The 144,179-nt window shown below is 39.1% G+C and overlaps 5 protein-coding genes across 6 annotated transcripts in view; all 5 read left to right on the plus strand.

Moving 5' to 3' along the window:
* Positions 1-28,208: 28,208 nt before the first annotated feature.
* Positions 28,209-31,600, plus strand: cnga1b (cyclic nucleotide gated channel subunit alpha 1b). The gene is made up of 7 exons (XM_036551848.1): positions 28,209-28,315; positions 28,461-28,523; positions 28,809-28,847; positions 28,931-29,041; positions 29,472-29,576; positions 29,938-30,044; positions 30,207-31,600. Exons 1-7 carry the CDS (start codon positions 28,209-28,211, stop codon positions 31,598-31,600), a joined length of 1,926 nt encoding a protein of 641 aa, XP_036407741.1.
* Positions 31,601-33,673: 2,073 nt separating this feature from the next.
* Positions 33,674-58,642, plus strand: nfxl1 (nuclear transcription factor, X-box binding-like 1). 2 transcript variants are annotated; one of them, XM_036551451.1, is made up of 23 exons: positions 33,674-33,730; positions 35,186-35,378; positions 35,476-35,649; positions 36,217-36,326; positions 36,520-36,650; positions 36,755-36,933; positions 37,419-37,580; positions 38,030-38,130; positions 38,530-38,644; positions 38,844-38,968; positions 41,913-42,035; positions 42,733-42,823; positions 44,103-44,223; positions 44,875-45,034; positions 45,442-45,533; positions 46,355-46,376; positions 49,751-49,891; positions 51,859-52,025; positions 52,401-52,470; positions 55,482-55,586; positions 55,939-56,025; positions 56,446-56,499; positions 58,041-58,642. In XM_036551451.1, exons 2-23 carry the CDS (start codon positions 35,195-35,197, stop codon positions 58,212-58,214), a joined length of 2,688 nt encoding a protein of 895 aa, XP_036407344.1. In that variant the 5' UTR covers positions 33,674-33,730; positions 35,186-35,194; the 3' UTR covers positions 58,215-58,642. The 2 variants fall into 2 exon arrangements, with proteins under 2 accessions (XP_036407344.1, XP_036407346.1); XM_036551453.1 differs by having other exon boundaries at positions 33,727-33,763.
* A 3,404-nt stretch (positions 58,643-62,046) lies between these two features.
* corin (corin, serine peptidase) lies at positions 62,047-87,976 on the plus strand. The gene is made up of 22 exons (XM_036551971.1): positions 62,047-62,120; positions 62,897-63,041; positions 67,254-67,607; positions 69,277-69,487; positions 70,226-70,407; positions 72,473-72,586; positions 74,452-74,559; positions 76,796-76,906; positions 77,373-77,495; positions 78,205-78,312; positions 78,535-78,766; positions 79,419-79,564; positions 80,446-80,553; positions 81,877-81,990; positions 82,511-82,621; positions 83,222-83,345; positions 84,365-84,493; positions 84,845-84,894; positions 85,200-85,374; positions 85,845-86,116; positions 86,215-86,348; positions 87,375-87,976. Exons 2-22 carry the CDS (start codon positions 62,921-62,923, stop codon positions 87,555-87,557), a joined length of 3,210 nt encoding a protein of 1,069 aa, XP_036407864.1. The 5' UTR covers positions 62,047-62,120; positions 62,897-62,920; the 3' UTR covers positions 87,558-87,976.
* Positions 87,977-99,103: 11,127 nt separating this feature from the next.
* On the plus strand, positions 99,104-110,222 carry LOC118793623 (neuromedin-K receptor). Its single transcript, XM_036551849.1, has 5 exons — positions 99,104-99,471; positions 103,539-103,727; positions 104,146-104,296; positions 109,182-109,378; positions 109,907-110,222. Exons 1-5 carry the CDS (start codon positions 99,104-99,106, stop codon positions 110,220-110,222), a joined length of 1,221 nt encoding a protein of 406 aa, XP_036407742.1.
* A 28,908-nt stretch (positions 110,223-139,130) lies between these two features.
* The window catches only part of LOC118793624 (sodium/hydrogen exchanger 9B2-like), a 6,816-nt gene continuing 1,767 nt past the window's right edge, over positions 139,131-144,179 (plus strand). Inside the window, exons 1-7 of the mRNA XM_036551850.1 lie at positions 139,131-139,320; positions 139,934-140,104; positions 141,792-141,934; positions 142,231-142,358; positions 142,689-142,864; positions 143,666-143,772; positions 144,136-144,179. The exon at positions 144,136-144,179 is cut by the window's right edge and continues 106 nt beyond it. Of these exons, the coding sequence (XP_036407743.1) occupies positions 139,131-139,320; positions 139,934-140,104; positions 141,792-141,934; positions 142,231-142,358; positions 142,689-142,864; positions 143,666-143,772; positions 144,136-144,179 (959 nt within the window). The remainder of the gene's footprint in view (positions 139,321-139,933; positions 140,105-141,791; positions 141,935-142,230; positions 142,359-142,688; positions 142,865-143,665; positions 143,773-144,135) is intronic.

Raw genomic sequence — 144,179 nt, forward strand, 5'->3', positions numbered from 1 at the left:
TTTTGCTCATTTGCCCACTCTAGAATCCATCAGAAATACCACCAACTCCAGCCACTACTGAATACCAACCTAACCCAAAACTGCTTAAAGTGAGATAATACACCGTCACTGTGGAGGACTAAAGGTGAGTCCCTAATGTTCATTGAACAGATGTTTCACTTATTCATCAACTGACAAAATTAAATAATAATAAATCAATGCAGTAGTAATTTTTTTTACATTTTTTTCTCTTGAAAGCCTCAGTACAGCAATGTTCAATGATTTTATGCTTTATTATCACTCCTAAATCATCAGGCATAGGCTTTTAAATACATGTTGTTGTATGGAAATAATATATATATTAGCAAAGACAAATAAGGTAACATGTTACATATCAAACCATCATCAAATATCACAAGTATCATACCTGTTGCATGTATCATTTGTTTTCCTCCTTGTAACAGGAAACACCTTTGAAAGAAGCTCACAGAAAAGGAGACTCTTGAAGGCTGGCCAGGCTGAGTTTTTTTCACAGATGTTAAAATGTGATTGAGTGATGTCTGTTATAGAAACAGGACAAGACATCTTATCATTGCTAGCCTCATAGTTTATGTACTTAAGCTCTATTGATCTGAGAACTGTTGTTCCCAATTATGTTCTCTTTACACATCAATAAAAGAAGATTTTAAAAAAATATGCATTGTGCTGTGGAATGTTTGCTTAATTACAAAATACACCATCATGCCTTGAAAGAAAAAGGTGCTTATGCAGATTTGGTATTGTGGAAATTATACATATAAATAAGAAATCAGATGTTTTGTCTCATTTAGTATCTTATTGGTAAATAAAAGCATGCAATCTAATATGACTACTACTACTTCTGCTACTACTGCTAGTACTACTAGTATGACTAGTACTTCTACTACTACTAATAATAATAATGCATTGATGTGAGACCTTTGTCTGAATTCAGGGGAGGAACAGGGATATTTAAATCACCTGGGACCACATAACACGACTTAAAACATGGAGTTCCTGGAATTATAAGTTATCTTAAATTAAATTCAGCTGTAATCAGGTAAAACAGAAAAAAAGTGTTGATAATTAATTTTTTCAGTGTTTTCAGTGTGATGCAGAGATCCTCCAAAAGCAATTCTTTTCCATGGGCAACAAGTTACCTCCAGTCATCAAAAGAGTGGCTGAAAGAATATTCTTCTGAGTATAGTTACATGTATGCTCTATGAGTTTTTATTTAGTCATGGAGGTAATATTCAAATGTGATACAGTGGCCTACGCTGTGCAGAGTTCCAGGGTGCTGCTCGACTCTGAGTCATATTCCCTCTACATCTATATGACTCTCCTCCAGATACTCAGGTTTTCTCCCAAAAACATTCTGTCTAAATTTAGTGGTGTCCCGAAAATGTGCCTGTGTGGGTGTGCTCTGTGATGGATTCCTGTTTTGGCTCCAGCTCACCGCTGCTCTCTAGATAATAATTCTGCTGGTGATAATCTGCCCATGGTGAATTGTTAATGATCAAAACAGACATGAATATCACACCCAAGTACGCACATACAAATATTTTTTTTAATATGTCAGTGGCAGAAGTATGTTTTGTGTATCTCAGTACACACATCCAGCAAGTTTCACTGACAGGTTACAGTGTCTTGTGGCATGTAAGACCCACACTATACCTCCATCTAGTGGTAGAGTGAAAATTATACGTTTTGTAATCAGACCCCTTTGAAAGCCAGTAGATGGCCCATGATTATTCAAATAAAATGCATAATCCTCTAATTTTGAAAAGAACCTTTCCTATGAATGGGGATGCTGTCATAGAACATTTGAATAGCTATTATTGAAAGCATATTTCCTTTTCTGTAAATTTGAGATACCGTCATTCAAAGTACAGTTAATGATAAAAAAATATGTTCATGCAATGTAGCATACTGTGCTTTCCTTTCCCTAAAAGTCCTCATCCAATCTATACATGCCTTAGCAGGAACAGCATGGAAGTATATATAACATTAAACATGTACATCTACATTATCATCTGAAAAATACCACTGTTAAAAAAGTGACATTACATTTATTCATTAGATGAAATCTGGCACGTACACTGTTTAGGTTACAGGGTATGTTAGGGTATTGCTTGTTACTGAACACAACATCATTGTAAAACAGCAACGCACACAACCTTCTCCTTAAACACACTGCTTTTAAACATGACTGCACAACTTCTCAAATGACTCATATACTCAGTTGTTGTGTTTCCATTATCACCTGTCCATTTTGGTTATAAATCTGTTATTAAGATTATCAAGTATGCTGTACCACCATATCAAATTGTCTCAGAATTGCCTACACACCCCCTGTATACCCTCTGCCAGGGCTCCGTGTCCCAGTGCAGACATTCCCAGCACCAAAGAGGAGCAGGCTTACATATTTATCCATCCCCAGGTGCAATTTCCTGCAATCATGTTTCATACACAGCCACACGGCAGACAGTCTCCAGCCATGCTTCTAACCACGTATTACTCCCAGGCAAACCTGCCTTTACAGCTAGGAAAGCCTCCACCCACGGATTTTCTCCACCAAAACGCCAAGGACATGATCTGCCACATCGAATGTTTGTGACTCCAACCCACTAAATTAGGTGCACTGTGCACAATGTAAGATGTAAAATTTATGCTCAAAAATTAAGCCACTTATTTTGGTAGCAAACCCAGGGGTTGAGGCATGTAGTCTATTTGTAATTTTTGCCAGTTGTATTTGGATCGATCCATTAAATTTTCTCATGGTAACCACTTTTGAACTGAACGCGAGTAACTTGTTTGCACCGAATCTTTCAGGACCTCCCCTAACCCACACACATCAGTATGCCAATTATGGCAGACACTGACCAGGTGAAAGATCCAAAAGGGTATAATTATAAAAGGGTGTCATTTTGCGCTATGAAAATACAGCTCATCAGCCTACTGTGAACACTCCAGACCCTAAGAGTCATGCACTTTCGTGCCACAATCATATATTCCATTGGCTGTGTGCATGTGGATGGAGTGATAGTGAAACAAATGACAGAAGTCACCACACTGGTCACTGAGGGGACTGAATGGAAACATTGTTTTTGAAGGATCCAAAAAAGGTAATTCCTCACTCTCATGAAACATTTCTATTTAGCAACACTATTGTATGCATGCACTTCTACATGTTTTACGCATCAACTAATTTACTCTGCTCAGGCATATGTACAGATGCTGATTAGTTATTTGTATCAAACCCTTTTCATTAATAAAAATCCATTTTCATTTTTAAACTTCTCACAGAATTATATGAAATTTATCATTATTAATTTATTTTAAATGTAATATATTTTGTAACACTAGTTAATATTAAATCACTACAAATGCTAAAAAAAAATAATCAGTTTATTACAGAGTAAACACTGTTACTGGATTTAAATTAAATAAAATTAATGGTAGGCAAACATCTGATACTGCAGTCTTGATTTTGATAAGAAAGATAACAGTGCTTGTTCAAATCAATAACTGTGCCTTTCACTTTTTTCCTCCGGATGTTACAGTGATGAAGACCATAAGACTATAAGAATGTTCATTTTTTGACTCTGACGAAGGCATTAAATGTTATGATTTCCCCAAAACTGCTCATTTAAGATTTACACAAGGGAAAATAAGGAAACAGGCATGCTTAATTTTTCAGACATTGGCAACATTGTGCTAGTTTCCATTCAGTCACAGGGATGATGTAAAATGTTATGAAATAAATGTTATTTTCCCATCAGTTTTGTGTGCTATTTAATGGTGTCTGGGCATTTTTTACTATGCAATTAAATGTAAATAACTGGATGTGTATAAAATACATTGTTCCATAGGATTTCCTCCTTCCTGGCTATTTACCATAGTAGCTATTTTCCATAACATTATTTAGACTGGCTCTAAGTAAAGCACAGGTGAAGCACCACATTTTTTTCTTCTTGTGATATCCCATAATCAAACACATAATTTCCTATAATTAAACACAGGTATATACATAATTTATTTTTAAATAAACTTTCACTGCACTATGCACTGGAAATTAACACATTGATGCAACCATATGGATGTATTATATGGATAACATACATTTTAATCTGTTTCGGGTAATGTCAAACAATGACTGGAGAGATAAAGTAAAACAGCAAGAACCAGCTTTCATGTAAAGATGCTGACATTAATATATCAAGTAATAATCAACAGCCAAACATTGTGTACAGGGTCACACCAACCCATCACCTTTTCAACTATGGGGTGTTGAGGTAAGCAAATATTCAGTTACAGCAATTGTTTACAATTTGACTACGTCCCCATGTCTTTAAATCAGTTGCGTGGAAGTTGTGCTGTTTCCACAATTATGTAAACAAATGGCATCTTCAGTATTCAGAGATGTTCTCTTACTTTTCCCTTAAATTTTTCTACTGTGCATCTTCAGAGTCAGTCTGCAAAACAACATGTGCATGTATATCCAAGCACAACAGCATGAGTCACCTCTATGAATCAGCATTCATTAGTCAACAGTAAATCCTTATTTACTGATGGCAGCCATAAAAACAAGGATGCAATTATACACATGGAAAATAAAGAAAATCCAACTGATTGTTCAACATTTTTGCACATGACATTGCCTTTTCATTGAGAACATGCGCTGAACACAAGCATATGTTCCTAATCTACAGGACTCTAGAAATGATAGAGCACTTAATAAACATGTTATCATTGCATTCGGTTAATATTACGCCCTGATTTTGAAATTACATTGCAATCTTACAGAAAAACCTGCATATCTAAGTTATAGTACTTTTATTAGAGTATTTACTCAGTGGGACATGCAATTGTAATTAGTGTTTGCCCATGGTAAAATCAACTGTTGACATATATGCAGACTCATATTTCATATTTCTTTCAGAAAAATAGCAATGTTGTATTATATTATATTATATTATATTATATTATATTATATTGCTACTTTACACTTAGATCTGACGCCACTTAGTTTCTGATACTATTCATGCCAAGTAGACAGCTGATATCCACAGCTCAAGGTCTTCTGTGTGGCCCCCATATAAAAACAAAGGGTGACCTGGCTTTCTCTGTGCAGGCCCCTAAACTGCGGGCTGCACAGCCTGATCATATTGAAATCGCACAGATGGTGTTCAGTTTGAGGTCAGTTATGCAGGCAAATATTTTTAAACAGATATTTTACCATCAAGCCTTTCATCAACAAGATATTTTTGATTGACATTTTATTTTCTGAAACATTATAGCTTTTTTTCTTTTTCCTGTAGCTTCTGCTTTGTAATACCATCTGTGCTGCTATGGGCAGTCTTCTACATTGTATGTACTGTGTGCTTCACCTTTTAAAACAGTCATTGTTTTGGCCTAATATGCCCTCTACAAATAAATGTTCCCTTTGATAGATCCTTCTGTTTGTGTGTTCAACAAGGAACCATCTATGAAACAAAATGAAGCTTACAATCTGTACATGAAACTTGATTCTTCACAGATGGTAAAATGAAGGAAACATTTAATATACATTTATGCAACATGTTTACATTGCAGCTGTTGAAGGATGAAATTTTAACGTACAGCACCACAGCTAAAGTATCTTCATGAATGCATGTATCATTGCATGTATCATTTTAACAATCCATTTTGGGGAAACAATTTGGTATAATCCAAGAGGAACTGAAACTGTTAGAATTAAATGGTCAAATCAGAATTACAGCAACAGAAAACATGAATAATCTGTGTTTCTGTGAAGTAAAACAAAAAACATTCTGGCATTTTAGATTTAAATGGGATTACTGTGAAACTAAAATATGTAATGTGAAGTTGAATGACCCCTCCCTAAAGAGACATTCAATCCCCCTGCAAAGCAGATAGATCCTAACTTCTAATATTCTTTTATAGTGGTAATGATGTACCAAAAAAAAAAGATTTATAGTTGTAAAGTAGTACAGTAAATACGCATGAAAGCTGATTGGCTGCTTGTCATCAAATATTCCTTTTAAAAGGCCACCATAGTCATCAATTGAACATTCACCATTTTTGGCATTGTTTTGTCTTCTAAACCCTGAGATATGAAAACTTTTTATTACTATTACTATGGCTTGGGCTCCTAAAATATATTTATTGCTGTGATATGCAAGGAAGCATACAATGAAGAAATGACCCCTCTAACCCCTCTATTTTTAATACCAGGAAGAACCTTTCATCATGAACGGAATTTTACTGATTTGCCTTATTGGACTGTGTTCATCCATTCCTGTGAGTATCAAAACTACGAAGTTCAAACCTACTGCTGCTGTTCAGAATTGCCATGGAAAGTACTAAATATTTTAAGGCACTTCATCAAAAGGCAATAAAATCACATACATGATTATGTGTCTGAAGAACATAGGTGTACAGTCTCAGGTGGGGGTGTGAATGATGTAGTTTTAGTCTTGCTCTATGCTGCATTTTGAGAATGAAAAAAATCCATTGGTTTTGTGTGCCTTCTCCACAGTATTGCCGTACAATACGCTCCTCCAGCAATGAGGTCAGTGCTACTCTGCTGTACTGAGACTGTGCAAACCCAGGGAACTTCTTCTGTGTTCTCATACAAGTCGTTTCCTCTGTGTTCCTCTGTGTTCTCATATAAGTCTTTAGTAGTACAGAACATTGACTTGTTTGGGCACAATTCTTTAATATCACGGGTCAAAAAAGCCTCAGCAGAATTATTTGACATTTATTTTTCCAACTTCAAGCGCAGTATGGAACTATTTCTTAATGGGGGGGGGGGGGGGGTGTGCAGTCTGTGAAAGGATATTGATGTGCCTATATGCCTATTATGTACCTATTATAACTTACTTTCCTAATAAGAAATAAGAGATACACACCATATTTTGCTGTTTGGTTTTAATATTGAACTGGTGTCTGAGAAATGTGTGGGTTATGCAGTGATAGAGTATACCCAGTATGAGCACACCTCTTCTGGTCATTTATGAGGGTATCAACTTTACCACAAGCTGACACACCACCCATGGGGAGAAAGGCATGACTTTGCAATAAAAACTGTCACAGCTCTGAGTCTGCGGCCATTGGCAGATTTAGCACATGCCCTCATCACTGTCCAAGAAAGAGATTACATGACAGAACTTTTTCTGTCATACCCCAATGTCTGAAGGTCATGTTTTTCAATTGCTAAAATGATCACCATAAAGAGCTATCATTCTTGAGAAATATTTGTATAATTGTGCTGGTGTTCAGAGATTGATTACTGCTGAATTGGTTATTATTACACACTGAAAAAAAATATGATTGATCTTTCAAGGGTTTAAGCAGGCTTTAGTCATGCTGAGCCACAAAAGTGAACTGCTATTTATAATTTTTCAATTTAAAAACCATGTTTCTACAGAGGTATGTAAAATACGTTTTAACCACATACAATATATCATAAATTCCTCCAGCACCTAGACTAGTTGACAGCTGTAGACATTCAGGTTTAATGGCAGTGCTTATCCTGCTTCTTAAATGATGTATACTACACTGCAAACCACACAATAGAACAGAGATAAACAAGCAAATAAAATACATGATGCGTGCTAATTACTAGACTTATGTTCGAGATGTGATGTCATGCGTCTTTGAAATCGTGTCCCATGCCACAAGACATGTGAGCCAAAGTGACCAAAGAGGACGTACTCCACACACTGATAAAGTCATATTAACAAGCAAAATGACACCTTGTATTAATACTGCACCTGGCAAGGGAGCTAGTATCAAGTCTGAAGCCAGACAACCTGTTTGCACTTGTAAAGGACCTCAGTGTACAGGCTACGGCAACCACAGGACTGGCTTCAGTCTCTTAAGAAAAGATGTCTTTAGTTCAGTATTAAACCATCATATTTATTTATCAAGATTGTTCTGTTCAGATTATCTCAACATTACAATACTAATTATTTAAATCTGTTTTATCTTTCTGATAAAATAATAAATAAACAGGATCATTGTCTGGGAGCCACCACAGGTAAGTGGTATTGTTCATTCCAGATGGGTTATTGTGCCACTGTTCTGAAGCAGAACAATTCTGAGTTAAAATGGTACTTTGTAAATGACATTTTGTTTGCGGTGTTGATTAATGATGGGCAAAGTTTTGTGCTGAGGAAGGGGAGAGCAATGAGATCACATAAGAAGCTAATGCTGTAGTATTTTCACCAGAACAACAACCAATCTGCCAAATATATCCTATAGTTCTCATTATCTGCTAGATTCAACTATTTATGCTAGAAGAATGACAGGTGCTACATTAACCTCTAAATTACTGATTAATTGAGCTAATTTGATTGACCGGTGTGCTGTTTTCATTATTTGTTAGTCTTATGAGTTCATGTGTTTAGGTGTTTAGTTGACTTGTTTATGTAGACTGCACTTACATAACTATTCCTAAAACAACAGTGGTTTATTTCACCTTCAACTGTACTTGTAGGTGTTATGAACTTAGTGGCAGCATGAAGAATTATGCATTATTCTTGTTAATCCTTGGGATGACTTTTCCTGGAACTGTAAGTATTAACAGAAATACAGAAACCTATTTCAGTCGCCCACGGTGTTTTTTTTTTTTTTTTTGTGCAGTTTTATTTTTTATAACATATCTCCAGTAATATACCCTGCAATATCAAAATTCTATTATTACATTAATCAATTCAACACCCCTGTGTGAATGTGTGCTGAAGCACAGATAAATAATGCATTCATCCTTTATAATATCCTTTGATAAATTGTCCTCATATATTGATGCTTGTCTGTACAAAAATCATTGTTTACAACTAAGTAGTGTTTACAATAAGTAATGAAAATGGTCATATCATACACTTTCATGCTTTGGGTAGAACTGCCATGTATAATTTCATTACTTTTGTGTCACCGGTAGCTTCTTTCCCGCACCTATCGTCGGAGATACTCTGATAGTGAAGAGGTAGGTGAATACTTTTGATCCATGTCCCTTTTATACATACAATTAGTACAGCAACTGATTTTCATGCTTTGTCATAATGATTATTGTTAGTTAGCCATAATATAATTAAATGAGAGTACATGCATTATCACTCATTTTGGGAATATGTTTCGATGAATTTGTAAATCTGGAAACTGAAGATCAAGCTCCTTACAGGCACACATTACAGCCTGTTGATCAGAGGCAATCAGTGACTCCTCATGTCAGAGAAAGCTCTTGTATCATTGATGTAGTAATTAACAACTATATTTAAATGCTTACTTCAGGATAGCACAGGGATCTTTCATTATGAGTAGATGGTGCTGAAAGGAATCACACAGAAGGCACCTTCAACTGTTGAAAAAGTGAAAATACTTTCTGTCAGGATTGAATTGCATTGACCGATTTTGACAATTCATCCAACAAAACATTTACCTGTATGCCTGCTGTGTCAAATAAGCTGTTAACATAACTGCATTTACCATCTGAATTGTCATGTTTTTATCTTTTTGCAGAGAATGATCGTTCTCCGGTTTCCAACATTGTATATTTCAAGGCCTGCACCCCGATTTTTTTGGGTCCCTTGGGTGCTTGTACCCCAGCCAATACCAATCCCACTCCCAGGCCCAGTGCCATTGCCAGATCAATTGCCAGCACCAATGCCTGCTGCCACCACGACCCCTCCCCCTCCCTCTACCCCGCGAGGAGACACCATATAATTATGTACTTTACAAATGTGACCAGGCTACTGCATTTCCAAGTGCTGCATTAACAGAGATTTCCGGTTTCTGATTGATGTATGACAAAGAAGATGGATTTACATGCAACTATCCAATAGAGAACTTTCAGTTAATATTCAGTTCTGCAGCATAGTCAATATTGCCATGTGTGGTGAGTTTCACCCGTGTAGGGTGAAAGGGAAAAAAAAATCCTTCAGCATCAGACCTTTAGGTTGATCTCTAAATGGCACTAATCAGAGATGTACTTATAAATTCATGCAAACATCAAGCATATTTGTCATTTTGCTCTTAATTTTATAATAGTTTTACCCTAGTATTTTCAAGAAATGTATGAAGTATGTGCCATGTCATCTTCGTTTTTGTCAAAGACTAGCTTCCTTTTCTTTCCCTTTAAATATCTCTGAGTCAGTCCTTAGGTTCCAGCCATAAATGGATGAAAGGTTCTCTCTGTATCTCTAGTCTCCAAATAATAGATTGCACAACTGTCTGCCACCAAAATGTGAGGCACATTGTAATATGGGATAGGTACAGTATACTTGCTGAAGTTCTCGTGACATCATGCTCTGGTATCGTGATTACATGTCTGAATCGGTCTGCGCATGTACAGAACTATTATTGGATTAATGCAAGCCAGGAAGGGGCTGAGTAGAGAGCATTTAATCCCTCAGACAGCTCCTCAGACTGACAGCCTACAGGTAATAAGTGCCTTAGGTTTGGCCCCATTGAAACAGCATGACTGCTGTTTTGGAAGGCTCGTTTTGCTGATAGTGATGTTAAGTGCAATGCAAAATGTGTGAATGTTTGTGTGGAAATGTAAAATAAAATTATCATTATTTTGTAGTTTTTCTAATATAAGTGAAAAATGGAAGTGAAAATGTTTCTGCAAACTAGCAATTTGATTTTTTCTAGTTTGTTTATTTCTGATGGTCTTTTCATCGGCCGCAACGTGTGATGCTTTTGTCATATTCTTACCATGATCTGCTGTACTCTGCCCCTGTTTCTTCTTTTTTTGTTACTACTTTTTGTTGCTTTGTTACTAGCCAGGAGGATGTGTTGAACACCTTCATCACATTGTATACTTTTTAAATACACCTTTTTAAAAACACCTTACAAGTGTTTGAAGTGTGGAATCAGTAGAAAACAATTCGTAGGTATACATTATGCAAACACACACACACACACACACACATTTTAATACACCTCAATACATGCAACCTAGAAAATTTTGGAGATTTATTCCTTCTTTGATGAAGCATGGTAGCAGCTAGTAGTTACAAGCTTTGTCTGTGGCCAGTGTTGCAGGCCTATAATGAAATCAGCTGAACATGTCAGTATGTTAAGTTTATGAACGTTATATTCATGTTAGTCAATGAGAAATTCATCAATATCTAAAAATATATGTTATGTATTAATGCAAAAAGAGGGAGCAAGCCATGCAATCCCATACTAGCTGAAGGTATTGGCCAACTTTTGAAAGTGTAGCTTTGTAGAAGGACTGGGTACAGAAAACCAGAAGGAATAAGAAGAGGAAAAGGAGAAGAAAAAGAAGAAAATTCAGTTTCTTTTTTGAGCCAACTTAATAATAAGGAAAAGAAACTGAGGTTTTGTAGCTACATTGAAAATGCACTGTAGTGTGATGGATATGGCTATACCCTGATAGCAAGGTAGCAAGTGTCATGAGCTAATGACATGTCATAGATGTCTTTAGCTGGTGTTGAAGCTTTAAGGTTATTATGGAGAGAAAACTGGGTACCTAGCTAATTTCAGTTGATCCAGTTCATTATGGCATAGCTGTATATTAACTCTAGCTAGTAATGCTAGTAACATTAGCTGGCCAGTGTATTAATTACCAGTTTAAGAAAGTTTATATGAAAAAAGTTTTATAAAGCACTTAATGTAGGGTGACATTCCATTTGGATAACAGCACATGAAGTAATGCCTTATAGGATGAGTTATAACGGCTTTTTAAATGAAGCCCCTATGTGTCGCCTGCAGTGCACGATGAATGAAGTGCTTGATTTATGTAAGGTTTAACAATGAACACCTCATGTTTCAGGACGTCTTAAATGGATTCCATGTATATTTGCAAAACAAATCTCTTTGTATCAACCAGATATTGTATTTTTTCCACTAATCTATATCCTATAGTTTTTTTTTTTTTTTTTTAACAGTACCCTTGTACTGGTAATTTACACTCTGAGATTAATTATTTCTAATTCATAAACATAAACATAGAGATTATACCCTCAAAGGAATGAAGTTACCCTCAATTTAGCCTAAGGTATAATGATTTTCTGTATTTTCCATACTGGTTAATTATGCCATGTTTCAGTTCAAATAATTTTTGAAATAATAGGATGAAGCTAGCAACAACTATTTTTGAATGATCCCTACTCCTGGCCAGACTGATACGATAATAATTATTAGATATCTCTAATAAGCTATTATTCTTTTCCCTTTGGTATCATACTTTGGTATCATACATTGAGAGCATGATTTATTTATTTTGAGGTGCAAGTCGTTAAACTGAAGTTACAAATGTCCTAATTAATATGAAGATAGATGCATATTTAATCAGCACATTTGCTTAGTTAGGTTACAACTGACTGATGTGAGGGTACATATCTCTGTCTCAATGGAACAATATATTCACTTTGGATTAGCAAAAAACATTCAGCTGAAGCTTTTTCTCTGCAGGCCTCCATAGCTTTGCAACTGGGTATTCTAAGCATATATGCATTCTCTTGTGAGGAAGCAAGGACATCTGGTGAAACCACAGTGAAACATCAATTTGTAAATCAAATTTTGAATGAAAGTTGTAGCTGTAGGAAACATGCCTACTCCTCAGAGAGGAGGGACTACTGCTGTCTCCTAAGAGGCACTTGTTATTTGTTCAGCGGAGGAATTCAAATTCAAATTCAATGAGTCCTTTTTGCTCTGTAGACCTTGGAAAAAATGCAAAATGGATTAGTGATTGAATATGAAATGATATGATGAAACAAAACAGCAACATTAAAACAAGAAGAATGTGAAGGAAAAGTCCCACTCAATGAGTGGGAGTTTGGAGAAGGTTTATGCACACAATTTAGTCATTATTAACAAGAACAACAAGACCTTCACCGTTCAGAGACAGCGGTGGACTTCAGAATGCAGTGCATCTTTTATCGTAGAGAGTTTGTCCTTCCGCAACTGGTGGGAGTCGAAGCAGTGGCCTATCTGGCCTAGAGTCAGGGAAAGCCCCATCTCAGAGCCGCATTCTCTTATTTCTGCTGCACCTACACAGCACAACATCAAAGACTAGGTGCTCCATATGGGCTCACAGTTTCGTCAAAGGTCGAAAACTCCAATTGCCACACGATCTGACTGGATGGTGGAACCCTGGGTCTATGTTGTTTGATGAAGGGCGTGATGTTTCTCCAGTGACCTCTGGGTAACCACTGCGGGAGGTCCCCTTTGAAGTAGGAAACACAGCAGAGTCAGAAAGTGCCACACATGGATGGCTGAGCAACAGGATACCTCTGCTTTGTTAAGATTAACAAAATGCAAAGTTCATTTTCAGATTACGCAGCATTGTTTTATGGCCTGATAAGGATGAGGAGGCATCCAGAGCTCCGTCTTCCCTAGTTACCACATAGCCTGGGTCTATATATCCTGCAAGACATGATTTATTTTGGATTCCATACTGACCCCAGGAGATGTATTTTCAGAAAGTCATGAATAAACTCCATAACCTTTGATAAATCTTAAATTTCACTGAAGTATACGAAATTAACTCAAAAACAATTATGCTACTTTATGTTGACATTTAACAACTAAAAATCTATATTTTCAATCACTTTGAAAAACAGTGTAGTTCACAGTGTATGGTGTAATTAAATGTCACTCAGCTTTTCACTTTAAAAAGGTCATCGGGGGGAAACAATGTTTTGCAAAGTAGCAACTGCTAGACTGGCGATGATATCACAACACTTTATAGGGAGATCATGTGAAAACAGTGCAAGTCAGCTACGCTTGAAGCTGAGAGGTTATACAAGGACTCATCTGAGGTCATTAGTTTCTGTTTTTAGATGCTCTGCAATGTGTAATGAGCTGAACTGAGGCCTCAAAAAATCTTTGTATTGCTTTTTTATGTGTCTGCTACTATTGGGAGGTAGACCCTAACAAACAGCAATAGAACTATTCTAATGTTTTTACACTTGGTTTGTAAGACAGACCACAATCTTCTCAAAGTGTGTCTTCAGTATCTGACCAGTATTTGCAGCTCATACTGACACGCAATGCAGCCGTGTCAGTGTTTCATATCTTGAACACAGCACGCTGACTACAGAAGTTGTAGTCATCTGCTGTCTGCCTTCATGTGAATTTCCAGACAAATGGATGGAACCTTGTTCTGTACAAGACACTCCCTTCACATGGGATTAGCCTTTCGGGCTGAATGTCTGAGATTTAAAGACCTGAAATTGTAGTGTTTGCACTTAAGGCCTGTCTCAGATGGTGGGGCAAAATGCACAAGGAGGGAAAAATCTGCAAACACATTCATTAACAATAACCTATATATACATATATATATATATATATATATATATATATATATATATATATATATATATATATATATATATATATATATATATACACATATTCCTTTTTTCAGCACAGCATGATTTTATTTTTTGATGACCTTCCTAAATAACTTTGGGTACATTTATACTGGAACAAACTCTTGAGCATACAGTAGGAAGCTTTTTGCACAAACACTTAAAACCAAACTTACAATAGAATGAGAAGAATTAGTCGGAACTTTAAAGTTTTAAAGGCTTAATATAATGACAGGTAATGAAGTGTGATGACATGTGAACACGTCTGGAAGAGCAGCCATGACACATGGAGCAAAACCTGCTAATGAAAAGTTGTGAGCTTTAGACAGACATGAGACATTTCCTCCACATTCACGTGATTGGCTGTTTCCAAAGAGGGGCACAGTTTAAATTCTGACAGAAACTGTGGGACATGCAAGACAAACTCAGCAAGATACTGTAGCTCTGACTCCTGGATTTACCTTCAAGAGCTGCTGTGATGAATCTGAAAATTATGATAAAGGTAACAACTGACAGTTACTTTTCAACTTTTTAGTATGTAACATGATACACTTGCAGTTTAAACCATTTGTATTTACCTTGTTAGGTGAACACCATGAGGCCTATGACATTAATGATCTGTCTTCTTGGATGTACTGTTGGGAGACCTGTAAGTACTAATTCAGTGTTATAAAATGCAGTTGCCATATTCATTTTTCTATGGCTACTGTGCTGTTATCTCCTCATCGCAAATCAGCTGTCTTTTTGTAACACGTTCTTTGTTGTAAAATTAGAGATAATGGCGTGAATATCTTTCCCTAAATATCTCAAATTATAAATTTAATGCATTCACTCTTTTTCCTCAGAGTACACCTCAAAACCATCGTAACAGTGTGAAGAACATTGCAAAGGTACCTTTACCACTGTACAGTGTTGACTAGAGACTTCTGTAGAAGAGATGTCTCTACATAATTAACACTTAAAGGAATCATCAATTATCATCATTATAATACTAATACTAATACTAATACTAATACTAACACTGCTTCTTCTTTTTTATATTTATGCATCATGAAAAATACTCTCTCAGAACAAAGTGCTATGATGTGATGTTGTTTTCTTCATATAGCTAAAGATGAAGGCACCATATGAAATGACATCAGGCCATCCTGTTCAATTCCCACTGCAAGTCCTGGACCAGGCAGCTCAACAGATACCACCTGAAATGATTCCACAGGTATTGTATTTCATGATGTTAATTCAACACCAGAAGACTGATTTGTACACACAGATCCATGTTACAGATCTGATGTTTGTCCTCCTTAACAATGAAATAATTTCAATGAATTCAAATATAAAGGCATATCGTAACTTCCCAGATGAAAAGTGCAACCATCACTAAATGTTTTTCAGTTTATCAGTTTGGATCCTGCAAACCCTTTGTATCAACACGTCCCATTTTTGGTGCACACACCACAGCTTCAGTTTCTCTCACCAGATCAACAGATACAGGTAATTTTTACAGTGTTTTTTGTTTCAAAATATACTCTCAAAATTTTACCTTTTAGAGTCCTCTATAGTGAATTTAAAATGAGTATTGTCTGTTTTTTTTTTTTCATTTCCTGTGGCAGATATTACCAGGTTTAAATTATTTGCCTTTACCCTCAATATTGCCACACCAACAAGGAGTGGTAAGTTTGCTCACACTACCATCTGTCTATGCATACTAAAAAGGTACATTGGGCTGAATGCTAAATGTGTAAGAAAAGGCATCCTCTGCTAATACTCCCTTTATTCTTAGTGCTACAGAGGAGTTAGATAACATTCATACAGAAATACATGGAATGGATGTATTTACTGTGTGTATCTAGGCCACTGACCTAGATACCGCCATAAGCAGGCAGGTGGTAGAGTAAAGCCAGAGGCGGGATCAATGTCACCTGCATGAGGCTGCAGTTGGACATTACATCCTTCACCTGGTATACATCACCCACAGCCACTTACACAGCACAGAGTACAATGCAAGATGCAAAATGCAAATGACAAAATCAAAGTACACAAAATATTTTTTTTATAATTTCTGCAAGAATAGTACTGCACAGCTTGCAGTACAAGTACAACACGAAACTTGATCGAGGGACTAATTTTTGGATTACAGTTTCAAATTAGCAGACCAATGGCACAGTTTTTCAGATTTCAGTACGCTTTTAAACATGGAGGTGGGGGCAAATAGTGTTTAGTTATTTATAGTTTATTTAGTTTATAGTTATTTATAATGATGTTTGTGTGTGATAACATAAAATGGTGTACTTTCAGAATGGACCCATATTATTTCCAACAACACAATTAAGAGGCCCATTAGCAGACACTGATGTGCAGCAACAGGTAATAATAATAATAATTATTATTATATTTTCTAATTGTTTCAGTTTTGATGTATCTTGATCAATATTTAACTGTATTGCTATTCCTCTACAGGTTTATACATTAATAATTCAGCAGTCACAAACAGTAAGTAATCAATAGATCATTTCAGAACCTGACTGTCTCTAAGATTAATTACCTCAGATTATATTCCTAGGACACCGGATTCAAACAAAATGCATTACCCTCCACATTTATACCCCTGTCTCAAAAGTTCAATGGACGTTTTTAGTATTCAAAGGCTTCCTGTGGTCCTGTGAAATATGAAGAGGTAAAACACAGAAGAGATTTATTAGTAGCATGCATTATCATGATTAACATCTGAGAGCTCTCTGAGAACCACAGATAAATGCTCACTGAGGTACTTTGTAGGCTATAAAGGAATTCACCAATGATAAATTTATCACTTTCTATGGCAGTGTCCATTACTAAGAAATTTAAACTAGTAACAACAACTAGTGCAGTGGCTTCACTGCCAAAATATCATGTATGTCTGCCTGGCCACCTTGCTATCTATCTGGCTTTGAGGAGACAACCATAAATCCAAAGGTAAACCTTTGGTCTTCTAACAAAGGTCTCCTAAACAGCTATCTTCAGATTCCAAAGTGTCAGAAAAAACAATTCAAAGTTACATCCATGAATGTTGCATTTGTGGCTGCGATAGAAGCTAGGAGCCTCTTAGAGCTTCATGTACTTTCACAAGCATGTTTCATGGTCAAGTTAGTTGAAAATTGAACTTTGACATGCTCAATAGCTTTTTGTTTGGAATAAAAAGGTGAAGTGTATGTTGAGAAAGAAGCTATGCCCACTGTGACATATGCTAAGGGATTCATTATGTGTTGGGGTTATTTACATCCATCTTGCTTCCTGAAGGCTTTGTTAAGATGGAGGATATTATGAACTCCAGCATGTATATTATGTATGATACTTAGAAAAGGCACAACTATGTACATTTTTTCTTGTTTTGATAGCAGTGTATATTTTACCATGATATACGGAATAAAGAAATGTAATTAAAAATAATTTTTCTCAGTCAGGGTCAGCGAGTTCTGAGGAGGGAGCCCAACAACCTGTAAGCAAATACTTAAAAATCATATTTGTGTGGGTGTATGTTCATATGTGCATGTAACTAATTAAATGGGTAAAAAAAGAAAACTGAAGCACAAAACTGCTTAATTTTAAAGGTGAACTCAAAATACTTACCATATGGATTTCATTAAGACTCAAGATTCAGTCTGAAAAATTGGAGAAATGGTGTGTATGATATAATGTAGAATACTTGGTGTTAAGTTTCACAACAAAGCATCTTCCTCCTCTCATGTCAGGTTATATACAGCGGGGTCTTAACCCCAGTGGTTCCTGAAAGTCCAAACATGGGGATCACAAACGGAGGAGGTGAGACAGTGGAGGAAACCCCTGAACCAGCGGGCACCCAGCCAAGCCCAGAAAACCCAGAACTTCCAGATCCCGCCCATCAAGGAAACGCCCCGCCCACAGATGCAGCAGTGGTTCAGAGTGGGCCAGCCCCCCCAATTCCTGACAATCCTGAAGGAGAGTCTCCATCGGGTGTCCAATTAGAGACAGGAGGCGGAGCTCAAGACAGGATGGGCAAACCATGTGCTGCACAAATGACCACGCCCAGTGGACAGAGGTTGATCACCTCAGCGATCCCGTTGGAGGGGATTCAGGTCACGACTAATTCATCACTACCTTTCGGTATAAGACAGGGTAGTAGGAATGTGAAAATAGGAGGCAAATCTACGACCACTGCTGCTGCTGAAAGGGCAAGACCCCTGCCACTAAAATCAGTATCTCGTGGGGATGACTAGAAATATTTTAATTATATAAATTATTATTGACTATACCATGTGTTACATTTCACATGTTCACATAAGTATAGTATTTGTAAGAAGAGATGGCTGTTCTGTATCTTGATGTATCTTATTCTCATGTGGAATGTGCAGTGAATTATTTTATTTTCACTTTTTGTTTAAGTTTACCTCATAATACTGTCATATGCTGGATCATGTGATTTTTTTTCCTTTTTATCATCCTCAGTCTTAACCTAATTTTGTCCAATGTTGTACCGCAAATGCATGTCCACATTATACTGAACATTTAATAAACATGTAAGATAAAACAAATGTGTGGGAAAAGCACAACAGGGCAGATGGGATCTAGAACTCAAAAATTTGACAGTACAGTGCTATCCCAGATCGAACAAGGCACTAGAATTGCCCTGAATACTTAAACAAATATGCTGTATAAATGCACATTATGTAACATGTAACATGCAGTATACTGCATGTTATTAATACCCAGATAATGTAGGCAATACAGTTGATTAAAGCTCCAGCTGGACAATGAATGTAACTATGAGAGACCTTGTGTAGTAGCCTTAATCAGATATTCGCCCACAGGGCAGGATTCAGGAAATGCTGAAATTTGATGCTATTACCAATTGAGTTTTTTTTGGTACCTTGACATAAGTACGGTCTGCAAAAATGACAGCTGAGCTGAGATTTTCTTTTTTTCCTCCTGTAATGCAACAGTAATGTTTTCCCTTGAGCTGACGGGTGGTGGTCGTACTATTTTGAGCTTTATTGCGAAAATTCAGCATGCAGTGGTATTTTGGGCACCAGGCAGCAGTGTTGAAAGCTGACAGAGAGCCTGGCACAGTGTCATATCCAAACTGTGACATACGCAAGAAAAGAATCAGCTGATGGACAACTCTGTGTCTTTAAGGTCAATAATTCCAGTGAAGAAAATGCAGATTCAAAATTGGCACAATGTTACACTAATCAAACCAGATCTTATTAAACTGGAAATGCATGTATCTTGTATGACTTTTCACAATGTCTACTTAATTCATACCTCTGTGTGAACAGCAATAATTGACAAAACATGAAAACCACTAATGATATGGTACAGTGTCATACCATTCTAATGAATATACTATAAATCATTCTACTGGTTAAACCCACAGCAACACTGCTGCAATGTACTTTATTTTTTGGGTTTTATGGCAGTCAAAATATATGAAATAGGTACAGCACAACACCACACTCCACTTACCTCTCTAGTTCATATGCGTCAGAGACATAACAATTGCTAAATTCATTTCCAACCGTGTAGTTTTACATATCTCATTCACAAGACACAATGTAAAATCATGATTGATTAAGTATCTGTCACTCAGATGTTTTTCAAATGACTTTTCCCCCTTTATTTAACCTTTTTTATTTTTTACTTAACATGTTGTGCCAGTTGTACATTAGGAACATTTCACCATAACAATGTTTCTCACTCTCACAGGGCTACTGAACCAAGACAAGTGCAATGTTGTGATATACCCACATGCAGCCAACAGCTATATTTGACAATACAACTCACACAGTACGACACAGTGAAGTGGACACCGGTTGGAGAATAGGCAGTAAGTATTCCACTGATGACATCTGAACAGCTAGCAGACACCTGAGCGAACACAGGGTGCCTGGTCACTGTTAGCAGGTCCTACACCTCAGCCTGCTCTGGGTACAAGTGCCTTGCTGATAGAGCCATTTGGGAATGTGGTCACTAGATTATGCAAGATTATGCATTTACAATATCCAACATTGCGTAAGCAGCTTGGAACATTTAGCCTCATGTTTTTTTTTTTTTTTTACATAGTATGCATCAAGAAGCTTGACCTGAAAAAATAAAGCATGCCTGAACATTTGTGTCTACAAAATGTAAGATCACACTTTTTATTATTTCTTTTTTTTTTACTGTGGGTGCAGGCTCAGAGTATTTTACTTGATAATTTATGCTGTTGTTACATGCATTAGTAGGGAAGGGAAATGTAAAGTTCTGTCAATGGGATATTTGTGGCTGTCATAGCTGGGATTTGGTGATTATATACTGCATAAAACTTAAACATGTTGATTTATTGCATTTGACTTTTATATATATATATTACTTTAATATATTTTCTTGGAATATTGTGATGCTGCTGAGTACACAAAATTCCATGCCTGCAGCAGAAGGTATGTGTGGGGTCCCAATATCCGGGCCTATTTTCTGGTTTTGAATTGGCAGTGCAGCTCCAAAAATCAACACATGCATGTGCCCTTAAGTCATTTCCTGTAATGCCCTTGCTTCAGTGAAGTGCATAGTGTCGTTCAAAAATTAACAGCCACATCAAAGTATTGAGAGACAACAAATACAACTAGTCCTTTCATTTTACTTGTTATGACTTTCTCCTGCTGAAAAATAGCTGACTTTCTCCTTCAAAAAAAAGGAAACTGAAGGTGTTGTATATTGCAGATGTTAATCTTTTATTGCAGTTTGTCATGTTTCATGAGCCAGACCACCTTGGAATGAAAGTTTGTTCATCCTATAATTATGATGTATTTAAGATAATTACCACCTTTCATTTATCATCATATAACACTTCTTCATTAAGTAATTTCACATTTTGACAAATTTTCCCCCTCCAACTACTGTATATTTAATGCCAGCCAAGACTGGACAGAACCTATATATAATATAAATATATTATCAACCCAAAACTCCCCCAACTCCAAAACTAAATACTAATGCAATGTCAATTATTTTGTTCACTCTTTATTTTTTCATATGTAGCCTATTTTTTTATCTTTATCAAATAACTTGTCTACAGAATTAGGTATATCAACATGTATACTGCAGTACACATGTAGAATCTACATTAATTATAGTAAAATAAGCATAATGGTGTAACAAAGTTCTGTTCAGCTTCCCAGGAGACATTTGCCACAGCTTGCTGAGGTACTAAGTAACATAGAAACTATTTATTTTTGTTAGGAACAGATGTCGTACTATAAAAAAGAGTATTTTGATCTAAAATGTTTCCAGTGTTTCCAATGTCATGGAAAACTGAAATATTATTTTGTTTGTCATTTGAACTCTTTGTACATTCATAATTACTTTTTCAGTGTAAGAAAGAATGTAGATGGAATCAGCCCCTGAGGTCATCTTCCTGTTTGAATGTTGTCCTACGTCTTGAGCTTTGAAAAGATTTATTACTGAATATGCTCACACCGTGTTGCCAAAACTGGGGAACGTCATTGGATGTGGAATTGGAATGATAAGCCAATGGAACAAACACATTCTACATTATGAAGGAGGTCTATCATTACTGTGAAAACCACAACAAGAATATGCAAATATGCATTTTTTCAGAGAGATATTTGTTCACCTATCAGTTAATAGCTGCCATCGAATCCTTTGGTTCAGAGCTAATAAAAAGCAGACGAACTTCCCACTGTCAATCCAGATCATCTGTCAGACTCATTGTACTGTTCATCAGTCGGCAGTTAGACTTCTAAAGGTAAGATATCCATTCACATGTGAATTAAAGTGTCAATCGAATCCTTTTATCTTTTACAAAAAAAAAAACGAATACAATAGATGTATGTATTACACTGTATGTATTTATAATATCAGTATGTTTTATTATTTTTTTGACAGGTTTAGTCAAGATGAAGGCTGTTATTCTGCTGGCATGCATCATTGGTTCAACATTTGCAGCTCCAGTAATATATTTTCATTTGAGATGAGCGCTCTGCCACTTGCACTTTATTCATACAGAAACATACTATTTCTGAAACACTGAAATTTGTAGAGTGTGTTTGAAGTTTGAAAAATTTAGAAAAGAGCACATTAAAAGTTTTTCTATCATCCAAAAATGATTAAACTGTGGTTACACTGCATTCCACCTGTTCCACCTGTATTTTTATCTTTTACTTCAGATGATGCACCTCTTTGGCTACAATCAGGCACCTCTGGTAGGGTCTACTATGCCTCATATATATAAATATATTTGTGAACTTGAATAGGGTTTTAAAATCAAAGATATCTCATTTTAGTACTGTTAAACAAAAAAATGTACTGACATCAAAAAAATCTGAAGTTTATGCTGCTTGTATGTTTTCCTGTAGTATTCTCCGTATGTTGGGGCTGCTAGTGTGGAAATTGTAAGTATTTATTGCTGATACACTTTTGCTCTAAATGTAAGGCATAGGTATTATTAACATGCATTGGTTTCGTATTCTACAGCTTGTTCCAGTGAGAGCTCCCCCACCACCTCCAGTAAGTATGCTTTACAAGTCAGGCTTAAACACAAGGTAAAAAGTCAACCGAAGATTTTTCCAAAGTGATACTGTTTTTGTTGGAAAAGAGGGGATGCAATTTGGGGTTATGTGTCAGTTTATGAAATTAAATAATACATTTTATGTAGTATGTCTCTGAAGACATGTGATCATTGTTAGCTCAGTAGGAAGTCACTACACCTTAATTTAGAGTATATGATAACACAACATTATATTACATGCTTGGTACTGGTAACATATAGTTATGTGAATCCCTGTAGGTGTTCCCGGCCCAGGGTTACATCAAGCAGGAAATCTCCCAGCCTGTGGGCAGAGACAGCATTGAGATTGTAAGTAAAAGGAAATACAGGATACTCATCACAGTTCAATGAGCAAGATGTGCATGTCCTCTTACATTGCATCTATCAATCTCTCTCCCCTCCTTCAGCTCTATCCCTTTGGCTTCCAGCCAGCACCGGTAAGGCTTATTCTCTCATACCACACACACTTACACCCACACACACATACACACAAAGTGTGAATGTCTTTCTTTGCACTGCTACAATATCTATTCCTCATGAATGGTTTTCATTCCAGATTGCAGTGAAGAAAGATGATGATGATGATGACTGAATCCCCATCTCCCAGAGTAATAATGACACCTTTTCTTAAAATAAGCCTTGACAAGAGCTACCTGTAACTGATTCTAATTCTAAATTACTCCTGTATTGTTAAATTGCACCATATAACTAAGCATGTTTCATATTGATGTAATTCAAAATAATTATGATGAATAACTGATGATCTAATGATTTCAATGAGTGCTAACAACTAATATGTTCTTTCTTTGCAGCAAAGCCGAAACATCAGGATTGTTCCAAAGAAAGATTGCTGTGTTGCTTTTAGTTCCTTAGATACATAAACACATTGTCTATCCAAACTACATATGGATGTAAAAGTGAACAATATTCTACAATATGTGCATGTACATTTGAGAAATTGTTCTGATAAGCTACATCCTTGTTTTGTACTTTTCATGCATGGCATTTGACAATAAACCTTTTTTCTACCATTAGTTTGTAATTATGTCATTACAAAAATCAAATGTTCATTGAAAAAAAGACATATGTTCAGACATTAAGAAATGATTCAAAGACCACAGAAGATAACCCATATCCATAATTTTGACATTGAAGGAAGCCATAACAGCTTATATCATATATAACCTTTTAATTAATTACATTAACTTATTACACTTTCACAGTAACTGTTTTCAAGCTTGCATTACATGGTGTGCACAGAAGCACTAAAATATGCAGAATTTCAGACTGTGTCATCAGAGGTGCACTGGAGTTCGCTCATTGGACCAGTGATCATTTCTCAAGTGAAGGGGCAAAACAAGTAGTGCTGACACTACCCACTGCTTGGTGTGAAAACAAGCAAGCAGTGATTGGCTATTTTCTGAAACAAACAACATTTAAAAGTGATGAAGTGATACAGCTCTATTGTAGGTTACTGAATATGCATGTTATAAACCTGAATGAATACAAATCAGACACAATGTGTGACAGACACACTGACAGCCATGCACAGTGGCGGTACAACTACATCATAGCTCCCTTCATTAAAACACAGACAGAAAGTGCAATGACAGTTAGCTGTCAGCTCTCTCCCTGAGGCATATATTTAATGAATATGTTGGAGGCATGTGTACTACTCCCACTATGCTATTTTAGATGTTGTCATACAGAAAATAATTGCCAACAGCAATAGCTCATGAATCAGTTTCTGTATCTGTTCAATGTTGCTATGTCTAGTTTACAGGCAATACTGCAAGAATGAAGATGACTATTCTGATGCTGTATTTTACCAGCACAATGTGGTGTTACTAGCATAAGGTGTGAAATGGAGGCCTGTGCAATCTAACTGCAACATGCCATGTCCTTAAATCTGAGCGGCACATTTAAACAAGCATGACATTTTTCATTGTTGTTTATAGCATTTGAGAATTGCTGCAAAACTGACAAAGTAAATGTCAAAAATAAAAAAAGTTTGGAAAGAAGTGTCTTGTGGGTAGACTGAATAGAGACTCTGTTAGTAGACTTTCAGCGTATCCCAAACACTGTATAATGCAGTATAAAGTACAATACTTTATAAATGAATATATTCTGTACATATTACTGTGTAAATACATGTCTGCAAGCAAGGAGAAATAAGACATATGATGACTATTCTATTTGAGTTAGTCCTGACTGCGGGTGCAACCATTAATACGTTACGTGCTGCTGAGAGATGTTTTCCATTTGTCTCATGAAAAATCAACTTCCAGTTTTTCCTCAGGTTTACGTGTTATACCAAGATTAATCTTTACTTTTTAAATACATGCAGTCATTATTGAGGATATGTTTCATGCATTACCTGTAAGTCAGGGGAGAAGCTGTTAGTAAGGGCCTGTGATGGTGACAGTATAACAGCTCTGATGCCTCGCTCCCAGCATTGAGATACATGGTTAAGAAAATGTCACATTTTCCAATATGTATGCATCATCAAGAGTTTGGTGGCAACATTAGACAAAAACAAAATGTTTCACCTAAAAGAGTGTAATGTTTGCTTACATTCTTTATTCAAACCAAATAAAATGCTTTCTTGGTTTGATTAAATGTGCCCCTGGAGTAAGGTTGTCCACAGTAGTCACAGTAGAAACGCTGGCTATTGAACATTGAAAGCTATTTCCATGCTGGGTCTAAGTGTCCCTCAGCCCCCTACTGTGAATTCTAGCTGGAAAGGTGCTCAGTGCTCTTATGTAGAGGGCCAGCACCCTTACCACTGAGGTTAACCCAGAAGGCTTGCTTTAATAGGATTAAGGGATAGGGCAGAGCGCTGACAGCGCAGAACGGGAGAAAGCTGGCCTAGTGAAAGTAATCCATGCTGTTCCACTTCTCAGGACTCAAGGTGAACCAGTCCCCAGGTGAGATACAGCCATGATGATAACTGTGGGGCAACGTAAAAAGTTTGCAGTAGATAAAACCAGAGACACTCCAGAAAAGTGACGACAGTCTTATCTCCCTGCAGTAGCATAAACACCCTCAAGTGAAATACACATGTGCTTATGGTTTGTTTTATTTTCATGTTCTTTTTCCTGTATTTTATTGTTCATGCTATGTCTCCCAGTTTAGTCCCTATTGCCTGTCAAATCTTTACCAGTACTGGACCTGTATCCATAATTTAGATATGCAAATATATCAGTTTTGTAGCTTTGAACCTCCACACTTCACAGGAGCAGTATGCCATTGTATGTCATCTGTTGTTGCCTGAAGGGCATTTTTAAACAATGCTTATATTTCTGTAGAACAGTTGCTAGATGAATACTAGATGTGACTAAACATTTTGTAAATGTACAGTTATTTTATCATAGTGAAAAATCCTCCAACAAGTGGAAATAAAGAGAAACAGAGTGCAGACAGCAGAACATATCACAAGGGATGTATTAGAGGATTAATTACGTAGTTCTTGCTTTGGTCAATCACTTTCACAAAATTTTCCCCCTGTATGTTCAGGTTTAAGCTTTGCCTCAGGTAAGAAATGAGAAGGCAGTAAAAGCTAATGTCAGTCCTGCCCATGCTATGCTCAAAGCCTCATTTAAAATATAAAGTAACCATCATGGCTGCCCTATACATCCAATACAATAAACAGCCTCATCCATATTTATGAGCTCTCACTCAGGTGGGGATAACTGTGACTTTGCGACTGTCATTTTCATCCATCTCTAAATCCTCAAATCCTGCTCAGGGTCAATGAAATCCTCTAACAGACCAACAGAGCTGTGTTGGAGCCAGAGAATAATATGCCAAATTATTCACAAATGTGACACTTTGGGGAGATCGAGAAAATCTTTGTGAATCTGTCAAAGAAAATGACTTCGTGTCAAGTTGCCTTTGCCTTTGGGAACCGACCCTGACATGTAGGACTCTGTAAAATCTCAGAGCATTGGATTACGCAGAGTGCTAGCGGTGAGTGAGCTTTTCAGTTTGTGTAACGTTACATTCAGATATACAAAATAATGTCCTACTTGTTTCAGATTTCTACTTGTGCCAGTTAGCATATTTTCTTAGGTATATAGCAGAGCTTTTGTCCAGTTGTTCTGTTCAATTCTTACACTGCTGACTGAAAGAATATAAAAATTAAGACATACTCCTTAAAACATACAAAATACATGCTAAATATAACTTTGACACTGTAATTAATCTCTTAATCAACAAGACAAAGTAGTTATTGTGTTTTAATTTGGGTAATTCGTTGCGTTCAAATTCTGACTAAGAATTATTTTTAGCTGACTGGCAACTCTGTCCTCAGTTAATCGTCTTGTTATCGAAAGGCACAAGTAACTGTTGTATATTCAGATTCATCCAACCCCACGGTGTGAATACCATTTTGAAATATAAGAGAATTTAAAAGGATTTTGAGTGAGATTGGGTTGAAATAGGAAAAATGGTTTTGTAAAATTTATGGAAAATATGAACAGTCATTAATACATAATATAACTTACACCTATCAATAACTACTCAAAACTATAAGCATGAATATAACACACCCGATTATCCAAAGAATATTTCCAAGAGTATGGAAATCAGATACAGTATAGTCATACCTCCTTATTTGTAGTGATGGTGGCTCTCCAAAATACAGTATCAGTCAGTTACATCAGAACTGCAGCAGTTGCGTGATCAGCATATCTTCATGATGACATGCATAGTGACTGAGTCTCAGCAGTTTCTTTTACACAAATCAAGAAATAATATATGGCTTGCATTATTTTATTACAAACAGATTTACACAAACATACCACAAAATGCTTTATATGAAAAGCATGAACATGCTCCTTTTTCACCACAGTCAGCTATTAGAGATGTTCTTTGAATGAGGAATTGAGCCTTCCACAAGCTCCGTCCAGACTGACTGATAGGGTATTGTGGTTTCTGCACAAATGACAAGCCACTGATAATTGATTTTTCTACTGTGGTCAACTTTTCAGGAAAGCCCACAGACACAAATCTATATCTATTCTATAATGCTCCAGTTTTCATGTGAAAAGCTATAGTCCATTCACAACATTATCTGGAAGGCTTTATAATATGCCTTTAGAGGTCATTTTCCTTTTGTTTTAATATCTTATCTAGCTATTAGTGCATTTATGGCAGAATTGCCATGATTTATTCTTTCACAATGAACATTTGCAGGGAATTAATCTCACAGTCACAGGAGATGGCACAGAAACTGACACCTTACCTCATCTGGTATGCCTCATCTTGGGTTTGTATTTGATAGGAAACAAAACGGACCCACTGCCATGTCATCTAAGATCAATACACACTGCACCCATCTGATCCCTCCTCGGACAATTGTGCCGGACAAAGCCGAAGACATAGCCTGTGGGGAGGACAATGTTAATAAAAAGTGAGCACCAGGATTTTGCAAGCTTGAAAATTAGGCCATAACAGCCTTTGAACAAATATTTTTTTCAATAATACAGATTGTTCATATTTATGCACTGATAATTGTATATTTTATTTTAATTTTTTCTTTTTTTTTTTTTTTACAGATCCGATTGTCGTCCTGGCCCAGGGGTTCTATTTAATGTGAACAACAGCAATAATAATGACGAGTGAGCAAAGCCAATCTTCTAAAATGGGTCCCTTTGCCTTTTTGAAACGTGGTTTATGCCTGCACTGTATTTCATGAGTTACCCCTTGTTGCTGATTTCTCTGTGCAGGATAATCAGGATGATTATTTTGGCCTAGTGGGTTACTCGTGATCAGTCCTGCTTTGTACTGGAGGTTCTCCTTATTCAGCATGGGCAAAACTGTCTAGTTATATCCACAAAGAAATAAACATGTCCACTTTTATCCTGAATGATACTTTATCTTTCCATCTTTTATCTCTTTTGCAGTGAGAAAAAGGAAAAAAAGGAGAAAAAAGAAAAAAAGGAGTAAGAAATTCCTACTGTCAATTCAAATTTACTTCAGTGCAATTTAGTAAAATCATCACATTAAGATCTTGATTCTTTTGCAGCAAAAAGGAAAAGAAAGAGAAGAAGAAAAAGAAGAAAGAAGAGAAAGAAAAGCAGGAAAAAGAAAAAGAGAAAGAAAAGGAAAAAGAGAAAGAGAAGGAGAAAAAGGAGCCGTATGTTTTAGACTGAGATTCAATCCTATGACATTGAGCATGCTCACACGTGTACAGAAATTAATCTTTAAATTAAGATCTCAATAAAATAACATTTTGATGGATCTGCTTCCTATGGGTATATATCATTATGGCTTGGTATAATTATTTGCAAACCTTAAGTATTCTGATGAAGCTCTGATGTCATGTTAGTCATGAGACACAGTGAATTACTTATTGGTCAGCAAGAGAACTGGTTGTGCTGTTTATTTTTTTGGTAGGCCACATAAAGACCGCATTTAGTGAAGAGGAGCAGAAAATTATATAAAAATTTACAGAGCACCAAACAAATTTTGCTCACAAGTGAAGCAATTACCTGCCTTAGGCCTTTTTATTTAAAATGAAGATAAATTACTTCATTAAATTCATTTATTTTCTGTTTGTTTGGCAGGCCCAAGGAAATCTATGTTATTGACCCAGCGGGTAACACGTACTACCATTGGCTGTTTATCATCACCATGCCTGTGATGTATAACTGGATCTTAATCATTGCCAGGTAATGTGAAATGTAAGAATGTTGATGTCCTGTCACAGCCTGTCATTGTAGTGAATTATGCATAAGATTATCCATCTTTAAATCATATAATCACTTGATAACAGTGCTAATTAAACGTAATAGCAAATGTGCTGCAATAAAAACATTTTTTCCTTATTAAATTAACATGCTGCATGAGCTTTTTAAAGTACAAAGGCATATTGGAGATGTTTGCCCTGAACAGCTTGAAGATTTACATTCCATCCAAATATAATCGTAGCAATCCCTCCTACATAACTCATACAAAGTATGGATATTCTAATGACAGTTAAGACATATCATAAACTTCCTGACACTTTGTGTGTTTCTAATTTAATTGCAGAGCATGTTTTGAGGAGTTACAACGTGAATACCTGACCTTTTGGTTCATCGTAGACTTTGTATCAGATAGCATATACCTGGCTGACATGGTATTCCGGACAAGAACAGGTGAGCTCATTGACAGGGTCCAATTCTAATTTTCCCTTGAGAGGATACCAATAGAAATTTAGTTTTACAAATAAATGTTAAAAAAAACATACTCATTGAAAGACATAGTATCAACATGCAAAATTAAGAACTTATGTATAATTTTCCCTGTTCTACATGCAGGATATCTGGAGCAAGGCTTGCTGGTCAAAGATGAGCAGAAGCTGCGAGATCGATACATGCAAAGTTTGCAATTTAAATTAGACCTGGTGTCCATGATACCGACTGACATTTTTTACTTGAAGTTTGGAGTCAGCTATCCAGAAATCCGTCTGAACAAGCTGTTCCGAGTGAACCGCATGTTTGAGTTCTTCCAGCGAACAGAGACAAGGACCAATTTTCCAAACGTCTTTCGGATCTCCAACCTTGTCATGTACATCGTGATCATCATCCACTGGAATGCCTGTCTCTACTTTTCCTTCTCCAAGGCCATTGGGTTTGGATCAGACACCTTTGTGTACCCCAACATTTCTCACCCTGAGTTTGGCCGTCTAGTCAGAAAGTATGCCTACAGTCTATACTGGTCTACCCTGACCCTGACCACCATTGGTGAAACCCCTCCTCCTGTGAAGAACTCAGAATATTTCTTTGTAGTCTTCGACTTCCTGGTGGGCGTGTTGATTTTTGCTACCATCGTTGGTAACGTCGGCTCCATGATTTCCAACATGAATGCTGCCAGAGCGGACTTCCAGGCCAGGATAGATGCCATCAAGCAGTACATGTCCTTCCGAAAGGTCACCAAGGACTTGGAGAAAAGAGTCATCAAGTGGTTTGACTACCTGTGGACAAACAAGAAAGCGGTGGACGAGAGGGAGGTGCTCAAATATCTGCCAGACAAGCTGAGGGCCGAGATTGCCATCAACGTCCACCTGGACACTCTTAAGAAAGTACGCATCTTCGCCGACTGCGAAGCAGGTCTGCTGGTCGAGCTGGTGCTGAAGCTTCGGCCACAGGTCTTCAGCCCGGGGGATTACATCTGCAAAAAGGGTGACATCGGGAGAGAAATGTACATTATCAAAGAAGGGAAGCTGGCTGTGGTAGCTGATGACGGCATCACACAGTTTGTGGTTCTCAGTGATGGAAGCTACTTTGGTGAGATCAGTATTCTGAACATCAAGGGTAGTAAGGCTGGCAACCGCAGAACGGCCAACATCCGCAGTATTGGTTACTCTGACCTCTTCTGCCTCTCCAAGGACGACCTGATGGAGGCCCTGACGGAATACCCAGATGCCAAGGCCATGCTGGAGGAAAAGGGAAGGCAAATCCTGATGAAAGACGGTCTGCTGGACCTGGAGATTGCCGGGCAGGGGCCTGACCCTAAGGACATGGAAGAGAAGGTGATCAGGATGACCAGCACCCTGGAGGTCCTGCAGATTAAATACGCCCGGCTGGTGGCTGAACATGAGGCCACACAGATTAGACTCAAGCAGCGCCTTGCAAAGCTGGAGAAGAAGATAGTAGACTCTGGGGGGGTGATCCTATCTGAGATGGTGGAACAAGAGGGAGAGAAGAAATAGATATAGGCAAAGACAAAACAGAAGTGGCAGCAATTAAGTTTGTATGAAACTCTTGAGAACTGCAGTGAACATTTTCTTGTGCTAATCCTATCATGGCATGTTGGAGTGTTAAAAACACAAATGACTGTAATTACAGAATTACAGATGTACTTTAGGAGGACCACTTGAAAGCATGAGGAATGTAAACAGTGGGCAGTTCATTCACTGTGTTCATGAGAGCTGTTCAGAATAACAGAACAAGAACAATAATAAGGGAGTGTCACTCAGGTTAACTATACAAGCTGTCTGGCATGGGTATTTACCCATGGACCATCGTGGTTGTTAATAGTTGTCACATAACCAAAGGTAAAAACACATTTTTCAACATTGATATTATTTTTTCATCTACTATTTTCTCATTAAGACATTAACATTTATTTTTCAGCTTTTTATAGGTGCATCAGACCTCAGACCTCAACATGCAGCACCACTTTGGGCAGACTTTCAAAACCAAGAAAATACATCATTTTGAACTGACCTACAGTTATAAATATCATACAATTGTGAATGTAATAATACTATCATTATTACATTATAATCACCATTATTGTTCCTATGACTAGCACCACTTCTACTTGCTACAACTAATGATGAATATATCTGATGGGAATGAATTGTTCAGGGTATGGCAGCAAAGGCAGCCCCTAAGGACATGTCAGGTCAGACAGTCCTTAAGCTGCAATGCCTTTAAACCAGGTTTGATGAAGCCACTATGAAAGGGTAAGGCTGACAGGAACTGTATAGCTTGGCAACAGTAGTTTTGCTTTGATATCAGGAACATGAAATTATATTTTGGGGTTATATGAAAAGGGGTGCTGCTGTAGCATTGTATGATCAAATATTTAGAAAAAGAAAAGGGCAAAATAAAACCAACACTCATTCAATTACTTTAATTCCCTTAAATCACTCTATCAGAATCTAGAATTATGGCACATAGGTTAAATTATTTGCCATTAAATACACTACCCTCAAAAAGGTAGTTTTGCTGGATCTTTTGTAAATATTCACTTACCTGTCCTTGTAAAACACCAACACAAAATAAATCTGTAAACCTTATGCTTGTGTTGTGAAACTGCAACTATAGATTGCTCTATATTGATGGTATGATACATTTCAGCAGTGTAAAACATTGAATCATTTTTTAAAACAAACTCACTGAAAACAAATACTGGCTATTAATAGTAATAATGAGCATGTCTGCTCTCAGGTGGACATGTGTGGTGTTCTGTATGCTTGGAGTTTATTTGGCATTACAGATTTAAAATGACACCATGTATGAGCACTCTTTACAAGAGAACTGCCTTGAATACTGTCTGCATCTAGATGTTTGGTTGTTAGGTTTAAATACATTGGTGATGATATTGGCTACCTGAGTAGCTGTGCCACTGGCAGAGCAATTAGCAGAATAATAATTACCGGTATCATGTTTTTGTTGCTGCTGTACAATAAAGAACACCTGGCCAAGACCATGACATTGTGGTCTCTAATCTAAAGGCAAGTTGTGCTTGCTTTTTTGTCTGCAAACAGAAAGTAGAGATAAATATTGGCCAACATAAATTAGTGTATACGTTTCTGATTTACCAGGAACGTGAAGTCCACTTGCTCAGAATAATTTAACATGAAATTTAATATACAACTAAATTCTCCTGTAAAATAGTTTATTGTAACCCCAGAATGTGACTTGAATTTTTAATTTTAGTTTTTCATTTATAAACGTTATATATTTTCGCTTAACGTAGACTACCATAAGCAAATTATTTATGATCTCACCAACGCTGAGAAGCATCTATTTTTAAACATATATGACGCCCGTTAGCCGTAGGCTTTTTTCGACAGTCACGTGGTGTCATCCATGGAGTCCTTCAAGGCTCTCATGAAAAAGTCGCCCGTGGGAAACATATCCCAAAGTATGACACGTTGCAGGTGCCGGGACTCTGTACACCGGGAGTTGTAGTGTCATTGTCCACGCTTGATTTAGAGAATTAGGGGCTGATGTGCCTTAAGGACTACATTTCCCGGAACGCATCTTCAGCGATCGAAGCTTGCGCATGACAAATGATGATTCCTCGAATGAGTGGCAAGTGAAGTCTGGTAGGTAGATATTTTCTTGAATGGAAAAATCAGGTAAAGTAAAAAAAAAATGGTTCAACATTAAAGCACGTTAAGCTCCATAACATACTGCACCATGAGAGAAGAGTGTAATAAATTCATCCTTGGTTTTATACTCTTATATAGCTGTAATGTCGAGTGCTTGGTTCATGTTACCTGGCGATCTGAGTGGTTGGCTAGTTAGCTAACTAGTTAGCTTGCAAATAATGGCATTATAATAATAGCGAGGTAACTAGTTAGACACGTTTAATGAGATTCACACAGAGTAGTGCAGCAAGCTTGCTTGCACGGTGATCAGTGTTGGGTCAAGTAACAGCTATCTAGCTCGTTAGTTTTCGCAGCTAGATCATAGCGTGTTCATTTGAAATGGTCGCAAACTGTCCTCCACATGATCCTCTGTCCAGCTTCACGGGCTTATCTTTGATATGGACATTTGGTATAGAAGAAAATGTGTGCTCTGATCTCCGCTGAGCCGAATGTTTAATACATGGATAGTTAGCACTACATATAACGGTCATATGGTAGCGGAATTGGCGAGCTAGATAACTTAGCTACTCCTCTTAAATAGGTAGCTACTTGGACTTGGGTTTTAAATCACTTTGTAGGTTATGGAATGCGATGGCTACTTCTGCCTAAAGATAACCATTTGAAATTGCTAGGTAGCTAGCTCCCTCAGACAATTCACATGGCAACTTTACCAAGAAACCCTGCATGTGACGTCACGTAAGTGTTTTGGTCAGCCGTTAAAAAGACAAACTGCTAATTCAGTTTAAGTTGGGCAATAAGTTTTTGCACTCTAGCTACCCATACGGAAATTAAACGTATGGTAATATGCTCTGAGAAGTATGTTGTTCTGTTAATAATATATTGTAAATGCAATGAAATATATGCAAAAAGAAATATTACAATATACAACACTGAGAACAAATACATATTTAAATACATTAAAATATACTAATCCATGTGTCAAAGTGTTATATTTTTGAATTGGTATATCACTGTGAATGACATAATGTCCTACATTTATCCGTGTGTAAATTTACACTGTCAGCAGATGTCAGTTGGTATTAAACTTTAGCAACTGTGAACTGTACTTAAAAAAAAGGCGATCCGGTCAGATTTGTATATCACTATTTTTTAGTGAATTTCTCAGATGGAAAAGCCTTGTTTGCTACCCCATGTTTTGGAGTACTAGGCCTGATATGACTGCATGTATTTCATGAAGTCTTAACTCTGTTGTAAGCTATTTTTGGCAAGTCACATTTCTGGCTAATGGTGTAGAATTTGAACACTTTGGAAATCTTGCTAACTCACGACCATATTTCATAAAAGGCAAAAATGATTAAAACGGCACATTTCATTTGACACATTTTGAGCAATATGTTCTGGTTACCTTACAGTTATGCCGTGTTGACTTTTTTCCCCTGCATTTTGTAGGAGATAGCCATGGAGCCAGCATGGCGTCAACAGGGCAGAGGGAGGGGCAGGGGTCAGGCTAGGGCTCAAGCCCAACAGGATGCTGAAACTCAGAGGTCCCAGAGAGAGAGAGGAGTTCAGCACAGCAGCTCCTGGCCAGAGAAGGGCAGAGGGGTAACCCCATCAGCAGCACCCGAACCCCTGCCAAAGAAAGGTCAGTATTCTCAGCCTCGTCTCACTTCAGAACGTTATATTGCAACTACTCATTTGGTACTTGGGATTCTCATATGCAAATTATCTGTATTTGACAGAGCTGTCATCTCAGTCCAAGTTTGAGGAGATCCGGAGGTCCAATCAGGCGGCTGCTCAGAGGTTCACAGAGAGCCAGTTCAGCTCTTCCTCCGATGAAGAGGAGGATGAGGAACAGAATGGAAAGCATATGAAGATTGTGGCCTCCACATTTACGACATACACTCATCAGACAGGTGCACTTAAGATAATGCTCTTTATGCGTACACATCCCATGAAATTAAGAGATGCTTGTGAAATAACATCTGACTAAAGTAAAGAAGGAATGGTTTGTTTTATTTCACATAGGCACTAAGAATAGTGGAAGGTTTGCTTTCTTTGCTGTACTGGCTCTTGTCTGGTTAGCCAATGAGACAGATTCTTAGAAGTGCCTTTGAGGATCACTTCACCCTTTTTAGAAGGATTTATTGTGTTCACAATGCTGTTGCTGCCTTGTGTCGTTTTAAGAGTGCACTTATGTTCAATGGCATTTATGAATCACTCAGCCATTTTACAAATTTAAGAAGCTGTCACCCAATATTCATAGAATTTTGTACATTTGAATGACATTATTAACAGGAGCATTTCTATGATTTTAGGCCAAACTTTAAATAAGGCGTCCTAATGGTTTTGACCGTTTGATAATGAGGGGAACTAACCTGATCCGTTTTCTTAACTATCAGCATATGATTGATGAATCGATGTGTGAAATGGTGCTAAGTCAGCCTGCTCTGACTGGAGACTGCTTGAATTTTCTGTCACAGGTGGAGATGCTACGGATTTGGAGCGCACCAGGCAGTACTTGAACGATGCCTTTCAGGCTGGGGCCATTACCTGCCTCATCTGCATAGCCTCTGTGAAAAGGAATCAGGCGGTAGGGCTAACGATAAACTGCCCTCTGAAGGATCTCTGCTTCTTTCTCTGTTCACACATTTTGGATTTGAAGCGAACAGTATAAACCAATGCTCAGAAATCCAGAGCTGACATGTACCATACAGTATTTAGTTAATTCTGGATTTTTAATGTTATTTTTGACAACAGTTTGCTGATGGCTGCTATTTTCCCAGGTGTGGAGCTGCTCTGGATGTTACTGTATCTTCCACATCCCCTGCATTCAAAAATGGGCCAAAGACAGCGTTTTCCTTGTGTCCTCAGTAACAGATGATGACTTTGGTACAAAACAGCACCCATGGCCATGGTAACATAACCACATCCACTAACAGCTGAAAGCATATCCATAAATCATATGGGATACCACTTATGTTGTTAACAGCAGCTCTTCAATGTTTCTCCCCTGCCTAGTCCTAAGTGCCGCTATGAGTACAAACCCCAGCAGACACCCAACCGGTACTACTGCTACTGCGGCAAGGTGGAGGACCCACCCTTGGACCCTTGGCTGCTGCCGCACTCCTGTGGGCAGGTGTGCGACAGAGAATACAAACCAGCATGCGGACACAGGTGTCTGCTGCTCTGTCACCCGGGTATGCAAATACTACCTCACATCTATAGGTGGATTAGGGTCAGTCTGAATAATGTCACAGTCTTTGTTTACAACATGAATGAAAAAAGAAGATATTGGTTCTGAACTCACACAGTGTGTAACTACTACTTATAAATCTATGAGCAATTGGCATCTCTGAATTTTTCCCCCCATTAATGGAAGCTCTTGTCCTGTGGGCTTTTTCATATCCCCCACTATTTTTTATACCATCGTTAGAATGAATACTTTTTTTAGAAAAAACTACGCTCCAGAGTTGTGTTAAATGATGTAGTGCCATTTTTATGCTTGGAGAAATCTTATCTTGAGTGAGCTGAGCATTTATCACTCAGTTTGCTGTGGCATATATGTTGAGCCCTTGGCTGAGCGCATGGCCCAAGATTGGCACCTGTATTAGAGGGCATAGAAACAGAAAGCATTCGGGCCATAATTTAATGTAGTTCTTTTTCCCTTTGATCTGTATGTTAGGTCCATGCCCTCCCTGCCCAAAGATGGTGTCAGTGACTTGTCTTTGTAAAAAGGCCAAGCCGGTGCCCAGGCGCTGCAGTGCCAAGGCCTGGTCCTGCCAGCAGCGCTGTGGAAGAGTCCTGCCCTGTGGGCAGCACCCCTGTGAAAACTCATGTCATGCAGGTAAGAAAGACCCCTGGCAAGAATGAAATCATGTAGGTAGGATCGACCATTGACAAGAGTCATATCATAAAGGTATAATAAACCACTGGCCGGACTCATGTCATGCAAGTTGAATGGACCATTTGAAAGAGTCATGTCATGCAGGTATGACAGATTACTGGAAAGCCTCATGTCATGTATGTAAACTAGACTAACTAGGAAAAGTCATGGCATGCAGATGATGTATGGTAGATTGTGGGGAAAATTCATTGCACACGTTAGTACGGTGTGTATGCTGCATTCTGTTTAATGTAACAGCATCTCAATTAGACTGCCTCAGAGCACTTATAAGGAGTTTAATAAGGCAGATCTCATGAGGATTCCTTTGAAGGGCTTCTGTTATAGTTTAATTAAGAAAGGTGCGTAATGGGATGTGCTTTTAAATTCACTTTCTCTCTCCATCTTCTCAGGGGACTGTGAGCCGTGCCCCCGGGTCAGCGTCCAGCGCTGTGTCTGTGGTAGAGAGGTGTCAGAGAGGCTGTGTGCCAGTCCTGTCTGGCACTGCGAACAGGTGCCTGCTCCCTGCCATCTACACTCTTACTCTCTCACATCTCCAGCGTGTTTGTATTATCAGATCGTTTTCACAGTCTTGATGACTCAGTGTTAAAGGCAAAGGTGCCCAATCATGCTCCCAGCAGACAAGAGTTCAGCCAGTTTTCCTGCTTTCTTTAATTTTCCAACAGCCCCAGCTGGCTGGAGTTGTTAAATTGGATCACTTGAAGTCATACCCATATTAATTCTCAGACTAGAGATTGAACACAGTATACGATTGGAGGTACTACTCTGTTTGTTGTTATCAAATACGCAGTGTCAGTCTATGACATAGAGACACAGGAGATATGGACGAATTCATGGGTTCAGGAAAACGTCAGTGGACACATGCCTGTTCCCCCTTTTTTATGCTGTCCAGGTGTGTGGGAAACCTCTGCCATGTGGGAACCACACATGTGAACAGGTGTGTCACTCTGGGCCATGTGGAGAGTGCCCTCGGTCAGGGAACAGGGCCTGCCCGTGTGGCAAGAACAGTAAGTACAAAGCGTAGGGTCTCGTGTTCTCTAAAAGACTATGTATGTTTTTTATACCTCTGTGTTCTTGATTGTGCTGCAGTCGTGTCATTAAATAATGGTGTTAAATGCAGCCTGTTCTGCTTTCCCACTGCCTTCGTTTGTATATGTGTAATGAATATGAATTGATTGTAAAAAAGTTGCCGTATGGCATTTTCAGAGTGCTCCCTGCCCTGCACTGATGATGTACCCACCTGTGGGGACACCTGTGACAAGGACCTGGATTGTGGCCTTCACGCCTGCTCCATGCGCTGTCACAGAGGGCCCTGTGAGACATGCCGTCAGGTGAGAGTGCATCCAGGTGCTACGCACTTCACAGGTTGTGTGTGTCCAAGGAAGAGGAGCTGACATTGCATGATCTGGTGAATGATTATCAATACAGATTTTTTTTCCCCAGCTGTGCAGTTTTGTAAATAAAGTCAGGCGTGAAGTGTTTCAGTTTAGTCCAATTAATTAATTAATATTTCATGCCCCTACTTCATGTTATTGAGAAATAGCATTTTCAGGTATGTCAGAGTTTAGGGGGAGTAAAAGAACTGTGAAATCTCCCCTTTTGTTCTCTTGAAATTGTCCATTTGCTGCATGTTTCTTTAAGGATTACTGGTAGTCTTCCCCCTCTGCAGTCCTCCACACATGGAACCCATGCTTTTCCCTGCCACTAGATGGTGCAAAAGCACAGATTTTTTTTGCCTTTTTATCCTCCCATATTGTTTTCTTGTGTGTATAGTTGCTGGGTAGTTACAGTGTAGTTGCTGATGTTACGTTGTAAATAATGTCTAAGGCATGTCTCTACTCTGTGACTTCCTTGTGGTCCCTCTTTACGAAAGTAATGATGGAAGCACTAACAGAAGAGCCTGTATACATTATTTATAACATCTTAGCATCATATATCTACAGTGGCTGGAATTAGAGATGTCCAATATTCATGAATTCAGATTATATAAACTTAAAATCAGAATGTTTTTTTTTTGTCAAATAAAAAGTTATTTTGTAGTATTATATATAGTATAATAGTATATTATATATTATATATATAATATACTACATTATATATTGTAGTAGTAAGTGCTTACTCTGAGTGATTGGGTATGTACATGGGCTATAGTGATTTAACAGATTACTCACCAAAACTTTGATCAGCAGCATTGAACATGTGTTCCTTCATAGTCTTCATTTTAATTAATCATGGTAATTTTCTTAAAATGTAGGGAAATTTTCTTTGAAAATGTAGAGAAATGCCATGTATACATTGTTAAATGTTTAACCCCATGGCCTTTATAAATTGCTCAGGGGGGTAGGGAGATGAATGGCATGTCTAGCAGCAGCACTCTACATCACAGTTACCCCAGCAGGCACCATCTCACACTCCATTGCGACCAGGGTGACAAACCTCCATCTGCGGCCTGCTCCTTCTGTCTGCTGCAAACTCATTCACTTAGATTAGAGGCCAGAAATGTACAGTTTCAGGTTCAGTCAGTTTGTTCACTGATTTGTAAAATACCATGGTCTGGTTTGTGTTTGAAACCACAGCAAGGCACCTCTGTACTTGCTACAGATGACTTTGCAGATTTGGTTTTGTCAGCAAAACAATGATACAGGCTTACTGTTAGAATTATTAAAGGCTTTCTTTTAGTATTAAACATATAGTACCAGTCAAAAGTTTGGACACACCTGATGAAGACAATGGGAAACAAGCATTCAAAGACATTTTGATCTAAAGACTTAGGCTTAAATGCTTGAAATTTGTTTCATAGGCATCAACTTCACTATTTTTTATTTGTCTATGTATGAATTTCCTTCCAAAAATGTAATCGTAAAAATATTTTTTGCCTACTTTGAAACAGCTAAAATATAAGATAGTTTTGATTTGTTTAACACTTTTGTGGTCACTGCATAACTCCATTTGTGCTTTGATGTTTTTACCATTATTCTAAAATGTGGAAAATAAAGAAAAGCACTTCTGTGAGTAGGTGTGTCCAAATTTTTGACAGGTACTGTATACATAACCATATATGAAATTGTGTATATAGCTGCACTGAGATAAAATGTTTGATTTGTGAATAGTGTATCTTGACTACGTGCACTTACTAATGCCTAAAATATTTAAACATTTAATTAAACATTAAAAAAAAGCAGACAAAATGATCCAATATTTATATAATCTTCTTATTTAATCAAGTGTATTCACAGATACAGGAACATTTTTCAATAAGTAGGGCAGATCTGAATCTACAAAAAAACAGTCAGTATTAGCTATTGTATTGTCTACAAACTTTTAATCTGAAGTCGTTTTTTTTTTTTCTTTTCTTGTATGTAGCATTTCATCTCTTTTTAGAGAGTTTATTCAGAAATGCTTATTTAGAGATGGTTAGGCATTTCGTCCTTCAAAAGACCATTCTCCTTTGTTTATGGTGTTTTGCCAGGGTATACAGTTTTACAGTTTTTTTGATGTCTTACTAGCACAACATTATTTATTTTCAAATGCTGTGAGGTCCTCACTGATGTGCACATTTATTGTTTTCATTTCTGACAGTTCTAATTCAGCTGCTGAAGTAGCCAGATTAGCTAGCTACATGTCATTTCATGTCAAATCTGTGTCCAGCTAGTTAGGTACTGTAGTTACGCATGTTTTTTTGATGAGTTTGCTGCTTGTGAGTGGCGTACTGCACCTTTTGTTGGATAGTTTTTGCCAGTTAGATATAACACATTGGGTTACAGCTCCAGATGGCAGTTCCTTTAAAAGTTTTAATATCTGCTGCTTACACATTGCCTTGGGTTGACTGCTTTAGGTTGGAGAAGTGTTGCTAATGTAATTTACTGTCAGAATTTTAACATGGCTACAGAGTTTGGATAATGTGTATTTTCAATTATGTCCTTCAGCACCAACTCACCAAAAGCAGTAGTCTTTGGACCTTCTCTTTCTTCTACTTATCCACAGCCTAATTATCCTATGGCTCATGCATTTCCCTCCAAATTCACACCACTAAACATGCAGGAGGGACAATACAGACATGCAATGAGCTCTACCAGACATGCACAGCTATGCTAGCTGGCCACAGCTATGCCAGCCCTGCATGTGTACACACTACAACATTCAACTTGTTTAGCAAACCCGCTACATTTTGATCGAAGTATTCTTTAATCAGCCAAAGCTGTAGCTGTTTAGTGGATTAGCGGGACTCGCTAATCTCCACCGCCGTAACGTATACATCTTGTTTATGTTGGATAGGAAGTGGAGAAGCAGTGCCGCTGTGGGAAGTACACCAAACACATGCCGTGCCACAAGGAGTACCTCTGTGAGTCCAAGTGTCCCAAGACCCGCAGCTGCCAGCGCCACCAGTGCAAGAGGAAGGTCAGTTCCAGGAACAACACGCACTCTTCACCAGAAAGTACGCAGAGCTTTGTAATTCATCATAATGGAGATTGCTTTGTCTCCCTGTCCTTGATTTTTGTTTTTTTTAGGAGCTGCTTCGCTGAAGAGCGGAGTGCTCTGTCAGACCCTGTGTCTGTCAGTTTCTCCTGCTAATTAGAGAGGCTTCATTAATTTACAACACTGTATGTGATAAATGATTGATTCTAGAAGTTCATTCACCACTCCTCTTAATATCACCTCATGGGTGATTTCAAGTTATATTTCTTTAAATAATTTAAAGCATGGATTCTGTTGAAACATACGATAAATGATTTACTGTAGGTTGATGACATACCACTGCTCTTGTGCTGATGCTATGAAATCATGGAAGAACACAGTGTAGTCGGTGTTGTCCTTACTTTGCTGAAACCAGTGCCTGACATATGAGTAATAATAATACATTTTATTTGCAAACCGCCTTTCAGTTAAGCCTCTCAAGGTGCCCTCCATAAAAAAAGAAAGTCAAATCAAAAGTCAAGTCAGAAAAGAGTGTCTCTCTGCACTCTGAAAACACCAAGAGCTCAGCGATATAACAAGTGAAGTTTGATCTGCAGTGCAGGTGTCGATGAGTCTTCACAGCCTCCACTGGCATTTCACACAAAGGAGCGGCATGTGTGAAAATACTTTGTGCTTGCAGTGCTGTCCAGGGAACTGCCCTCCGTGTGACCAGAACTGCGGTCGCACCCTGGGCTGCAGAAACCACAAGTGCCCCTCCGTCTGTCACCAGGGTAAGATCTCACCGCAGTTGCACTTGTACTTTATTTCGCTAAATATTCTTCGCTAAAAATGCTTTCCAGGCCCAAAGATGAGGCTTACACATGCTTAACCTGGTGAAATGTGAAGCAGAAATCCTTGGTGCTGCAGTTGCCTGGAATGTTGGTGGAGTTGAGGGGTTAAGAGCACAAGTCTTGCTTCACAGAGTCTTCTCCTCTAATGCTCGGGGACCCCGACTGTTGACCTCCTCCACCATTCCAAATGAAACCAAGTGAAAGTAATATGTCCTGCCAAAGCATGCCAACTGGCAGCGTTTGCTAATTAATAATAATTAATGATGGAAGCTATGGGGCTGAGGTGAAAGGTGGGTTTCCAGGAGCGATGTGAAGTACCACAGTACTACACTTTTATCGTTCCCAGTGTCAAGAAACCATGGATATGTTTGGAATAAATCAGTATTCTTGTCTTTTTTCCTCAAGAGATTATTCTAGATGGCTGGTATGAAAAGGTGAAGGGCCATTGGTCAAACCAAGGACATTTCCTAATAACTGTGTAGACAATACACAGATTTGGGGCTGTAATGTTTGGTTTCATGTTGCTTCTCAAATAAGACTGTAAATAATGGATTGCTTCCCAGAGTCTTAATTAGCATTCAGATTAGAGATAAAGTGAATAGTGAATAGAATTGGCTCATTTATATTTCATGTGATATTTCATTTATTGACCTTTAGCTGCATGTCCCTGGAAGAGCTGGGTATAGCATTACAAAATGCAATGGTGTAGGGATTATAGACTCTGGCCTTCCTGAGTCTTTTATATAGCACATCTGAATAAATGGAAAAGGGCATATGGTAGAAAGGAACAACATTGTGTTCAGAGCTGCGCAAAATGTCACATGAGCATAACATTCATGACTTATCATTGGGTTTGAAGTTCTGGCTAATCTTTAGTGTACAGTATGTCAGGCAGCCAAGGGTTCACAGCTTATAAGTGCTCGTAGTTACTTTAAACAACACCATTTTCCGATAATCCTTGATTAAACCTGTACATGAGTTTCTGTAGCTCTGTAAGCAAGGGATAATGGTCATGTCATGACAGAAATGAAGTGAGAGGTTTGCAATGTACTGTTGTTTGGTATGGTTTGCCCCTTGGCCAGTAGTGTCAGTTGTTCATTTAAATTCACCCTTATGTTCATTCCCAATCTATATGGAGGGCTCCATGGCCAGGCCTTCCAGTTTGAGGATAGTAAAATTGGATATGATTGATAATCAGATTCCTGGGTTGGTTTGACAGGGAGCTGCTACCCGTGCCCGGAGACAGTTGAGGTGAAGTGCCAGTGTGGCGCCACATCCCTGACTGTGCCCTGCGGGAGGGAGAGGAGCACCAGGCCCCCCAGGTGTAAAGAACTGTGCAGGTGAGGTGCTGGGCTATAGAGGCAGGGCTCAGCCTTCCCCTCAATCTGATTGTAAAGCGCAGGAGAAGCTCTTTGGTTTGGCAAAGGGGGATGATTGCTTTGAATGCTGTGTCAAAGCTTTTACAAAATGGAGGGTTTGTGTCGTAATATAGCTGATTTCTGCTTTTTACCAACAGCAGATCGGGTTTTGTGTATAATCAGATTTTGAGCATTACAAGGTTAAAGTAGAAAGGTATTGCGCATTGATTTTTATGGAACTGCTGTGCGCTGTGATGCTTGCTCTCCTAATAAAGAAGAAAAGAGTAAAATAAATCTCAAAGGTTGCTGTGCCCTTGATAGTCATATCGTCAGGATAATTAGACACATCTTTGGGCCGAGACTTGACTCAAGGACATTTCTCTGGAATAAACAGCGACAGGCCAACTTAAACCTGCCCTCAAAGTGTCCTGTCAGGCTGATATATTATAGGATCTTAAAGGTTTATCACTTTTTTATAAGGGTGTGCGGGGCACCTCCTTGCACTATTGGTAGGCGGTAGAGCACTTACCATGGGTGGGCACAGGTTGTGAAGGTCGTGTGGCATTTCAGGATGTCCAGACAACCAACACATAGCGGAAAATGCCAAAAGGCCTCTCTCTCTTGTCTGGACAGGAAGGCGCCAACGTGTCACCACCCCAGCCGGGAGAAGCACCGCTGCCACTTTGGAGCCTGCCCGGCCTGTCGGCAGCCCTGCCAGCGTGCCCTGGAGAAGTGCGGGCACGTCTGCCCCGCCCCCTGCCACGACGAGGTCATGGTGAAGAAGACCGACCGGGTGAGAGCAGCACCAGCGTGGCACTGCAGACCAGGGCGCTGCTCATTAGCAGTACAGGGGGAGCATGTCCTCCTGAAGGACGCGGGGAATTTGCTTAATGGGCCGGTGGCTGTGCTTTCCATTACGTGAAACTGGCACGAAGGCGCGCAAGTACGCATGCATCCGGCTCTTTAACTCCCCTCGGCAATTGGAATTCAGGAATTTGCCACTGTGTCAGAGTTAAATGCGAACTACACCTGTTTCTGTTGAGCCGGTCGCGCTGTTTTGCCGGGAGATCCAGACTGGTCTCCTGGATGCTCTCGGGAGACCAATCTGGTACCGCGAACGGGAGCATAGCCAGTTAGCCTTTGCTGCATGCCCGCAATGCTGGCTCCCGTGTAGTAGTTAAAGGTGAATCTGTGTTTCAGGCCCAGCTCGCAGGCCCCTGGGAGCAGCCGTTGGAACCAGCCTTCGAGCGCAAAGCCCTTCCCTGCCCTCCCTGCCAGGTCCCCATCCCCACGTAGGTATCCCATCTGTGGCTCTGAGTGAAGACATGATGTGCTCTACCTCTGTGTTTGTACTGCACCTCTGACAGCTGAGTGACAGGAGTTTACATTACATTATTACATTGGTGTCATTTATCAGAGTAACATACATTGGTTACAATTTGTACATTTTATCTAGGCTTATAGATGAATATTTACTGAGGCAGCTCTGGGTCAAGTAACTTGCCCAAGGGTACAGCAACAGTGCCCCGGCAGGGAATCAAACCAGCAACTAAAAGGCCTGCTCCTTACCACAAAAGATTGTTTATACAAAATACAATATACAGTAACTGTTTTCATCAGATGTTATATGTCACAGTATTGCCAGGCCACATTTATTTGAACATTAATCTGATCACTGTTAGGGTGAGGGGCACAAACACATTCCATGGGTAAGATGTATATAAATACAACTTATCTAGCAGATCTGCCTGGTGATTTTTATTGACAACAAAGTAGAGTAAATATGAAGCTATCTGCGATTATGTCCATGATTTGTTCATCGCTGAGGTCATTTGTGGCCACTCTCGCCTTATAGATAGCCACAGCGCTTCCCCCTCTGTGCTACCCGTTACTGTTCCCGGATCTCGTGGAAAAGCTCTGTTTTAACAGCAGTGTTTCATCACGGTTCCAACACAAACCGCGTGAGGCCGAGCCTGCGGCCGTTTGACGCACTGAGGCCGGGGATCAGCAGCGCCACATGTCTCCCCTCTGTTCTGTGCGTGCTCTTTGTTCGCGCTCCGTGGAAATGCCCCCTCCGTGAGCTAAAACTGCACTTTGTGTTTACTCTCCGCAGGGCCTGTCTTGGGAAACACGAGGTGAGTGCTGGGCTGCACGTGTGTTTGCATGGGCTGCTGAATCGGTACTGTCAAAACAGGCAGAACCAGGGGCCACCGCCAGAGGCCCCTGACAGGGCTCTCTTTAAAACCTTATCTGTAATAAAGGTCCGGGTTTAGTCTGTTGGTGGCTGAATGTATAACTTCGCGGGTAAGTACTCACTACAAAAAGAAAGCCAAGCTAAACTTAAATGGAAGAAATTGAGGGAATCAAACATCATTGGCAACAAATCTGAAAGAAAGAACTATGGGGTTTTTTCTCCATAATCACACAGTGTGCTTGTTGTTTTTTTGTTCTTGTGGTTTGCGTATGTTGCCCTTTTTTGAGAAAGCAGGTCTTTCAACATTTCGCAGAGTTTTATGAGCATTGTTGTGTAATTTTGCTTTGATTATTCCGACGTACACTGACTATATTAAATGTACAGTTTACATGCAGAGAATGCATTTTAACAGGGGGTGTTAAATGGTCAGTTAGCTTGCTGTCATCACAAGGTGAAACTTTGGAACGCTAAGATAAATTGTCTCAGTCAAGGCATTATGCCAAAGCTGTGTGCAGAGCACTTTCAGTAACAAATTCCCTGAGATCGCTATCAAAGCCAAAACCCCCTCAACAATCCGATCTTCAGCAATAGAAAGTGAAGACGATACAAGTACGCCAAAACAGTTCTGCTGTCGCTCACCTTTGCTGTCCTTTTAACACCCGTTTTGACCCTGCGAAGATAGAAGTTGTCGAGTGAGCACCGAAATGGAGATAGAGTCTCCGAGATAGACGCTCGGAACAGCGAAAAAGAACAGGGCCAACGGAGATGCAGATGCTGGCATTGTGCAGCCTCAAGTCAACAATAGATCGATGTCCGGGGCTAAAGTGCAGTAGAAGTGCGTGGTGATGAGAAGTCAAAGGGGCAGCGGTGATAAGATCCCCGCAGCAGTGCCTCCGTAAATGGCCAGAACCTGCCCCTCATTGTCTTGGCCAGCTGCAGATGGAGGCACAATGAAGCCTGAAAGATAGAGAGCGATGTCTATTACATATTCCTCTGATAAGGGAAAGGTCACTGCCTCCCTTTCACGGACACGCAGGGGTTGGCATAATTGTTATTTTGTTCTAATCGCATTTGCTCGCTCGAAATGTCATCTCCAGAGGAACGAGTTTGCTGGGAGGAAGTCTAGAGAACGCGTGTTTCTTCGGGAGCTGAATCTTAGCCTGTGGGAACATAGTAAAAAACACAGGAAAAGCGAAAAAAAAAAAACATTTGTTCTCTGCGTTTTGTGGGAAGAAGACTCCTCCAGGAGACACTGATGGCGCTCAGTAATTAGAAACCTCCTACTACACATGCTTGGCGTGACGGAAGAGTCTCAGAGTAAATCATTTAAAGATAAGCAGCTAGCATCGCTGAGAGCATGTCCAGCTTCAGATAGTGAAAACATCTGTTTGTTGGCGCTCTGTTTGTTTAAAACTGTCATTTACCAGTTTGCAGGCCCCACAGCCCCCTGTAGCTCTGACTGCTCCTAGTATTTGCCTGTTTGGCCTCCTTGGTAGGTGATGTTCCCCACCCCCCACTTGCCCATGTATGTTTTATTTTTGCTACCCTAGGAACACTGCTGTGTTCCCAGAGCTTGACCATTACCTCACACTTAGTGAAGCTTTTGATTTTACTGTGCTTTTTTAATTTGCACCCCTATTGGCCTCCAGATTTTCAGGTGAACTTCATTGTAATGCATAGGGGTCTTACCTAAACCCGCGAACTAAACGAGCCTCAGTTGAAGAGAGCTGTATATTCACAAAGCACTGTCTTGCAAGTAAGTCCATTTGGCGCATATCCATTCCATGTACTGCTCAGTTGCAAAAATACCCATGAGATTTACACAGGGACAGATGTTGAGTAGATATTTTAAACAGTGTATCTAGGCACCAGCCACTCTGAGGTTTTGTGCAGTTTTGCATGTGCTTATCATATTCTCCATATGGGATGAAAGGGCTTATCACCAGTATGTAGTCTGTTTTATAAGGCTTGTGCTAGGTGGTGTTGATGGGATTAGTTTAAACATAAAAAAGGTTTAGTGGTGAGGGCAGACCATTAACATCATCTAGGCTTTTCAGATAGTCAAACAGGTTGTCAGTGTGTTCTGCTCAACTGAGGACCTATTAGGTCAAAGATCCCCCTCAGTCATATTTCAGTCTTTTGTAGTTGTTGATTTCAGAAGTGATTTGATCACTAAAGTTAAATATAACCACTTGCCCTGTAGAACATACACATGTAAGGTTTACATTTCATAGAAATAGAAAAGAAGGAATATTGTTGTTTTCAGCATTAAAAGTTAGAGATCTAGTATTATTCATTTATTAGACAAAAGTGCTTATCCAGTAAAGGTATAACCAACATTGTTCCAGTTAGAACTGACTGCATTCTCCAACAGGTGATACGTTTTCAAATGCTGAAAAAATAATAGTGTTACTTGTTAAAAATACACCGTTCAGTTGTTGTATTACTGTATGCAAGCATTTGATTTTTTATAATTTCTCTTATTTAATACTTTACTGTGCAGCAGTGGCTATTGCCCCTTATTGTGGAATAGCTTACTTACCCTCTGCACTTAAGTGGATATCACTGTATACAGTATATTCTTTTATCCATTGTGGTATGTGAAATGGCAAACCAAATGTGTCCCGTGTCCTTCAGTGTCCAAACTAAAATGCTCATCTGTTCCTACTATATGGAGAGGGAGCTTAAAGGCTGAATCGGGAGTGTTGTTTTCTTTTGGCCCTTAAAACCCTCAGTGCCTTTTCAGCATTTGCGCAAAGTAATCTGTTAACTAGAAACTTTCACACAACATTATCATAGTGATGGCATTCTGGCTGGGTCAGGCTGAGGTTTATGAGTTTAAGTTAATAAAGTGCAAGGGAGGCTTTGTTGAACTTCACTGAAGACTAATTAATCAGACATTGAAGAGCTCCCATGCACATTTTGCCAAAAGCAACATTGGTAAAAGCACCATGCAAGTGGGAGAACATTGCACTGCACCTGTGGCATGTGGCATGTACATTGGTCGGGTTACACAACTCACACTTATGCGTGTATGTGCAGTGCCAGTCAAAAGTTTGGACGCACTTTTCTTTATTCATCCCATTTTCGACATTTTAGAATTATCGTAAAGCCATCAAAACAAATGGAATTATGCAGTGACCAAAAAAGTGTTAAACAAAACTATATAATATTTTAGATTCTTCAAAATAGCCAAAATGTTTTTTAAAATTAAAGATTTTTTTCGGTTGGATACCACATTTATTGCAGAACTTATCAGCCATCAGCATTCTTCTGTTCCAGTGACTGTGCTCCTGTTTGTTCCTGCGCTCCCAGGTGAGTCCCGTGCCGTGTCACGCCTGCGGCCCCTTCTCCTGCGGCAGGCCGTGCGGCCGCCTCCTGGCCTGCGGCAACCACACGTGCAGCCGCGAGTGCCACAGTGTGACGCCGCCGGATGGAACTGTTGACAAACAGCAGGTAGTCCTTTCATGCTGTGCGCGCCTTACCAAAAACATTAGTCTTTCACTCCCGAGGCCATCAAGACTCAGCAGTTCTGTGTGCTTTTTCTTGTTTTGTAGTAGGTATACTACTGAGGGCACCGCGTTTAAGGTGTAGTTTTAATTCAGAATATTCAAAAATGTTATGGAAAGCTGGCAGAACATGAAAGCATTATGTTTTGTCACGTCATGGTTTGCTCCCAGGTCCTGGTCTTTTTTACGTTGAGGGCATTTAAATTGGTTTTGAAAAAGCAGGCGCACACCTCCTTTCCAGGAAGTGTAAGCCCTCCCGGGCTCCCCGCTGGTCTTTTCAGCCAATATGCTGAATTGTTGAGCATTACTGGAGTCTGCTGTGGCTCAGCAGAAATGCTGTGCGTCCCTCGCCATCTGCACGCGCAGGGGAACGGGCTCATCTCCCTGACACAGGCACGAGGTTGCTAAGTAAATAACCCCACTCAAATAGCGTTAAACCCAGCACAGGCCTCACCTTCCCAATTTAGAAAGTGTCAGGAGGAAGACCATGTTAACGGCCCCCGAGCCCTTCCCTTGTCTGCCGTTTCACGCTCACCTAGAGCTTTGGGATCGTGCCTTATCCAGGCCCTCGTAAGTGGGTCGGAGTATTTACAGGGCCACTTCAGATTATGAGAAAATGTGACCCCCTTAGGAAAACACCTCTGGTGTCCCTTTAAAAGTGTCAGTTATTACTTAGCCACCAGACAGATCTCCATGTTCATTTTAGAGGACAGGTAGAGTAATGAAAAGTGATTTCAGATATGCAGTACATATCATGGATGTTTAACTGCAACTGAGCTGGTAGCAAGGAGAGTCAAAAAAAGTGACACTGACACACACCAACCATCAAACCACATATGTATATATGTGTGTATCTCTATATATGTACAACACAGGAATACACCCTTTGGTTTCAATTAAGAGCCCTTTGGACGAAGTTACCTGGAGAGCTATTTTGGCTTTCCGTGTACGTGGCATTTTGTTACGCAAGTGCGTTCCCAGACATCGAATGGAAAAAGACACCATATTCCTGGCGTCAGTAGAATGTTCTCCTCACGGTACGCTAGGAGGGTGGGAGATTACATCCGCGCCTCCTGATTCTGACCAAGCAGTGCAGCAGGGCAGGGGTGTCGGGCTGTGCCCCTCTCCAGCTAGAGTTACTGCCCGTTCCACGTATCCAGTGGCGTGATACTGCAACTTAGTCATGATGGGACAGCTCTGCACATCTCGAGAGGATCTTCCAATGGAAGGTATCGACTAAGGGCTTTTAGATGAACTCCACTGCAGAATCAGCATCATGTGCCTTTACCTCGTGATTGTCAGAACCCCCTGAATGGAACAGAATGCTTTAGTCACTCATTCCTTTAGCGAGGAGGTGTCGTATGACAGTTAATGTCATTGGTGCACCAATAATGAGTGGCTGAGGTAAAACTGGCCCGGTTATGGCCTGTTATATGAGAAAGACCATGGACACCTGAGAGGTTGGACGGCTCAGTATTTTATGTTAAAGAGAATCAGGATGGATACACTTTCCCAGACTACAGAAGTGATTGCAGGAAGAAAATAAGCAAGCGGAACACAAGCACAAAATACGAACGAAATTGAAAAGTGATTGCAGATCGATCGGAACAAACGGGCCCAAAAAGCATTGTGAATACTTAGATGAAAGTGGTTCCATTAAACATGTTTCGCTACTTAAACGCACAACCTTTTTTTTAATTCCGAGGTTATTGTTTGTGGCATTATTTCCCTCCCCATCCATTCTCCCGGCAGTTCCGGCACTCCTGTCACCCCTTCAATGCCAGGGGAATGCCAAGTGCGTGATTAGTATTCCTCCCGGTGGCGCCGGTTTGGTGGATGTCAGGTGAATGTCTCACTGTCTTCCTGCGCTCATTGTGTCTTTTGTTCGGCTAATCTGCTCCGTGTGGTCCGCAGGCGGGCAGAGAGTGCCAGCGATGCGAGGAGGGCTGCGGCCGCCCGCGCCCGCCGGGATGCCCCCACCCCTGCACCCTGCCCTGCCACGCGGGGCCCTGCCCGCCCTGCACGCAGATGGTCCGCCTGAAATGCCACTGCCGAATCACCTCGCTGTTCATCGAGTGCCTGTGAGTCTGGTCCCAGCAGCCCGTCTCGCCCGTGCACAGATGCGCATGTTGAATTGCACCCAGGAGGAGCGCACCTGTTTCTGTGCTTTGTGCCGTGTGAAGCCACGTATAGGTACACATACGTGTCCCAGCTGAGCGGTGTGCGACTGCGTCTTTGATTGCTGATGGTTTTTTTACACGTTCAGCAGTTAAACGTCAAGATGGCTTGGCACTGATAGCGTTTCTGTAGGAGAGACAGCAAAAAAAATTGCTAAATATGTTAAATATGTGTAATGAAGAGACAGCTATATCAACACGTTTGCCTTTTGAATAAAACATGAGAACTGCTCATTTTGCTGTGATTCACTCTCTCCTTATGTGTCCTGTCTGTCTTAGGAAGATGACCACTGCTGATGAAGAGACAAAGAGGGTGCTTGGCTCTTGTAAGAACCAGTGTCCTAAGCAGGTTCGTAGGAGGCCTATCTGTCTGTGCACTAATTTGTGCTGGCATATTTACTGGAGTGCATTTTGAATCGCCGGTCAGCACATATTTCTCCATGTTCTCACCTCCCTTGAGGTGCACATTGCACAGTGGTTGGTAAGTATTATCGGGTAGGTTTCCATAGTAAATGTAACAGCACATTTGGAAGATTGAGGGGAAAAAAAAGAAGATCAAGCTGCTCAGTAACTGTGGGAATGCAATTACAGTACATCATAAACCTTAATAAAGTGTTTCTTAAAGTGTAGGTCCATTCGCAGATCAATTTCAGGTACACCCCAGAAGATTTTGACATATAAAAATGATAAAAAATAAATTAAGTGCAAAATAGTTATTGGTTAGCATGCTGTGACATGAATCGGCAGTGACACCAAACTGAAATGTAATATTAGCACAGTGAATATGTTGATAAGAGAAGCGGCCTAAAAGGTGACAGAGTGAATTTACAACTACAAGTAGCTCTTTGGTGTCAGAAATGTATCTGGTGTTTAATGCAACATAAATGTACATAACTCATATAAATAGATCAGTAGCAGTAATAATAGCTGCAACGAGTACCTTTCCTTCACTGTTTGACTTATCACTGATGGCAACACGTCATCAACATATTGGCTACCGTGTGTGCATTCTCTTAACAGTAAACCGCCTCATTGTGTTGGGTAATTTCTTATTTTCCAACAAAACATTTAGTGTCTAACCCAGTGGAGCAGTATGCTCAATTACTGTCAAAAAGAAATTACAAATGAGATTAAAGGGAAGTTTAAATTCCTCTTTAGTTCAAATGTTGTGCTTCAGTCTTGGAATAAAAGAAATTCCACAAAGATAAGTTTTCTTATTTAGATAAGTTTTCTTTCTGGGTGGAATTTAAGGCTTGTGGTTTAACTTTCATTTCATTAAGGTGTGAAACAGATATCTTGAGAGAATATCTTGGTTTGTTTTTGGTTATTTATTTTTCCTGTTATTTGGTTTGCTGTGGGAAAAGCTGAAGAACAAACACTAATTTATTGCTTCTCACCCTCTAAAAAACAGGATCTGGCATCAGCAAGTAGGAATAATAAAGAGCTGTGCCAGTATAGAATGTATAGAACCCTTAACATATCTGCCATCAATTTATTAATCTTTCCTTTTTACATATTATCTGTAGAGTTAGTTCTATTCATTGTTATTCTAAGGAGAAGTGTATGTTTGAATGGTATGAACCATGAAGAAATTTGTGCATGGTGAAACCTCTGAGGGAGAAGTGGGAACTAGCCTGCCAGAAAGCCTAGCCACATGATGTTTACCACAGCCGTTGCTTGGGAGTGGAATCGCAGCCCTCACGTTCCCTGTATATTTTAGCACTTGAGAAATGTAGCTACACAACGTTCCCTCCATCACAGATCGCATGCACCAGGCCTCAACACAGCCATCCACATGGTTGATCTCCTCTATTTTGCCTTAAGATTACATTATAAAGTATAAATCATGCAACCAGTGGGAATGAATACAAAGTCAAAAGAGAGGTGGGATGGGAAGAGGGCTGCAGATTGGTGCTGCATGAACCAGGAGCCCGCAAACAGTCTCTGACCCCCATCCTTTCTGAAAGACATGGACAGTTTCACCCAAAATGGGACATGAAAGTACTTGTATACACTGTAATCAATACCATGTTGCGTTCTAAGGTACATTTCAGCTAAAGGTTGTGCATTCCCAAACATGTTAACATTGGCATTACCTTTCTGGAAGCAGTTTGTTTCTTTTTGTCATTGCTGTGATAGACAAAAAATGTGGTCTTTCTGGCCCTTTTCCAAACTGCTTGGTTTCTGCATGGATATGCTGCATTCCACCATGTTCATGTGAATCACAGGCCTTCTAATTGCCATTCACTCTGACGTTCCAGCCATGCTATTGGTGTATGACGCCAGCTTCACCTTCACCTATGTGCACCTTCAGCCCCCAGACTTGGGTTGAGCTTTATGTGCAGAATTTGAAGGCCTTTTTTGCACCAGATTAAGTAAATATAAGGTTGTTTTAAAGGAATAGCAGAAGTTTCTGAAGACAGATGTTTCTCTGATACAGGCCACTCGCCCACAAAGGAGTTCAGATGAGTCATGTAATAGTGTGTCGTAGTAAGGTTTGTTGCATTTCAGTTTACAAAATTAAATTATGCTAGTAGACTGCAGATTCCTTAATGTAGCATCTTGATTGTGTTTTTTGTGATTACTGAACTACCAAGTCCAGAAAGGTTTAATGACATTAGCAAATAAAAATAGTAACTCATAGGTGTGCACAGGTACACATGCATGCATGCACACACACTCACAAAAGTTGCTTTTGTGTAATTATTGGATCAGTCAAATATTAATTAGTTTCTGGCAAGTACGACATGTACTTAATACTTCAAGCCAGGGAAAATGAAAATTTCACAAGTCCTGATCTTATTCTCAGGGATGCAGAAATAACCACCCCCTTAGAAAGCTGCAATTCAAGCACAATGGGAGACATTGTCAGAACAATCCAGGGACCATTGTTTAAGTCAAACTGTCATTATTCCAACTACATGGCATCAGATTTTTTCCGTTTTTTTCTTTTTTGGCAGTTCACAATTTTTATGTTATGTTTGGTTGTCTCCAATACCTTATTTTAATGCCTTTGGAAATTTTCTTTTGTTAATACAGCTGCGATGTTTGAAGTACCGTTAAGCGGCGGTGGACACTTTCTGTCCTCGGGGGGGGGTTAGATTATAGCTTTGATCTTTGATTGGAATAAAGTCATTACTTTGCAAAGCGATCAAATGGATATAATTCAAGATGTCATTAAAGCAGTCACTGATTGAATATATTGATTGATGGAGGTATGAATATCTGTAACATGGAGATCTGCAGATGTCAAAGCCTCAGAGTTTGTCCTGCTATGTCACTTTGTAATCTGATGAAGGACATCTTGCAGTTTATGTTAAATGTATACCTTGAATATGTTTGTCGTCTGTTACTTTGCAGCTGGCCTGCAGCCATCGCTGCAAGGAGATATGCCACCCAGGTAACTGTGAGGAGATCTGCAACCAAAAGGTCAAGCTCAAATGCCCCTGCAAAAGAATCAAAAAGGTATTTTTAAATGTTCCGTGACATAGCATGTTTATCAACCCATTCTTTAAATAATGGGTTTATCACATGATAAGATGAGTACTGTATGATTTTGTGCTGATAATTCAGTTCCATACTGGAAATGCTCTTCAATACCCTAATGTAGAGAGCAGCCAGCAAATGACAGCTAAAAGCTGTACTGATATTATCTGTCTTAGCACATACCCCCTTGATCTTGAGATTGTTCTTGAATATCAAGTGTTTGTTTCCATGATTGGCATGCAGGATTTTGTAAGTGATTGCAGAACTTCCAAGGGTGTTCCCATTGTAAGCCTTTAAAATGATTTGCTTTTCATTTGTGCGTTTTTTACAGGAATACCCCTGCTCTAAAGTGCACCAAGACCAAGTCTCAGTGGTGTGTGATGACGCATGCGTGGCCTTGCAGAAAAAGGCTTCAGAGGTACTTCATCTTTGCCCGTAGGAGCATGTAGCAACGTCTTTTCATCAACATTTTTGCATGTCATCATTGCCGACTCTGGAACTGATGGAAAGAAGGGTGGAGACACCCAGTGATACACATGGGTACACACTCTGGCAATAATGTTCGTTGTGTAGAAGTAATGAGTTCTACTAACATCATTAGCTTTTATGCATGATCATTTTGCTGCTTGAAAGCAAATGGTGAGCATAAATATTAATGTAGCTTCACTACGATGTCTGTACTTCTCTCTGGAAGAAACTGCATGATAGATTTGTCTAATAAGAGACTGTCCCATATGAACCTACTGTACATTTTGCTTTTAGAGCAGTTGTTATATAGAAAATTTGGATATAACATTACACCAGTGTGTTTGTTTATATTACTTGTTTTTTTCCACAGACAAGAGAGGCTGAAGAAAAAGCATTGATTGAGGAAGAGAGAAAGAAACAACAAGTGAGTTTATTAGATTTTTGTTTTAATTTTTTGGGTTTAAAACATGAATGGATCTGACATTATATCAGAATTAATGGGTTTGAGCTCCTTATCATTTTTTGATGTGTATTTAATGTCTTTCATACTTAATTTAATGTATGCGTAATACATTTTAAATGATGTGTAATTCAGTGTCTGCTGCCTCACTGGTTACAATGTGAACAATTTTGAGCTGCAGGATGAAATAACTTCAATGTTCACTTGAAACCAATGGCGGAAGGAAAACGCAAATGGAAAATTCAATTCATGCAAGCACTGCATAGCTGCTTTCCTGTATGTGAGTGTGTTGAATCCATTTTTAGCTCATGGTATGCAAGACCTGTAATACTCAGAGCCCTAATTGTCAACCAACTGTTCGAGGATTATATTTAGACAAAGTGGGAGATTTTACCTATGGAAATTCATCATGGCAACACTTTCCATTTATTGGAAAGACTGTGTGTATTATTTGTTGGGATAAAATCCTGTGGGACAGTGATCAAATATGTGAACCCTGGAAGTACATGTTGATTATTTATGACCACCCTCCTAACTGATGGACACTGATGGTCAGTGGTGGTATCTGATGACTGAATCACCAAAAGGCCACAAAAAATGACAATGCCAGCACTTTACATTGTGTATGTTTTGGGTTTCACTCCGTATCCTCTAAAATGCACAACCGCAGCTGTTGCCTTTATTGCTTGTCATTTGGTATGGGTTTTTCAATACATTCAGTTGATCCAATCCTGTATTCTGTTCAGTGAATTAATTATAAGCTATACATGAGGGAAATATTGCAAGTTATCTAGCTGGCTGAAATCAATAAAATGATATCCTATCCTTTCTCTCCTTTGCCTGATGTGGAACCAAAGTCCTAACAGGGAACTGCTACTCCCGTATTATATTTTTCCTAACTCTTTTTTTAACAAGAAATCCTTTATCAGCATTGACTGGCCACTCAATACGCAACCATGGAAGACCTTCTTATTGCTGCCATCACATGCAGAACCCAAATAACCATAACTAAAACATGTTAATTTATCAAAAGTATAGTCAGACTCATTTTAGTTGAAAATTTACTATTGGTAAAGAAGAGAATGACAGGGAGAATGTTAAAACTAAACAGAAGAGCTGTTCTTAAAGTCACTTGTCATTTGAGAAATATTCCATTGCATGACATATCTTTAATCTAACTTGAACAGACAAGGATCATTTCTAGAAATACCTGAGGGGTGGAGTGGTAGCGAATTTGGGAAAGAGCCGGCGGATTATGTAAGCCACTCGCTGCCGACAATATTGTGTTTCATTCCTTCCCCTGATTTTAACCGGCTCCCCGGCGAGTGCCTTCCTCAAACACTTCACTCTGCGTTTCTATCAAATGAAGTTAACAGCACTCCTCCGCGGGAGGGAAGGGGCGGGAGAGGTCAGGCAGGCCTCTTGTGAGCAGCCGGCGGGAGGAGGGGAAGGGCAGGGCCAGAGCGTGGGGCTCAAGTTGTGTTTTCTGTGTGTTTGTGGCGCAGGCAGAGCTGGAGGCCTTTGAGAAGAGGCTGAAAGGGCGACGTAAGAAGAACCGGAGGAACACAGAGGTGGAGGCTGAAGAGAGCGTCTGGCAGAAGTATAAAAAATACACCCTGGTGCCAGTGTGTGGTGTTGTGTTGGCAGTGGCCACTTTCTATTTACTTCAGACCAGTTAAAAACACTCTCCTCCAGTGTGCCGACTGTGGCGTATGCAACCTGAGATGATAATCATCAGAGTACTTGGAATAAGCAATTAGAAGGATTAATGCCCAATCAGATCTGGCTTTTCTATTACAGTATTTTAGGTTCAACAATAAGGCTTTTAAATACCTGCCTCTAACTGGAAAACTTCATAAGTAGCACTAATCTTGTCAAGTGCAAGTTTAAAGTGAACCCGAAAATTTATTTGAAGGGAGGGGAGGGTTGTAACAATATTACAGATAAGTAAACCATTTGTTAAAGCTTTCATTACATAATACTGAAAGTTCTTGATAAAACTACAGTAATCTGACCAGAAAAAAATAATGTTTAAAGTCTAAGCAATTAAAAAGGAGGGCAGCCTTGGTTTTGCCTTGGTATAGATAGTTAATAGTTTGTATGTTGAGCTGACCATACTAAAATGACTATGATCTGTTGTTTAGTTTTACATCAATAATTGTTGATGTTTTGTGAATACTTTTGCTGACTTGGTCACAATTAAAAGTTAATCTCACAAGTTCTTGTTTTTTTTTTCTTTTTTTCTGTCTATACTGAGAGGTCAATAAGGTCATCCATACTGTATGTCTATAATATACTCCTATGCCAGTCTTTTTGTAGAAATAGGATTGTTTTAAGTGATTTAAAATGAACATGTATTCGCTAACCAACTCCTTTATATATATATATATATATATATATATATATAAACAGTTATTTAAAAGCTAGATATTTTCAGTTCTCAAAGTTGTACAGTTGCAGTTGTACACAATTTGTGAACTTATCAATGTAATATAAAAAAGTCAATATTTTAATTTGTCATTTGTTTTAAATCTGCTTGGACTCACAGCTATCAACTCTTCAGTACATTATAATGAGCATTTATTCCACCACAGTGTTCAAGTAAAAGTAGTTATAATATTAAATATTGTTTAACACATTCAGTAGTAGTTATAATCTCTATAAAAACAGTGACAACTCTGAGGTAAAGGATAGAGCACTGCTGGTTAGAAATATATTGTGTCTGTATTCACTGACTTAATTTAAAGCAGCAGTGTTTCTGAAGCTGACCTGTGAATCCGTCAGGTGTTAATTGTGGTCACACATGCTCTTACCTGAGCTCCAGCTGTTAGGAAAAGAAAATATTTACAGCGGCACAGAAGGCCAGTGGTTATATTAATGAAGGCTTCAGTTGCATCTCTGATGTTTCAACTTGAAAAGAAAAACGGGAATGGTAGCACTTTTGATATACTTCATTTCACTTAAATGTGCATAAGCATGCTGTATATCGCATCAACTTGAATTGTCCACGGTTATTGGTGGAGTGATTTCCACAGTATTCTGACTTTTTGAGTGAATGGATGTAAAAAGGAAGCTATGGGTATCGTTACCTCCATTACCTTTCAAGCATCACGTAAACCAATGTTTTGTTAATATGTTGTGCTCACAGTAGGTGTCTGATCCACATAGAAAAGTAGTTACTGAAAGCTTATGTTGCAACAATGAAATTGTTCTAAGCACAATAATCATTTACTATAAATTCACAATGTATATTTAAAGCATACAAATGATACAAACATTTTGTGTGTTCACATACGTGTAGTTAACATGGCATTATTAACAACCTTAGGTTACCTTGTTTTAGATTTTTCTCAATACCAGAACGTTCCAAATATGTGGGTTGGGTCTGATATCGTACTCTGAGGGTGGAGTTTTAGGGCAATGCACGAGGAAGAGACCCCCCGAGTGCCTCATGTACGGACGGAGTACAAATTGGTGTATATTTGAAGATACCCCATCCCCTGGAATCTCATGACGCGGGAGGGAAGGGAAAAAGAGAGAGCGAAATGCGTGGATGAGAGCCGCCTTGTCATGTTATCAATGCAACAGTTCTCACTGAACTCTGGAGAGCAATGCCAACACATCAGCCTAAGGACCGGGGTAAGATCATGCACATGTGTGTAATTTTTACAGTATTTCAACTCAGATTCGCACTTGGAAAAAAAAAAATTGCTGCGAACTTTTCTATTTTGAGAGTTAACACCGAACTTGAGTTACCTTTTTAAAAAGCAGTCTTTTCTGCATAAGCAGCAAGTGAGGATCGTTTGCAATGAAGCGGGCAAATGCATGATTTTGATGTTTAAAACATTAAGTTGGATTTTCTGTTATTTTAAAGTTCATTACAAATGTTGGTGCTCAAAGTGTTGTTAAATGGATCTGTTTCACTCATGCACACATCAAAAAGGGTTTATAAACATTGTGTTAAACAAATTGAGCAATATAGTGCTTAGAGAATCAATACTTAAAAGCACGTATCCAATAAGACCTAGCGATGTGCTACTCAATTCATTTCGCAAGTTTGAGTGTTCTACTATCCAGCGCCATTTAGAATTCAAGACTGAAATTACTTAGCAGCTGAGGCTAATTTTCACCGTTGTTTACTTGCAACTTGTTCATCAGGATCCTCTGAGATGAAGGGTAACGTTTAAATGTTGCCTTTGTTATCCACTCTTAACCTGATTCGCTCCAGATGGATTAAGGAAAACCGTGAGCATCACATGGAAAAAACATCCTTTAAATTAGGTTAGCTAGTTAAGTGAAATTTTGTTTCATTCTTCGGGTTTTCCTTATTCACTGACGCGTGCCTCTCATTGATACTAATGTGCTCTTGTCGCTCTAACTTTCGCTGAACTTGAATAAAATGATAAAATGCATTTGTTTTCTAATGTTATCTGGGACAACAAAACACTTTATGGTATAACCATCAGCATCCCAATAGGTTGCCCTCCATGCTGACGTAGTAAGTTAATTAACACAATAGTTCCAATTATCAAGTTCCAATTTGTAAGTAGTGTTGCTCAGGGGGTTAAATGCGGCGAATTGTTTCAAATCGACTGAAGCTATTATTAACCGTAAGGTGTAAAGCCTTTTCTCTTGCGCTGTGCCTTCACCTCACACCCAGCAGAGATACGAGCTCTCTGATTCCCCTTCCAGAGCTAAAAATAAACTTCCTCCCAAGATGAGATTTCAGATCCCCCATTCTTTATACTGCTCCTGCCATTGGAATGGAAAGTCTGAAGTGAAAAAATACCTGGTTAAAAATAGTCAGACAGACCAGGGGTCTCGCCGGGCGTAAGAGGCCATCGCACTGGGTCCTAGCGCAACTGCTGACAGTAAATTTAACCACTGCACAAACACTTGACAGGCTTTCGCTGAGCTTCATTTTACTGCCAGAGAAATAGAGAAAAATGTTTTATGTTATTTCCTTATCATTCTTCCGATACTAGGCTTCCACATGTTATTCTGATTGTTTGAGTAACTGTCTTTTATGAGGTGGTCTTTGGTGCATTAAAATGTGTTTAACAAGGAGGCCAACAAAGTTAAAAAGAAAAAGGTCAGCTGTGATGTTCATTTCCTTATATCCAGTCATTTATTGTATGTGAAACGATAGGAATGGGTCCACTGTAGTGTCAGTCAATCAAGAGTTACATTTACACAGCAATACTACCGTTTGTCAAGAGTGTGGAATGTGAGATGATATGGGTTAGACAAAGGGCACTACTAGTGTTCATTAAGGTGATTTCATATTTAGTCTATCACTTTTTTTTTTTTCCAGTGATAACTCTGTAATTTAACACGCACCTAGAATCGAATGGGACGTATATTACAAATGGTTCCAAACGAGAGAGAAGGCAGTTCGTGAACGCATTGATGTAAAGTAATGTTGGGCGAGCACTAGGACCCAGCCGCACAGACTACCACTTGGATTTACAGTGTTCAGAAGATACTCGCTCTAAAACTCGGTAGCAGAGAGGAGAGAGGCATTGGTTACCCTCTGCTGAAACGCAAACCATGCCCTTTACTGCTTCGCAAAAGTCTTCTTCAATGTAAGTTTTAAACTAACCTCTTTGGCTTACCGCGTTTACCCTTCGGTGCCTTATTGAAGGTTATTCTTATCAAAACGAGTGAAAGCGTAAAGGTTTGTAGCTGTGGCATTTCTGCCAGGTAAGATGTTTAAACTAAAGTGATGTTTTCACTTGCTCCAATCAATATGCATGTTTTTACCAGCATAGCCGATGTTTTGTTACGAATTGTTTTACCTTGCTCAGAATAATTGCCGGTCTGTGTTAGCCTGGTATTATTATTATTATTATTATTATTATTATTGTTATTATTATTATTATATGTTATCATTGTGTTTAGACTCTGTGTAAAGTAGGGTAACACTGTCGTACAGTATTCTAATGTCTAACGAAATGAATGGGTTGATGAGTGATACGATGTCATTTCTTTATTTTTCTTATTTTTTTGGGACATTTAATATATTTCGACTTCAATAAAACACAGTTGACCTTATTCTGTATCTTTCAATTACCGTTCACATAGTAGGTCTTGTTTAATTTCGACTCCTGCCTCCAGAATAATTTACCTCTTAACTGCATCCTTTGAAATAAAATCGCACCGTGAATTTCACCAGTTCAGTTCCTGTACTAAAATTATGTGCACTGACTGCCCATTCATAGATCGTAGCATGTCTCAAGGCATTTGACATTACGTCTGGGGCAGCGGAGTTTGATTGCCTATCCGCTTGTTCCAGTCCTTCCTTGCAGTAGTTGTGTGTGAACTCTGTGCCGGGTGCTCATCACGCTGCTGTCTGAAGCAGGTGCCGGGGACAGATGAAGACAATATGGGGGATGCTTGCTCTCAGAAACTGGGATCTGCCAAGTACCTTCGGCTCCTTCTGTTCATCCTGATCCCGTGTATATGTGCCCTCATCTGTTTACTGGTCATCCTCCTGGCTTTTGTGGGTAAGTCAGCCTGTTTGTTACTGGTTCAATTTTGTGTCATGTGTACGCCTTGTAAGACTTGGATAATGTGCTGTTGTTTGTTTTACATCCCAGTTTATTGCTGTGATTTATCATGGAGAGTTTAATCAGTATATTTGAATATAACTTTATTTTTATCTTATTATTTTAAGTTTTTTTCATATGATTAGCTCTACATGCAAAAGTTCATGACAGGTGGTACAAAGGAAAGTGTAGTTGGTGTCATGCATTGACTCTTAAGAGTTTGAGGACTTTATGGACTTAAAAGTCAACTCCCATTCTGATTTCTGTAAATAAGCCTTGCATCTTGCAAGTGGCAGTGCTTCTGGGGTGGATGTGCTAGGGTGGATCAAGTGAAGTGAGGCTAGCTGTGGAGTATTTGCAGAGGAGAACCTGTAAACAGGTACAGATTTGAGTAATTTCATGCTGTCTAACAAAAATTGCTGAAGTTGTAGTTGCAGTTTACCAGGTGCCAGCTTAATAAAATTTATATGACCTGCCAAATCATCTGTTTTACCCATATGCATACATATATGGATGTTTCTTCATTTTGAGAAAACTATCCACCATAATATGCTAGACCTACCTACACTGAAAGGAAAAAAAGACAACAAGCAAGACAAATTCCCTCCTTCAATAGAAAGGGAGAAAAAAACGTGGTGCGTCAGGAAGTGAGTGTATCGAGATTAAACACGCATTTGACTGAAATATCATCAGCGTTATGTTGCTTTGTCATGCTGGAGTCATCCTTTTTGTCCTCCTACTCTCTGGTGGGTGGTAGAAAATGTGCAGGATTTAATATTCCAACTCTACTTAGGCTTTGAAAGAAGTGACAACCAAATATCGCTGTGCAGATATGTTCTAGCGGAATGACTGCTATATATCAGCATATACAGGCAAAATCATTTCACAATCTTTGTTGAGGTCACTTGTAGACAGTTCAAGCTCCTAAGAGAAAGCAAAGAAAGCAAAACTGACATTTATTTCGTTGTCGTGTCTGTGATTCCATTTCATCATCTAATTCATTATTTGCATACTTTGGGCTTTCTTTTCAATGCCATTAGATCTATCATACATTAAGTCACAGAAGTTGCATGTTGTGACAACGAGAGATTTCAGAAATGGTTCCCTTAAATCTGATGGTAAAACACAGTTAAGTGTGCTCATTTAATTACTGTTAAAAACATTTGACAATGGAAGACATCCTCATAGAGGCACAGTTTAATATGACAGAGCTGAACAGTGAAGGAGCTTTTTATAGACACAAAAAGAGTGAGCAGTTTATTGACGTGAATAACCAAATGTACTTTGTTCTCACGCTGCATGACTCATCCCAATCATATGTGTTCTATACTATAATGTGTTATTTTTATCCCATTGGTGGCGAGGAATATGCAGTGGTGAAAAGTGAGAGACAAATATTGTGTGTTTTCTTTTATACATCTCCTGTAATTAAGTGGCCTGGTGCATTGACAATTTATAATAAAATTGATATTTATGAATTAAACATTCAGAGCTACATCTCAACAACATGAGGATTTAAAGACAAGCTTGGCTACATTTGGCTGCCTTTAGCATCAGTGAATTAGAAAGGTAGTACATGCCTCTCCTTCTCCTGCTGAATTTCGGATGGATCTCTATGGAAGCCAGTGTGTCCGTAGCATCTTTTAGGACAATCTTTCTCACAACCTTCAAAGGAGAACACATTCCTCTATGTGTACATTTTTACATTGCATTGACCTTGATGGTGTACATGCAGGAAACTTCTTTGTTTATCAAAATGAAAAACCCATAATACCATGTAATGACCATATTTGTCATATCCTGTGTGTCATTATTTTGTTGAAGCAACTTTTTTTTATTCCCATTTCCTTTGCTGTCATCCACAGATGGCATTGACTTGGAGGCTTTGAATGTAAGCTCCCCATATCTAATTATGTCACAAGAGTGCTGTGACTCACACACGGCACAAACACAAAACTTTCAAAAAATGACGCAGAGCACGTCGATATTCCCAAGGCAACACAGAGCAGAACTATGCCATGTTTGAGAGGAAGCAGCGAATGTTACAGGCAAGTTAGGGTGCACTTACAATGTGAGGATGAAATTAGTTTATATAGTAGATGATATTATATGGTAGTATATAGTTTAGTTTACCTCATCAAGGTTGTACTTTCAGTTGTGATTTTTTGTCTTGTTTAGAATGTTCTAATGATGACTTCGTTTATTGAGAAAAGCTATGTAATGACTGGACTGCTGAAGTGTGCCTTACCCAGGTCATTGAAAAAACTCATGGCTTCTGTAGTTTCCACACACATTAGGATAAGACATTATCACGCCAACACTGTTTTTTACATCATGGGGAACAAATGTTTTGTGTTTACTCTGTCATTTCATAACATTATTCAACTGTACACTCAAATATGAAATGCTCCCTATCATCAGATGCTTTGTATGGGAAAATGTAGAGGTGGGAGGCAAATTTCTTCACAAAACAAGGATATTTCCACCAGTCTTATGTAGAAAAGAAATGAAAACCCATAGAAATGTACATAAAAGAAAGCTTCTCATTTTAGGAAATAAATGAACTACACAGACCTTACCCCTGTTTTTGCTATTGTGAAATTATAGGGGTGTAAAGCTAAGTTTTTTGTTTTGTTTGGTGGGCCATAAACCTGAATGAATTTACAGCTCAACAGCTGTGGGTCTGAACAAGAAGGGACTGAGAGGTCAGTTTACTGGAAGAGGAATACAAAAACCCCCACAAACCCTCCTCTCCCAGAGGAGTATGCATCTCAACATCTAAAGGCATGTCCTGCTGTTCGGTGTGCATTCCTGTTCTCCTTACAACAGCAATATCCACTTTTGTTTACAGCCACCAATGAAACCCATCATGCTGTAAACCAGGCCTCATGTAGTCAGCTTTTCAAAGACCACACATATACTCTAAAGTTTGTGTCAATATGTGTGAATTCATGGAAGCATGTTTTTTTTTTCTTTTGGTGGGATGCTATCATTCTTCTGTAAGTCCTGTCATGTTCAGCTCTAATCTTGAATTGATTCAACATTATTGAATGAAATGGATACCTTACTCAGGGTTGCAGCTATGCTGCCCCCCAGGAGATACTGAACCCTTGACGCTGCCTCCATTTGTGAGTGAAGCACCTTAACCATCTTATCATGGCAACCCCACCCAGATGGGCTCTTCTCTTTTCTTCATCCTGTTGAAGTGGCAGTGATGGACATTCATTCATCAACCAGAGATCATAGGCTGAACATCTTTGCTTACTTTGCATTATTTGATTTTTTTGCAATCTGTGAAACAGATGTTGCAGGAGGTCTTCAGATATAGAAGTTTTTGATGCTTACAATAATGGGAAGCACCGATCAGTCCAGTTCAGGATTTCACTGTCTAAATAAACAGGATAGTAAAACAGATTAAGTTGCTAAAGAGTAACAAGTTCGTTGTTGTGCTCTGAATTTTGGCCAGCAGTTGGTAGGAAGCACCTCAGATCCTAATGACTATACTGTTGTCATGTTTTGAAGTCTTGTATGCCCATGGAAGAAGAGACATCTAAGGCAGTTAACTTTTTAACAAGCTGACTTTAAATGTGTCATAAAAACAGACACCCCGGCTAAAATAATGAGTAATTCAACAGATCCTGTCAGCTAGACCTCGTTTTTCTCAGGCGTACATGTTGTGGTATTTATAAATCTTGTTATGGTCACTGGCATTTTTAGACACAGCTGTCGGAATATTTATATTTAGACACATCCAATATGCAAATGTGTTTATGGACTTTTAATATCCCAGGCCTAGTTTTATATAGTGGGATTTTGGGAGAACCAGAAGTGAGCACTCAGTGGAATCTCAGTCTCCAGGTAGAAAAATTCTTCTTGAAGATGACCAACATTTACCTTTACAGGAGTTGATTTGAGACATTTGTCCAAACTTTTTTCCTTTTTTCTGATTTGTGATAGTGTCTGTTTATTGGTGTGAGTTGTTAGTATTTGTAGCTGTATTGCTTGTATTGGCTGTTTTTTGGGGAAAAAAAAGCCTTTGGAATGGAGGCATTTCCGTCAGAAACATGATCAAAGAAATCATTGCCAAATTCTGCCATTTGCCCTGTTTCTTTAAGTGTTTTATCAGTAAGTAATGAGTATGATTTCTTTTTTTTTCTCCTTTGGAAACAGGTATAATTGGAAATGGCTTCTTGGAGTCCAGTGAGACAGACTCGCTGCCTGCGAGCAAAAGTGCTCTTACCACAGACATTCCCTTCATCGTGTTCAGCACGGGATCGCCGGGGACGACCGCAGAGACGGAGCTGAACAGCCAGTCCGTGCTGCTCTCCACCAGCCGCGACCAAACGAGCCAGGGCATGGGCCACTGGAAGCCCCGCTCGGACAACTCCTCCAAAAGCCCCACCCTGTCCACCACCCCCAGTGAGGCCTCCAACAGCGTCCCGGACTGGGTGACATCGCTGTCGACGCTGAGCCCTCTGTCACCAGCCACCCCCCAGCAGGCAGTCAGCCCCTCCCCAGACCAGGGTAAGGCAGATGGAAAGCAGGAGCTGTGAGCTGTGGGTTTGACTGGTCACAAACTGCTGTGTGTCCCAGGTGGTTATTGCTGCCTTGTAACACCTGGTCTCTATCAGTATGGTAGATGTACATAAGGTTGCATTCATACAATTCCTAAAAATGAAGTTGAAATACAGGTTCATTCAGTAATTTGTTTAGCAAGATGAAACTTTACTCTTTAATCTTGTTGTCATAAAATACTTTGAATTTTACCAATACAGATGTCCATTTAACTATTTTCAGCTGTTTTTTTCATACAAGAACCTTCCTGATAAAGTAATAAAGTAATGCTACCAAGTTACCAATTCTGTTTTTCCACTTTCTGGTGTAAAACTTTACAGCTATCTGTATCCATATGACCTTTCCTTTTGGGGAAAAAAAAACAATAACTTTTCTTTACTATTTTAATTCTTCTGTTTACTTGAAATTTGCTTTTCTTTTTTGTTGTACTCTGTTCTGTTGATGGAAACTATAGCAACAGCAATTATTGTTATGTGGAGGTTGCATTATATTTTCAGTGCATGTCCTTTGCAAAGATAGAGACAGTGACTAGAATTCTGATATGGTGCTACAGTTGTCCTACAGCTTTGACCTCCCCAGAGAGCACAAGATCAGACTGCTTCCACGGGACGATCCAAACACTATAAAGATAAATCACTAAGCAAATATTCCTGAATCATTCACTGCTGTGAAGGTGGCAATATCTTGGGAATTACAATGAACCTCTCAGACAAGGCAATAACGATTATTTACAAGAAGGTAAAGCTTTCTTTTAAATGAACTTTACAGGATCAATTACAAACTCCAGACTTGGAATGTTGTCTAAATGAATTAATTAATGTTATCAGGCAGCGCCCCAGATTCAGGCAAATGTCCTGATTTTAGACAGCCAGTATTTTCGGCATCAAAGATGGTTCTCCCATATTTTGTTATGATCTGGTTATACTGCAGATTGAATTATTGAATCTCAAAGCTATGACCCACTGAGAGGAACCATTATCATGGCCAATTTAACACACAAAATGATTTGGGGATGTGTTTCAATAATTTGGTCATTTTATTTTGGGTGGTGATGCTTATGGAAATACATAAAAAATATCATATTTCCAAGGACTATTAAGGCAAGTAGTGGTGCTCTGTGAATTATATTTTCAAGCAGACACAAAAGATACCCATAAGAGCACTTCAGGCACTTCAGATAACCAGAAGTAATATAAGCTTTACAGTTGCCTTGAACTTACAAGATATTATTAGAGGTACTTCATAATGTGAGGCATTTTATAAAGGTATTTAATAAGTTAACAAATTATATGTATTACACTGTATAATACTAGTATGAGCTTTCCAGAACAATTTGTGTTGCCATTCAGTTTATAATATTGATTGTAATAAAAATTGAATTTGTCTTGCATAAAATTTGGGTTAAATATAACTTTAAATACACTAATGTTGTGAAAATGTATTTGGTTTATGAGGTTAGTATTAGTATGTTTGTACTGATATAAGTAATATTTGATATCGGTTCCATAGTTTATTTTACTGCATTTCACCTTGCACACCATGGTGCTCAGAGAGGTGTCCTGCACAGGAAGTACATTTGTGAAACACATTACTCTTATTTTTTCATTTCGGCTTCCAGATGTCTGCTCAGACATCAGTGAGAGCCAGTGTCACATGCTGCCCTACAATCAGACCAGCCTGTCATCGCGTAGCGCCATCGTCAAGAGCGTCGAGGTGGAAATGTTCCTCAAGTTCTTCAGCTATCTGAACCGCCTCAGCTGCTACCGCCACATCATGCTGTTCGGCTGCAGCCTGGCACTCCCAGAATGCATCACGGAAGGCGAGGAAAGGTATGACAGCAGGTGACACTTGCCCCTCCAAGGCCTTTGGCTCCTTGTAGTGTTCATGTGATCCCGCCACCCACAAAGCAGCACGGTGAATTGATTACAGGAAGTTGGTGTGGTGTGTGGTGACCTACAGCGCGAAAGTTAAAAGTTATGTGCCCAGTGTGGATTTTGAGTGATGGTCCTTGCTCTGTCCGTCTGCTTTGTGGCTAATTTTGGAAGCAGAAACCTCATCATATTTGGCATAGCTGTGCAGTATTCAGAAGAGAGAGGCAAGTTCGATAGTCAGTAGAATCCAAGAGTCACTTTGCTGAAGTGCCAAAAATAAACTGAAGCACTGAAATTAGTTTCTCTATTAATGCCTGGGGTGGACAGAGAGAAAAACAGGAGGCATATATATAGCCCAGCCCAGGCTTCCCCTGCTTTTCCTAATGACATCAACTCTCACCAGACAACACCCCTGAGGTAGCCATATTTAAATAGACTCCGAGATTTTAGCTTTGATTAATACAGTTGTGCATAAGAATATAGTGAATAACAGTCACATATCTTAATTGTAATCATAAGATGTATTTTGGATGTTCCGCTGATCATATTTTCGTATTACTGCATGTTGTGATCAACAATCAAACAATCCATCAAACAACAAAGCCGGGGTCGTTTATCACTCTGTATCACTCTGTTAACTTAAGCGCTAAATGTGTTGATCTCAAACCTTGAGACCCCTCTTTCCATTTGCCCCAGGCACCTTGTCTTCCCCTGCATGTCCTTCTGCGAGGCTGCAAAGGAGGGCTGCGAGCCCGTCCTGCAGATGTTCAACGCCTCCTGGCCGGACTTCCTGCGCTGTTCACAGTTCACCAACAACTCCACCACAGGGGACAGTGCCACGGCGTGCTACAGCCCCAAACACGTCAAAGGAAAGCCCTGTGAGTATCGCACTGCTACGTGAGGCTCTGCAGGGAGAAACGCATGCCATCAGATGCCAGTAAAGCAAGCAGCAAGAATGAAAAAGGTCCAGTACTTGCCATGTGCAAGTATTTAAGCAAAATGTTACAGTATGTGGGAAAACTCCAACTTGAATGAGTTGCATTGTGGTGGATTGTGTTGTGTTAGGCTTAGCTCTGAGGTCATGTAATGACACATCAATTACAATATCGGGTTACTACAAGGGGATGTCTGTCAAGACTGTGGCTACACACAACAGTTGGCCGGTTGCAAAAAGATGAAATGGTCCAACAAGGATCAACTGGCTTTGAAGCCAAACAGACATAATGGGCTCTTAGACAATTCCTGTAATCAACACTTGATATCAAACATGTGTTCACTGTGCATTACCATTACAGTGCAACCATGACTATGTGAAAGGGTTGATTTTCTTAAGGCTGTCGCAGTGTGCCAATACTGGAAAGCAAGACTGTTATCTGTGTGCTGATGTTGGATTTAGGAGCACCTAAGATCTGAAAAGAGGAGAGTAAAAGTGAAAAAGTTAAATGATGTACCTCTGCTATATATCCAACTCTAATGTGTTCACATGGTGGCAAGGCAGAAAGGTGCCTGAACCATATTGAATTAGCCAGTTTGTTTTTCCACCACAAATCTGTCGGCTGTCTTCAGAAATAGTCTGTTGACGTCAACTACCAGACCACAGAGTGCCCATGGCTTTAGGCCACACATTCTGATGTGGGGAGAGGTCTCCAATCATACTGTTGACTCAGGTCTTTCATGCCTATTTGTTTTTGTTTGTGTTTTTTTTTTCTTAATTTTGAAGCCTGACGTCATGATAGCAAGACCACAAATTAGCAAAGAACCTGAAGCACCTTTGGGCTTTCATGGAAAAATGGAAATTGGACATGCACAGCAAGATTTCTTGGGCAACAATGAAAATCAATGTATATGTTCAAAAGATGGTTTAAGGGTGTGAAAGTCTCTATGTTCTCTTTTTTGGTAACATATAGTTTGTATTCAAATTCTAGAGCTTTCACAATATTCCTGTGACTTTTACATTCTCTATGTTCATGTTACTTTCACATGTTCTGTTGGCTCTAAAGCACAAATGTTCTATGCTACCCTGTACAGCAGTACGAATTTAGGGAATGGGTCACAGCATGAAATTCAAACTCTTTTCAGATTTGCTTCACTTGAGATTTGTCAGTGATGCCTTGCCACATTTGTTTTCTGGATTTTGTTGGCTCCTCATAACCTTCTGAAGAGGATTTGTTTTTTGAAGGCTTTTTGAAGGTTAATTTTGAGAGTATCTCTCAGTTCCTATTTGAGGTCTGAAATCAGTCTGCAGTTGCTTTGTCTTAGCTGTGCTGTCTTTAATTGTTAAAATGTAAATTGAACAGAATGTTATGGTTAGTTCTCAAAGCATTTCACATGTGAAGTCAACTTTATTCCTTCAGCGAAGACCATTCAGTTTTATATCTCTTAATAGTAAAAATATGTTATTCCTGCCACTTTATTAAAATGAATAGACTTTCTTGTCATTTTGTATTTGTCCATTCTCTTGCTTATGTGTAGAGTAATTCAAACAAGATTAATATCTTCCAGTACACAGCATCTGGGCCCTATTAAACCCATAATATTTTAAAATACAGTACTTTTAATAACCAGTTATTGTCTGCGATTATGAATTTTTGTGGCCTGTTGTCATACACCAGGAGTTTCCAGGTGTTCCAGGAGTTGTAGCTGTAATGTACTGTGGCATGTCAGGTTCACATTCATAAATTCACCTAGTCCCAAACACAATCATATTTAATATGAATCTTTCAATAGACATATACATTGTTACTGCATGTCTTTGAATAATACAACAATTAATATTTAGCCTGTTTATTCGATATAATTAGGCAAATTATGTAATAAATACATTATCAGGTGGAAAGGTCAGGCTGAAAAAGCCTTAATTGCTGCATTATTGTTTTTTTTGCCTGTACTTTTCTTTAAATACACCAACTTTAAATCGTTTGGTGTGTTTGTTCTGTTCTCCAGCTCTGTGTGGTGGACGAGATCACTTCCTGTGTGCCACGGGAATATGCATCCCCAGGAAACTTGTGTGTAACGGGTACAACGACTGTGATGACTGGAGCGATGAGGCAGAATGCAGTAAGTAATCAACTACTGCAAATGTTTCCTTTGTCTCCCAACTTACCCAGAGAACAGGCTCAGTACAACAGTCACCGTCCATCAACAGTGATGGTTCATTCAAGGCCAGTGACTAAATGTGGACATTTTTGATATGGTCAAAACTCAGAGGGATGGTTATTTTTTCTTCTGTCTGTAGGTAAATGAGTCAGAAAACAAAACCCTCACCTGGTAAATTTATCTTAAGTTTTAAATGGAGGTTACCGACAGCTTTCTCTCATCTGGAGAGAATTAAGTGTAAACTGAATAACATTTAGGCCGATACTCGCTCTGTTCTGTGGGCTTCATCTTACATAAACCAAATGACACGCTGTTGGCGTACCATTGTCTCTGTGAATGTGGTGGTGTAGTGGGAGCTGCTCTTGACAGCTTTGCGATTGATAGGTTGACATTAGAAGTAAATTCCAATTTTCCTGTCATCAGATGTCACATGCCATTCTGTGTGCTATAATTGTTTATAATTATTTTGTGTGTTCACTTGCCAGTCGACTATGCCAGCACTGAGCACCACATGTAGCATTCCAAACTGGAACATGCTGCTGGGCAGTTCTTTGAAACACCTCGCAAGTTGTATTTCAGCGGTTGAAACCCTGAACCCCGGCACTTTCCATAGCCTCCCAAGTTTGGGAGGCCCTGCCAAATGGCAAATATCATCCCTGATGCTGGTGTGAAAAGTCAAACACGTAGGTCACTGGGGCTGAAGCTGGGGGAACAAGTCAAAGCCTGTCTGAGACCCTGGCCAGAACACAGAGACGGACACTGATTACTGCCCACAATATTAACTCTGACTGAATCATGGCCCATGACTGTGTTAACACCCGGACTTTTATAGTTATTTATCTGTGCCATCTAAGGGAGGAAAAACTTAGGTGAAAGTGAAGTCTGAGGTGAAACAAAGTCTGAAGTGAAGTACATTTTGAAGGGAAGTAAAATTGTTCTCTTCCATTTAACTGCCCTCTCCAGACATGCCACAGTCTGAAAAATGTGTCCTTCCCTAATTACAGGTGAAGGCAGGGTAAGTGTTGCAGTTGCAAGGGGCTCGTTTTGTCAAATTATTGCATTTAATATTTATGATACAAGTGTTCATATGAGCACTTCTGTCTGATTAGTGAGAAGGTCAAGGCGCCCAGTAAATCCAGTTAAAATGGAGTATAAATATCGTGACCCACAAGGGCATATTAAAATAGAATGCTCGCTGTCCTCTGTGTCCTGCCATACTGTATATCCTAAATTCAAAACAGACAGGTCTCTGTCTGTGACATATGGCCTGGTCCATTTATGTGTTAATGTTTTTAATATCTGCACCGATTAGATTTCAGAGTGTAAGGCAGCTGCAGCCAAGCGGTCTCTTTTTCCCTGAGACGGTCAGGAACAGGAGAAGGAAATCAGTTGTGCCCTTAGATTCATGGGAAATGGTTTCAATTCATTGTAAAAAAATGACTGACCTTTTATGACGGACATGAACCTGCGCTTTCCCTATTAGCCTGTCCAGTGTAACAAATCTTTGCGCTGGCAGTGATTGAACCCACATGAAATGTACACTGTCCCCAACTCAACTTTAAAAGAGGTTACTCATGTCCGCAAGAGCCACCCGTTTTTCTTGGTTGCTAAGCAAGACCTACTGTTTGCTAGATTCTGCTTCCAATTAATTCTCACAGAAGTCTGACCATAATGCATTGGATGAGTCAGCTGCGCTGGCTCTCTCCAGTTTTACCAAGCTGCACCTCAAACAGGAAACGGAATGAGGCGAAGGTGGTTTTGTGTGTGCCCAGTAAATGGGCTCCTGAGGTCTGTACAGCACAGCTCCAACGTGCTCTCATCTGCAGCTTGCGAGGACGACCAGTTCCGGTGCGGGACGGGACGCTGTCTGAGCCCCAGCTTTGTGTGCGACGGGTACGATGACTGTGGGGACCTGAGCGACGAGCAGAGCTGTGGTGAGTGCCGTTTCGCTTCCTTGGCCCCCAGCCACCCCCTCCACGCCCCGTGTTGAGGTGACGCAGTTGGCCACCGCAGATTAGCTCAGGAATCAATGAAAATCCCAGGAACTTTCCTCTGGGGGAGAAACGTGTGGGAGTTGTGAGCGGGAGAGGGGAAACCCTTCATCTCATCAGCGCCAGCTTACTTGTTATTTATCAGTGTTTTAGCCTGGTAACAACCTCCCACTCCTCCTACTCTAGTTCTGCTACTCGCTTTGGAAGTAACAAATAATTCCATGTCACTGGTGTACACATGCAGTTTCTTACATCCTGTCTTTATATAGCAGTGCTCACTTTGGTACTGTCATAGGAGTACACTGCACATGGGGCATAATGCAAAGACCAACAATAAAGGATTTCATCACAGCACAAGACTACATAGAGCTATGATCCCATCCAGTCTCCTCCTGTCTGTCAATCCTTTTTTGCTGAAAGAGGGGAATATAATCTTTTTTTTGAAAATAATGCCTTTGGCTAACTATCCCAACCCACTGTTAACCTCATAGGTGATGTCATTCACTGTCTCTCTTGTAAAAACAGTGTAGGTTGGGCCAGCTGTGGAATTACTCTTATAATATGGTTCCTGAGACATTCACAGTAGAATGAATTTGTGGTAGAGACACCCTCAGATTGATGTTTGTCTTGACATAAATGACACATTCTCAATGAATCTGGTACGTGATCAAATAAGTGAGTACCAGCAGGTTCATTGACCAGTTTTTTAAAATCCATCTACAGCCTTTCCACCATAACTTTTGGGGTCTTTGGATATTGTCACCCAGAGAACATGATTATACTTATTTAAATGCAAATAGCATTCTAACCATTATGATGATATTTTTAATGGTATTTGAATGTGATTAATGCACTCAGAAATAAGAGCCCCTCAGTTCTGAAATACATGGGTCCAGACTCTGGATCTCTATGATGAGGTGAGATGTAGCTGATGGGCAGATTGTCCAGTGTAGGGAAAGTGTAACACCTCTATTCAATATGGATATGGCTTCATGAAAGCAATGCAAGTTTTTTTGTGGAAAAAGTACATATTGTTACGCAAACAAAAAAGGTTTAAAAGCAAAAAAAACAACGATCTTTTATCAGATCTGCAAAATTTAAATTTGCCTTAAATAAATGTCTATGTGCACAGATAAGTTGATGAGCGGGAGACCACTTTTACTACAGCTCCCATAATGCCTCCCTTTTGACGCAACAGGGGTAGGGAACAACTGCTTACACTTTTAATAGAAGGACTTTTCCTTACTAAGCGCACAGGCATTAGGGTGTAATCCCGGGCAGTTGTTGGACTGGTTTCCTAGGTCACAGTGGAAATAGCGTGCAAGTGATTTCAACCCCATGCCCGAGCAGATATATGGCTCAGAGCAAACAGGAAAGGGCTAGGGAGCCATGACAATTACGTAGGCATGGCCCCTCAGGAATGTTTTCTGCGCACATGGTCATGAATGGGAGGCAGACTCTCTGTTGCCATCACCACATTATGTTCTTTTGGCTATGGAATTGTTTCCAAATAAAATCCATTGGCTTTTTCCAGTGTTGCCGTTGGAGCTTGATTGTCTACGTACTTATTGTGAATCACTGATTACATAAAACACAAAGTTAGTGTTGCTATGAACCTGTCAATAGCAAGAGACTGTTTTCATAGAAACAGTTTCTATCACCCACGAAATACCCTTTACCATGCATTTATTGTATGTATGTTTTTATTATGTTTACCAAACATTTCTCATTAAGGCCCGGTGAAGCCAAGGAGAGTGGGGAAATGTTAATCTCCATGTTCAATGGGAAACTATGCAGCACACCAGTAATATTCACCTGAACCCTCGAGTGTGCCAAAGTCAATAGTGATCTGTAAATGATTTAGATGATCCCAAGCCCATGGCAATATCCAATAAAGAGTATATGCATAATAAAACATTAGTTTGGTAGTAGGATGAGTGGCTTTTTATCTTTTTAAAAAGTTTCCGTGCCTCTCTTTAACTTCCTATTCATAATATCATGTCAAGCACTTACAGTTCACCAAAACAGATGACACGCTGTACATTTTCGGCCTAACCAAAACAGGCGTGCGCAAGAGGGGCCAGGGGTGTACGTCACCGTAACGTTACACCTCCATGAGATATTGTGAGCATGTGAGTGCTGGAATCGGAGGGACTGACATGCTACAGCTGTGTTTCAGCATGCAGCCCAGACAAGGAGCACAAGTGCGGGGATGGGAGGTGCATCACCAAGGACTGGCTGTGTGACGGGGACCATGACTGCATCGACAAGAGCGATGAGGTCAACTGCTGTGAGTTTGACGTTGGGCTTTTCCTTCTCACACTGCCACGATCATGCCATTCAGCACACACTGGAATTCTCTGGTTTAGCCTGTCTCTGGTTTTCTTATTCACTGATTCAGCTTTCAAAATGCACAGAAAAATATACATTTCTCACTTTCTCAGTTATCTTGTCTTCAAAAAATATGTGCATAATCCATCAAAATTTAAAAAATTTTCTTATATAACAATAACTGAAACTGAAACAAAAATGTTCTGAAACACTGTTTCTGTTCTTTTTAATATTAGGCTATTATGCTGTATGTATATATAAAGACTGTGGGGGCAGTGTTATATAATTAATTAATCTCAGATGAATTGACTGGTGAAAAATTAATTGAAAACTGGGTTAATTGTTCTAATTGTTCCACTAAATGCAAGTTGCACCAGTTGTTCTTGGTTGTTTTTGATGCTGATGATGGCATGGTGTCCCCTCAGCCTGTAAGAGCCAAGGTCTCCATGAATGCCGCAATGGCCAGTGTATCCCTGGCGCTTTCGTCTGTGACGGCGAGGACGACTGCAAGGATGGGAGTGACGAAAACAACTGCACCCAGCAGCAGAGTGAGTGTGACACCTGTGACCATGCACTGTAGGTCAGGATAGAGACGCCACTGCATTTGCACTGACCGTCCAAACATTTCTGATAAACTGCATATGGCAGGACACACTCAAGGCTGAAATGTTTGGGCACTCAGTGTGAGTACAGAGAATATAAACCAGGAGTACAGTACAGGTATGTTTTTTTTTTCTTCTTCTTCTAACCTTTAGTCTACTGCTTTGAATTCAGTCCTTTCTTGCCAGCATGTCAACATCGCTACAAGCAAGAGCTTTTCATTTGAACAGAGCCAGATGAAAAGATGTCCTTTCCGCAGATAGCTCTCTGATCTCTGATCACGGCCTCGAGCGTTTCAATGTGTGGTACCCATTCACGTAGTAGAAGTTGATTTGCTTATTGTGCACTGGTTTTTGAAAGAACAGTCATTAAAACATGCACATATGAATAAATACAAATTTTACGCCAATTACATGTCGATTTTGTGTTTATTGGTTTGCTCCGTCCATTATGATGGGTTGTGAATTTTCATTTCAATCAAATCGCTGCACATTTTCGTGAGATGTTCAAAGCGGGAGCACACCATCTGTACTTCTGTTCTGAAATTTGAATGCGTCATTAGAAACAACTGTTTATGACCTGGCCTGTTTGGAATCAGCATGGCCACTGCTTGTTTCAGTGTCGTTTTGGCTTGAGTCTCAAAGGCTTCTTTCACAGGCCAGAGCACATGTAGTCCTGGACAGCCGAGCTGCATCTCTACCACATGTACTCACGGTTGCCATGGGAATGCGCCGTGTGACAGCCGCAACAACAGCTCCAACTGTAGTAAGTGTGCCACCAAATTCGGCATCGGTTTTCTCACTGTTAAAGTAACGCTGACTTTTCGCTCAGCTTAATGATGATAAGATGCTGAAATACAGCTACCTGTACCTGTGTCGCTAGATGTGGAGTGTTGTGGTGGAGAGCTGTCCCATGCAGTTGTGGGTAAAGCTCAGGCAGATGGGACATGATCGTGCCGTAATGACCAGTTCAAGTTTGTCCCTCCAGGCCGCTGTGAACCCATCACCCTGGAGCTGTGCATGAATCTGCCCTACAACACCACCAGCTTCCCCAACTACCTGGGCCACCAGACCCAGAAGGAGACCTCTATCAGCTGGGAGTCTTCTCTCTTCCCGGCACTGGTCCAGACCAACTGCTACAAATACCTCATGTTCTTTGCCTGCACCATTCTAGTGCCCAAGTGTGACCCAGAGAGCCACCAGAAGGTCCCACCCTGCAGGTAGAGCTGTTCCTGCTCAGAGAAAGAGAGTGAGAGAGAGAGGGCCAGTTTATTAGCAATGCACACACAATGGTCAATTATTTGATTATATTACGTGTGATATCTGGCTCTAGATCTAATTTCAGTATAAGACGCACTGTATTCGAGAGGTGTTTTAGCAATGCATTCTCTGGCATGCTAATAAAGCTTAGTTGTTTGAAATGAAATTACGCTGAACTGAGAGAGTTCAGAGAGACTTAAAAGCCTTTTAAAAAGGAGAGTAAAAAAGAGGGATGCACAAAAAGAGGAGAGTAGGAGGAATGAACAAGTGAGAGAGAGACAACAATATTCATTAGTGTCACAGAATATGCTGTCTTTACAGTGTTAAATCTTTAAAAGTGTTCAAATAAGTATAAGTGTGTTTTTATATTAAAATCCAATATTATTCTAATGTCTCTAAGTGTTGTGCTGATGAAGTGGGAAAAAATGCTATTTCACTTCACCAAATGTTATAAGAGGACATGTGTTTGATAACTAAAAATATATATGATTCTGTTGCCATGGTAACTAGACTAAATCATTCAGACGCAGATGGGTATCTTTGAGAGTGCTATAAATTACATTACCTATAACAGACAAAAAACTAATAACTATTTTGTGGCGCATTGCACAGGTCACTATGCAGGAACTCCAAGGAGCGGTGTGAGTCTGTACTTGGAATTGTGGGATTGCAGTGGCCAGAGGACACAGACTGCACCCAATTCCCTGAGGATGGCCAGGAGAATACAACCTGTCTGCTGCCAGATCCCGATGTGGATGGTCAGTGGTCACTTCTCAAAGATGAACTACCGCACAGGTGGCTTAAAAAATAGCTTAACTGATTTAAAGAATGCCAGTATGCCACCAGAATACAGGCAATTGGGGGAAAACTGTGAGAAAATGCACACATATTCATACTTCATACACTAAATCACAGAAATCATGCAAGCATTATATAATTCTCATGACAATAACACAAAGGTTGTAAAATTAACTAATCCTTAGTGTAGAAATGCATTGCTGGTATGATTCTTTCCTGGCAGTTGAAAAAAATAGCTTATCCCTGCTCTGAAACAGCCAACAACTTGGCAGCATGCATCTGTCAAGTGTCAACTAGACATATTCAGGGAGACAGAAGATCTTGCAGTCTGAACTGTTGATGGATAACGATAAACACCTCAAAGCTGTTGCATCCATAAGCTTCTCAAGCCTTCAGTAGGAAAAGGTTTACCCATATTAATTGGTGCAAGGTCAAGCTGTTGGGCTTGCTAATGTCAAAAGATCTTTATCTTATTGACATATCCAGTCATATGCACTAGGATTTGATTATGTTACTGTTTTTCATGAGTTTCTTAGCAAACAGAATCTGAGTTCAGCATACGTAGTTCTGTAACTTGTTTATACAAAGCAATATAAAGTTTATGGTCTGGATTTTTTTGTTCCTTCCTTCTCACATTTTCTGCTGTTATATTGATTGATTTTCATAACTTACTAATCACCAGGTTCAAAGTAATTTTCAGGTCACATAGGCCCAGCTCTCAGACAGTTTTGCTGAAGCTATATATACTCTGTCTTGTTACAGTGAATAATTTAATGAATTTCATTTGCTTAATGTTAACATTACTGTTACAATGAAAGTTGTCTGTTTCTGTTGTGAACAGAATGCTCACCAAGTCACTTCAAGTGCAGGTCAGGGAGGTGTGTCCTGTCCTCCAAGAGGTGTGACGGTCACATGGACTGTGACGACGACAGCGACGAAGAGAACTGCGGTGAGCAGACAGACCTCAGCGTCGCACACCAGACTGGGGCGTCACACACCACCACACCAGCAGCTGACATAAAGGACAGAGGGGAATCTTATAACAGCAGGGGAATCAGTGTGCCTGATCTCACCATTTCTCTTCTCTGGCTGCCAGTTAACTTCACCCCAAATCTTTTTGTTATGTCCCAGATTGGCAGTAAGATCATTGCCCATGAAGACTGGAATTAGAGCTAATCCAGAATATCTGAAGCACTGAGATAGTTGACTCTAACAGGCATGTGGTTTAATTGCTGCAACACGATTTATTGCTGGTGTAAATAGATTTGCCGTTTACTTACAAAGACACTGTGATAAATTGCCAGAGTGTCTTTGAAAGAGACACAAATCAACTTTGACAAGAAAGTTCTTCAGACAGTCACACTGGACTGCGTGGACTTTGAATTGAATTGACCCAGACTAATAATATTACTGAAGGACATCTGGTGCTTTTAGAATGCTAAATGGCTGGATTCGCTGCCTACTTACAAATGTTAATATGCAGGAGAGCTGCTCGTTCGCTTGCTTTTGACCAGGACAGCTAGTGGTCAATGTCACTGTGTTTTTCAGACACCTGCAAGTACTTATATCCAGGGTGACTTTGAAAGGAAACAGTACACCAAAAATGAATGATATATGGAACTTGGCTGCCTTTCTCTCTCTCTCTCTCTCTCTCTCCCTATCTATCTATCTATCTATAAGAAGAAAAAATATATATATATAATATATTTTTTTTCTTTCTTCCATTACATACAGCACATTCATTATTGATGTTTTAAAAATGTATCTAATTATGTGCATTTGATGAGACATTTTAAATTCCCACCATGCTATTGAATCAACTCAGTCATTATTGATGAATTATATTGTAGTCATCACCATTGTCGTGGTGATGCTTTGTTAAGCACTAAATGCTTGGGGAAAAAAACATTGCATTACAGCCTTCAATCTTAATGGGTGCTGTGAATTCAAAGGAACTTGAGAGGCAAAAAACAATTAGCAGATTCTGAACTGTATTTCGACTTGACATGCCCTTGAGTGGAAGTGGCTTGGCATCAAAAGAGTAGAAGTCATGTGTTCTGATCATACTTGTTTTATGTAATATCTCACGTACATGAACCATGTGTACCATGACTTCAACTGACTACTTTTTAGTCAGTTAAAGCATAATTAGACAGTATACGGAGGGTAAAGAATAGGCGATGAATGTGAGATATTGAAAAAGTGTTGATACTTGCTCAGAAGAGGAGTAGCATTTCTCCAGTGTTTACTCCCTGACCTTTCCTGTTACCAGGTTGTAAGGAGAGGGGATTGTGGGAATGCCCCAGCAACAAAGCCTGCATCAAACACACAATGATCTGTGACGGATTCCCAGACTGCGCCGACCTCGCCGACGAGAAGAACTGCTGTAAGTGTGCGTTCGTGGGGAACGAGGCGAGAGAGGTCAAATACAGTCACCAAGGCCCTGTGGCTCAAAGGCAATGGAGGATATTTACTACAGTGTAAATGGCACTGGCCGGAAGCTGTCTTGGCCGGTTCCTTGGACTGCATTTATTCTGCCCTGTCTTTCTTTCAACAAGTCCCGGAGTTTCTTCCTTGCCTCGTGTGCCAGGGAGCCCCAGCTTCTTCTACAATGGAGTAATATCTAATTATCTGTAAAAAATGTGCATTTTAATTATTTACGGCCAATCATTAGTTATAATTATCATGGCTTAAAGTAAAAATCTATTAAAAAATGAAAGAAAGAAATGAATATTAAATTTAATTAAAACTTTAAACGTGGTATTTTAGGAAGAGTCTTTTTCTCCATAGAAAAGCTTCACTCCCATCAGAGGCAGTTATGAGAACATGTTGCTTCGCTAATCTCTGTTGAACAGTTGTCGCGATGTCTTCTTTAACCACGCTCTCCCCTGTGTGTTTTACTGCAGCCATATGCGACGATAACGAGCTCGCGTGTAACAATCACGAGTGCGTGCACCGCACGCTGTGGTGCGACGGCAGGAAGCACTGCTCCGACAGCTCGGACGAGTGGGACTGTGGTGAGAACAGCCGTGCGGCCAGAATCTCAGTGTGACCAGAGGCCATTCATTTCGCTCATTTAGTCAACAGCGCCATTCTCTTCCAAATCATGGGGTTTATGTGCAGCAATGAAGCTCATGCTGTTTCTCCCTCATTTAGATTATTTTAGAATTAGACTGTAATGTTATTAAGCCGCGATCTTCTTTTTTATGTTCATTTACCCAGTTAAATCAAACCTTATTTTCCCTTCACTTGCAGGATATCAGAATGAATTAACTGCCAGTTATAACATTCTCAAGACTGTCATCTTTTGGGAATTTGGAAATTTGGAAATCCTAGAATGACCTCATATGTTTACATACAGAGCAACGAGTTCCCACATGTGCAAACCCTTTACTGTTTACCCTGGACAGCCATTTCAAAGCAACAGCCCTCGAGCAAGTGTTCACTTGCAAAATTTGGGTACTTTTTTTTAACGTCATTCATAGTGAACCGTGAGAAGTTAATATCACCCTTTAAGCCCTTATTCGCGATTACTTCTTCTTATCCTGGAAATATTTTGTCATGGGGCTGTGCTGCATGTCTGTGCTCTGTATTCTCCGTCTCCTTCCGTCCTGCAGTTACTCTGTCCAACACCACGTCCTCGGCCCTGACTGTCCACAAGACCGCGTCCGAGTACCAGGTGTGCGCCGACGAATGGCACCCGCAGCTGAGCCGTCTGGCCTGCAGGCAGATGGGTTTAGGGTAAGGTCAGTAGCTAATAGAAGAACATCTGCGCAAACGGGCAGACCTGTGCATGTCGCGTGCCCCGAAGGCACTGCTGCCAAGCGAGGGCCGAGAGGCGCCTGCTTGTTCAGCTAGCCGCTCAGGTTTCGCAGATTTTGTGGGAAAGGAATGATTTAACTAATTTGATTAAGAATACTACATACCTGTGCTAGGGCTGGGCGATTAATCAAATTTTATTTTCAATTACGATTTTGGCTTCCAATGATTATGAAAATAAGATAATTGAGATAAAACAATTATTGAGCCACATTATTTACTGAAATTTATGTATATATTATTTATTATTTATTTATTTTTTTTATTTTATTTATCTCATGTTTTTTTACATTTGTTTTTCAGTAGAATTATATTTAAAGTGCAAGAAAACCCACTGTTAAAAAGACAAGTTTTTACACACACCGGTCTGATCAGTTGTTTAGTGTGTATGCTAACACCAGTGCAATTAGAACACGAGATTGGAAAAAAATATAGCAAATGCGGCGGTGAAAACTATGAGAAGCTTAATAACGCTAATGAAAACATAAACCATATAACATAACACACGTGCTACATAGCATAAAATAAGTTGCATGCAAAAGGGTTAAAATCTCAATAAATGTATGGTGTTTCCAAAGTCAACGAGTAATCATGTTAAATAATCATGATCTCAGTATTGACCAAAATAATCGTGATTATGATTTTTGCCATAATCGAGCAGCCCTAATCTGTGCTGTCCTTGAATATTGCAAGCTTGACACTTTATACTTGTTACTTTAAAAGTGTACAAACATAAACATTGAGAATGTTAGAAGTTAGTAGCCCTACGAAACACTGTCCAGCAGCTTTATTTCATTATGAAATGGTTTGGAACAATCACCTTTGTATCATCCATATCTTATATAGTCTATGACTTCACTGTAGGGAGCCTTAACTCATAATTTCACGTGCCACCAAAGCCAGTCCTCATCTTGTGAACTCTCTGTGTTGCTGCTCGCCAGTGTCCCAACCGCCGTCGAGATGCTACTGGACGAGCCCAACCAGCCGGGCCGCAGACGGTGGCTACACGTGCGTCCCGATTGGTCCCAGAGGAACGGATCGGCCCTGCAAGCCATGCTGGAGAAGAGAGGGTAGGGTCTTCACGCTGGTGTTGCTGAGCCATGCTGCGCAGTTTAAGAGAGAGCTGTGGTGTGTGCATAAGAACTGAGGAGACACCCTGGTCTTATACATGAAAAGCATCCCGCTGATGTTCACAAAGGTGTCATGTTGTGTCCGCATATTATGAAATGAAGCCACAGCTTTCTATGTTTGGCACACATTTTATTTTCATAGCTCATTTCATAGACCCTCTGTGCTAGTATAACAGCACTGTTTTGTGATCAGTTCTGGAACGTGGACATGGAGTGTAGACAGTGTATAGCAAACATTGGACTCTGTTTTGCAAAATGGAAAATGCCCACCTTTGTTTATTTGCTCCACAGGCATTCCTGTCAGTCCCGGAGGAAAATCTCTCTTCATTGCACCAAAGAAGGTATGTTCTAGCTCTCTGAGTTCACATTCAGTTCACATTACCAGTTTATAATAGTAAAAGTACTACATATTCAAACTAAAGTTGTGTGTAGGTGGTTTAGGACAGATGCTTTCAAAGTAAAATACATAAAAGCATACATATCCAAAGTCTTGAAAGACAACAGTTTCATTTGCTAATTAAAGAGATCAAGGAGGCAGGGGGAATGACCAGTTAAAGAGGTGAAGAAGGCCAGGGAAATAATTGCTCGAAGCATATCCATCGTGACTCTCTCTCTCTGTCTCCCTTTCTCCCTCCGTCTGTTTCAGACTGCGGGCGTCGGCCAGCAGCGCGCATGTCGAAACGGATCCTGGGCGGGCGAACGAGCCGCCCTGGACGCTGGCCATGGCAGTGCTCCCTGCAGAGCGACCCTAGCGGGCACATCTGCGGCTGCGTGCTCATCGGCAGGAAGTGGGCTCTGACTGTGGCGCACTGCTTTGAGGGGTGAGCGCCTCTTCCATGGGACTGCCTCCTGCCGCTGTCAGCATGACACCAAGGGGTACAGACATTCCTAGCAACAGGAGGCCAATGAATGTTTTTCTTATTTGTCACTGAAGAGCATTTTATGTCTCAATAGAACAGAATTGTATCCATTCAAGTTAAATGAGCAACAGTGTCAGACCAGGCTAACAACACTCTCAGACCTGTAAATCTGAGCATAACACTATTCAAGCCCTACCACAAGTTAACTTGTGCAACCTGACTACATCATAGATGAATCGATACATACTCATTGCATCTATTTACCAGATGCTCTTACTCTTTGATATGGAAAATGTGAACACATTGAAAATGTGTTCAACATTAATACTTGTATTTGCTGATTGCAGTTGTTGTATGTACTCTATATGAGCTATGAAGCGTAACTGCTCATAGACGAAGTTTATAACTCTTGAGTCTGAATGGTTCCTTAGGCGGGAGAATGCAGATGTCTGGAAGGTGGTTTCTGGAATCAACAACCTGGATCACCCCTCGCCCTTCATGCAAACCAGGAGGGTGAAGAGCATCATAGTCCACCCCCGGTACAACCGCGCAGTGGTGGATTACGACATCAGTGTGGTGGAGCTGGACCACGAGGTGGAGGAGACCAGCTACGTACGGCCGGTCTGCCTCCCTCACCGGGGCCAACTGCCCAAGCCTGACACTTACTGTTACATCACGGGCTGGGGCCACATGGGCAACAGGAGTGAGTACAAGCCAGCTGCCTTAGAAAGTGGCCTGTTGTCATCACTGATCCCAGAACAGCAGCATCTGACAAGTTTTTCCCTCTTCTTCTGTGGTTAGTGCCATTCAAGCTTCAGGAGGGAGAGGTGAGGATAATCTCTCTGGACCAATGTCAGTCTTACTTTGACATGAAGACCATCACCTCCCGCATGCTGTGTGCTGGGTACGAGTCGGGGACCGTGGACTCCTGCATGGTGAGAATTCCTTGTCTGTCATGAATTTTGTGGAAACTAAAACTGCTGATTTCTTTTTTTTGTGTAAATGAAATTTCTAAGGGTTTTCTTATCTATACTTTAAGAGAAAAGATTTTTTGCATATGGCCTGGGAGTTTCTTTGAAGTATGTCATGCACTGGTTTTAAGTGCTTGTAGTCTTCCCTCTTCCCTCTGATTGGCTGGCCAATTTCAAGTTCAAATGGATTTCAAGTAGAAAACATTGAGCATTTCCCTTTTTTCACATTTTTACATCACAACTGCTAACAACCAGAAGGTGGCAGGTGAAGCTGTGCACAATTGGTCATTTTTTTTGTACATCAGTCAGTGGAATCTTCATAGTGAGAGGTGGTACTGGTCACGGAAGCAGCAGGAAAAAGTGAGCCCATGTTCACAGGCAAAATTGCATGTAGTTAGGTAGTGCCCTCTAGTGGAACCAAAATTAGTGAGTGGACAGTTCATTTTCTATAAATATGGCCCATGCTCTCTGTTTTTACAGCTATAGTAATATAATTACAGCTATAGTGCCTGTGACCTGTCTTACGTTTAGTAAGTGTTTGGCAGTGTGTTGACCTAGTCAGTGTAGTGTAGTCCATGAAACTTTTTTTGGTTTCTTTGTTTCGTCCAAATTTGGAAGAACTTGAAAATAGTCACAAAAATATTCTTCACTTGTTTTATGATGTATGCACAATATAAAGGGGAATCACCATAGATAATAAAGCCAAATAACCTTTGACTGGTTTGAGTTACTACTGGTAAGAGAACTAAAATAAAAAGGTATGCGTTGGTATCTTTGTGCTTGTTTTATTTTTCTAACAAATACAGTCATTCATGTATTATTTATAAGAATATAATATAAAAATATTATGTTTTGTAGTTTTATAAGAAAATCTAGTCATTCATTTTTCATATTTTACAGTAGCAAAGACACCACCATAACAACTTTGGTTTTATTAAGCTGGAATATAGACATTAAAGCAAGGGGTCTCTGCTCCATGCTGTGTTACAGGGGGACAGCGGGGGTCCGCTTGTCTGTCAGGAACCGGACGGGCGCTGGAGTCTGTACGGGCTCACTTCCTGGGGATCCGTCTGTTTTTCCAAAGTCCTGGGACCCGGCGTCTACAGCAACGTCACCCACTTTGTGGAATGGATTGAGAGACAAATTTACCTCCACACCTTTCATCTCGCCTAGCTAGGTCACTCCTGCTGGAAGGTTTTTTTTATTATTATTTTTCCTCTCCTTTCTTCTTTTTGTTGGGTTTTGGGGTAATTTGAATGGGGAGAACGCCCTCTTCCTCCTGTGAGGGACAGTAAGGGAGTGCCACTCTGCCCATGGATCCACACTTGTCTCCTGAGAGGGAAATCCAGGACGTCTCTGATCGTTGTCACTGTGTTCTCTGACCATTCCAAGAGGATGCGCCTGCAGGTTCCTGAGCCTCATGGATGTAGGCAAGACTTTAGTTGTCTTAGTTGCTATTGTCTCTCTCAACATGTCAGGTACTGTGGAAATGGGTCTTTTATTTTGACATTACACTGAACAGTCATCTGTGGTCTACTGTCTCCAAATGACCTGGGCACACACAGACGCATACACATACATACGTATGTGTGTGTACATATGCATGTGTATGTGTACACACAAATTTAATGTGAATGTGTCTATATATGTATCTGTGTGTATGTGTGTGTATGTGGATTTTGGTGGAAAGTACTTTCTGCTAAGAAGCTGGCAGAACTCGGAAGCACAAGAAGAGTGCTGTTTCTGAAGTGTGACTTGGGCTGAATTAAGATTCTTAATGTGACTGATTATTCACCAAAGCCAGTCATCAATCACAAATCTTTATGTTGATACATACAGAGGTATCCACAAGACTGGCTGCTGTCAGAGGTCCTTGAAGATAAGTTTGTATCCTGTTCACCCGTGCCCATACAGTATAGTATCCAATTGAGATATGTTGGATAAACACATACATGTAATACTCTTGGTTCAACAGAGGCAGCATTGTAATCAAAACAGTTTCTCAGTTTTGACTATACATTGTATATCATTTTTATGCAGACACATATCAGATGTTAATGCTTAATGCTAATTTTTTTTTTTTTTGGGGGGAGGGGGGGTGCTACCAGTTGACAGAATTTCAGAGGCCATGTCTGACTTTTTAAATGTTGCTTTTAGAGTAAGGTTTTAAATTATCCTTTAAATGGAGATAGACTGTTTCAAATACTGGTGTACATACAACATAATGAACATTGAGAAGACCCTCTCCCTTTTCTGAAAACAAAATGATGAAGTCGTGACAGCGATTTCTCTTTTGCACACAAGTACATGACTGTTATCGAGTTATTACAACAAAATAGCTGCTAGCTGCATCCAAGTTGAATCCCAGTGTATCTGAGAGTCATATTCATAGGTGTAATAGCACATTGGCTTCTTATGACTTTGTATTATCACATACAGAACTACCATAAATGTTTCCACATTTATGGATTTTTTTTCCGTACTTTTTAACCATCTAAGTAGTTAAATGAGCATACTACTGAAATGAAATAATCTGTGTTTTTAACCTTGATTGAAAATTGAAGGACTTCTTTTCCTGGTTTATTATTTGATTGTGCTGTTTCAAGTATATAATGTATTTATGGTTACTACAGGGCATAGAGACAGTATATAAAGATATCAAATACTAAAATATCAGAATGAACTTCATAAGAAGCACACATTTATGAAATATTGTGACTTGGTGAGTAGAATAATAAAGAAGTAGATGTAATGTAGTAACACAACTTCCAAGGCATATAAACAGCCCAGCTCTGAAATACAGCATATTTCCATATTGATTTCAACATTTCAACATTTTAATTCTGGAGAATTCAAATGTAAAAACCTCATATGGTATTTGGCTTAGAAAATATATATGAATGTAGGCTTGTTAGTAACCTAGAGCTCTAGGCTTCATTTCCTTTTCTTTTTCATAATATCTCCAGTACTTCCAATCACATTGTTCAGGGGAACAGTTGTATTATGTCTACATATTACTTTTAAGAACAAACATAACTTTTCATTTTCTCTCACTACAGTTTGGTCAGTATACAGAGGGGTTACATGACATTGATTGACCAATTGTCAGTCATCAATTGACCAATTTTTTAAAAACATTTTGCATTCATCCATTTCGATCATGCATATATACTATGAAGTACATATTGTACAAAACTGTAATTGTGAAAGTTAACCAAGTAACCATTGTTACTAACGGACAAAATATAAGGTAGTTTAGTAGCACAGCATAGCTCAGTTTTTGCTAGGAGTTTGAGTGAAATTTTCCAGAAGTGCATTGCATATTCAACAACAGCGCAGTGGCCAGCTGTATTATGTACTGGAATGTGTTGGGATATGTTTTTTCAGTTCATCTGGATTTAATTTTCAGTTCAGTCAGTTTTATTTGAATATTTTATGTGATATCTACAGCACTGCTACATGTATCTAAGGCAACTGGATGGCTTCGGCCAAAATCAAATAGCTTTTTGTTACTTCTGTGTGTATACATATGCTAACTCCTCTCCTACTCAGAGAGAAGGAAAAAAAAATGTTGATATTAGCATCTGTAGTATGTGTGCGTGTTTCTATGTGTGTGTGCATATGTATGTTGGCGTGTGTGTCCATATCAATGCGTATATGCATACATTTATGCTTAAATGTTTAAATGTAACATTCCATGTAAAGACTTGTTGTTTGTAATTTTCTAAAGTATTTTTATACGGCTTTTGTATGTGTGCACATGAACTGTTTTGGTCCCAAACATGACTTTGGTATTTTTACAATTTGTTATCATTTCAACTGTAAATGACAATCTGATTTTAAAATGCAAAATGTATAAGCAGGTGCATTTATGGCAGACATACCAGATTTTATTTCTATCAGAATAAACTTTGTCAACATGAGTTTCTTGGAACTGCATCCTTACTAATACATTTTATGAAAAAAAAAATAAAATAAAGCAATGTAGGCAAGAAGTAATAGCAGCAGTAAAGTTAAAAGGTTTGACATCAAACAATGTATTTATAAATACATATTTACTCTTCTGAAAGGTCACTTTCTGAACATTCCCAGAAGTAAAAAACAAGTATTACCACATGGGGGCAGCAGATAACCATAAATCAGATTGCAATGCTTGTTTCCTATACACTCCAATTTTTCTTTAGATAAAAGTGTTGAAACAGTTTGCATCCACTGTGACTCACCATCTTGAGGAAACTTGACTATAACATCATCTGCACAACTAATAACCTAAAAGCCAAAGCCCTCCATTCAACTACCCAACTCTGCATCAGAAGAGCAGGATTGAGCTTTAACTGATACTGTAGCTGGCTACTTGATTTCAAATCAAATTCACTGATGATCATCCAGCCAATCAACCTGTCTCCTCTAATAAGCTATTGTACTATAGGAAGGGAATAACAGCATGCCATGCCTTTAGCATACTATATGTGCCTTACAAACATTTTTATGTTGTATCGTTTACTGAATGTTCTCCCTGTAGTCCAACTCTTTGAAATAAATTACAAAAAAAAAACCTGCATTAAGAATACCTTTTCAGTCCTTGTTAGGCATAATAGAAAATGTATCTTAGACAGACATAAGGTGCAAAATGCTTTATGAAGTGTATGTCTAAAGAAAGGAACCAACGTGCATTACCAGCTAACACATGCTTGTTTTCTTCGAGACTATCTCTCAACAATCCTATGCCATCTAATATGATTAGTAGTGTCAGACATTCTAATGGTCCTGTTTATCTCAGAACCAACAGCAGGATTATTCTTCCATTCAGATTAAATTTTGATACAATTCAAACTCTTTACAGAACTGCTTTTGTGCAGCCACTGGGAGGTAGAATACTGATAAAGAACTCATACAATACAACTTCTTCAACAAAAGGAGACACTTGTTTGTGGTGTTATGCATTATGAAACAATAAGGGAATTCATCAAGATTTAGTGTGATGACAAATGTGTTTATGTGATTGACATAAAAGCAGATACCGCTTTTTAATTGTATAAAAGTGCAACAAAGGAGGCCAATAGGGCATTTGAACTTAGCCAAACACAGACAAACATGCCCATTTTCCTGATTTGCATGTCATTATCGTGACAAAAAGTCATCTCCACAGCATGAAGCAGGTGGAGCGTGAGTGTGAATTTATTATGGGTGCATGTCAATATGACTGCTGTATTTCTCATTTTGAATTTAATGGTGATTGGTAATTGACCATTTCAAATACCATCTAAACAGCAGTTATCCTACTGCTGTGTAGTCTCAAGGTAATATTTAATATTGATTATCGGTGTTGCCCCCATTTGTTCGTGGGAGTTACGTCTTATCAGATGCAGCACTTGCAGATCCACATCCATCCATCTATATATAATCTAATGTAAAATACACATTGACTATGACTTTGATGTATCCATGTAAATGACGGTCGAGGGCTGTACAGCGCCTGATAAGAATGTATGCCCATGAATAAGCAAATTGTTCGTAGCTGACTATGACTATGTCACTTAAATGCTCAGTAGAGAGCAAAATCTGTCTGCCTACTGTTTGCAATAAGACCAGGCATTATGATGATACTGTCCATCACGTTTTTTGAAAGTGATGGAAATTACTACTGTAGAGTCTTAGTTTTTGCATACACTCTCAACTAATATTTACAGTCTGTTATTAATTTTCAGGGGTTCTATCAATAAATTTCTCACACAGACATTCCATCCTCATTGTAGAATGCAAGTCAGTTAACTGCATGTGTCCCCGCTCCTAACAAAGAGAGGTGCATCTCAGAAAATATTCACCAAATATGGCTTGAATATGACAGAGGTAGATAGGAATAGCAGTGCACCTCAGGGAGGATGACCACGTTACTTTGGGCTATGGCTTCACACAACATGATATCACAGCATCAAGCTGACAACCAGAACAAAACTGGGTCGTGCATTTTCATGTTGTAATGTTGCCGGTCCCCTTCCCCTCCCTTAGAAACTGCCAGTTGCTTAGATCATGTGGGGAACTACTGTAGAAAAGGCTTGCTCTTTGTGGAGTTAAAGGGCATAAATGAGATACTGATTTGTTCAGACACTCAAATCAAGGGGTCAGCCATTTGATATTTGCCGAGAAACCCCATGGCCAGATCCCCCTTTTCTTACTGCAAGACATCACAAGCTTATATGATGCTAATGGTCCCTTGGTTTTTCCATGGTAGTTGACTGTTGCCTCTGTTCTCTGCCATCAATAAACAGCATGATATCATGAGCACACTCCCCATCCTGGGATATTACACATCTGAAAAAATCATCCATTTTCCACATTTATGTCATGTCAAATATGACAGCATCACATCCGGGTAGAGAGGACATTCATTCAATTCACGAAGCAATGCTTGAATGTTCTCCATTTTCCACTCTGGGCAAACAATGTGCAGAATTACACAAGCAAGGGAGACAACAGGCTCCCTTTCCGATCGCACAATTGGCGCTAATTTGCATGTTTTTCTCTTTTAATTCACTTTTGTTTCCATTCCGTTTGCTTCAGTGCCAGCACCAATGTGACAAGTACCAATATTAGCCTGTATTGGAAAAAGAACTCAATATGCACAATGGTGTGAGATAACAGTCATGAAAATGCAATGCAGAGTATTGTCTGAGACTCTTGTCACTGGAGATATATTCATAATTAAAGTTAAGTACCTTGCTCAATGGTACAGCAGCAGTGCCCCACCTGGAAATTATACAGTACTCGCATCCCTTGGGTTAAAAGCCTGTCTCCTTAACCACTACACGATGCCGCCACCAGGATGGAGTAAATATGTAGTGATAATATTTTTATTTTCAAATATCATGAGGTACGAAAAATGCTACTCACCTTCATTCACCACTACTAACTGAAACAATAATTGCAGAAATGAATGTTTTGGATTTCACAGAAGATGAAGGTGAAAATCCCAGGTGAAATCTGGAATCAACATTTGCATAAAATTTTACCCTCTGTGGATCATGCCCTTGGTCTGGACTCAACCAATCAAAACGTTGATTATATCTCATCAGCTGTCATCGGACGTCTGATGGTTATGAAATTAATTGCCCTTAGAGGAACCATATGAATGAATGACCATCAATGACTTTATGAAAACGGGAGCATATTAATATATTAACAAAATCATGAAGGTCCTGGAATGCTTGAACATCTGTATCCACTATATGTGTGTAAAGACCAACATTGATTACCCACACTACTAAGACACCTAGTTACTGCAGAGCAATTTTTTTTTTTTTTTTAAGCTAGTCGGCAAATTAGATTGAACACATGGCTGAACAGAGCATTTACTAGCTCAGCTCGAATGGCCATTATATAGGTCCTATTCTCAAACAGACCTGTGACGTTACCACCATATTCAGCCTTTTATCTGTCATTGTGGATGTTGGCTACAGGGTCACAGCCAGAATACTGAGACGCTAACAGATAATAATGTGTGAGGCTGACAGGTTAGGAAAAAGATCCTGTTGCTAATCAGTGTTTTAAGTGGAAGGAGGTGAACACTGAGCCTTTTGTTATAACATAATCCTACAGTAAATGTTTGACGTGCAAATGCATATGAATAGGTGTTTGTGACTATGACAACCAAAAAACACAAGAAACACCATTTATCTTTTGAAAATACCATTTCATGGACAATTTGTACATAAAAGTGGCAATAACTGGTTTGTAATCATACCTATGCCTAACAGTCCCAGTTTTTTGAAGAAAAAAAAAAAAACATAGTTTAATGTTGTCAATGAACATTTTTGGTGCATATTGAATTAAATTGGATTAAATCACACTTTGACATTAATTCCAGCCATCACTCTTAGTTTGAAATGTATGTGGATGATAAAGTTATTTATAAAAAGGACACCCAGATGGATATAATACAACAAAGAACATCTAATGGAATGTAATGCAACAGCTAATAGAAATCCTGGCCTACTGGAATCGAAAGTGACAAGCATGAAATCTTCACGGTTTGGCTGTCAATTTTATTTAACACTGGACTTTGAAGTGAAACTATGAAGTTGCAGTTATGTTTGCCACATGCAGTCCTGCCTGCAGGTGTAATGTAAATCAGTCATAGTGTGAGGAATTAACAGCAGCACGCAAAAAAAAAATGGCGTAAAAACCTCCACAGGCATTCAGGGATTCATTTACTCACGGCAGGACATGGCTTATCAGTCACTGCTATTTACTGCTCAGTTAAAGGTTTACGTGCATATCTGCAACATTTGAATCTGTAAATTTATAAACATGGAGCTAGAGGGTACTCCTTTGTGCTACACCACAATCTGACAACACAGCTCTAGTTATTGAGAAAACTATGGTCATCCTCATGACAATTGTATAGATAAATGCATGTATTTGTACATGTATGCACACTTTAATTATGGTTAAATCACTTCTCCCGGGTGCATAGAAAGTAGTTTTGAGGTTTTCCACTGCTTGTTGTGTGAATGGTTGGGAAAGAGAGACAGGATCACAGTCGATGCTGTGAGAGTAAGACAATTACAGTTTGCTAGGAGGCATTGTCACACTTACTGTGTTGAAATCTCAGCTTTCAATAGCACATTACTGATATTTACAGACTACATGGATCAGCTGGGCACTGAACCTGACATTAGGGGTGATGATCTGAATTTGTCACAGAACTGTGTCCTTTCTACACATGCCCCAGGGCTCATTTTCAAGGTCAAAGCTACAGAATCTACGGTTGTCAAACTGAAACGGCATTAAGTTGAACTGGACAATACTGAGGACTGTAAAGGGTACTGGCAATAAACCAAGCAGAATAATGTTGCATTCTGTACTTAATGGATACGCTACACAATTGAATTACATAAAAATAGAAGTATACATTTCCTTTATGGATGAAATATAAAGCACTTAGATGTTTTAATGCTTTCTATATCATGTTTTGTATGGCTTTATATACGTCAGTATTTCAATTCATTTCCCCATCATCTGAGCAGTATAAAAATGCAGAAAAGGCGATGGGAAAGATAAGAAATACATATAGCTGGAGAGCATTTATCTGGAGCATGCAATTCATGGCAAAGACCCATTCTCACTATTGCCCATTAGTGACCCATTTCATGTCCCCACTCTTGTCCTACAGGCAAGCATTGATTTTTTTTTTTCTCTAAACGAGTTAGAGGTGCAATGTGTAACTGCAATGAACAGTAGCAGAATTATCTACCACACAAACACATTCTAAACTGGTTACAGAGAGCTAATAATTTTGCAGAATGAATTGATTTTAGGTGTAATTTAACATTTATTTTTTTATATACTATCCACATTGTTTACTTAAATCAATATTACGCATGTTTTTTTTTTTTTTTGTATTAACCTCATGGCTAAATTATGACAAGAGAATCAAGACACTATATTAAAGGAAAGCCAGTGCAATAACCTCCAGTTGAGCATGAGGCTGTAGGGTGATTTGAAAGCAAATTGGTTATACACCAGGGAAACCTTTCTAATAAGCTACACAGTTCATAGGCAAGATTCCAAGTACAATTTGCATTGCAAAACAGTGTAATTTAAGCAACACATCAGAAACAAAACAAAGTGGAATCTAAGATAAAATACTTTCACATGATAGTTTGCTTTATGCCACGATGAAGTTTTGAATGTTTAAAAAATGACCCACATGCTGACATTTGAATATTAATCTTAAAATGTATTTATTTCTCAGTTGCTTTAGTTACGTCCTGGATGTTGCTGATCAAAATATTGTACTCCAATTGAATGTTATTCCGTATTAAAATGTTATTGATTCTACCTAAAATTCACTATCATTTTGATTCAAAACAAATTGGGATGGTACATATGCCAGTTATTTCCATGTTTCCTGCAGGCATACCCAAACCAAACACTAGGTCTGATGCATTACAAACCTTTGTGTCATTTAAGATTGTTTAAGTATCCAAAAACTAGACACAATCTCATGATCATGCAATCAATGCCCAAACTTGACTGGAACTGTTTTGACTCCCTGTTCTGGCTTTTCTTTTCCCACTGTATTACATTTTTTAATAATCTGAATCTACCTGAATTTACACCTCTCACCAGTGGTCTCTCCTTATTTACCTTCTCATGTCTACACAGGTATTACTAAGCATGTATAATAAAGAATAATCAAGCATGTTTATTGTGAATTAATTAGAAAATGCATTTGGTAATAAGCTGCTTTCCAGTGTCTCTGAAATGGAAGGGGCTGTAAAATAATATTGATTTGTTTTATCTTCATTTAATTAAAATAGATCTGTTTTAATATGGTTTATTGATTAAAGGTCTGATATGTTTTTATGTCATAAGTGAGTTTTCTATTTTTTATTTTTATGGTATGAAAAGTGTGGTGCAGTGCAGGTGATGGAGAGAATATCGAGAGGATTGTGGACTGAATTGTGGCTTAAGACACTGGAGGTTGTGGGACCTGAAGACCTGCATGTGAATATTGGAGTGCAGCCATAACCTGTGGGCAGGAACAGCTTGGTATCCCCTGTTGCAGTTGTTGACCAGGTGAAGAGCTGCTGCCATTCCTCTGGGAGGTGGTTGTCTGATGATAGTGGAAGACACTTCTGGATGTTCAGAAGGGCAGTAGCCCATGGCCTGATTGGGGGCCTCAGCTCAGGAACCCCAGGGAGTTGTAGTGATTGCAGGTGTGGGAGCTGGTGGGAAGAGGTTTCTGCTGTCTGGAGGGGGGGGTGTCTGTTGTGGACCATCTGTCAGGGATAGTGGTTGTCCACATAAATTGCAATGAGAAAGGAGGGGTGCATGCATCCTCTAGGTCTCTCAAACCTGCGGCATTGGTTAATCACATTGGTTATCTGAAGGAGCTTGTAACCTGCTACAAGCTAGAAGAGGAAGGATAGGTAAAGGTACAATCGTCAACATGGAAAAATTATGTTCCTACCTGTTTTTAATTAGTGATTGTATGTGTTATTGTGTCGACAGCCTTTTTACAACTCTTGACACTACTAAGCTTTTTGTCACCAATTTGTGTATGAGAATGTTGGTGTGCAGGATGGTGTCTGTTCAGGCATTGGATAATGAGTTAATTACTTAAATGGTCACATGTCCTACCAGATGACACAAATCAGAGGAGGACCATGAGAGGCAAAAAGTGAGCAAAGACAGAGCTAGGTAGGATTGCTTGGGTTTTCTAGCTTAGTTTAAACTTTTTTTTTCTTCTTTTAACCATTTTTTATTCTTTTACATACATGTTTTAATCTGCCCTGTAATAAAGCATAAAGGCTTTTTGACATCACTACTGTGTTTTTAAAAGAAAATCTTTTTTATGTAAGAAGTATTTGGCCAGCTTCTTCACAATATCATATCCCAGTTACCAGAAAAAAATGTAATAAAAAAAAGAAATTTCTGACTGGTAAGGCATGAAGCTACATTCTCTTAAATATAATGGAACACTATAAACTCAGGATCTGACGTCTAGGAAAGTCTTGACCAGACCATTCTGGTGCCTGATTTTATCAGCCCTATCCAGCACTCCACAGTCAGGGAATGTCATGAACCAACTGTCAGGAGACCCAAATTGTCACAAAACCAGGGCTGGCCTCACACAAATCTGCATGTCTCATTTCAAAAACTTTGGACAGCAGTCATCCATGAAACAATATAATACACGCCACTCTGGACAAATGGTGGTCTCAGCATTAAATGTGCTTTTCCTTCCCAGTAGATGATGATAAAGTTGGTTTCTCTGGGTCTTCAGTCTTGTTTAAATGAAAACAACTGAAGCCAGGTATAATATAACATATACATCTGATTGAAATTCAGCAGCTGTTAGTGAAGTGCAGGCATGCAAACCTGTGCAGAATAACACTTGTTTGATCATTGTTAGATGATGCACTGCAACTTCCCCTTTCCCAAACTACAGTATATTCCCATGCTATACAAGAGAGATAAGAGATGAGAGCTTTATTGTCATTGTTCAGGACAACGAAATTACATAATATGCATCTGAACATGGAGGTACAACATCAGTGTTCTGTAATGTGTAGACGAAGATCAAACAGGATGTTTTGATAAGTTGCAACTGGTGAAAGAGTGTTAAGAAACAGAGGCATTGGCGGTAAAGCGGTGGACAAACTGTTGTAACAGTGGTACTTCACAATGATAAATATTGAAAGAAAAGAAAGCGTAAAGAAAAGAACACTGAATCCTAACAGTCACCTACACGTCCTTTTCTGTTACACGTCTCACCAACCCTGGTCAATTTCAATGTATGAAAGTCAATGAAATTTCTTGTCAACCAGAGATAACCTGAAGGTTTAAAATGTGGATGTCGGAAGAGACGCACTACACAAAATAAAAGCTTAGTGCTGCAGCAGTAAACGGTCGCTTTCGTATTTGCATTTGATCATAAGAGTGGGTGGACTCGCCTTTTTTGCATGTGGTGACCTTCTTTGAAGGGAGTCGTAATATCCAGTCTTCAAAGCCTGCTCTTCCTAACGGTGGCAGTTTCTCAGCTAAATGGGATTCAAACGAAATAGTTCTTTTCGAAGTACACAGGTTTATCTGGACATTGCTGTGGCTAGCTGCTGTGCTCTACGAACCAATTCCCTTTACACTTTCGCGTAACGTTCCAAACAGCGTCTAAATTCGATTTTTATTTCTGGATAACAGAACGATATTTTGGAATGGCATCATCAGTTAATGGATCCAACGTGTTAGGGAATTTTACCAACCAGTTTGTTCAGCCTCCATGGCGAATCGCACTATGGTCAGTCGCCTATAGCTTCGTATTAGCCGTGGCAGTCTTCGGAAACCTGATTGTAATTTGGATAATCTTGGCACACAAGCGAATGCGAACTGTCACCAACTACTTTTTGCTTAACTTGGCTTTTTCCGATGCCTCAATGGCCACCTTTAACACTCTTATTAATTTCATATATGCTGCTCATGGTGAATGGTACTTTGGTGACTCTTATTGCAAGTTCCACAACTTCTTTCCTGTCACTGCAGTTTTTGCCAGCATCTATTCGATGACAGCCATCGCTGTTGACAGGTAAGGCATTTTTTCCCCACAAATAGTATTTGTTCAACGCTTAAAATAAAATCGTTTATGCTATCAATGATGTCGACGTCAGTAATCCAGCCCATCTGTGCAAAGCACAGAGCGCTGCAATTCTGAGCTCTGTTCCAAGTTTGAAACGAACAAATCCCATCCCAGACATCCGCTTTTTGCCAATGTAGCTGTCTCGTTCAACATTTTAATACCATTACGCAATATTGGGGTTCAGTTAATGAAACACGGAGCCAAAAAGGACTCGTATATGTTTGTGTAACCTACTTTTTAAAGCCGAAATTGAAACTGAATTAAACATACTTGATAACGACCATCATTAGCGTTAATGACTTGGTTTTTTAAGTGTGATGACATGTTAATATGTAGTTTCTATTGAAAACGTTTATGACGTTTAAAAAGATCATAACTTGTACCTATCTTTAGTGCAGTCATTGTCGGAATAGCCGAAATCATCATCATCATCATCATCATCATCATCATCATCACGTTTAACTGCAGAGCTTTCCCAAAATGCATGCATGGAAATTATTGGTGTAGACATTAATTAAAAGACGAAGAAATTTACTGTGACCTGTTGTAATTTGTATAAATGTATGTCTTTGTGTTTGCACATTATGGAACATGAGTTGCAGGTGGCTGGAAGTGGTTACAGTATGTTGCAGCGTTCAGGTTTGTTTTTCGGTGGGTTGTGTCATGCTTATAGAGGAGGGTCGTTAAAAATTGAACAACCTTCGGCTGTTTATGTAAATTCGATTCGGGAGTTCAACAGAAATAGAAAGTAAAGACTGACGTAAGTGTCTGATTTGACTGATTTAAATTAATTCATCCTGTTTAAGTAAGGGTGATTTGGCGTGTAATCTCAAACCAAGCTATTTTTCACTCTCTTGTTGAAATTGTTAATCTTTTCACTCTCTTGTTGTACTCTTCAGGCGAAAATATTTTCAGACAGCAAAATAGTGACAATTTATTAAAGCTGTTAGGATCAGCAGTCAGCTTTGGTGGCGCGTTTGAAATGCCATTGTCATATTTCACTCAGTGGACTAGAACCACACTATCTTCACTTTCTCTAAAGCACCACGACACCAACCCCACCCCCCATTCCTCCCCACCCCACCACACCACACACACATACACATACACGCACAATCAGCAGGATCACACAGCAAAATTTAGAAATTTCTGTCATCAAAGTCACACTTGAGACCTTCTGTACTGCACAGGACAGATGTTTTGCAAATCATTACAATTACCCCATATTACACCGTATTAAAATTACACCAGATTACATTTGGCATTTGAATACAAAAGAGGCAGGCATTTACTTATTGAGTACATCTATCTGTGAAATTCAAATTGTTTTAAATTCATATGAGTTTTACAGACATGACAAGACAGTACAAAATTGAATTGATGTAACACATTCTTGTACAGACCAATAAATTATACAGAATACAGTAAACTATATAGAATTATAACTACACCTCCTCTCCCTTTATCCTTAGAAACTTCAAACAACTGACCATTCCATTTCTCTTTGAACAGTGCAAATATTTTCCATCTTTCCTTATCTATAGTGACACAGGCCTCGCACTGTCCCTTGGGCTGATGCATAATGTACCTAGCTGCTTGTTTTGCAGTCTTCTCCTCCTCTGCCATTAATATGGGGACTTTAAAGGGATTTTTTGTTGAGGTGGAGTTTAAAATTTGGAATTAAGTTATCATATATATTGAAAATATGTAGTCACAGTGTCTGTATCCAGTGTAAGTTGTGTATCCACCTGTGTAAATTGCTCAGGATAAGAGCCCTTGCTAAATGCCAAGAATGTAATGTATAGATTACATTTCAAAAGGAAGCTCATCTCTGTTACAACCTCTCCTGCCTTGCAATGGCTATGTCTTGCTCTGAACCTGTCTTCCCCTCACATCTCTCACTTATTTCAGTGTGGTCTGTCACTGACTCCACCTGGCCAGGCTCTGTTTTGTATCTCTAAGTGAACACATGCACAACTTCGGTGTAGTCCTTTTTAAGGCATGTTATGCCTTGTTTTCATTTTCCAATTGTTCTACATGTGAGGTTTTTATTGTTTCATGATTTGGTTTACATGGATATTTCTAGTTAGCAGGGCTGGTCTGAGATTGACATGTTCCACTTGTTAGTACATTGGTCACCTGTAGTACAATAAAACTGATGGGACGTTGTCATGACTTAGCCCTTGAGTTTAAGGCATTTTTAGATGAGTACTACATTGAAAAGCAGATTTTTCTCCTTTACTCCCAGTATGTGCAAGAAGAAAGCATGACCAGTTTACACAGTTGTTTCAAGGCAGCTGATGTTGGGATTGTGACAGACACTGGAGGTCAGTGATGCGTTTGAGGAAAATGGCATCCTCAAAACAGAGCCTGTGAAAATCTTACTAGGATTAGGTGCTCCAGTATGTGCAGTCCACATGGCCCGCTGAATTCCAATGCCACTAATGTGGAAAGGATAGGAGGAGCTGCATCGCATGAAGTGAAAAAGGATAATAGAGAAAGTCATGCAACTCACTGAGTGGTCTGCACCAGTGGTGCAAGTCTTGAACAATAACAAAAATGGGCATTTCCATGGACTTGAAGAAACTAAGTGAAGCCACGGAAATGGAACGGTTCATCTGATCATTGTTAGAGGAGATTATCGCCAAAATCTCTGGAGCGAATGTTTTCTCTTCAGCAGACACTGTTAGGGGATTCAGGCAAACTTCCCTGCGCAGCGAGAGCAGCGATCTGACAACATTCAGCGCACCCTTGCTTTTACCCTTTGGCATCTCCAGTGCCCCAGAAATCTTCCAAAGGAAGATGACAGAGGAGTATCTCTGTGTACAGGAACTCTATGGAAAAAATGCGTGACTGAACTGAGCACTGAAATTGATCAAGTTGACTGGATTGAAGCTAAACAAGGAAGTGCACCCTCAGCGTAACAACTGTGATTGACAAGATGGCAGTAACATTCTGATCTAGTCGGTGTGGGAGGAGTCACGTGTTTACCTGTACCAGAGAATGTGAGTAAATCGAAATGAATCCTGAACATGATTAATTACTCAGGAAAATACATTCCTAACCTTTAAAGAGTTAAGCAAACGCTGTACAAACATCTGAATTCTGAAATAGCATGGGCCACGGATCACCTACAAGAGAAGATTCCAGTGAATACTAGCATCTGTGGGATTGGTGGAGTTTTGCAGTAGATCAGATGCCAGAGACTGTTGTCGTATTTAATGGCGTTCAGAGCAACGGCCAAATGTGCACCAGGGAAAATATCACTGGTGGCAGACACCGGCTTGTTAGGTCATGTGGGTTATGCTGAAAGCACCAATACTCAAGACAGAGTGTCACATCTCAACAGCCTTCCTGTTCCAACACAAAGGATTGCTGACATCAGAGTTGCTACAGCAGTGGGCATCAGTCACAGTCAGTGTTGACATCGAACAGGCATGAATGGGCAGATCACAATAGGAAAACTCCTTCATCAGTCGGGGATTTCTTTCCTTTGAAAAGCAATCTTTCAGAAACTAATGGCCTGGTGACAAAGGGGAAACCTTGTGGTTGTACTTGATACCATTAAAAAAAAACAATGTTGTGACTCCTCAAACAAAGAATGCAATTTAGCTGCTGCATACTGAGCTGGCTAGCATACATTTACCTTTAGCTGTGTACAAATGACATGGGACTACAGATACTTGACAGTCAGCTCACTAGAATGCTTGGATGCATTGTTTGCTACTTTGTTTATTTAGACTAACCTCTAAATAAGATGAATAATCTTAAATATGTATCATTTTTAAAAGTCAAACAAAGTTTCCAAAATTGCTTATGTTAAGTCTGAGTTGTTTGAAGGGTTGTTTGAATTTCAAATTTGCCAATATACAAAAATAGTGATGGGTATATTTTGGGATGACAGATCATTTTAAACCCTGTCTGTCAAACTCTGCCCCTATTTCAGGTCTTAAATGACATGTATTGAAATGTATCCAGTGCGGTCCCTTGACGCTGTTGATGTCTCTTCTGTGAAGGTACATGGCCATTATTCACCCCCTGAAGCCCAGACTGTCTGCAAAGGCGACTAAAGTGGTCATCGTCTGTATCTGGGCTCTGGCAGTCGTGTTGGCCTTCCCGCTGTGTTTCTACTCCACCACCAAGACCATCCCCAGAAGGACGCTCTGCTTTGTGGCCTGGCCTCGGCCCTTGGAGGACTCTTTCATGTGAGGGCCAACTGTTTCTCCTTTTCCTTTCCCCGCTCTCATTTCATTTTAGCGCTCAATTTCCTCTGAGGTCTGCTGTTCCCCCCAGTATCAGAACTGGAATGTAAAGTGTTCCTTATTCTCTCATTTGCAATGCAGGGGACTTTTTCCAATAGCAAATTTACAAATATTGTCAATTCTGTAAATGTCTGCTTAGTGTGTATGGCACAGTGTTGCAAATACACAGTTTGGCTTGTTAGATTGAAATGGCACAACATAACTGTTACAATATGCACATTTTGCACTTTTATTTAACACTGAATATAAAAACGCAGGCAGTTATAAACCTATGCACAATAATTTCCTTTTATTGACAATGATATATGCATCATCACAGATATGAAGTGATCCTAAGAAGTTTTTGTTGTTGTTTGTGCAGGTATCATATCATTGTGACTGTGTTGGTGTACATGCTGCCCCTAGTGGTGATGGGCATCACCTACACCTTTGTGGGAATCACATTGTGGGGAGGAGAGATCCCTGGAGATACATCAGATAATTACCATGAGCAGCTCAGGGCCAAGAGGAAGGTAAGTTGTGCATATGTGTAAGTAGTAATGTGAAGAAACAACACAGTACTTTCAACACATTAGCAATAAGACTGAATATTTATAAGGCCATTTTTTAATGTTCTGTAGAGGGCGTGACAAAATCATTTTCCAAATGGTTGAACTGGCATGCTCACAGTCTGCCAGTCATGTGTGCAATCCCTGAATTCTAACAAATAATGATAAAATTGGACATCGGAACAGCTGTCATTTTCCCATTAGGAGTGAGCACTTTTAGGGGTGATGCAGCCATTAATATGCGTGACACATTAATTTCTCTTTTTTCTGCAAGATGCTTATATGTTAGGAATATTTGCAAAGTATAATGGGCCAATTCAATCTGCTGCCAAGCCAGGGATTCTGCTGGCAATTAAACGCAGAGCTTCTTTCACTGATGACAAAAAAAATGGAAATGGTAACTTGTGGGAAACTTAACTCATGATTGATTGAATCTGTCCTGTAGTGGTGAATTTGTTACAGTGATTTTCTGGACAAAATAGGCTTATTTCAGAAAGCAGGTATTGGCAATAATACATTCGAATTAACATCTATTTACTAAGGCATCCCCTTCTGTAAACATCACCAAAGCAAAGCTAGATCTCCTACTTCACCCTCACTGTTTGGAGATACTGGAGGTACCGTGTTGACTAAGCATTCATTTATTTCTTTAAGTCAAAGAGAAGGTCAGCAGGTACTGAGAGAAACTGACAGATTTGGAAAATGTCCCAAGGCATTCCTGTCAGAACCCATTAGATAGAAACTAGCTGTGTTGTCATGGGCAAGTATTCCTTTCTGTGCCATTCCTGGAAAACAACTTTGTCAAACGGCCATTTCCTTCTCCACAAATGCCAATTATCCAGCAGGCTGAGTGAGTCTGGCACACACAGCCCCTTTGCACCCTATGACAGCATTCCACAAGCCTGTACAAAATTAAGCCAGAGTCATGTCTGAGCTTCTGATTATCACTCTGTAAGCCGACCCTGGCCTTATTTGTACCGACCAGTGCTGAGTTGCATCGGTCAGACAAGCAGATTGCAATTATTTATACTGACAGTGGTTACAGGTCCAGAGGAAACATTAACATAGACTGTAGTGCCTGCATAAATATTATGGAATAAATAACATAAATAATAGATTAATTAGTGATTCTCAGTTTTACTGCATAATATGCTTCATCATCAGGAGTTGAATCCTGTTTTCCCATAAATGGAATGTCGTATGTGGCGTTACATTTTGGAACATCAGCCAAACATTTAATTTCTCACAATAAACACAGATGAATATGGGATTAAGTTAAATATTCATAAGATGTTAATGCTGTCTGAATATTTGTATTATAAAAAAACACATACACGATATATACAATATACAGTACATACAATATACATGTACAAGTACAATATAAATACCAATGAATGTAGTTAATATTAGAATATTTAGTATCATAACCCTCTTAAAGTTATGTTTTGTTTTTCAACACCCTCTACTATGTCCACACTTTATCTGTGCAATGATACCTCAAGTTGCCCCATCACCGGATGTGTTGCACATCCAATTTTATTTCAGTTTCGGATAGCCAAGCTCAGCGCAATTACTACTGACTGCTTCCAAATGTTTTCAGAACCAATCTTCATTAATATCCAGTCTACCCAAAGTCAAGGAGTGGCTTAATAGTGATCGAATGTCAGTGTAATTTTGTGTAGTCATCTTGAAATGCATTCGTCAGAATGCAAACAAAAGATAATTCCCCAGCACTGCTTTCTGCCTCCAGGTGAATACCTTTCCTAGAATGGGCTGTTTATGGTGAACTTCCTCTAGCTCTTGTAGAAAATACTTCCTTCTAATTATCAGCCTCAGATATAATTCAACGACTGAATATGTTGCAATCAAGGTAGACTGTGAAAATGTTTATTCAAATACTAAAAATACTAAAAAGGGCTTTAAGGTTCTGTGATGTGACAGACAACATTTTAACGAACAGACAACATTTTGTGTCAGCAACAGGTTTTACGGAATACATAATCTCAAATTACTATAGTATATTGCGACTTTAACATATTCTAACAAAGACATTATGAATTAAGATAATAATTAGTTCATCTGCAAATATTCAGGTGATGCATGTTGGGATGCATTAATACTATTTGATTTTCATGAGTGGCCTGGAAAACCCTATCTTCTTAAATGTTTGGTCATTGTGCTTCTTCCAAGGGTGATGTTATGAATATTAGTCAACATGCAAATGTAGACTAAGGAATTATTGCTGGGGAAGTCATTAAATTGATGGAGCATCACTGCATGCACAATGTTTAATTTCAGTCTTTGGCAGTTCACTTGTTTAGAATTCATGCGGATGTCTGCCTTGCATAAGCAATTGACTTCATCTTCTCCCTTTATACAAGGCATGTGGATATCTGGCTTTCATGAGCCACTGACTTCCTTTTCCCTTTATAGTAATATTAGTGTGACATGATAACAGGAATAAAACTGTTGATTAATTTTTAAATGTCCTCAGCAATAGTCCAGATGTGAATTCAATGGGCTTATTAATTTAAATTGAACATTTCATCTTCTTTGGTATTATTAGCAAGACCTTACCAAGGCATTGTACATAATAATATATCTGGAGGAAGAATTACTCCTGGTGACCACATATTTAAAATGATTAATATGGAGGAGCACAGTGTGTAACCAAGCTAATGAAACCACTGTTTGATATATTGAAATCCAAGAAAATGCAACAAATACATATGGCTCAAATTTTGAGTAAAAACCTTTTTAGGAAAGGAAAACTGACAGCACACTATGAAGGGTTAGTTATTTGCAAATTTATTTTTTATCTGTTAAATCAAAGGAGGTGATATATCAAATGAATACCTCTGGTGTCTAATGTGTCATTGTCATAACGCCTTAGCTTGAGCTTGTGACATAGGAATCATAGCGATGTCAAAAGCGAGGAGAGTGATGACCATAAGGGAGAAATAAGCTATTCCCACTGGCTTAGTTGGCAAGGCACTTATGTCAACTTGGTGGTTGACTCAGTCACAAGAATGAGAGGAAATCCCTCCCGGTGCAGTGCACAGAGATGGGGTCCAAGGAGAGGTAGGAATCCCAGCACGGGGTGCTTGGGGCAGTGTGGGTGTCTGGATCCTCATGCCCTCTTGCCCTCTGTATAAGAGGATGAGGAGAGTGTTCCAGCATCTGGCCTTTCTCCGTTATTCATTAGTGTGAGAGGGGAGACGCCATGTGATGAGGGAGCTGCTGGCAGTGGCTTTTTAACAGCCCTTTTTTGCGAGAATTGTTCTGATGGCTGAAGAGCTGCCAGACCGTCTTACCACCCTCCTCCTCCTTGCTTGCATCATGTCTGGCATCAACATTACAATATCATTTTTGGTTCTGGAAATCATACCACACTCAGCAGGACCTGATGCACGCTGGTCACAATGATGCACACACCAAAGCATCTCACCATCTACAGTGTATGTACACTGTGTATTTAAGGTGAAATAAGCAGATGGATGTAATGCTCTACAAAACATTTTGGCTATTTGTTTGTATGCACAACGCTTAAATTGGTCATTTAGCATTCAACTCTATTACCTGCATAATACAAACTCACACCTTCGACATGACAGTTTAACATGCAATTTAATGGGCAGGAATGCTCATGCTTAGAAAAACAATAGAGATAATACTCTTAACAGCAATGGTCACAGGTTCCAGAATAGAACAGGGTATGTATGCTGATGAGTGGCTGAGTAGATTTATATTAGACTGTTGAAATGGATGTGGGTCTAAGCAGCATCCAGCAATGGGGGGCATGCGGAAGAAAGACAGAAGGAGGGTGTTTACACACCTGTATAGTATGTAGCTTGTTGAATACGTTTGATGGCTTCAAAGTGTCATTTCAGTCAACACAGTAGGAGCCTCAGTAGCAGCTCAGCAAAGGAAGCATAGCTTTGGACAGTAACAGTGCATGCTACAAAGAGCATTTGTTCAACAAAGAGAAAGTGATAGGTTTTTAATCCCTTCATTCAGCAGTCAACAGAAGACATTTTCATGTTGAACAAACTATTGTCATTTTAATACAAAGTCACCTGAGACCAAGAAACATAATCTCTGATCTTAACAATTAGCAATGAATTTTCTTTGCTATAAATGCATTAATTTGTAAAGTTGGGTATCATTCACACAACAGTGGACATAATAAAGAGGCCTAAGAAGAGATCAGAGGAAACCTTCAATGTGTAAGAACTACTGCGTATAATCAGAACTGTGATACTGCATGACTGACTGAGCCTACTACACTTAATTGAGTCACAGGAATTTTATGGTCATTTGTGTCAAATGCTGTACTTAGCTCCAAAAAGCTTGGCATGGAACCACAAGGCTAGTTGGAAGACAGATTTTGCATACTAGTTATGAGCAGTTATTGTACAATGAACTGAGCATCAGTGTGACTGGAATTCTTCCCACACATATTGTATTGTTCTGGCTCTTTTTTCTCTTGTATTTTTAAAAATAAGGAAAGAGTAGAATGGGTCTGTAATTTATAAGGTGATAATAATCATAACAATAATAACTACCATCATCATCATCATTGTCATCATCATCATTTTCCATAGTTGTGCAGCACTACTGCTCTGCTGAGGCACATGGGGTGCTAACATGAACAGCAGATGTTTTTTGTGTTTTTCCTAGAAATGACAGCGTAGCCATCTTTGCCTCAATGCCACCCTTTCCGAAATCACACGTGGCAAAATATTTGGAAACGCAATTTTCCATCATTTTCGCAAATTAAATCTGACAATCATTTACAATTTTGAACAATGGAAGTAATCTGTGTCTCTTTTTTCCCTTATTGCAGGTGGTGAAGATGATGATCATCGTGGTTTTGACCTTTGCATTCTGCTGGCTGCCCTATCACATATACTTCATTGTCACTGGACTCAACCGGTTGTTGAGCAAGTGGAAATATATTCAGCAGATCTACCTGTCAGTAATGTGGTTAGCCATGAGCTCTACCATGTACAATCCCATTATATACTGCTGTCTCAACAGCAGGTAAGTACAGCATGCATTTTCTTTGCAAAGATCCACACATTATTCATTCATTCATTTATGCTGAAAAATGATTCAGAAGTACCTAGTTAAGAATTTTCATTGAACATGAAGCATATGATATAGAATGCACACATGTACACACACACACACACACACACACAAACAGACTGACAAGCTTATTTGAGAATTGCAACTACTGTAAACTGTACTTTAAACTGAATCAAATTTCATACTACACCAAGCAGCATATGACTCAATTTGTTACCTTTTTTGAAAATGAAAAGACAAAGTGGTCAGAAAAACTTGTATGCATCACTGAACAACACTGTTTCCAAGGATGGCTTTCTGTCATGCACAGTGTCACGTATAACTTTTGTAAATCCACCCCATTATGTCTGGAATGGCATGTTTTTGGCATTGCATGTTTACATTGTGCAGTTATGCACTCTGCTTAACTACACCAAACAACAGATTTCAGCAGAGAACAGCATCTCACTTCCCAGAATTCCTCTCTCTGGCCGCACTCAGGTTCCGGGCCGGCTTCAAGCGCGCGCTCCGCTGGTGCCCCTTCGTCAAGGTGTCCAGTTACGACGAGCTGGAGCTGCAGGCGACCCGCTTCCACCCCACCCGCCAGAGCAGCATGTACACCGTGTCCCGCGTGGATTCAAGCGTAGTGGCAGCGTATGACCCCGCCGATGGGGACAGGCCCCACCACGGCAGGCAGAAAAGCTGCGCATCACAATACAGAGGTGGCGCCAACGGCTGCTTCAGCAACAGCGAGATGACCTCGCTGAGCTTCAGCCTCTACAGTGCCCACAGTGCCCACACCAGGGAGCTCTCCTGAAGCATCCATTTCCCATCCTGAACTCACACAGATGGAGTACATCGTGAAGGGGGAGGCAGGCGCTGGTGAGAAAGTGCAGTGGCATTGTTCTCAGCGTGTTTGTGTGTTTGCTTGTGTTTGTCCAAGTGTAATACTGCTAATTTATAAAGAAGTGTAGAAGAATAAAAGACAGCCAGTATTTTGCCATGATTTTAAATATTATTAAAAAGTGTGTGATTACCTACATTGAAAATAACGTGATGCCTATAGGTTACTGCGTACACAAACATGAATGTATATTTTGTTTTTAAAATGTGTTTTTTACGTACCGCATAAACACTACAACATTAACCAGCAGTTTGATATTTTACTAGGCCTGTTTTTCAGTATGAACTCTGGATATGAAATCAGGAACTGAGTGAGGTTATGTATGTATGTATATATGTATGAGTTGAAGGCTGCAGATGTGACTGGTTCTTGCTACAGCTTACCTCAGCTTTAACAAACAAGCTGCTGAGGTACATCTGCAGGAATGGAGATGTTAAAATAATCATGAATATTAGGGAATTTCCCATTCCCTACTGCTTAACACAGTCTGTGCTAGTCACAATTGTTTGTATTGTGAGAAGAAAGCCATTTTCAAACCCATTTTCTTATATATTTCTTACATCCTTATTGTTCTTTAGTATAAGCAAACTACACATGTACTCATTTTTCAGCCATTCGTGAGGCTCAGAGTAAGTTGTTTAGGATGATATAAGGCACCCGTAATGGTTGGAGCTGCAATGAGCAGCTCCCATGACTACATACTTCTCACGGTCGTAAATATTTCAGATTGATTTTATAACCTCCTATCAGTCCCAGTTCATGATGATAATCATATTTGTTCTGTGACAAATCATTTTAACATCACCTGTTGGAGCACAGTCACTTATGAATAGTGTTTGGGCCTTGACTGTTCCGCTTACTGGCGTATTATTAGAGAAAGCTACACTGATCTGTGTACACAGAATTTAAGCATGTTGTCTTTACATACATAACTCACTGGGAGTTGGTGTCTGTTGTTGTGTGCATCATTGCGTGACAGTATGAAGACACATACATGGAGTTCTTGTAGTCAAAAAAGCCAGTATTTGAACTTTACTCTGGAACATTAAAATGAAATAAACATTTCAAACCCATAGCATAGCAAACTCAGCTGAATTGTTAGATAATATTACTACAACAGCAACAGTATCATAACAAGCTTGATTTCATTTGCAGAACAATGCTTCATATATTCAATAAATCTTGTTTTATTATTTATTTATTCTGTTTGACAATAGAACATAAATTCTGTCTCTCTTCCTACTGTGTGTAGCTAAATAGCTAGGTTCATCCAACTATGGATCCATTTTATAAAAGTTTTTAAATGGAAAACAGTGTTGCCATAGTTTTATGTAAAATTCCATTTATTTATACGTGCAAGTAAATAACTTAGCAACATTTTTTCATACATCCTGGAATCAGTGAAACTGCTTCGTAATTTAAAATACTGTGCAGAACATTCAGCATTAAAAGAATACTTTTCCTTTTCCCTTACTCAAAACAATCAACAAATCTCACAGGAATTATACAAAATGCACAATTAATTATGACTGAGCGTCTCTTCCATCCAGAATGCTGTGCACATGCGTGCACGCAAATCATCCGAGAATACAGTCTTTGGGTATCTATTTAAAGGTGAAAATCTCAACAAAGTTTGAGTCTCATTTAAATGATGGCCAGCTCTTTAATCAGTTGGTGCACAGAATATGCTCCAATGTGCCTTTGTGTTTTAATTGTCTTCACTTTATAATGTATACAATTAAGATATATTCATAATTATGTGTCATTGAATTTGCTAATTATATGCGTGGAAGGGAAGGGTTGTCATATTTTCTTTTTTTTTCTCAACTGTCCCCCAGAGTGATTTTTCAAGGTTTCTCAGCTGTATGTGAAAAGAATGCTCATACTGTGAGATAGCTGGGATGCATCTGTTTCCAGAGCACTGTCATCACTTATAGGAAGTACGTCTGATTACATCTGCTGTAGCACAAGACAGTAACCTTAACCTGCCTGCTATTTCATTTCAAATGAGGTGGTTCATCATCTGTGATACACTGTCATCAAAAACTCAAGAGAAGTGGATGTCATGACTGAGAGTAAGAAGGACTGGGACAAGCTCGTGCTCCTGGGCTTCCATCTCCCTCACTGGTTTACATCCATACAGTGCTGTGCTATAGCCTCAGAAAAACAACGGCTAAGAGAAAATGCAGGTCTGCAGTGCATTTCGCAAGCATCCACTACCGCTGGATATTGTCATGTTTATGTATAACAGCTGGCATATTTTCCTTGTTTTTGCTTCTAGCACAATATGTCTGTAGATGGCATACAACACAATATGGCACTTTTTATAATTTTGTTTTCCAAGTTTTCATTTACTGTATTGAATTGTAGATTTGTAGAAGCCATGTACTGTTTTGGATGTCTGACATCTGAATGTAATAGATCCATAGAGAAATGAAATTGTGAAAAAAGTTGTGGTACTGTAATTTAAACGAGTCGCCTATTCAATTAATAACATTTAGAATAAAATATAGAAGTGACTTTTCATAGACTGGTCTTTTGCCATTGATTGATATGTCACCTGTACTTGTTGTTGTGAATCTATACATTTTCTTGGCATAAACATTATTGATTATAAAGCCCATAATGCTGTATAGTGCCCTGTGATGAAATACAGGTGTGAACATTCAATAAAGCATCCACTAAATGCCTAAGCAGGATGTGTTAGCCTAAGTCCTAATCAGGATGTAAAAAAGAAAAAACTATTGGGTTGGTGGGTCAGCAAGGGTTTCTGGGGGCTCATGCACCCTGCAATTCGCAGTCACCTGCTAGGTGCTTGGATGATGTCATCTGAGTAGCGCCTGTCCTCCAATGAGCACCCACTCCATCGTAGTGTGCTGTGTGGCTTGTAGTACAAAAAGCAGCCATATGGCTGTGTATGAGTGCATTGTATAGGATTGCATTCATCTCATCTCAGCACTCCTGTGCAAGGGCATAGGGTGCTGTCTGGTAAGACAAGCCTAATATACAATTGATAATTCCAAAACAGGGTTGCCTAAAAAGGAAAAAGCACCAATAAATGAAAACTATACTACTGTGTGTAAAAGAAATGGTATGTGTTTGCCTTGTGAATAACATTGAGAAAAGAGACTGCACAAGGGACATTCCAGTCTTTCGATATTTTATTTTTTGAGCACATAGTTCCATTAGAATTGTTTGTACTACTTTTCATCTGGAGAGTGTTTTAAAAGATATTACAAATAAACCTTTTTGTTTAGCTTGCTCTCAGTGTGTTTGATGCTTATGCAAAAGGACAGAGCTCTTAGTTCATTGTAACCAAGCAAAAAAAAAAGCATACTAAAGTCAATTTTTTCCAAGACAAGTCTAGATTTATGAGTGATAAATTTTCTTTAAAAAAACTTTCAACTCTTTTGACTGAATATGTGACCGTATCTGCTGATATTGGGCATACAGTATACTCTCTGTGAGTGAAGAAAAATATATTTTGCGATAGTGCAGAATTCTTGGTGTAAGATGAGACCGGTGCAATCACTACCTTAGTTCAGAGTTGTATGTTGGATATTTATATGTAAAAATGATGTTTTTGATTTAAACAAATGTCTCTTACTATTATTGTGTATATTCTTAGTAGCATGATTACAGAACAGTATGTGCACTGAATGTATAAAGACATCATGAAAGTATGGAAAATACAAGCATGCATAAATATGTTATATACAGTACATTAGCACTGTTCTTGCATTGTCCAGATAAATAGATTATGTTGTAATTTTTTGGAGAAATCTTTTTCAGTTCTCATATTCTGCATTGTATGCATCAAATTGTTTAGAAGCTATTGTGCTCTGACTTAAATTATGTTTGCTAAACCTGTGGGGTTTTAGTGCTTTAAATGGGAAGATGTAATATACTTCTGTAATATAATTCATTATTGCTTTAGTTACTGCATTTAGCTAAAGAAAAATGTAAGCACTGTAGAATAACAGTTTATATTATAATGAAAATGGGATGTTCTGTTAGTTTGGTTTTGTGTCAGTTTTGTTAAAGATGTTCAAGCATTAATATCAAAAGCAAACAGAAATTGAGCCAGCAGCTATATGTGTCCTGAAATCACAAATACTCATATTATGATCAGTGTTATGTGAATGCCTTATGGTGGATGTCTTTACCACAAAAATGTCATTTTTGTAAAATGTCAACTAACAGTGACTCGTTTCAAACATTTGTTCAATAAAGATGTGGATTGTGTTTTGAAATTACAACTCCTCAGTTTAGTAATTTCATTTAAGTAACAGAATGCAGTACAACAACTATAAAAAATAATATAATGGTAAGTAATCTTGTAATCTTGTAATATAAAATGTAAGCTTTTATATAATTATAAAAGTAATATGATAGTTAATATAGTAGTTTAACATAATCACACATGTAGAGAATATTATTTCACCTTTCTTTCCCATCTCTGGAGTCACTCAATTGCTAACACCTACTTTAACTAACAAGTATTTAAGGCCTTCATTTCTAACATCATAGTGCTGAAGATGTTTTAAGAAGGATGCATTTCTTTTACAAAATTGTAATTTAGCAGTAAGACCTTGCATATCACTTAAATACAATTTTTCAATATTTTGGCTGACAATCACAGGATAAAATTTTACGGGAGTCCTTTAAAAACAATAGGTTTTATCAACTGTCTTATTTTGGTTTAAATGTACACAGCTATAGGAATTCAGTTTCATAGTGGCATGTAGGGTAGGAGGCACACACTTCATTGTAGAGGTTAACAGTGCATTGAATTGTCATTGATTAAAATGTTTAATAAACCAGGCTCGTTACGCAGAATTGCACAGTTCCCCTTCTCTGATGCTGCACCTGACATCAATAATGAATTAAGCTGTAATCCAAGACAACGCCTTGGAAGTCAAATGCTGACTTCTAAGAGACAGTGCCTTCCATCTTCAAAGAATATTAGATGCTGCTCCATGAGGCATGCAGCATGCCGTGAAATTTAAACGAGGAGTCTAAATGGCTGGAGGGATAAGACAACCGCACTTTACATAATGCAATCTATGACACAAAGCAGATTCTACAAAGCAGAGCACTGTAGCACTACAGGCAGTAGGACAGGGGGACAGTGAAGCTTTCCTCCACATTTGATGCCGTTATTAAATCTTTATTAAACGTGAAAACAGCTATGTGCAAATTGAATGGACAAGTTCAGAGGCAGGCTTATCTGATTATTGTGCTGGACTGGCATTAACAGCAGCAACAATTAAATCATAAAGGAGGTAGAATCAAAAGCAGCAGAAGGAGCAGCAGAAGGCCTCTTTTGAAATCATCTAACCCCGTTTAAGAATAATAGAAGGCAGCATGGAGCTAACATATATTATAGTTAACATCAATTTTATGCAGCCTATTGGGGTTTACTTACTTGATTTATGCAATTTAAACCTTATTATAACTAGTGTAATATCTACTATCTTTCTACTGCCAGTCTGCTTCTCTTTACCCTTGCTTAAAGGGAGTAATTGCATGGAAGAGCATGCACATGCTGAGGCTAGTGCAAGCTGTGGATATTCCTGCAGTTGGAGCCATTAAAAGGTTCAGCCCCAGTCAGGAGATGCAATTTTATTTTCACTGATTTTAGAGACTGGGATAAAGCCTCTGTTTAAGTAGCTAAAAACAACAGCGGTTATGCATGTTTGTGTGTTCACAAAAAAGGTTCATTTTGTGTACAGTGACCAATCCTATGGCATACTCTTCTGGATTCTGAACCTAGATCCTGGCCTCACCACTTACAAGCTGTTAGTAGCTGAGACAGGCATTGACAGTTTGTGGACGTTCCTACTTGAATATTATTTTTACCGAAACACTGAGAATATGAGAACTCACTAATTTATACAAAACATGCAATCCATTCCCCTTGGATTCTGAACACTACACTGAACACTGCAAAACATGCACCATTACACAAATGGCCATAGCAAAAGACAAACCCATTTGCAAGAGTTCAAAAAGTGGCACAAATCCAACCCCTATTTAATGATCCATGGTCATAGCTATTTATACCAGATCGATGGTGAGTGTGAAAGTATCCAACGATTGTTTTTCTCTATGCATGCATTTTTATCATGACAGCTGCATGCAAATCATTCTAAAAATGTATGCTGTGTAGAGCATCCATCCTATGTCAGTCCACCTCTTTGACAAACAAACATACCACAGTTCATAGTTCGATGTCATATGTATTTTAATAGAACTACTGGGATTATGAGTGTAAAGTACTGAACAGCATACTCACATCTCACTAATGACTAGTATCGGATTTCAATTTGAAACCAGTGTGTTTGTCTCTCTGAACTCATGTTTGAAGTTCATTTACTCTGTTGTACTTTTTGGAGTTGAGGGCTTACCTTTGCCCTTTGCTAGGCAGAAGGCCCCTAGATGGCCCCCTGCTGTCCTCCCACACCTGCAAAGGTTGTGTGGACTGTGCTGAATCGGTGCGCAGTGATATTCAAGCAATTGAGGGAGAACTGATGGTGTCTGTCAGCACTCCTGGCATGACTGTAAAATCACAGATGGTGGCTATTCTTGGGTCATTTTTCAAAATTTTGAAAAAAATTTGTTATCCCAAGCTTTTTAAATGATCTTGAGTAGGATATAAATATAGCTATAATAGCTGGTCTATAACCAGCTTGTTGTCACAGCTGTTTTTTGTTTAGCTAACACAGAATCAAAAGTGGATTCCTAAACTGGGGTGCCATACCCACACGGGTACCTGGTACATCTCCATATGAGATGTATGAATTTGCACACCCATCATTAAATTGGAGAATTTACATTTCAGAATATCTTGCTTTGCTCTTGCTGCTGTGATGAGCAGTGAAAGCAGTGAGCAGCCAAAAATATTAATTTTCATGAATATATATTTATCAATTAATTGCATTACAAATAAAAAATCATAGACTCCAAGAAACTTCCATTTGAAATTTGAAATGCTACAGAATTTCCAGAGTTATGATTGCATTTAGCAAAAGCACTGTTAATATTCCAGACTGATGGTAATTTATTATTTTCACATAATGTGAAAGCAGGAGGGGGCTAAAGGGTGATGACTTTTTCATTATGTTTTTGCAAATAAACAACCATAGATGTACAAATGATGATTCTGAGCAAACGCTATGAATCATTCATATGTATATTATCATCACCTGCATATAAGCACCATGATCTTCATATCTGAAGCTGCAAATTAATGGAATGGCTTATGTACAGTAAAATAACAGTTTCCTGTACACAAGCTCTTAAGCATCCATCCACATTTACATCTTACTAAAAAGCCTATGAAGTTAGTCCACATGATCCGTTACTATATGTATCAATGTTGACACCACTTCTGGTAAGAATCATGGGCATAATTAATTATTATATCACATAGATAATTATTCATCACATAGATGTGGTCTCCTTTCCTCCTTTTTTATATTTTCTCTGTGCTGCAAAATTCATAGCCATTTGAGATATTATGAACTAACAGAAAGTCTCCGTGATCATGCAACAGATGTGGCTGTAATATCCACTTTGCAATTCTCAGCCAAATCACATGCAAGGGTCTGCAAGTAATTTTTTTGGAAGCAGCAATGAATTTTATATGACACAGATTAAAAAATCCCCCCAACACAGTTCTTTGCAAAATGCATACATTTATCTTCCTCCATGTGCAGAGAAATTCTGGCTTGCTACTTCAGCCTTTTTAACTGCAGCATATTTCATAATAAACATGTTGTTCATAAAACTTCCAGCAATTTCTCGAGTTTCAGTGAAAAGGACTCTCAACCTGGGCTTATCTCAATTGGAACGAAAAACCAACAGGTGCAACGCATAGATAAGTCTTCAAATGGCATAGGTCATTTTTTGAGCAGGTCTTTTCCATGAAATTTCACTACTTTATGCTGGAAATGGAAGGATTCTCTTTCACTCTCTACTCCCGTTTTTATCAGTTTTGCTTTCAGCTGCTTCTCTCCCTCTTTGCCATTTACAGATACACACTGTATATATATTCTGAAAACACCAACTTCAGTCATCACACCTTAATGGCATATTATGGCATATTCATGAATTCTCCACATATTTCACTGTGAAGCAATGCAACAAAAACTAGTAATGCATCATGAGGGGCAAAGCCAGGACAATAAAGCCTTAACATACCCAGATGAAGGACTGTTCCCTTCTTGATTCAGAACTGTGGGCAATGACTTTGACCAGGTGGCACTGCACACGGGACTTGATAAAACACTCCAAGTCACCGTTGGACCCAATGAGTTTGTTTTTATTACACTGGGTATGTCAAAATAATCTTTAAATACTGTTTCTGTCAAAATATTGTCACTGTATCAACATATTTTATGCACACATATAAAATATGGGAAGCTGCAGCCTTGTTCGATATATGTTTTGGGGGCCTAAACAAATGGGGTGCCTCTTGTTAATGTTTTGGGTGGGCGGACAGCCTATATCCCCACATGGACTATTAACTGGCCTAATCCAGTAAACTAGTCAGTTGACATAAACCTTGAAATTGATTGGAATATCAGAGTCATATTGTGTGATTGCGGACTGAATCCTGATGAAGGGGTGGGCTACATATAATCTTATATACAACCCTTGGACATACGCAGACTTGCTTATATCAGCCAGCAACTATTAAAGATTTTACAGATGCATTCCTTCCTCTCATTCTCCACACTTGAAAATACATGGATTATACCTGGAGAACGTTGCTGCGGAGTGTGTAGGCTCTGTCTCCTTGCTCTAATGTTTTCACTCTGTGTACTAAATACAGTCACTACTCTTACCTCTTATATCTGTTTTTTGTCTTTGTCCCCTCTGATGACCCATCATTTCCCAACTTCACAGTTATTGGTAATCTTTTTTATGAATCAGATTAATTTCTTATATATCATCTTTCCAATTCACCATGTTATGCATGCTCTTGATCTATTAGCATATTTTCTGTTTTCCAGAATTTCATTTTTATTTATTGCAATTTTCTCATTGTAGGTTGGGTTTCTGCAAATAAAATTTCAGTATAATATATATAAATGCTATAATATATAATAAGTATACATTTATAATAAAAATCACAATAAATAAAACCTAATAAAGCCTTTAAATTTTTAGAGAACAGAAGGAAACAAAGACATAGCAGCTCAACATTCACCATTTTGAGGTCAAACATAACTGACCAAGAGTCATGTGTGTTTTACCTGTCCTAAATACTCACTCTTTTTTGGGAGTGTCATATTGAGTGAGCCACATTATCTTTTAAAATGGCACAGCACAGAGGGAAACTGATACTGATACAAAAACAGGTTCATCAATCATTGTTTGATTGGCACACAGAGCCAGAGCAGGACATTTTGATGGCAAAGACAAAACCAGCCCCCACAAACATCACCATACCTTTAAGAGTACTTAATTGATATGAGGTGGGAACAACAGCTCTGCTTGGCAAGGGGTAATATGAAGAGACTCCTTGTCTGAAAAGACAACAGACTCACTTCACACCGCAGAGTTAAGACGATAATTGGTGAGACAAGGAATAGTAATTGAAAAGACCAGTAGTTCCCTGGTGGCCTAACCTTCTGGTTGTTAACGCACGCAATCAGTCCTCGCCTGGAGGAAGAGGCAATGCTGGAGTTCCGGACCAAAGACAGGGAGACAATGAGAGACAGTTTAACAGACTATGGAAATATCCATTATCACCTAGTAATTACACAGGAGCCTTCACATGTTGAGAACCAAATGAATGCTTACAGGTCCCCTTTGGGCACTGCAAAGGTAATTTATCTTGAAATGTGAATGCAGAAAGTTGTTTTTAAGAGAACACATTGACTTTTTTGGTAGAAATTCCAGTTGCTTTACTCTATCACATTATTTGTTTCTTTTGTAAACATCATTTTTAATGATAATATGAGTGGCTTAAATTTTTTATTTTCTATCCATGTATGGAGCCAGATATTACTCAGGCAATGTGGATTAAGTGTTGTACATTGCTTAAACATAAAACAGCAGCTCCACTCAGGATCTGAACCTGCAGTTTTCCATTAGCAAGACTAGACATAATGTATTTGGGACACATTCCTGTGTGTAACATTCTACACTAGAATGCTATCAGTTCAGCCATAGTAAGACTTTATGGATATACATGTACATGTGGTTCACCTCTGAGTCTTTCATGTGTTCATGTCCCAAATCTCTCACTTTCTGGTGCAGTCCTTGAGGGATTGCCTTTTGCCAAAACATGAGATGGGTTGCACAGTCAATAACAATGTGAAAAGGGAAGACAATTTCTGTTATATATTTCTAAGCAGGAAAGCTTCCAGGAGCATGGAGAGGAGATGATATCCAGCAATGGTCTGATTTATACTCTGTTCCCTCTATAAAACATGTCTGCTGTGATTTGTGGGGCCTTTTGGTTGCTGTTTGGTTTGAGGTACATATCCAAAAATGGAAGAAGCAGAGAGGGGACATTGAGGTGCTGGTGGTCAGTGAGTTATGAGGTGGAGAACCGTGCAGCATGTGCTGGAGACACACAGATACAACTGTAATGTGGACACACTGTGTCAGGGTCCTGCCTCTTCTGATTCCTGATGTTTTGTAGATGTTTTATAATCAAGAGAAGCATGTCACGCAGGCCCATAAAAACAGGACACACACACGGAAATTTCTTACATTCACATTACTCTTAGGCTCTAGTGTTGCCCAGAACTCAAGACTGCTGCTTTAACGTGGAGTAAACACCAGTGCCATTGTGTAATGATCAAAGATTCTTTTGGAGAAGATGGCTGCATATACAAAGAGATGATAACATATTACGGTGCTTCTGCAAAGAATGAGACAATGCAATTAATGTTAAATGGGAATTTTATCAATGGAACTGTCATTTTTCTTATGATGCCTATGTAAATTATTTTGCTATCAAATTCTATTTACATTACAGTACATTAAATAGCAAGTATATATGTTATATGCATGTATGTACACACACACACACACACACACACACACACACACACAGTCATACTGCAAATCATGTGCATTCTCATCACAGGTAGAACCTGTTACATTATGCTTTCTTTGATCAAATCCAACCACATGGTGTTGAAAGATCTGAAAGAAATATTACAACTGCAATCTGAATGAGGGATGACACGTTGTTTCACTTGTATAAAGGATTACTCTTCTATGGGCTCTGAGAGGCAAGAGAATCCATACATAGTCATCGATTTGGGAACATTCAGACTGAATGCATCTGAAACGCAAGATGGATAATAAAATAAACTAACATGGCACCACTAACTGCACAAGGTGGAGTTAAATCTATATAAATCTTGCCTGTTTATTATTACAGGCTTTTATAGACATGGACTCATACCATGTGTGTAAGCATCACTATTTTATTGTGACCCCACACACTGTCCGTGACCCTTTTGTTATTACAGCAGTGATACACAGTACAACCCTGTAAATTTTTAATACTCTCTACATGTGGTTGTAGAAATCAGAAATCAGCTACTGCATGTAATGTAAAATTATCTTGATGAATTTTTTATAGTGACAACATTAAAATGTGTAGAGTGTACTTCTCCTGGGATATAGTATTTCACATTTGTATCCCTTTCATCTGTCTCATAATATTAAGAACAGTAATGTCAGGCTAAGTTATGATGACATTACATATGAGCTTTGCCAATGTAAGCATCAATGTCCAATCTATTTCAGTTCTACTGGAAAATAATCTGTCCCTATTGCACATGCATAGTTTTCTGCATTTTAGCATTTAACATTCATGTATTTATTAATTTGTTATTCTAAAAATTGTGTGCTATTGAGTAGTGATGACCTCATTTTGTGTCACCCCAATGGAAAGGCCTCTGCTGAAATCAAGAGCAATTTGCAATGGCCACAGGTTACAATATAATTGGGAACAAATTCTTTACATTTACACAAAATACAATTATGTATCAGTTTAAATGTTACTCAGATGTCCTGTGATACACGACTACTGAAATTCCCTTTTACCAGGTTGCTTGAATGCCATTATAAATACCCTGCAGCTTGTTGAAAATACTGCTGCTAGTATCCTAATAAGAACAAAATGAAGTGCCCATATTACATCAGTTCAAGCATCGATTCACAGGATACCAACAAAATACCAGATTGATTTCAGGAACTGTTGTTCCTGATTTATAAGGCTTTAAATGGACTTGCACCTGCTTACTTGCGAGATCTATTAATCCCCTGCAATCCTCATAGATTACTTTGTTCAAAAGAAGCTGGCTTTCTGTTTCCAAAAATAGAAAAAAAAAACAAATCTGGAGGAAGAGATTTCTCAGACAGAGCTCATCTATTATGGAAAAGACTACCAAATTATGTCTGGAAATCAGATACATGTTAAATTTTTAAGTCTACATTAAAAATCTTGTTGTCAAATTGGGTGCTGAGAAAGAGGGTGGCTCTTGGTTATGGAAAATTCCTAGTCTCCATGATATTGTTTCATGTCCAGTGACACTTCTCCATGTTTTTGGCAGGTTCCTAAAATGAATGGGATGCAGGACAGTATTGGATCACCATCACAACCATCAGTCCCAACCTTACTGCTCACCTCCTTTGATATACTGGTATACTGTATCTTTTTGGCTGGAGACACATAGTATTACATTGCCCCATTACACACTGTACCTGAATTGACTGGTCATCCTATTCTATTACTCTAATTCCTTTTCTCTCTGTCATGCAACAAGTGCTCCTTCAGAACTGCCATGTGTTCATTATCATTTACATTGCCACATTGGGCAAAATGCCTGGACCATCACTCCATTGCAAAGATCTTGTCATCCCTGCCCTGGCCACTGTTGTATCGAGGGTTTCCCTCACAGCCTGCCTGAGCCCACCATGCAATCCGTCAGCCATCAAACTGTTTCTAGATTCCAACTGATGTAATGAATTGAAGTATATTTCATGCCATTCCACTGTTAACATTTCACCATTTTCCAGGAGTCACTCAACTGCATTTTCCTATTTTACTTACTTTTTCCCAACTGACTCTGGGTTTTCTGAGTTTTCTAGTTTCATGTTTCCCTCTGGAAAACATTCTATGATATTGGTTTTGCGACAATATCCATTTTATGAATGATATATCACCAATACAATTTGATTGATTGATGTAGCTAATGAAGGAAAAGAGTCATTACCGTAGAGATAGCCCTTGTAAATATCATCAGGATACAATATAGACAATTATGAATGGTGAAGCCTTAAGAAAAGCATATGGTTAACATGAAGAAAAATGTACCAGCCTCCCACCTCTAACATCACAGGAGCATGTGACAATACTGAAAGACCAATTACAATAAAAATTGTATATGCATTTTCTAGGTGCTTTCAGAAGCTCACCTGCGAGTGGGAGGGGTTAGCATTGAGTATATAGACAGTCAAAAGGGTATGGAGATAAACCTGTGACTCACTGATGCCTTGCAGGTTGACAGAGACTAGTTTGCAGATGGTGGAAAATGGGGTAAATCAAACTAGAGGGACCATACAGCAGAGTGGATGTTCGAAAACTTTGACTTTTTATGGATGAAGCTTGACCTTCCTTTTTGAGTGAGGCAGGCTGGAGCAACAATAGGTGTGAGCACAGGGTGTCACAAAGGGGGATCTCAGGCTGGGTCAGGAGTGGGCCCTTGGTGGGAGGCTAGTGGTGGTATGAAGTGTGAGTGTAGACTATCAGGAGGTGTACAGGGGTAAGGCCAAGCTTATGGCTTGTCCTTCATCAGCAGGGCGAGTTCATAGAGTATTGGCTATAAGCATGTGCAGTGGGTTATAATGCATACATATCTACAGAGTGCACCTCTGGACCGAGAGGGAGCCCAGGGAGAGTGGATATTTAGAGCATCTGCCTAACTGTCACTTGTGCCTATTTTAAAATGAATTTCAACTGATGTTTCCCTGTTTTATACACACACACACACACACACACACACACACACACACGCGCGCGCGCGCGCACACACACACACACACACACATCACACTACCCACAAATGTCATATTCATGTGTATCAATTTGAACACTAAACAGGCATACCAAGACCAAGCTCTTTGCACGGCTCATTTCCTGTAGGCTACCAAATTATGATACAGAGAAAAGTTCATTTCTCTAAAGTGCGTAAAATTGACTACAAGGCCTGTTGAGAGGGACACAGCCATGGGGTTAGCATGCTCTCACAGTCATGTGCAATTTCCTTTTGAAACTATGGGGATGTCAAGGAACTCTTATCATCTACTCACCATGGATTTCAAGAGCAGTCTATTGAACTTTAATTTTAGTCTACTAAACATTTCAATTCCATTGCCGATGGTGCTGGTCATTACACTCATCAGGCAGGAATCAGGCAGTGTCACCAATTGTCTGTTAGAATTCACAGTACTCCCCCAAAAATAGTAATTCATGTTTTTCAAGTCATTCTGTCTGTTTCTCCCTTTACAGAACAAAGCACTGCTGCAATACCTGAAACATTGCCAGCTGCCACACCATCCATACCAGCTAGATGAAGCTAAGCAAGGTTGGACTTGTTTAGAACTTGGATGGGAGACCCCTTTGGAAAGCTAGGTGCTTGCTTTAAGGTGTATTGGCTTAAGAGGGAAAGTCTTACTTCTGGATCTTTCAAGAACGTAGGATGCCATTCAGCATAGATGTTTCAGCTGATAACCTAGGTTGTGACTCTCTGTGGCCATTAAAGACATGTTGGCAAAGAATCATGAGTTCCCTGGTATGGTTATTAAATTCCCTATCAGACTCTTTCAATGTGGCTATCTAATATTTACTCAGATTAATTAAATTAACAATTCCTTTGCCCAAAAGGGAATGGGTCCGCAGGTGATTCTGTTCACATGAATTGTGTTTATCATCACTTGGTGAGTTGCTCTGTGATATTCCAAGCTTTTGGAATTTTTTAATCTAAAGTTAGAGCAAACTGCAATTATTTTACTGCATATTGTATATTGTCTTTAAAAAAGCTGTGTCAAATTGTTGCTTTACTGGAACACTACAGAAATAGAACAAATTTGAAAAAAAAAAATCATTAAAACTAGTTGCTCTGAAGTAGAGCACAAACAGTTCACACAATGTGCTCTTTTAAATGTCAGATATTACACACCCCACTTTGCCTGCGTCGTAGAAGAGTTACCGCGCTTTTATGCATAAGCCATTGATCAACACCTTTCATTATTTCTTTCATGACTGAGAAGCACAATGACCATGCATTATGTAGCTAATAATAGGGAGGTATTTCAAAGTAATATATCCCCCAATTAAGACTGTCACATTGTTTTACTTCCAGGTCCAGTCTTGGGTTCAGACTCTTAGGCAGAAATACAGATAAGAGCAGCGTGATTGACAGAGGGGAAAGGGGTATTAAATCTCCTGAAAATAGAAATACGGTTGACTGAAATGTAAATGTATTCTTGAGATAACTCCCATCATTCAAAATACTTCCAGGAGTAGTTCTCTCTCCATCATTCACTCTCTGTCTGTCTCTCTCTCTCTCTCACTTTCACTCACTCACACTCTCTCTCTCTCTCTCTCTCACACACACACACACACACACACGCACACGCACGCACGCACACCTCACTAGATCAATAGTATAATTTAATGTGAAGTCATTCTGTCATTAAAACCCTTCTACATGTCACAAATAGGTCACAAAACATACCTATTCACACAGATTAAATTCTGATAGGGTGAATTTAATTGCCATTTACTCAACGTGAGGAATGTTTGTAAAGAAAGCCAACCATTGGCTAAAGAGTGACACCTGTCTAATTGGCTGTGCATAAAAACAGGCGCAAATTAGCGGTCACCTAAGCGGGGCGAGGGGCGAGGGGCGAGGGGCGAGGGGCGAGGGGCGAGGGGCGAGGGGCGAGGGGCGAGGGGCGAGGGGCGAGGGGCGAGGGGCATCAATTACTTCAAAATAGTTGTGTGCCTCATTCATCAAAATGTCAGTATAGGAACGAGCACGTTTTGCTCTTGGAACAGTGTGTTCGCAAGCTTTATATCGGATTCATGAAACGCGCAGACGTGCAGTTCTTACCCTAGTTCCAATACTTAACCTCAAATCTAAAAATCCAATGGAAGGGTACGCTGACCTTCGAGTAGCAGGTATAGCTGAGGTTGCCCAAAGGGAAAACGATGAGGATATTGATTCGGAGATTTAAAAAAAACACCTGACAGGGGTGGGTAAGAGAAATCAATCTCCTAGTGAGAGCAGTGGACTGTCCAGACGGTTGGCAAATTACTAGTCGAAATAAGCATAATTTTACATCAGTTTGTTCGTATCTTATTTTAACACATTTGCATCTGGCACATAAGATGTGGGAGTAAACTTATACAAATGGGGCAAAGGGTGCCCAGTGCCATGCAATTCATACCTTGACTCAGACTTTGTTTTTTTTTTTTTTTTTTTGTGGCAAGCCTGAAACGTACCCTTGTGTTCTGGAGTAATTCAAGTCCTCGGTTATTCAAACTGGCTAACGAATGGCATATTTCATGAGTCTTGTGGACAACTCAGCGGGCTAACGTCATTTTGCACACTTTCTGCGTGCTACCTGGTGCGTCCCGAACGCATCCACTAGTCTTAGCACTCCCGAAGAGCGCCGCATTACCGAACACGTGGTTGTACCAAACCTTCCGTGGCGTCTGCGCATCAACCAGCAGTGTTATCAGACTCTGTCGAAGAGGGCCGCATTGAAGAAGGTCCCTTGACCGAAACGTTTGGTAATTCGCCATACACCCTCTGCACTTGAGCACTTCACCTGCGTCTACCTCATTTTAGTGGGTTTTTTTAGTCCCAGGTAACCGTATGAAGGTTGTCTATTCCTAAACCGACACATCAGTGGTAAATACTAAGATCAGTGCTCGCTTACATACGCAGAATCAACTTTTTAGCAAGCAATCTTTATCACATACAGTAGACAGGGTCACAATTATGACTTTGCAAAGCCGTTATTTACGGTATAAGCCGTCTAATTGCATTAATTGCATTAACTTGAATTACATTCAGGTGTTTAAGTATCGCAAATTGAATCATGTTTATGTATTTTAGCTGTGAAAGGTCATTTTGTTTAGAGCCGATACATTTGATAGCTGTGCAATTTTATCGGAATGACAGATGGAGAAAAATGTCTTGCTGAAACGTGTATTTGCACATATGGCACTAACGGTCTGGAGTAGTCGAAAGATTCAGTCGTAGTGAACAAATACCAACTTGAACACATTTTTAAAAAATTGTACCACATTGACCATACACACATTACACGCACCAAATTGCTTGTACTCATGAATAGCGAATCTGTCATTGAATTTTAAATCATGACGACCATGGTTAGCAGCCAACTCTTCTCACTTGCGTTGGACCATGCTGAATACATGTAGCTGTATTTATAACAAAATTTTGCACCTTGATGTAATGTCCAACGTGGACCAATTCAGCATTAAAAATTTTCAAGATTTCATGAAATGTTCTGCACAACAACGATGCAAGTTTTGTCTTGTCTTTGCTCTTGACTGAAATGTTTATAGCATCAACTATTGTGCAAAGTGTGTGTACAAACATATACTGTAAAAATGAAGGCACAAGGTTTATATTATACTTGGTGTGCATAAAATTATAAATATGTATGTATGTATTCATCTAACAGTCACTCTGGGTAAGAGTGATGTTAAGGTAAATCATGCCAAGATGCTGTATATACATGAATATCACAGGTGCTACAACAACATAAACAGAACAGGAGATTAGCAGTGATCACATTGCCCCTTCCCCCTCTTCCAGGCCCTGCCAGCTTTAGTCATTGTACACCACTGTATAATTCTGCAGCATGGCTTTCTGGTAAATGGGCTGCATTCTGATTTTTTTTTTTTTCCTCCTTTTAGGATGTTAACAAGACATTGCAATTTATAGAAGCATCAAGTCTTTGTCATTTCTGTGGATATTGTCGCTTAAGGTCAATATATGCTTCCTTGCCTCTGATTTGATTATATACACGTGTCATCAGGCGGTTACAGTTGTTAAATTGTTCAGTTAGGATAATGCATTAGCAATTAATGGAGTTTTGGTTAAGTGGATAAATTAATAGAATATAAATGGCAGACTGCACACAGGAATAACAAATGACCAAATACAAGGCTTACTGTGGCCTTTAATTTCAGTACCAATTCATCAAAAGGAACAAGGACACTGAGCAAATAAAAACTTTCACTATGACACAAACTAGCATCTTGCTAAGGCTTCATGGTCCATGGCTGCTCCATGAAGAGTTACTCATAGTAATTCATTGTTTCAATGTTTTATCGTACTGCGATCAGAGGGGTCTTAAATTTGTATTATAAGGTACTGTTGCATACATTTCATTGCTATGTTAAATAATTCTGTGTTTGTTGTGGTTACTCTTGGATATAGTTTCCCTTGGTGTCCCCGCATTTAAATTAATCTATTCAATACATGTAAATACATTCTTTATGGCCTCTGAATTTATGCTTGCAGCATAACTGATTTTGCCTCTCTTAAAGCACCAGTGTACAATTTCCATACAGTTTCAAATATTAATAAAGGCATAAACTAATATTTTCTCCTTTATCTCAATTAGCAGCATCCTCTTGCAGCCAGAAGCACACATTGTGACAGTGACATTTCTTTCACCACTCCCAACAGGCTTTGGTTTTGCAGGCTTCACAACCTTGAAAATTACTTTGAGAAACAGACATATTTCATTTAGTATTCATTATTGATTTGCTAGTAGTCACTCATAGCCAATATTACTCATTCTACCCCATTACATTACATTGTCATTTAGCAGACACCCTTATCCTGAGCAACTGACATAGGTTAGTTTTTGCATGTTACCCATTTATACAGCTGGATATTTACTGAGGCAATTTTGGGTTAAGTATCTTTCGAAGGGTACAGTGGCAGTGCCCCAGTGGGGAATCGAATCTGCAACCTTTGAGTTATGAGCGGTGCTACTTTTTTTTTTTTTTTTTTTTTTTTTACATGCCATCCATATATACAGTGACAAGTGATTTTTTTTTCCCTTTATATTTCATTTAAACTGTCTTTACAGTCTCAGAATTGCAAAACCTTTCCAGTTGTACGTTTATTTCAGAATGCATATGACATTCTACATCTCACTTCAGAGATGAGGGAAACGTGGTTGGTAGACGTCTAAGGTACAAGTGTCATTTGGATTACTCCCTGCATCTTACTTTACTGTACTTTTTGCACATGACAAATGTGTCGTCTTGTAGAACGAGTTTAGGATGAATTTCATTCTGCTTTGTTGCTATCTGAAGGAAGCATTATGATGACCATGGCAACCAATCAGATCTTAAGCTGAGACACATGCACAGCAGTGTATCAGAACCAGGGAAAATATTTATTATTCTTTCATATGTGTGTGAGAAAAGGTGTGCCTTGTTTTTGCCATAGCTTTTGCTAAAAATGAACATCCATTAAGGGCACGGCAGTTTGCTTCCAAACTGTTATAAGGGCGTTTGACCAGGAAGAAGCTGAGACAAATACTGCCATAAGGATATAAGAGAATCTGAATTCTCAGCAGCTACTTACCTGCCCATTAGTGAGCACATTTTGTCTGAAGGGAATCTGTGTACACTATTATAGGTCATAGTCATGCTACAAACATCATCTGAGTTTCAGAAGCACCTATAATACTTTTTGGTTTAGTACAAAAGAGTGAAAACGTTGGATAATGTTGCTTTTTGCATTCATTAATTCTGTGTCCTTGCTCTACCACAAGTATGAGGACGTGAATTCAGCCATGTGCATGACATTTTTCAAAATCAATTATCTCCTCTGAACAGTAGGGACATGGATACCTACTTTAAGTTGAATACACCTGTCGTCACAGAACATCTTTCCTCTGCACCGGATTCTGTCTACGTTTGATTGGTCTACTTGAACTACTTGGTTGCTAAGCGACCTCTTTCATCTTTTTTCTAAGGTGTCTCATTGCAAGCACTGCTTAAAATCTTTCATGCATTTTTCCTGAGAGCATATGCTAGGGAGAAATTATGATTGGTTCTGAGAAGGCGCAGTCATTGAAGATTTTATTTTGTACAATGACCACAAGGACTCCTGTTAGTACATGTTTTCAGATATGTGCTCATTTTTGACAATGCATCTCTGTAGATACATCAAGCTGTAATAATGGAAAGTTGAGCATTTCTACGAAAAGGTATTAAAGATGACAAAGATCCTGAGGTCAATACCCTTCCACATGTCATTGAGAGGTGGAGGTCTGTCAAAGAAATGCTAATATCGCCTGATGATGAATCAGGTCTCATACAAGAGAGAAGAGAGAAGAGGGAAATGGGAAGCATTCAGTACAGCGCATAATGTGAGCAGAGCCATTTATATTTCATAACATCCACAAATTTCACAATATTAAAATTGGATTTGGAAAACATCTTATGCTGTTATGTATTGTAAACAAGGATTAGCAAGGGCAACTAAAATTGCTCTTCCCTTTTGAAATGAATGAATTCCATCCCATAACCCAAATGACATTGAGCAGTGTACAATATATATCCTGCTGCTTACTGACTGTAGTCCTTTTCTCTGGAGTCCATTCTCTTACCTGTGTAGAATTGTCTTGCAGGAATACTGATAGCACAGCTTAGACTTCAAAAACGCATTAGTCTTGAACAAGACACACAGACTAGTAATGCTCCGGAAACCAGATGACACAGCAAACAACGTGAAATCAAAAGAAGGTCAGGGCCTGTGTTTATCTAAAGTGTCAGAGTAGGAAATGTTGCTTGAGTGACGCAAATTTGTTCCCATTATGCCTGAGAACAAAAAGGTTTTTATAAAGATGCTTTACACTTAAAAGTACTCCTATCTCGGCAGGTATTTGAGTCCTCAAAAACTGTCCTAACCCATTAGGAGTTTCCATTAGTTGGCTGCACAAAGGGTGTGTGTACGCATTTTCCCGGACAGGACAGATGTTTTTATATTGGTTAGATAAGAACGATATTTTAGTTCTTGCCAACCTCATCAAAGGTGTTGACACTGACTCCATCTCTACCATTGCTGTGTTATAGCTCATATTGCATAAATATTATTAATAATGCAATATAATTATGATTTAATACTCTTATTCTTATGATGATCATATGAATATTATACTATTTATGCAAGTGAGATAAATATATTATATATAAATATATATATATATATATATATATATATAATATAAATTTATTCAATTTGGAATGCTCAGTGATGTCCTCAGTTTTCCTTAAGTCATGCTGAAACATATGATGCCATTGTGACATGTTTTATGCACTGCAAGCTCCATGTCCAGGTCATGGTGAAGTGAGTCGAGGGAAGACACCGCTATAGGCTCCTGGCCATTGTTGGCTGATTACACAGGAGCAAACCCAAGCCAGAGTGCTCAACCTTGCACTTGAGACAGCAAGCGCTTGTACTGGTTGATTCACTTGGGAGACTATTTAATTTACATGCTCTGCTAGAGTATAATACCACTGCCTCACCAGGCAATCAAATCTGCAACATTATGGATACAGGCTCAGTTCCTAAACCACAATACTACATTAACTATAAACTATAACCCACAATAACTATTTTCTTAGAGAAGCCACATTTGTACATTTGAATTCTCTACCTGGACTTCTCACCAGTATTGAATAGCATGAAACAACACATTATTAAGAGGTTCTGTTCCTGAAGGTAGACACAAGTGTCATTCTCTTATGGGTTTCCTTTTCAGCAGAGGGCAAAATGTCGAAGCAAACGCCACTAAATCAACTATCCAGTAAACATCTGCAGGTGCCCTGCAGGGGGCAGTAATCTCCTCATCAATGTTTCCAGCAAGGACCTGAGGGTCTCGGATGCTTGCAGTGTCACAGGAAGTTGCTGATGACATCACAGCAGGGGACCTGTCCGACAGAGAGGAGGTGAGGAGAGTATTCTGTAAAAACATATTCTCCAGGTGAATGTCATCGTGAGCACAGACCCTGTCAGAGACTGTGGAAAGGAAGGTGGAACCAGTTTGATCTGGTGGCTTTTCAATAGGGGCAAGCTGTGAAATGCCCTAGAACTGTAAAATATTATACAAATAGAAAATATATTTGTAATCAGTGCCCTACATATTATGTCATGCTCATGTTCAATTTTAAACTGGGCTGACTGGGGAGTATGTGTGTGAGCAGAAGCCTCCTATAAATATCCATACAGTATTGCCTATCTGTCTGGAGATATATGGTACATGATACATGCATATGGATATTTTTGATGTGCTTTTGAAAGATACAGCATACTTTATAAAACATACAGTGCTGCTCTTTCCACTGCAGTTAGTATTAAATACGAAACTCGTTTTTTGTTGTAGTTACAAAGTTAAGAACAAATACAAATGTTTGAATAAATCTGGAAATCACTATACTTTATTTTCAGTGCTATTATACAACTATTATATCTGATTACTCCTTGATTAGAAATGTGTCTCTTGTGATCTTTCATGAGCAGCATGATCTTGTCGCTGACAGATGATTATTTCCCCAGCTGACTGACACTCATACTCTTTTCAGAAAACAACAATCCTATTTCTCTCCTCTTGATTTGAAGACAGCGGGATATCTTGTCACACATTTATCTGTGTGATCTCTCAAGAGAAGTGAAGGTTGGATGTCTGAATGAAGGTGACATAATCTGGCATGGGAAGCCACACGTTGTGCTACACTTCACAGTTCTGTCTTTCACCTTCAGTGTAAGGCGTTCCATTACAGACTAGTGTGATTCACAATATTTTCATTTGATGGAAAATACAGGTGCTCTGACAACTCAACATTTTTATGTAGTTTTAACTTGTTCTTTTGGATGATTCCGATGTATTATTGACTATTACATTAACAAAGCTGATGTCCAGTGATTTAAATTAGACGCCAAATGCGAAAGTGAAAGCATGACAGTATGAATTGTCATGAATTAGGTCTCTTTCCAAGAAATTAATTTCAGGGGAATGTCAACAGTGATATACAATGCTTAGATTGATACAAACAATTACTTTTAAAGGGAGTGCCAATGTTTTAACCTGTAAGACTGCTTCATCGTTGATATGTGCATGTTTTATAATTGATATTATTTTGGCCAGATAGGTCATGGGCCCTGGTCCAATACAAGCATGTCCTTGAAGCCAGGAGTCCTTTTGATTTTCTAGAGGGAAGTCGTCTCAGTGGAGCTGCTGTTAAGCTTATAAGCTTGAGGCTTCTTTTTTTCCCGCATATGATTTGACGCTGCTCTTTGGCTCTCCTTCTTGCGATTCACTACACTCAAGGTTTTGCTTTGCCTCTGATTGTAATATTCACTTTGAAAATCCAGAAGAATTCTGATGTGTATGCTTCCCGAGAAGCTGACAAACTATGTGTGAACAATCCAATCAGAGACGGAAAGGGATGCACATCTTTGTGTGCATTTCACCCTCGGTCTGATCTACACTATGTAGTACGTGTGCAGTATAATGTGATCTTGACTAATCCGTACTTTAAAAAACACACAGGCACACAGGTAATGAATGAAAATATCCATATTTGAAATTGCAATGTCTTCATTTCAAGTGACATTCATCTCATATGGCATTCCTTTAAAATGTTATTTATGCTATGAGGTTATTTTTTTGTCATTCCCTAGGGAACTGAAAGCATTCACAAACCAGGAAGAGCTCCTGCATCAGCAAAATATTTTGGTAGAAGCTAAATCTGCACTGACATTTATATCCAAATTGAATATGTCAGTGGTGTCCATGTAGACAATGTAGAGTAAGTCTTTACAGAGTGTAGGAATGTGGGCTTGAAAATGACTGATTACATAAACGAACACATCCCAGTGCCTCTTAAAGTATATCAAACAGAAGTCATACATTTAGAGCTTGGTCAACTGAATCAGTTCAGTGAAGAGTGCCATCTTGTGGTTGAGAATATAAGATTATCAGGAAGTGTTGACTGAAAATGGATGTGGATGCTTGTTAAGCTCTGAATTTAAGTATTGAACTAGGCTATGTTTTTCTCTAAATTTGGTCAACATGCTACAGTGAAATGATAGGGTATCAATTCTGATTTGTATCCTCATATCATTGGTGTGCTTATCATTGTACATTGAAGAAGCAGTTTTTGTCCTCACATGATATCATATTGTCTGACTCTGTTGCATATCCTGCAGACACTTCCCTAAAGTATTGTGCCTGAATTTACCAGGAACACGTGACAAATAAGGAAGTAAAATGACTAAACTTTTGTTCCAGCTATTTTTAGTATTTTATTTGAGCCCCTAAATATTTCTCATCAAACATGCCGTATGTATTGTGGCATGACAAAGGCTTGATACACAAACTGACTGAATCACCATCTTTTTAATCATCAAAATAAAATCAATGTGTAAAAAGATCAAGCTGAAGTTGTATATAACATATTTTTAAGTTGTTCAAAAATTCTGGGTAATGCTGGTATAGCTCTAGTAAGATTTGATCTGACTTGATCACTAGAATACATAATATTTCCAGCTTTATTAATTCCCTTTGAGGACAGAAATTCCATCTTAAAGGTAAAGCAGAAATGTAACATGATACTGTTTATTTACTGTTCTTCACTCCTTAATTAGGTATCTGTGTTAATTGAAAAAAAGTAGTACTATTAGAATACACACCCAGTGAGGAGAGTTTTCATATGGGCTACAGGGCAAATGGCTAACTCTTCTGCAAGTGTCCTTAGTGTGCATTACTCTCTTCTGGTTCATGAGGAAGCAGAACTGAAACTTCACCATCTATATTAATGCCTGATGATCAACTCCTTCAGTCCCAAAGGACTGACCCCCAAAAATACCTCTCATCTGGCAGTATATGAGATGCAGTGCTGGTTGGACTTTTTTTTTTTTTTTTTTCCCTCATTTGCTTCAATGAGTGGTGTAGAGTACAGTATGTTTGATACAATAAATTCAGTAAAGATTTAACATTAACCATTGTGACATCACCGATAAAGGTGCCTAAGATAATTCAAGCAAATCCTATTGTCCCTCCATTTCTGAGCACTCTCCAAACCTGTACCTGTATTATTTACATCAGGAAGTCACCACTGCATTGTGTGTAATTCTTAAATACAATGCTCTTTATGATGTTTGGAAATGTAAACATGTCGTTTCTGGCATTTAGAACAAAAAAGGACTGTATTTTAGATGGGCATTTTTTGAAGTCCAAAGACCTTCAGTGTGACATTGTGAAACCTGGGAAAGAACCCTGAATTGATTTAATGCTTGGTGTTAATCTGCTGTACACACAGTTCCAGACAGGTATTCAGCTTAGAGGTGCACTTGAATATTGGGAGCAGGGACAGCAGGTGTCCTGATCCGTAAAATCATCTTTTGTGTGTCATTTCCTTCCCTGGGGTGGGGTGAATGGGAGTTTTGCACAAAGCATCAGAGGCCATAGGTACTGTATCGCGCTTACCGAATCTGCAGCTTCAAATTTCATGCAACACAGCATACACTGCTGTCGGAGAAGAAACGGGACAGTTGTCTGTGTACCTGGCCCTCTTATACGTTGAGACAGGATTGTGTCTGGTGGAGTATGACAGCACTGTAGTTACTGGAGCTGCGGTGTTTGATGTGAAGATGTCTGTCCCTAAAGCTGCATCCTGTCCACTGTAAGCATATATCATTTTAACAGGAGTATTTGGACTATAATTCAAATGTGTTGTCTTGTAGATTAGTTTAGATATTTGGCAAACACTCACCAATACAAGGTAAACCAGGTCCCGTAAAGAATCAAATTCTCTGTTGTCAGCAGTTTAATGCTGCCGGACAGAGTGAACATACTCTGTCTTTGCCACAAGTGATTGCCTCGAAGTACGCCACCGAGGAATCACGTCAACTCCTTTTAAAGCAAAATACCTAAACATTAATTTAATTCCTCAACACAGAAGCCTCAATTATCATGCAAGACTTAAACTGTGTTACAGCTTAAAGGGATCAAAGTGAATTATTGTTTTTGGTACAACAGTGCATAATGCATACCCTACTGCGGGACAGTGAGCGATGAGGTGTATCTGCGTATGTGACTGGATATGTGGGTGTGTAAGTATATGTGAGCGTTCCGAGAGTTGATGTTCAGAATTATGGTCATCTTTCGTGGCACCAGATTACTGAAGAGAGACGTTCTATAATGCAATGGTCATTGATGAAGACCTTCGAACACTAAAACTCTGTGTGAGGCTCCAGAATGAACAGGGGAGTGTGAGGGTTCCAGCAGTCATCTCTTATAATTGTGTGTAATACTGTGATTGTATTTTTTTTTTTTTTTTTAACAAAGGCAGAAGAATTCTGTACCAATTACAAACATCTTCTGTGTTAGGATTATCTGAACAAATGTCAAGAAACCACCATTGTTAGAGATTACTTCAGGTTTATTTCTGTGAATGGGTCTCTTTCTACTTTGTGCATTTGCTTAGTATTACGGTGCCCTGACATAAATGTAATTACCTTTTATTGTGAAGCTGTATAAAGCCTGGATAACTTTGTTTTTTAAAGGTGTCATTTGATACTGTCTGTGAATGACCTCATTGGGGCCAACAATTTACAAAACTTAACTACACCATTGCCATTCTGTGTGTGTGTGTGTGTGTGTGTGTGTGTACATGTACTTGTTGTTCAAATTACTGTAATGTGAATAGGACATACCAAAACAATTTGAATTGACGACTATTTTCCTTTAACCATTGCATTCCTGTGTGCTTCTTTGTTGTGAGACACCTGTTGTAGGCGGTAGAGACAGCATTACCAAAGTTCAATTCATGTCCAGGTTTCTTCGGAATTATGTGTAGGCATCTGCACACAGGGATTTATCATAAAGGTGAGGTAAAACACACATTTATACAGCTAGGGTAGAAGGTAATGGTAAGAATGTCTCTTGTAAGGGTATTTCCCATTTTGGATACGATGCTTTGAGTCAGGAGGCTGGTGTTCCGTACCAAAGCCCTGAGTCAAATGCTTATTGTCTTGACTTGATCTGGCACGTTATTTACTTCTGCATTCAACTGGACTATAAGGACTTCTTGCCATTACAAGGCATCCAGGATTTAAGGTAACAAATAACAAATATATATGTACAAACATATATATGTATAATGTAGTTCATACATGTAAATAAGATAATGTATGTAAATATTATATACAAAATAATATATATTCAAGGGAAATTAAGTTCTACTGTAAGTGTGCTCCTCCCTCTGCTTACAGTAGCAATGTACAGTGTGCACGGTGTTAGACACAGTAGGTCTAAACCTTACAAAAGTATTATTAGTCTGTGGTGCGTATGGCTGCATGTCACATATGTAAACTATAATAAAGTGGTTAATACCAGGGTTTTAGAGGGGCAATCTTTGCATCGTCAGGTTGGAATATTGTATTCTCATATTGCTGCATGTGGATGGGGTGACAAAAGTGTTTGCGACACCCACACGCCAACCATGGAGCTTGTAATTGTTCCAAGCGTACATTCTGATATGTCAACAGGCCGTTATTACAATTTTAGTTTTTTTTTTTTTTTTTTTTTTTGCTCCTGTCATGTGCGTATCTAACTTAGTCATGAAACAGTAAATACAGCATTTATATTTGGTGACAAAGACTGCTATGACAGACAGGCCTTTATGAAAGAGTAAGGATATGGAGGACCCAGCTCAAATCCACCTCAGTCGTTCTATGGCATTTATAGAGTGTAGATACACTTGGGGGACCAAAGGGGAAGCCAGGAGAAGGGGCAAAGGAGACAATGAATGGTGAAGCCAAGCCTTGTGATCAGTGGCAGGAGTACGGATCTGAAGCAAAGGTACAATTTTAAAGGTTCTAATATTGACTCAAACATGTTGCAACGTTAATTACAAAATTTTTTTTGGAATTTCTATTTATGAAAAGGTATGTGAAGCCTCCAAATTAAAAATAAATAAATAAATAAATATCCTTCCACCTCTTTTCTTTGAATGGGCTTCATTAAAGCTGATCATGTATTTACAGGCAGTCATGACAGTATTACAAGCTGAGAGTATCTGTCTCTGCACATTTATGTATGTCCATAGTCTCTGTAGTCATTGAAAATGCTGCTAATTTCAGGTCAGAATCACAGTATAGCTTCTATAGCCACATTATAGCTTTTTTAGCCTTTCCAGAAACATGCTATTGCTCGGTAGGACTGTTCTTAGTTATATTTATCTTTTCAAGTTACCTTTGTGACAGTATGGGGGGGGGGGGGGGAATAATATCTAATACTTCAATTATCCAGTAATATCCTCTTGTTTGTTCCCATCTTCACTTGTACATCATGGTTGTTTGCATTGTTGCTTGTACATCATTTTTTGCAGTGTTTTTGAGACTAGAAATTATGCATGTGTCCCATATGCCCCCCATACATATTATTAATCTATATAATAAGACACATACATATATGTGAGAAAGGGAGGAAGAGTGAGTGCACAGTGTTAAACTCTTGTTTGTTAAGGCAGCAGATGTTATGCTTTAATGATGACATGTGTCTAAGTATTACATTACATTTCTATTTTTAATTTCACTTTGATATAGTGAAGTGAAAATGGCAACTGGAGCTGCTGGAGTGAAAAATCTTAAAGAAGGGGATTTGTAGCTGAATGGCTTCTCATTTTCCTCTCTCTATTTTGGATAGTACATGGATGAGAAGCAGATTGAGATTGTAGCGAAAAGGTCTGGGAGTCCCAATGTGGTGGAGGACAGCCGTGTTTTCGACAGGAACATTCAGAGTGCAGACACTGGCAATGGGCACAGCACCTGTTGTACCAAACTCCAGGAGTCCTGCCCAGGACCACCAAGGGGTCTTCTTGCCTCCATAATAACCAAAGGTACATTACTAGAGTTCAGCAGGGGAAGAAAGAAAGCATGTTTAGCAGGAATAATATTGCCATAGAAAAAATGTGAAAAGGTCTGGTTTGTAGTGTATTCTCTCCTAAATCCCTTTTACCTTTTATGGAGTTCATTTGTCTTCTTGCTTGAAAAGGAAAGGATATTTTGGTGTACATGAAAGTAAAGATAATGCCTCCTACCTGAGACAGTGCTCCCTGTGTCGTAATCTAGCCTAAAGAAAGAGCATGTTGTGGAGGAAGATGTCGCTCTCCTGTGGTCAGATGGTATAAGTTTGTTTGGTCTGCATGTGATCACTGAGCATTTTAATGTGACACTTAAGGTCTTTTTTTGTAAGATTGTCAATGGTGTAATAAAGGATAATAAAACCATTTATTGTGCCGGCTGCATCTGGATTAAGAGAGAAGGTGACTAAAAGGCATGCCTCTTTGGACTCAGTCTAAAAATATGGCACAAAGTTATTGATGTTAGATGATGATGACGATGATGATGACGATTATTAGTGGTAGAGGTAGTAGTATATCATCAACATTTACCTTTGCAGATTGTTCCTTGTCTGTTCAGCTTGTTAATGTCCTGTACTCTTCTTTGCAGTGACTATGGCTGCACTGCTCTTTGGGGTGGTCTGGTCCATCACCGGGAAGGAGTGTCTTCCAGGAGGGAATCTTTTTGGCATTGTGGTGTTATTCATTTGTGCTATATGTGGGGGGAAGCTGGTTGGACTCATCCAGTTCCCTACACTGCCTCCATTCCCTCCACTTCTCGGTAAGCACCATCTGATAATTGCTGTTAATGGAACATTACCCTTTATCGTTATGACAGTGCAGTGTTTATACTATATCTGCAATGAAAGCCTCTCTTTTGAGCTGATGCTATTTTAGCGGGCAAATTTCCCTTAAAGGCCTTAATTCTCTCCTCCTGCACGTGGACTCCCCGACAGAAGAAAAAGCTACAGATGTGATTGCATATTTATTGCTGTTATGATGATGGCTTTCATCACTGTTCAAAGTCCTTTTCTCTGTTTGTTTTACTGTGCATGCTGCCTCTCTTCATCTTACCGTACCTTGAACTTTGTACCCTTCTGGGCATCAGTGCCAGATTTGCCAGCCCTTTTCAGTGCTTACCTGGACACATTACTTCTGCCACAGTGAATACTGCGCTCTGGGGTGGAGAAATATTCCAAAATAAGTACAAATACATGTGGCCTTTGGTTAAAGTACAACTCTTCTGATATTATTTTTAATAAGGTCTAGTAGGGTGAAGGCCACATATTACAGATATAGTTTGAATCTGACTGACTAATGAATATAACTTTCACCCCACTTGATGAAACGTAATAAGAATAGGTCTAATAGATTACAAATGCAGATTAAACCTGACAGACCGAGAGCTATGACAACTCATAAATCAAGATCTATTTTGGATGGAAATGTTGTGTTTTCATCCAACAAATATTTATGGTCTCATAACACCTCATAATGTTTGCCTTATCAGTGCATATGTTCTGTGACTGTTTCATGATAACCTTGTATTTCCCATGGATTTATACATATTAGGAATAATAACCTTGATTGATAGTGTATCATGCACTTGTGGAAAATGTTGGCCTTGAGGTGCCATTGCTCCTTTATTCAGCCAATAGATTATACAGAGATATGGTATTGTTGAAATGAAGCTTCCAAGAATATGCATATGCAAGTCTGTCAGATTTCAGGCACTGAGATACACTAGCTTAGTGCAAATATTGAAAGTGCTCTGATGTTGCATCCAGACATTACATTTTTTTTATTCTTCCAAAGTGTAGATCACACAGATCAACTCAGTTTCCATCTCTGCTGCCTACATGGAAAAAAGTAATAAGCAGTGGTTACCACAGGTCAAGGTCCTCTCCAACACTAGTGTACTGTCTGGCGTTATATTGCAGAGACTGATGGATTAGCTAAAGCGCAGCCAGACTGTGCCCAAGTCACATTAATTTTCTGCTGCCTTTAAAATAAATGAAATAGTTCACCTTAGCTCAGTAGTTTCATATTCCACATCACTCAGCATAATTATTTGGATTTGTATCATGTTACATTGTACCATACATGTGAATACAAATGCACCAATCATGTAACATGCAGCATACAGTACATCCCATGCTATATGAATGATTCCATGTGAAAATTAAATATATTGTAATATATTAAATATGTTGTTCCAACCAAGAATATAATGCAAATTAATTTAAATGATATTATCAGAATCCATATAATTATATAAAATTGTATAATAAATAATACAACTATATTGCAATACCAAAAAGGCAATAATTTAGATATTTTCAATATATTGATGAAGCTAAAAAAGGGCTAAAAATATATTCTCTAAAATATATTTTCAGCATACTATTTTTGCATGGGATGGGTGTATGTCACTGTGCATATTAAGGAAGTACATTGTGTTATCACAGGAATGCTGTTGGCTGGTCTCCTCCTACGCAATATCCCTGTGATCAATGGCACAGTCAACATTGATGTGAGATGGTCAGCTGGCCTGAGGAACATCGCCCTTGCCATTATACTAACCAGAGCTGGACTGGGACTGGATGCATCGGTACCAGGGGAACTTTCAATTGTGGAACATTTTAGCTGCATTGCCTTTAAGTTATTTAGCACATGTTGTCAAATGTGCACTTGGCAATGAGTGTGTTGACATCATTCCATCTAATATAGGCATCTGTAAACAATTCATGTTAATTTTTATTTTCCATTGGGGTAGTTAAGTTAAGACATCCTAAGCAACACCCAAAACTGATTATAGATTGACATATTTTGACATTTATTTTCTTTATGTGAAAGTGTGTCTTCTGGAACATTTAAAAATCTTGCACAATGTTTTCTTTTTACTAGGCTCTTAAGAAACTGAAGGCAGTGTGTCTCAGAGTGGCAGTGGGGCCCTGTTCAATAGAGGCTTGTACAGTGGCGGTTGTCTCTCACTTCCTGATGGCCCTGCCTTGGATCTGGGGCTTCATTCTTGGGTAAATAGACTGCTGTGTACCTTTGACAGGCTTTGAAAATGGTCTTTGCAACATGCAAAAGTGTGGTTGTTTTAATGATTGACATAATTAGACAAATATTTAGCATGTAAAAGGGTACATTGTACTGAAATGCATACACATCCAACTACCCCCACGATTCTTATAGGAATAAACATACAACTAATGCTCTTTAAGGGTGAATTGTGTTCAGTCAATATAAGCCAGCGCAACGGCTATGATGTCTGTTCTGTGGAATGGCAGGCATAAGATTCCAGTGTCGGGCTGGAGCAACTGAATCCTGACACAGTCCTGTGTGCTGCTGTCCTCCAGGTTTGTGCTGAGTGCCGTCTCCCCTGCAGTGGTGGTTCCCTCCATGCTCCTCCTGCAGAAGGATGGGTACGGTGTGGATAAGGGTGTTCCCACTCTGCTCATGGCTGCTGGCAGCTTTGATGACATCCTGGCCATCACTGGCTTCACCACCTGTCTGGGCATGGCCTTTGCCACAGGTATAGCGTGCTGCTAGCATGAGCAGAAAAGTGGCCCTTTTACAGGAGAGTAAAAATGGTGAAATTCTCCATTACTACTCATTATCTTAACAGATCAGTGTGGATATAAGAGGAATAAAATACTGTGTTCTCTGCAAAACATCATGCACAATTCTCTGGCCTTTCCCTCTGTCTCCTCCTAGTGGTCAAGATTGTGAAATGAATCATTTGTAGTAGGGTGCAGAGCAATTTTCTGAATTCCTGAAACAGACATGCAGAGTTTAGGTTTCAGACAGTTCCTAAGACAAAACAGTGTTGGTTTTTATACAACATTCTCCTTCATGTGATCTGTTTTAACAATGTATTGACTAATATTCATGAATGTACTATGATGCATCAGAATCCATCTATACCTCTAATGTGTTTCCTGTCAGATATCAGCCTAATAAACATGGTTGATCAAGATTGTTGAGACTTGAAACAAGGAACACAGCAATTTCCAATGCCATTGTCTCAAAAATGCAGATTGTATCTAAAACTGCAAGGAAAGGCATTAGTGAGAACATTGCTGCAATGAGTGTAAATCACACAAGTTCCTCTTTCCCTTGGCACTCCGGTCTTATGATTAACTGTTCCCCTCATCATTCTACAGACACTGAGAAACTGCTATGTTACTGTCCTTTAAAACTAGGTTATGCTGTTAATTAATACCATGAACAGTATTCAGGTACCCTAGATTTCATTGTGCATTGGGATCGTATTTAAATGCATTCAATTGCATTGTAAAAATGTATTCAGTAAGTGACTCTGGACTCTTTACAGGGTCCACCTGGTTCAACCTGGGTAAGGGGATCCTGGAGGTGGTTGGGGGCATGGCAGCGGGGGTGGTCCTTGGCATTTTCATCCGATTCTTCCCCAGTAAAGACCAAGTGAGACGATGTCTACAGCTCAGAATTATTCTTGAGGAATTTAAGTGGATTACTGTGATATTAGACTGAATGTATGTACAGTATGTCTGTCAATTACCCCCACTGTAACGATTATCACTAAAAGTGTTAGAAAATTTGTTTACTACCATGGACCTTTCAAATTTCCAGGATTCTATTCTTAGTTGGAAATAGTAATAGAATTTTATATGAAGAGTGTTTGTTTTTCACAAATATTTTATCATTAGACTTGAAATAGCTTGAAATAGTGAATAATACGTTTAAACTAGGGTTTGGATATTCAATCATACATCCTCCACTTTGTGCAGCACACAGACTGGGCCCACTTCTCTTTCTCTATGACAGGAAGACCTGGTGGTGAAGCGCTCGGTCATGCTCCTGGGCCTGTC

The sequence above is a fragment of the Megalops cyprinoides genome, chromosome 18 (genome assembly GCF_013368585.1).
Source record: "Megalops cyprinoides isolate fMegCyp1 chromosome 18, fMegCyp1.pri, whole genome shotgun sequence".
Classification (NCBI taxonomy): Eukaryota; Metazoa; Chordata; class Actinopteri; order Elopiformes; family Megalopidae; genus Megalops; species Megalops cyprinoides.

Coding starts and splice junctions, on each gene's coding strand:
- cnga1b (XM_036551848.1), top strand. CDS start 28,209: ATGTCATCTAAGATCAATACACACTGCACCCATCTGATCCCTCCTCGG. Junction 28,316..28,460: donor GAGGACAATGTTAATAAAAA/GTGAGCACCAGG, acceptor TTTTTTTTACAG/ATCCGATTGTCGTCCTGGCC. Junction 29,042..29,471: donor GAGAAGGAGAAAAAGGAGCC/GTATGTTTTAGA, acceptor TTTGTTTGGCAG/GCCCAAGGAAATCTATGTTA.
- nfxl1 (XM_036551451.1), top strand. CDS start 35,195: ATGGAGCCAGCATGGCGTCAACAGGGCAGAGGGAGGGGCAGGGGTCAG. Junction 36,651..36,754: donor AAACAGCACCCATGGCCATG/GTAACATAACCA, acceptor TCCCCTGCCTAG/TCCTAAGTGCCGCTATGAGT. Junction 38,131..38,529: donor CTGTCTGGCACTGCGAACAG/GTGCCTGCTCCC, acceptor TATGCTGTCCAG/GTGTGTGGGAAACCTCTGCC.
- corin (XM_036551971.1), top strand. CDS start 62,921: ATGGGGGATGCTTGCTCTCAGAAACTGGGATCTGCCAAGTACCTTCGG. Junction 77,496..78,204: donor CAACTGCACCCAGCAGCAGA/GTGAGTGTGACA, acceptor CTTCTTTCACAG/GCCAGAGCACATGTAGTCCT. Junction 80,554..81,876: donor CAGCGACGAAGAGAACTGCG/GTGAGCAGACAG, acceptor TCCTGTTACCAG/GTTGTAAGGAGAGGGGATTG.
- LOC118793623 (XM_036551849.1), top strand. CDS start 99,104: ATGGCATCATCAGTTAATGGATCCAACGTGTTAGGGAATTTTACCAAC. Junction 99,472..103,538: donor ACAGCCATCGCTGTTGACAG/GTAAGGCATTTT, acceptor TCTTCTGTGAAG/GTACATGGCCATTATTCACC. Junction 103,728..104,145: donor CCCTTGGAGGACTCTTTCAT/GTGAGGGCCAAC, acceptor TTGTTTGTGCAG/GTATCATATCATTGTGACTG.